Source organism: Haliotis rufescens, unplaced genomic scaffold, assembly GCF_023055435.1.
Source record: "Haliotis rufescens isolate VD_foot unplaced genomic scaffold, xgHalRufe1.0.p SCAF_15, whole genome shotgun sequence".
Classification (NCBI taxonomy): Eukaryota; Metazoa; Mollusca; class Gastropoda; order Lepetellida; family Haliotidae; genus Haliotis; species Haliotis rufescens.
In genome coordinates, this window is record NW_025963835.1 from 5,057,488 (window position 1) to 5,183,112 (window position 125,625).

General features: G+C 41.4%; 5 protein-coding genes across 8 annotated transcripts; 4 read left to right on the forward strand and 1 right to left on the reverse strand.

Moving 5' to 3' along the window:
• Positions 1-10,625: 10,625 nt before the first annotated feature.
• On the reverse strand, positions 10,626-48,796 carry LOC124134981 (sulfotransferase 1B1-like). The gene is made up of 6 exons (XM_046500115.2): positions 48,679-48,796; positions 19,616-19,779; positions 17,714-18,034; positions 15,918-16,021; positions 14,990-15,149; positions 10,626-13,962 (listed from the first exon to the last, which is right to left on the reverse strand). Exons 2-6 carry the CDS (start codon positions 19,776-19,778, stop codon positions 13,814-13,816), a joined length of 897 nt encoding a protein of 298 aa, XP_046356071.1. The 5' UTR covers position 19,779; positions 48,679-48,796; the 3' UTR covers positions 10,626-13,813.
• On the forward strand, positions 32,566-34,204 carry LOC125379999 (serine-rich adhesin for platelets-like). Its single transcript, XM_048395961.1, has 2 exons — positions 32,566-32,650; positions 32,949-34,204. The coding sequence occupies exons 1-2, from the start codon at positions 32,566-32,568 to the stop codon at positions 34,202-34,204; spliced, it is 1,341 nt and encodes a 446-aa protein (XP_048251918.1).
• LOC124134982 (sulfotransferase 1C2A-like) lies at positions 46,993-75,606 on the forward strand. Of its 2 annotated transcripts, XM_046500117.2 has the most exons (7): positions 46,993-47,114; positions 49,346-49,450; positions 69,263-69,463; positions 70,724-71,047; positions 72,100-72,203; positions 72,484-72,646; positions 74,740-75,606. In XM_046500117.2, exons 3-7 carry the CDS (start codon positions 69,304-69,306, stop codon positions 74,856-74,858), a joined length of 870 nt encoding a protein of 289 aa, XP_046356073.2. In that variant the 5' UTR covers positions 46,993-47,114; positions 49,346-49,450; positions 69,263-69,303; the 3' UTR covers positions 74,859-75,606. The 2 variants fall into 2 exon arrangements, with proteins under 2 accessions (XP_046356073.2, XP_046356074.2); XM_046500118.2 differs by lacking the exons at positions 46,993-47,114; positions 49,346-49,450 and adding an exon at positions 61,686-61,883.
• A 3,441-nt stretch (positions 75,607-79,047) lies between these two features.
• Positions 79,048-86,858, forward strand: LOC124134983 (sulfotransferase 1A1-like). Of its 3 annotated transcripts, none has more exons than XM_046500120.2 (6): positions 79,048-79,387; positions 82,155-82,329; positions 83,463-83,783; positions 84,911-85,014; positions 85,801-85,939; positions 86,449-86,858. In XM_046500120.2, the coding sequence occupies exons 2-6, from the start codon at positions 82,170-82,172 to the stop codon at positions 86,559-86,561; spliced, it is 837 nt and encodes a 278-aa protein (XP_046356076.2). In that variant the 5' UTR covers positions 79,048-79,387; positions 82,155-82,169; the 3' UTR covers positions 86,562-86,858. The 3 variants fall into 3 exon arrangements, with proteins under 3 accessions (XP_046356076.2, XP_048252024.1, XP_046356075.2); XM_048396067.1 differs by lacking the exon at positions 79,048-79,387 and adding an exon at positions 79,750-79,874 and having other exon boundaries at positions 85,801-85,961; XM_046500119.2 differs by lacking the exon at positions 79,048-79,387 and adding an exon at positions 79,750-79,874.
• Positions 86,859-89,461: 2,603 nt separating this feature from the next.
• On the forward strand, positions 89,462-98,190 carry LOC124134984. The gene is made up of 4 exons (XM_048396068.1): positions 89,462-89,765; positions 92,965-93,107; positions 95,347-96,475; positions 96,951-98,190. The coding sequence occupies exons 1-4, from the start codon at positions 89,711-89,713 to the stop codon at positions 97,085-97,087; spliced, it is 1,464 nt and encodes a 487-aa protein (XP_048252025.1). The 5' UTR covers positions 89,462-89,710; the 3' UTR covers positions 97,088-98,190.
• The last annotated feature ends 27,435 nt before the right edge of the window (positions 98,191-125,625 follow it).

Genomic DNA, 125,625 nt, shown 5'->3' on the forward strand with positions numbered 1-125,625 from the left:
TTAGTGGCGTTAAACAACAAACAAATAAATGCACTCTTGATAATGTTGTGTTACCATAGACAGTATTAACATATGGGCAGCGCATGAAGTTGTTCTACCCATCTGCCATTATTAGTTAGTTGGTTGGTTGGTTTGTTGTTTAACGTCGCACTCAGCAATATTCCAGCTATATGACGGCGGTTTGTAAATAATCGAGTCTGGACCAGACAATACAGTGATTGATATCATGAGCATCGATCTACGCAATTCGGATCGATGACATGCATCAACCAAGTCAGCGAGCCTGACCACCCGACCCCGTTAGTCGCCTTTTACGACAAGCATCGTCGCCTTATACGGCAAGCATGGGTTGTTAAAGACCTATTCTAACCCGGATCTTCACGGGTATCTGCCATTATTAAGTCTTGTCAATTCTATTTCAGACGGATTGTGCGGTAATTACTCCCATTTGGAGCAGAAACGTTTGGAACGAATCAGTATGAAGAAAACCCTTTCAGGAGAAACGGGCATACGCAATCAAACTCTGAGAGGTAACATAAAGCATAGGCATATAAACGAAACAAAATGTATATGGTAAAATTAAAGAATTCAAATTCCACTGAGGGTTAGTTAGAACTTTACTCAGGAACGTGAAGATGAGATTGCTGGGGATATATGTAAAACGCTACTTGACTTTGGGGGTTGCTGAGACCTTTTTGTACTTCAGAACAAGCAATTCATTACCGTGACATATAAAAATTCTTTATTAACACTGGTAGAAATATTTAGTACAATATCAATAGCACTGTATGTCTAAAATGTCTTTGTTTGCTAAGTTTAGCACAATATCAATAGCATCATAGATCATAACATTTCACAATACCACTCGGGCTTGGCAATTAGTATCTTTACCTTGGTCTTTGTGGTACTCCATTTAGGGCTGGTCCATTACTGAGTAGGTGTTGTCTTAATCAATCCTTTCCGGTCCTCCTCCCAAACTGTAACAACTGTGATTATAGATGTGTGTGACAAATGAGACGTGAAACTAATGGGATATAACCGTGGAGCCAAACAATATAATTATTTATGACATCAGCGAGTCCAACGAACAGTATTTCTGGAACAAGTGTTGTTGTTTTAGAAATAAATCCCAGGCAATCCCTGACCATCAAATGGTCAGTCACTCACCATACTTCTGATTTTGTTAACATTGATGATAAGCACCCATATTACCAGCTGTATTTAGACAGAGGTGTGTAAATAAGCTGTCTTTTCTTTAAATTGTAGCTAACCTCTGTCAAGATAAAGGATTTACCTACTGGTACCAGGGGGATATCTGTTACAAGAAAATGCCCAGAAAACAACAGCGTCATTATGCAGACAAGGTCTGCCTAAATCTCAGGGGCGGCTTGTTTGATATCAACTCTGAGCAACAACATTTGTTCTTCGTCAAGGTCGTAGCCAAAGAACGTAAGTTATTATAATGAATTATAATGTAAACGATTAAAGGTCGAATCGGCAGTATCCCAGCCATTTCACAAAAGCTGCCAATATATGCAATCAGTTTGTTTGTTTGTTTGTTTGTTGTTTAACGCCGTGATTGACATCATGAGCATCGATCCACGCAATTGGGATCGATGACTTGCATCAACCAAGTCTTGCTTAGCAAGCCTGACCACCCGATCCCGTTAGTCGCCTCTTACGACAAGCATAATCGCCTTTTACGGCAAGCATGGGGTGGTGAAGACCTTTCCTCCCCGGATCTTCACGAGTCTACCTGCAACGAGTACATGTGGGTGTCTGAGGATACCCATGTTAAACTGCGGCTTTCGTATCTCAGTTGGCTAGCACCATAAAACGGCATAGCCCGGACTAGTAGACCCGTGAAGAATCCGGGGTAGAAAAGGTCTTCAGCAACCCATACTTGCCGTAAAAGGCGACTATGCTTGTCGTAAAAGGCGACTAACGGGATCGGATGGTCAGGCTCGCTGACTTGGTTGATGCATGTCATCGATCCCAATTGCGTGGATCGATGCTCATGATGTCTTTCACTGGATTGTTTGGTCTAGACTCGATTATGTTACAGACCGCCGTCATATAGCTGGAATATTGCTGAGTGCGGCGTTAAACAACAAACAAACAAACAAACAAACAAACAAACGGACTAGTAAAAAGCACTCACACATAGGTGCATGTACGCGCTATATAAGTGGAATAATCTTAAACGCGACGTTAAGCCCCATATCACACCCCGTCCCCCTCTTCAATTCATCACTGAGATTAATTAAAGCGGAAATGTGATCAATGGAAATGTTTCGCTGGTATGGCACCGACCTGATTTACGATGTTTCATTGCATATTCGTTGTGTTTCCAGTGAACCACGCTACATGTTACACCAGTGGAATAAGGAACGACTGCGGGATAACTTGCGGTGGACCATGGAGTTGGGATAACAAATTTGACATAGAAGATTCAAAGACAAGGTGGCATCCCGGATGTCCTTGCTCACTGCTCGCTAAAAACTGCATTGCATACACTTGGAAACACGGGAAGTATTTATGGGAGGAAGTTGCATGTTTTGGCTACCAGCGTTATTACTGCGAAATCTTTCTGGATTGACAGATCACTAGATTGTGAACAGTCAGCTTTATTTTATAATATATAAGCATTACAGTGCCGCCTCGTCATTGTTTGCCTGGCCCTTATAACATTTCATTTGTTGCAAACATGACACATTCATCTGTATAGACAACTTCATTATTACCGAGGCGACGTTTGGGTGTATATGTTTGTTGTTTAACGCCGGTCTCAGCGTTACTCCAGCTTCATGACGGCGGTCTATCCATGCTCCAGCTACATGACGGCGGTCTATCCATGCTCCAGCTACTTGACGGCGGTCTATCCATGCTCCAGCTACATGACGGCGGTCTATCCATGCTCCAGCTACATGACGGCGGTCTACCCATGCTCCAGCTACATGACGGCGGTTTATCCATGCTCCAGCTACATGACGGCGGTCTATCCATACTCAAGCTACATAACAGCGGTCTATCCATGCTCCAGCACATGACGGCGGTCTATCCATGCTCCAGCTACATGACGGCGGTCTATCCATGCTCCAGCTACATGACGGCGGTCTATCCATGCTCCAGCTACATGACGGCGGTATATCCATGCTCCAGCTACATGACTGCGGTCTATCCATGCTCCAGCTACATGACGGCGGTCTATCCATGCTCCAGCTACATGGCGGCGGTCTATCCATGCTCCAGCTACATGACGGCGGTCTATCCATGCTCCAGCTACATGACGTCGGTCTATCCATGCTCCAGCTACATGACGGCGGTCGATCCATGCTCCAGCTACATGACGGCGGTCTATCCATGCTCCAGCTTCATGACTGCGGTCTATCCATGCTCTAGCTACATGACGGCGGACGGCGGTCTATCCATGCTCCAGCTACATGACGGCGGTCTATCCATGCTCCAGCTACATGACGGCGGTCTATCCATGCTCCAGCTACATGACGGCGGTCTATCCATGCTCCAGCTACATGACGTCGGTCTATCCATGCTCCAGCTACATGACGGCGGTCTATCCATGCTCCAGCTACATGACGGCGGTCTATCGATGCTCCAGCACATGACGTCGGTCTATCCATGCTCCAGCTACATGACGGTGGTCTATCCATGCTCCAGCTTCATGACTGCGGTCTATCCATGCTCCAGCTACATGACTGCGGTCTATCCTTGCTCCAGCTACATGACGGCGGTCTATCGATGCTCCAGCTACATGACTGCGGTCTATCCATGCTCCAGCTACATGACGGCGGTCTATCCATGCTCCAGCTACATGACGGCGGTCTATCCATGCTCCAGCACATGACGGCGGTCTATCCATGCTCCAGCTACATGACGGCGGTCTATCCATGCTCCAGCTTCATGACGTCGGTCTATCCATGCTCCAGCTACATGACGGCGGTCTATCAATGCTCCAGCTACATGACGGCGGTCTATCGATGCTCCAGCTACATGACGGCGGTCTATCGATGCTCCAGCACATTACGTCGGTCTATCCATGCTCCAGCTACATGACGGCGGTCTATCCATGCTCCAGCTACATGACGGCGGTCTATCCATGCTCCAGGTACATGACGGCGGTCTATCCATGCTCCAGCTACATGACGGCGGTCTATCCATGCTCCAGCTACATGACGGCGGTCTATCCAGGCTCCAGCTACATGACGGCGGTCTATCCATGCTCCAGCTTCATGACTACGGTCTATCCATGCTCCAGCTACATGACTGCGGTCTATCCTTGCTCCAGCTACATGACGGCGGTCTATCGATGCTCCAGCTACATGACTGCGGTCTATCCATGCTCCAGCTACATGACGGCGGTCTATCCATGCTCCAGCTACATGACGGCGGTCTATCGATGCTCCAGCACATGACGTCGGTCTATCCATGCTCCAGCTACATGACGGCGGTCTATCCATGCTCCAGCTACATGACGGCGGTCTATCCATGCTCCAGGTACATGACGGCGGTCTATCCATGCTCCAGCTACATGACGGCGGTCTATCCATGCTCCAGCTACATGACGGCGGTCTATCCATGCTCCAGCTACATGACGGCGGTCTATCCATGCTCCAGCTACATGACAGCGGTCTATCCATACTCCAGCTACATGACTGCGGTCTATCCATGCTCCAGCTACATGACGGCGGTCTATCCATGCTCCAGCTACATGACGGCGGTCTGTCGATGCTCCAGCTACATGACTGCGGTCTATCCATGCTCCAGCTACATGACGGCGGTCTATCCATGCTCCAGCTACATGACAGCGGTCTATCCATACTCCAGGTACATGACTGCGGTCTATCCATGCTCCAGCTACATGACGGCGGCCTATCCATACTCCAGCTACATGACAGCGGCCTATCTATACTCCAGCTACATGACAGCGGGCTACCTATACTCCAGCTACATGACGGCGGTCTATCCATGCTCCAGCTACATGACGGCGGTCTATCCATGCTCCAGCTACATGACGTCGGTCTATCCATGCTCCAGCTACATGACGGCGGTCTATCCATGCTCCAGCTACATGACGGTCTGTTTTGTTTGTTTGTTTGTTTGTTGTTTAACGCCGCACTCAGCAATATTCCAGCTATATGACGGCGGTCTGTAAATAATCGCGTCTTGTCCAGACAAACCATTGATTAATATCATGAGCATCGACCCACGCAATTGGGACCGATGACATGCATCAACCAAGTCGGCGAGCCTGACCAACCGATCCCGTTAGTCGCCTTTTATTGCGACAAGCATAAAAGCATGGGTTGCTGAAGACCTATTCTTCCCCGGATCTTCACGGGCCGTGTGAAGTAATGCACAGAAAGGTGCTTGTTTGTTGCAAATAACCAAGTCTGGACCAGACAATCCAGTGATTGACATGAGCACCTATCCGCGCAATTGGGATACGATTGTACATAAAGGGGAGGTATTGGGCTATGTACATACGGATGGTGGTTGTTTAGACAATAGATAAGGTTGCAGTACACAGAGGAACGCTGCACTCAACATTAGTCAAGCTATATGATATGGCGGTCTGTATGTAGTCGAGTATGGGCCAGACAATCCAGTGATTCATATGCCTCGCCACGTCGTCCGGGTACGATTAACAGCCAAGTCAATCAGCCTGAAAACTCGATCCATTAGGTCGCTTCTTAAGACAATAATAGATTGTTGGGGACCTATTCCGACCCGGAATCTTATCGGGACCCTGGTAACATATGCCATTTCTCACGCTGATTGTTGTTTTTGTTACTGTGTATGTGTTATCTTAGCTGTATAATATTATCCTGTCACGTTGCTAACACTTGCTTGGTTTTGTTTGTTTATTTTTTGTTTAACGCCTCACTCAGCAATATTCCAGTTATATGACGGCGGTCTGCAAATGATCGAGTCTGAACCAGACAATCCAGTTATTGATATCATGAGCATCGGTCCACGCATTTGGGACACGATGATATGCATCAACCAAGTCAGCGAGCCTGACCACCCGATCCCATTAGTTGCCCCTTACGACAAGCATAGTCGCCTTTTGCGGCAAGCATGGGTTGATGAAGACCAGTTCTAACCCAAATCTTTACGAGTGACTGGCATGGAAAAGGTACTAGAACCTGTATCGAAATTAAAGGGAAAAGATGTTGACATCAAGCCTTTCAGTGCTACATAAAGACAACCCACAACATGTCTGAACATAACTGAAATGCTGATTCTAAAACTAATAGCTTCGGTTCCGCACCATTTCCGTCTTCAATTTATAAAGATAACTTATTGTATGTGACACTGTCGATTAAATAAACGTTTGAAACATGTGCGTTTTATTTTTTTCAAAGTTAGCTGGGTAAATGTTATCATATTCCCGGCAATTTTATTTAATTTTCTTAAAGCAGTACCCGTTTGCCAGAGTCTAAAAATAATATTTAATGCACTATTGCTTTTTCAACATACAGGTATCTGCATTCATGTGGATAGCAATTTAAGCGAAACGTTAGTCCTGCACCATGACTGTGGAATTCGTGTATTTTATGATAAAAAACCCATCTATATTTATATAAAAAGCAAGTCCAGCCAGCTCTATTCCACAGCATCAGGAAAATTAATATAGTTTGTTTCTAAATTTCCAAAAGGAATTTATTGTGTAATAAAAAAATTCATAGACGATGTTAGTCTACATGTAGATAAACGTCCATACAACAGAATTCGTATTGTCACGAATTACCGTTACGATACCTAAATTGGGTTTGACTGTATGAAGTATAACAAATCATTATTTTTTTTACATAAATCTAATCCATAAGATCCATGAATTATCCCAAGTTACTTCACACATTTGATCAAAGGTAAAGATACGGGAGATAGATGGGGTTGTCATTGTTACAGAAGATAGAGGACAAGAGTAGTAGAATGTCATGGTGGTGAGTTAGTAATTGCGGGCTTGTTGGATCTCCAAGGGTCTCATTGCGTGTAGCAGTAGAGCAGGACATATAACGACGGTCTGTAAATCATCGAGTCTTTTCCCGACAACTGATAGCATCACTGTACGGTGACACACAATATATCAAGTCACCTATACTGTCCTGAAAACACAGGCCAGTAGAAATATTGAAACACTTAGACATGTATTTATGACATGACAACTTTTATGTTAAAATCAGTTATAATACATATTCTCTCACACCAAACCAAACCCCAAATCAACCCCTGGCGAATATATTTTTCACCATATTATTTATCCGGACAAAGATGGTAGAAAAGGCGAAAATGATTTCTTCGTGATGGCTTTAATCATGCCTTTTAACACATAATGGTGATTATTTACCAGAAATGGCAAACAAAATACAGATTATAATGATAGAAAATGAATAATTGTTAAGGTAGTAAGGTCAAGGTCATTTGTCAGACTTTAGTTGTCTCCCCTTAAACATACTTGCATCAACTGTCAAACTTTTGGTTTTCTCCGTTCATGCTAGAATTATTGTATCTATTTTATGATTGATCGACAACAGACGTTGGTACATCTCAGCAGAAGACATATGAATTTTTCACCATCTGTAAAATTCACTGCCTTTTTTCCTAACAGCAAATGTAACAGCTTAGTTGCCTTTCTTTACTATGACATCTCCAAAGTCCTTCTCGGTAAGGCTGTCTTGAATGGAGTTACCAATTCTGATCAGATTGCCCACGTTGTCTTGATTATCAGCTAATTAGGTCTGTGGCAGTGTTTCTCAGCTGTGAATTGGGTTATGAGTTCTGAGTCCTCGGATAAAATGCAAATCCTTGAAGTCTTGACTATATTCATTTCACGATGCTGATCTGACCATGGGCTGTTGGTTGTTTTCGTCAAGGCTCACAAAAAGCCAGTTTCTAAGCAGTGACATGTGCTGTCAGCAGCCACTTTGTTCTTGCACCCTCCCTTTGAGTGATGTTGATAAATCCACCTTTGGTCATTCCAGCAGTGAATATTCCATAGTTCTAGTTGTATAGTCACTCCACGTGCCACGCCAGAATAGGTTGCTGTTGCGAATGACTGAAGAGACCATTATGAAGGGGACGTTCAAGGCAAATCCTGTAAATACAGCCGGCAATACTTTGTATAAGTGTCATGTCCCGTAGCAGCAAACCAATGTAGCATACCTTGTGATGCTTTTAGATAAAGCTGCCAGTTCCCAGTGCGCACAACTCTGATGAACATACAGAAGACAGACACAAAGTGAAATTCTGCAGTGCTTTATTCTGACTGACTGAACTATCATTGTTGTCTTCCATTTCAGATGAATTATCTTCTTCAGCAATATCATCTTCAGGCATCAAAAGAAGTACATGCAAAGCAGCACTAGTGAGGAGACATGCACTAAGTGTCTTTGTATAAGCCTTTCCTGCCACCATTTTTGGGGTGAAATTTCGGGCACATACAATACCCCAAGTTTTATCCAGTCCACAGCCTACTTCGAAACGGCCATTTGACAGCATCCATAAATTCTCTAGCTTCAGATTCTCTTCTAAAGAACCAACCTCAACTGGTTCAAGTTTCTGGAACACTATCTTGGACATGAGGTTTTTGTTGGATTGCCTATAAGGTTGTATTTTACGATCATAGTCACCAGAAATTGCAATATCAGCAGATGTTTTCTTCTTATGCTGAACAGTATTTGTTTGCCTAGAAGTTGGGGTTTGGCAAGCAGTTACACCCGTGACATAAGTTGAATTATGTCCAGTAGCAGTGTCCTCGTTGTAGTCCAAGTTATCAGACACCCACTGACAAAATCTACCACCTTGGACCTGTGTTTCGATTCTAAGACTAGATAAAACAGTCAGCAGCACTCTTGCCTGGTGGGTGAAAAGGCCAGTGGAGTGCATCAAAGGTGATGGATAACGGTTTAGAGCTGGAGCTTGCATCAATTCATGACAAACAGACACAACTTCAACTCGTTGTTTTTCTAAGGTAGTTTCTGTGGTGATCTTTCTCGTTAAACGTCTGAAGAATACAAAATGGACATCAGGCACCTAATTTTTATTTGTTTTGCCCCAAATGACAGTGGATCATATCACAGAACGGGGAATTTCCTAATTTCTTCTTAACTGTGAAGCGTATTAGTGTCCGTGATGTAAAGACAAATATGTCCCTGTGGCATCCCAACACTTTAAAACCTTAAAGTTCAACACATATGTTAGATACCAGTTATCTCAAATGGGTTTCTCATTTATAGGTGTGTGAGAAAGATGTTGCGTCATTATACGCAGTCACCTTAAGAATGCGGTGGTTAAACGTTAGCTCAAGCCAAAGACACGGGTTAGTCTGCAGGAAAAGGTAAAATGTATGAAGGCATTTGTTGAGTGTCCCCAACATATAAATTTATAATATTCTTTGCAAAAACCTGTGCAAAACCTCACTCCTCACGCATTAACGTCTTGCATCGGAATAATAACCTTGTTGCTACGTGAAGTTCTAAATTTAGTTCCGTTTTCATTATAATCGGAGCATGAATGATCGCAGTCTGAGCTGAGAGGTTGTAAATATTTAATAATCATGAGAGAGAGTCGACACTTTGATATAGGTGTTATTGATTCAGAAATATGAAACGATTTCAAGGAATTTTCATCTACAAACTCCTCATATATGAAGTATGTTCATGAAAGATACATGTAATTGGTTCTGTGGAATATGTGCTGAGTTGTCCAACAGTTAGCAAAGGGTCGGTATATTTGGAACACTTTGGTTAGGGAATTCCTCATTTTTAAAAACAACAACATTGTTTGGTGTGGTGTATTGTGCACGTTGTAATTACTGTGTAACGTTTATCGTAAATGACAATACACTTGATTAAATGTATTCTTTTTATCAAAGAATTCAGCCTTTTCCATCGATTTAAATCTCATTGTGCACACTTGATTAGTGAGGGAATGAGAAAAAGCTAGTTGTCTTACATACGTCATGATACTTTTCATTATTATGGTAGTCTCGTGACGAATCCGGGTTAGCGATTCCTGCGGCGATTCCGAGTAAGGATATAGAATCCGTGCAACACTTTACGATTGTAGCAAGAGGCAGGTAAATGTATCGTTTGGTCAGGCTCGTTGATTCGGTTGATTGCATCTCATCGTCTCCCAACTGTGTGGTTCGATGCACATGAGTGCGTGTTTGTTTGTTGTTTAACGCCGCACTCAGCAATATTCCAGCTATATGACGATGAATAATCGAGTCTCGTCCAGACAAACCAGTGACAAACCACGAACCGAGATTCGGGACGCAACTGTGCACAGCGAATCGCGGCGCCTAAGACGACTGGGCCACCCGTGACCCCGATGCTCATGACGTCAGCCACTGAATTATCTGTCCAAACTCGATTATTTACAGGCCGTTTTGTTTGTTCGTTCGTTGTTTTACGCACTCGACAATATTCCAGCTTTATGACGGCGGTCTTTCGGCCAATCTGACCACACGATCCCATCGGTTCCCACTTACGACAAGCATGGGTTGCTGAAGATCAATTATAATCCGGATCTTCACGGGTCCTCGTCATATTGCTGGAGTGCGGTGTTAAACAGCAAACAAACAACAAAAATGTGTCCAGTGATATGGAGTCCATACATATAATGGGTAGTCATAAATGTTTCGATTTATTGAACGCTAATGGGTACAATTTCCGTAACAATATAATCCAACATTCCAACATCATAACATGTAGCATCAATATACGAATAGTTTCCAACATGTACAATGTAGCATAGTATACCAATAGTGTCCAACATGTACAATGTAGTATCGATATACCAATAGTGTCCAACATGTACAATGAAGTATCGATATACCAATAGTTTCCAACATGTACAATGTAGTATCGATATACCAATAGTTTCAAACTTGTACAATGCAGCATAGGTATACCAATAGTTTTCAACATGTACAACGTAGCATCCATGTAACAATAGTTTCCAACATGTACAATGTAGTAACTATATACCAATAGTTTCCAACACTATACAATGTAGCATTCATGTAACAATAGTTTCCAACATCTACAAAGTCGTATTAAAATAACAATACTTCCAACATGTATTATATTAAGCAGTAACGAAATAACAATAGCATCCAACGTGTACAACGTAGTATGAAAACAAGAATATTTTCCAAAATGTGTCGAAACAACAAGTATAATAAAAAAACACGTAGTTCAAAGGGTTACAGCAAATCACCTTTACTACATAATCTGTATCAGCATGCTTGGTTTGTTTGTTTGTTTGACGCCGCACTCAGCAATATTCCAGCTATATGACAGCAGTCTGCAAATAATATACATGCGAGCTAATACAACCCGTGAAAATATTGGGAGAAAACGTACAGATAATCGACGTGCTAATTGTGAGAATATCAAATTTAACCCCCGTTCTTAAAATGAACTTGTCCGATATTGCCGAGGTCGGATTCTATTCTGGGAGTCATCAATATTTAAAAACGGGTTAATATGTTTAAAGAGGTTGTAGATAGTGTTAGTATCTCATGTAAGAAATAAACGAGTCTTGGTCGTTGTTTATCGTACAATAAAACACAACAAGAAAAAAACTCAGGCCTGCGTTCCTCATGGTTGATTCTCCCTTCACGGTTTTATTGTACGTTTCATTGTCTTACTCGACGTTTATTTCTTAAATCAGATACTTCAAATCGAATAATCATTTCTTGTTTGCTTGATTTTTAGACACCATCACCTATAATCATCACATTATTCTCCTCAGCTCTTGGTTCCCTTTAAAGAACTATTATTATTATTATTATTATTATTATTATTATTATTATTAATATTTAACTTTTTTTCAGCCAGTATATGCTTGTCTGATGAAAAGTTTCGCTTAAAAATGACGGTGATTAGTTATTTTAATACAACTTTGAACAGGTGCACCTCTGAGTAAAAACGTCTCGAGAATTCTTCTAACTTTATTTATCACAGCGGCCAGAAGATTAGTAAACAGCGAATTTACTCTCATGACTGGTAGATTGCACGAAGATGCTGAAGATTAGTAAATATCACGTATTAAATTAGTATCATTCACTACTTAAACCACACTGTAAAAATGTGTTGAGAATGTGAACACATACAACACATGTTCAGGAATAGTTTCAATCCTAAACGGTATGCACAGTTGGTGTGTTCTATCTAAACACGTTTAGGGTCTAAACAGAAATGGGCTATCGCGTCATAGCCTAAACAACACCTGTAAGCAAAAAATTCCCATGATCCAAACACCTTTAAGTAATAATAATAAAATAATGCTTGTATTTATATAGTGCATTATAAGAGCACAAAACTTTGTGTTCGGTACGCTTAGCATTAATAGCTTTTGTTAAAAAGATGGGTTTTATGAGCAGGAATTGAAGGAGACAATTTCACATTATCTGGAAGAGAGCTCCATAGAATAGAAAATAGTTTTCGTTGTTGCGATCGGAGAGTTTTGTGTGGAGAGTAGTGTGGTACGTTCAGGGAGATATTTTGGGGCAATGTTGTTGAAACATTTGTAGGCACCAAGAACGATCATGTACTCAGTGCGATATGCCGCAGGGTGCCATTGGAGTTCTCTCAGTGTGTGAGTGATGTGGTTGAATTTAGCTTTTCTGTTAACGATTCTTGAGTTTCTGGAGTCTCCATATCTGCTCTTTGGAGACATTCACAAGGGGGCAGTTGCAAGTCTATTCTGGAAATAACTAGAGAGAGAACTAGCTTTAGAGTTGACGGTCGTGTGAGATAATGTCTTGGCTATCCGATATTTCTGAGGTGATAATTTGCTGTCTGACACACCCATGTAACATGGCAAGTTGTTGGTCGAGAACCACACCCAAGTTGTTTACTCTCTGACTGGCAGATGATGTATTGTCGATATCAAGATGATGAAACTCTGTACAATGCTGAAGTTGGTGCTTGGATCCGATCGAGATGAATTCTTTCTGAGATGTCATCCACTGCTCTCAATTCTTGTCATATATATGTCGGCCGAATCTTGTGTAAAACAGGTTACAGTTGATTGTCTTCTGCATACCGATGTTGATCAATTTCGTGCTTACTGACAATGCTGCTGAGAGATCGTGTGAGAGCATGAATAGGATGGGACCAAGAACAGATCCTTGAGGGACTCAACACAAGATTGTGTAAAGATTGTATAAACATGTTTAATAAAGTGCATATCATCAGGCTATAAATCAAATATTGGTGAGATGTATAATATATATTGAAATTAGACGTGCAAATCATATTCATGGGCACTTGCATAGCACATATACCACCTAAACGTGCAGCGAACTTTGTACACCATTACCATTAATATTTACAAATGAACCAAGCTATTGGTGACTAGGAACATTAACACTTGTGAGCAAACAGTCTCCGTAGGACAGGTGGTAGCTTCGGGACCTACAAATAAGGTGGTTGGAGGTGCGAATCCCACCGAGCTTTAAAATTCTTTGTGTTCATCAGTGTGTTGTTGCTGTATGCCAAATAGTATTTCTCTCATTCAGGAAGGGGACAATGAAAGTATATTTGATTACTAATGATCCCTTGCCACCTAGTGAAAATTATTAATGCTAACAGATTGGAAAAGTCTACTAACATCTTATTGTCTGAGTGGACAGTGACATTCAAGTAAAATTTACAAACTATTTCTGTCAAGTAAAACTACCACAACAATTCTCATTTGCAAAGGATATTGTAATTGTCACAATTGCTAAAGCTCTTCTCTCTTTATTTATCAGGCACTGAGATGACGATTAATTTGTTCAAGACCCAGCATTGTTGTTGTTCGTTTCCGTGTTGTTTAATGTATACCGGAAGCTTATTTTGGAGCCTGCCATTTTCTCATCACATATCCGGTCACACATTTCACTGTGGGCTACTGTGAACCAGTTCTTCCAGTCACCGACCTCACCTGCAAGGCACAGGGAAAGCAAACGAGTGTAAGTGAGCGAGTTTGGATTTGAACACTTGCAAAAACAGCGCTTTAGCTTCATTTAGGAAGAAGAACCAAAGTCCAAAACGTAGTAAACCCTTGCCATGAGCACCATTAGGACGGACCATAAGCACGTTAGCCGACCGGCCCGCCAAACTATGTTATGTCAAGCGCGGACCAGTACTGTCAACCCATGCGTGACGTAAAAGGCGACTATGTTGTTTGTTTGGTTTGTTTTTTGTTTAACGCCGCACCCAGCAATATTCCAGCTATATGACGGCGGTCTGTAAATAATCGAGTCTGGACCAGACAATCCAGTGATTGATATCATGAGCATCGACCCATGCAATTGGGATCGATGACATGCATCAACCAAGTCAGCGAGCCTGACCACCCGATCCCGTTAGTCGCCTTATACGAAAAAGAATAGTCACCTTATAAGGCATGCATGGGTTGCTGAAGACCTGTTCTACCACGGAATCTTCACGGGTCAAAAAAAGGCGACTATGCTTGTCGTAAGAGGCAACTAATGGGATCAGGTTTTAGGCTCCCTGACTTGGTTGATGCATGTCATCGTTGGTTGGTTGGTTTGTTGTTTAACGCCGCACTCAGCAATATTCCAGCTATATGACGGCGGTCTGTAAATAATCCGAGTCTGGACCAGACAATCCAGTGATTAATATCATGAGCATCGATCAACGCAATTGGGATCGATGACATGCATCAACCAAGTCGGCGAGTCTGACCACCCGTAAGATGCGACCAACGGGATCGGGTGGTCAGACATGGTTGATGTATGTCATCGATCCCAATTGCGTGGATCGATGCCCATGATGTCTTTCACTGGATTGTCTAGTCCAGACTCGATTATTTTACAGACCGCCGTCATATAGCTTGAATATTGCTTTAATCAACAAACAAACAAGTAACTGTTTATTGTGGCTGAGGCAGAATCTTCTTCGTAGGTGATGACATTTTTTAAAGACACTGTGGGCAAGAAACGTACCTTTTCTGTAGAATATGTTGTCACCCAATTCTGAATAGACTGCACCCTTTCTGTCCCTCATTTTCTTAAACGTGCACTTGTCAGCTATCTTCTGGTAGAAGGCTTCTTCATAAGACTTCCCAAGAAACTTTCCGATCTTCTTCACCTCTCTCTCGAGATCCTATAACATAAAGGACGATGTGAGAAGAGCAGCGCGTCCTTTAGACATTTGGATTGGCTACGTATCGACATTCAGTTTCATACACACCAGTTACGCAATAGATCAACGTCTCTTCACCTTGAAATTTCGGCTTTTCTGAAGCTTACATGTTTATGCGACCCTGTCTTGTAGTCGGATTTACAAATAGCAAGTCAGTAACTTAGATAAAAAAGGTTGGTTGGTTCGTTGTTTAACGCCGCACTATTCCACCTATTTGACGGCGGTCTGTAAATAATCCGATCGAATAATCGAGTCTGGACCAGACAATCCAGTGATTGACATCATGCGCATCGATCTTCGCAATTGGGATCGATGACATGCATCAACCAAGTCAGCGAGCGTGACCACCCGATCCCGTTAGTCGCCTTTTACGACAAGCATAGTCGCCTTTTACGGCAAGTATGGGTTGCTGAAGACCTATTTACCCCGGAATCTTCACGGGTCAAAACAGTTACTGAGAGACTGAGAGACAAGTAAATACAACCTTCAGATCTAGATTGACCTTGAAGGCTAACGGGATCGGGTGGTCAGGCTCGCTGACTTGGTTGATGCATGTCATCGTATCCCAATTGCGTGGATCGATGCACGTGATGTCAATCACTGGATTGTCTGGTCCAGACTCGATTATTTACAGACCGCCGTCATATAGCTGGAATATTGCTGAGTGCGGCGTAAAACCACAAACAATCAAGCAATGACCGTTAAGGCTAAGCCGATGCATGCACTAACCTCTTTCATGTCCTCGTATGAGAGGACAAGTATTGGATGTTCGGGGTGATCAGCGACCTCCCTCTCCCATTCCCGTGTATAGTCGAAAACACAACACCCATCAACTACAACATAGAACAGCATATGGGCGTTTCTTCATTAATCACGTACAGTGAGACCTCGTTAATCGGGACGACACTTTACCCAGTGAAATCATTCATGGTAACGAATAATGGATACGAGGTAATATTCCTTTAGACATAAATCCGCGTATCAAACAAGATCGCCTTGAAGGTAGGATCGGACGAACAGAGGTTTCACTGTAATATATACTCAGCGACAAAAGTTCCTGTGACACTCCTTTCCAATCGGTTGCATACAAGAAAACACTTTCTGGTGTCCAAATCGGATACGAAAATATGAAAACATGTAGCACAAACACAATCTCAGCAGAAAAGCATGATCTGATGGGTGTTGTAGGGATTCGGTATGCATTGGTTCTGCTTGTCTTGTCAACTATAACTTGGAAAAACATCAAATCTTAATCAATATTTGAAGTTTGAAGATGCCATCCCTATCTGAAAATGACCGCTTGAGAGCCATCGGTATGCTCCAGTCAGGACCGTCGCAGCGTGAAGCTGCATCTTCTTGCATCTTTGTCTTGTCAAAACGTCATTTCTGAGCTCGACATGTTTCATTAAATGTGTAAAATTGTTTACTGGACTATGCTTGTCTTAAGAGGCGACCAACGGGATCGGGTGGTCAGGCTCCTTGACTTGGTTGATGCATGTCGTCGATCCCAATTGCGTGGATCGATGTTCCTGATGTCAATCACTGGATTTTCTGTTGCAGACTCGATTTTTACAGATCGCCGTCATAAAGCTGGAATAATGCTGAGTTAAACAACAAACAACATACTGGTCCATTGTCTGTTTGAAAATGACCCGTGAAGATCCGGGGTAGAATAGGTCTTCAGCAACCCATGCTTGCCTTAAAAGGCGACTATGCTTGTCGTAAAAGGCGACTAACGGGATCGGGTGGTCAGGCTCGCTGACTTGGTTCATGCATGTCATCGATTCCAATTGCGTGGATTGATGTTCATGATGTAAATCACTGGATTGTCTGGTCCAGACTCGATTTTTTTACAGACCGCCGTCATATAGCTGGAATATTGCTGAGTGCGGCGTAAAACAACAAACCAAACCAAACCTGTTTGAAAATATTATTTTTTTCAGATGTGTGCGTCTACTTTGATCAAGTTCTTGTTTTATATCGTGTCAGTTGAACTTTTGCGAGTATATTTAGGAAATACACATTTTTTCGGTGTAGAGCTGGTTACCTGTCGATTTAATCGCTAAATTGAACTTGTAAGCGAACGTGCCGCTGTTTCAAACCGAGGTGGTCATTGTGATTTGAAACTTCTAATGTATGGAGACAAGATATTTCTTTTCAATTACAGCTATTAAACCAGATATATTATTGATTAACTCTGATGTTTGTTTCTTAAAAGCACCTTGCAACAATGTAATTTTGGTGAATTCTTCTTTTTTTCAACACCCTGGAGCATAAATATTTTTTCAAGAATTTACGGGGACAATTTTCTTGTTTCGATAATATCCCGGTCGGTCCTTCATACGATAATCGGGTGGTCACAATGTGTGATCTGATTGATTATGTGTCACCCGGAATCGGGGTTCGTTGTTCAGGCTACCGGTCTGTCTGGCCAAACACTCTAAATATTTTCAACAAGGTTGTAACAACCGTATCTCACTCACTTTAATATAAAATCAATATATTCCGAAGAACCTGAAACTTACCCTTTCCCTCTAGATAGTGTGGTACGTAATTTTCGAACTTCCCCTTGTAATCATACTCCACGAGCTTCTTGTGGTGATGATAAAAAGATACAGCAACGTCCTTGGGGTTGCGGATGACCATGACGATCTTGATCTTCTTCTCAAAGAGCTCTGGGTTTAGATGTTTCAGTAGAACGTGGTTATTTAGAACCCGTGGGGACGGGAATTTGTCCATGAACTCTGGTGTCTTCCATTCCATCATTAGGTCTTCCTTCTCTTGTAGGGGCACGTCAAGTGTTCCTTCCTGTAGCATGCGAAGTATCTCCCACACCCAGTGACAACCTGAAATAAAGTTATCTCCGCTTGTAATCAAGGTCATTGATGGTGCTGAAGCTTATTTATTACGTTTTTCTGTGTTAATCTGACAAAGGCGAAGAAGAGCTATATACAATCTCATTCAAATCTGATCTTAGTTCTCGCTACAGCTAAACAAAGATCCGATGATATCCCACTACAGGTCACGTCAGAACGACCTTGCGCGAACTTTGACCGACCAATGGAATGACTGACAAGAGTCGACATCAGCCAATCAGAAGGCAGCTTTCTTGTGCTTTACAGCACTAATGTCAAATCGGCGACTACGCTTTGAAACATATTTTTACAAATTCCCGATTAAAACTTTGAAACCTGAACAAAACAACATTCTGGAATGGCTAATAGATGGTCTAGGGTGTATGGATTCTTTCGTTAAGCCCGTAACTATCGTTTGGAATAACCGGTGTTAAAGTCTTCGAGGTTGCATGATCAGAAATCACATTCCGACTGTTACTTTCATAATCTGGTAAGCGACGCTCTGATTGGTCGGATGAAAGGTGGTTTCGACGTGACCCCTAATGGGATGTTCTCAGATCTTTGTTTAGCGGTAGCAAGAACTAAGATATGATTTTAATGAGATTGAGCTTTATATTTCGTAAATCTAGTTTGTAGTACACGTGACATAGGAGTGAAATAAGCAGCGATGTAGCTACGATAATTGAGATTACCACTTGCATGTTTTATTGCGTGGCTGTTGGGAGAATAAGCTTTATCGTACTTTCAAAGAGGTATTACGCACAAGTTATATAGGTAAATACTAACAGAACTATCGTAGATCTAAAATATAGGCCCAAGTTGTTTGATCAGAGTTACAACATTCAAGGCCACAGTACAGCTTTCAAAACGTTTTGTGAAAGACATTTCCAAATTTGACGCATCGCCGACAAAATTGATGCCAAATGCAATTCCCTCTTTTGACTTGTACCAGATGTTCTCGCGTTTTGTTTCAGGTGAACATTTTGCTTGCGTGTTTGTGACAGGTACTTTTTTGCGCATGCTCCTGATAAAGTCGGAATCGTCAGCAGAATTGTTTTATGAATACGGAAAGGGTTTTTTCGCTTGTTTTTCTTTCTCCTCAAAAGTGGCACACTTGCATTTGGTTTTGGTTTGATTTGTTGTTTAACGCCGCACTCAGCACTATTCCAGCTGTATGATGACGGTCTGTAAATAATCGAGCCTGGACCAGACAATCCAGTGATTGACATCATTAGCATCGATCCACGCAATTGGGATACGATGGCATGCATCAACCAAGTCAGCGAGCCAGATCCCGTTAGTCGCCTCTTACGACCAGCATAGTCGCCTTTAACGGCAAGCATGGGTTGCTGAAGACCTATTCTTCCCGGATCTTCACGCGTCGGCACACTTGTAAGCCCCCGGCCTGACATGCGCAAAATAACTGAAATACTGCCACAGTTCAAAGCGGCTGTAAAAAATCGAACATCAAAATGTTTGTGAGTATCATTGCTCTGCTCGTGGGTTATTCCGTGAAGTCTTGCAACCTTAATGTGACATTATAAACACAATAACGTTAAGTCACTAACTGACCTGATTTGGGATACGAACACACCATGACGTCATCATCCCGGAAAGGAAACTTTTTGAGGCCTTTGATGACGTCTTCAGTCAGGTCGGGGGCGAAGAGGAAACCATCTACATCCAACAATGTCAAGGTGTCCCCAGCTTCATCAGCCAGACGTTTAATCGACATCCTGAAGATAGACAGCGTCATATGAGATCTCGTGCCTGTGATTACATCGACTGACGCATCATCGAACAGGATCGATATGCACAAAGCGATCTTAGCACAAAGACTGTTATAACTCCCATACTTTAGTTACGGTTTACACATGGCTTTCACCTGGTGTCATCACTGATTTTCAGTGAATATTCAGCCAAGTTCCGCCGCTATTTCGGCGTTTACGCCGAATGGAATCGGCGGATTATACTCTGGTGTTGATGTATTATGTTTACAAAAGTCAAAGTGCAAAGGTCGCTTTGTGGAAGTGGATCCTCATAAATCGCAACATCTAATTTCTCTGTGGGCTAGAACTATAAACTCGACATTAGTGCAGACTAGTACAAGCAGCCACACCACCCATAAGGTCCGGGTTAGGATCATCAGGCATCTTCCCGAGGCAAGAGAGTTAACTGACTATAAAAGTCCAGTTTCCAACCTTGCCGAACTAGACTGGTATTTTGGAATTCCTGGGCTAGATCGTAGCGCCACTAGTGGCTGTTACGATTTAGGTCCCTTCTATGCCTCTCCTATGGACCAATCAGATTCCACCTCTCGTATCACTTGCATTTGCTTCAAACAAAATGGCGGCCCCCAGTCAAGACAATCTGATCGATAATCAAGATCTAAATTGTGATAAAACGAGGTTTACGTCGCGAAGTGCATGAAATCACGTGAGCACCTTTATTAAAAACATACCTGTTGACAACGAGTTGCTTTGCAAATCCTGCAATCGACCGAAATCTGCATGACAGTTTACGAACCGGATTTCGATTTCGTTGCACGATTTTAAGTCCATATCACCTGCCTGCACTCAGCAATATTCCAGCTATATATATGACGGCGGTCTGTAAATAATCGAGTCTGGACCAGACAATGAGGAGTACCGCCGTACTAATCCACCAGGCACGTGCGTGTACTAGTGGTCATACTCTGTGACGGTTCCGCGATTAGAATGCGCTGCGAATCAATAAGCGCGAATTTCAAGTAGAGCCGTAGCCAAGTTCATGTAAACATGGCCAGCCAGTACCTGCAATGGTCCGTGCCAAAACTCAAACTCAAATGTGCGCTCTTTCAACGAAAAGCTTCGACAGCTGGAAGGAAACTTGAACTGATCGAGAGGTATGTAACCCATTTTTTATGTATCAAGTATTCTTACATTGATAATCTGCGATATGCACCGCAATTTCTGCTAGGCCCTTTTCTTGCCTGTCAAATAAGCGCCATCTCTGTCACTGTCAGGCCTACTGTGACTGACAAAATCAACTATCGATATATTTGTTATGTCTTGGAGGGCACTCTTCAGGGGACCAGTACGTTGAGTCAGCCGAGGAATGTTTCTTTCAGATACGTCAAGAAACATGGATTCGGGCCTGTAGATAAACAGGGCAAGTCACCAAAAGGTGTGGTAAAAAAGGTTCAAGGTCACCATGATAACGATAAAGTCCCCTCTTGCCAGCAGCGCTGTTTCCGATGTGGTTCAACTAAACATTCATGATTCCAAATGTCTTGCAAGGAAAGAAAAGTGTAAGAATTGTGGTAAAATTGGACACTTTTCTAAAGTTTGCAAGAAAGCTGGAAACTTTTCAGTCAATGTTGTAGGCGGATAATATTATGAACTAGAAGAAGTTCAGGTTCTAACAGTGAACAGTGTCAAAAGCACAAAAGGAACCTTTGCAGATGTCGCAATCAGTGGTGTGCCAGTCAAGCTGCTCATAGATACAGGCTCAGCAGTATCTATTCTGTCAGAAGAGATGTATTCTAAGCATTTCCTTAAAGAGGCAGACATCGAAGATCAACCTGACTGACTATTCCCACAAACCCATCGACGTGAAAGGCTGCTTCAAAGCTACGGTTGAGTACAAGGACAGTCGTACTAAAGGGACTTTTTACATTGTGGCAAAAGGAAGTTGCATTCTAGGGCTTGACCTGATACATTCTCTTGACCATTCTATTGTTGGCAGAGAGCTGAAATGCAACGAAGTGGATTCTGTTGTCCTGGGCAATAAGCAGGGTACTGACATTATTCAAGAGTACAAGTCACTGTTTGAAGGTAGAGGTCTGGCCAAGGGATTCGTACACAAAGTGAAAATGAAGGCCGATTGTAAACCAATACAACAGAAGTTACGCCACCTTCCGCTTGCAGTGAGAGAGAAAGTATCCAAAGAATTATCTCGTATGTAAGAAGAAGGAGTTATTGAAAAAGTTGATGCTTCGGAATGGGTTTCTCCATTTCATGTTGCATGGAAAAAATCGGGAGAGCCAAGGGTATGTGTTGACTTGAGAAAGCCAAATGAGGCTATTGTTGTGGACAAATTCCCACTCGCTCACACAGAAGAGGTATTTCAAAAGATGCATGGTTCAACAGTATTCTCAAAGTTGGATATCAAATCTGCTTACCATCAAGTGGAACTGGCAGAAGAAAGTAGAGATTTGACAACATTCATCACTCATGACGGACTTTATCGCTTCAAACGAGTATGCTTTGGCCTTGCATCTGCACCATCAGCATTCCAGAAAATGATGTTGATTATTCTCAAGGAACTGAAAGGTGTCGAATGTCATATGGATGATATGATTATTCACGGCAAGTCTGAGAAAGAGCATGATGAACATCTTTTCAAAGTTCTTGAACGTCTCAAGGAGTCCGGTCTGAAACTCAATGACAAGTGTGAATTCCGAGAATCAAAGTTCTTGGTCATGTGATCAGCGCTTCAGGTGTAGAACCATACCAATCGCATGTGAAGGCTTTCACAGATGCTCCGCCACGCACCGATGCTACAACCCAAAGATCATTCCTTGGCCTGGCATCATATTACTCCAAGTTTGTTCCATCCTTTTCCACTCAAGTTGAACCGATGAGGAGGGGATGCTAAGTTTGTGTGGTCTCCAGAAGCTCAAGCTAGTTTTGAGAAAGTGAAGGCATTTATCCAGTCCAGTACTGACTTAGGTCGCTTTGATCCAGACGTGGATACATTTGTTACAACAGATACCTCGGGATATGGTCTGGGGGCCGTTCTTTCACAGAAAGATAGCACTGGTGAAAGAACAGATGCATTTGCATCACGTACCCTATCAGAAGCTGAGAGGAAATACTCAGTGGGAGAGAAAGAAACTTTAGCCTGTGTATGGGCATGTGAAAAGTGGCACACTTACCTGTGGGGACGAAAGTTCCAGTTGATCACAGATCATCAAGCACTAACTACACTCCTGACTTACAGGGACAAGACATCAGCATATGCACATTGCAAGATGGAATGCACGACTTCTGAACTATGACTACACAATCGCCTATCGGCCAGGCAAAAAAAACTATGTTGCAGACGCCGTGTCACGTCTTCCAGTGCATGAAGAAATTACTGAATATCCGGTTGAGGAGGATATAATCAACATGATTATGTCCGATGGAGTTCCTTCAATCACAGCAAGTGAATTAAAGCAAGCAACAAGTCAAGAGCCAGTTCTGATTCAGATATCCCAATTTCTGCAGTCTGAGTGGCCCAGAAAAGACAAACTTGATGAACAAATGAAACCATTCTTTCAAGTCTGAGATGAACTTTCATGGTGCAACAGCTTAGTTTTCAGAGGAGAAAAGCAGCTGGAGTACAAGAAGCGAGCAGAAAACTTGCGAGGCGCAAAAACTCCACATTTCTCATTTGGTGATGAAGTAAGAATAAAGAGACCTGGTCATGTTCCAAAAGGGGAAAACAGATATTCAGGTCCTACAGTAATAACTTGGCAGAAAGGACCTGCACATTCATCACTGAACAGGGAAGTCAGGTGTGGAATGCATCACGTCTGTCAAGTGTAAAGTCACGAGCTCAGGCACCAGAGTTGCAGTAAATCATCAGGCTGAAGCTCCAGACATTGACAGTGATAAAACACCAAATCAGGAACCAAGACGGCCGACAAGAGAAAGAAATTCATGATCTGATAGGAACTGTTCCCATGAAAGGTATTGTGTGTTAACTTGTTTATGTTGAATTGAACTTTAAGTGATCAGTTTCAAGTTAGTTGCAGTTTCGAGATATCTTTCAACATGTGTTACAGTTCAGCTGAAGGTGTCATTGAGGGAGAGGTATTTTAGAGTACGGTATTTCTAGAGTAGAATCTATTATGGACTCTAAACACCAGTTTAAGAAACTTCCTAGAAATACACTGCCAGTACAGTTATGTAGTTAAGAAAATTTTCATTAAAAGTTATACTTGCATGTCTCTAGAGGATTGTAGGCCGTTTAAAAGTTTGTGCTGTTTTAGTTCAATGTGTAAGTAAGCCTTTTATTCCAAAGGGGAAAATATGTTACATCTTTATGTACACTCAATGTAGTGGTCTATGGGAGATAATAGTTTTCAAATATTTGTATAAGTGTTGTTTTGAACAGGATTATTATGCCAATGTAGTATCAAAATATTGTATTCAGGATCACTGTAACAGCTGCAGAACTGCCGTCTAAAAGAAAATGGTCTCAGCTTATGCTGGAAGATCCAAGGCCACACAAATACAGACAGATGAGTGGCTACAATCATCATGTGCGCAACATGATGACAAACTACTGCTCAAAGTCATATCATAATATCGCTCTGAGATATCTGCACCCAAAGGCTGATGTCCAGACAGCTGCTGAGGACCATCACTACCTTAAACAGCCATTTACAGAGTACATGGTTGACACGGCACTGACGGTACTCAACACTGGAAATTCTGTTGTATAATACATGTACATGTAAATTTCTTTAAAACCTAAAGTCTTCCAGATTTGATCTTTGTAATACACAGTTAAAATCATAGCTTGTGATGAAACATAGCAACATCTTACTGTTTGGGGTTGTGTGTTAATGAGTCATTTGTAAAATGCAATTAACTAATTTTGAAAATGCATAATCATGATCAAGCAGATAAGTTCCCTTGTAACAGAAAAATAGACTTGCATATTAGGTATTTTTCAGATTACTGACATGTAAAACAAACTATGTGAAAAAATATTGTAGTGGGCATCTCTTGTATGTCTTGACTTTTGTTTATCTTTACAGGTAACTGAGGAATCTGCAAAAGATATTGAGGCAGCAACGCAAGACCAGTCTCGGAGCCCAGGGGGGCACACAGAAAGAAAGTGGCACCTCACAGCCTCAAGGTTTGGAGAAGTGACCAAAATGACCAACTGAAGAAATAAGAAGTTATGCAAATCAATTGTGTCCACAAATTTATTTTCATGTAAGCCTGTAATTCATGGAAAGCAGTATGAGAAAAGAGCACTTTCAACATTTGAGTCCATGTTCAATATCTAAAAAAAAAGGCAGGTCTATTTGTTTCCTGTTCTGAACCCTATCTGGGTGCTACGCCAGATGCCATTATTAATGCTGATAACTTGGTGGAGGTGAAATGTCCATATGCTGGAAGGACCTGGTAAACATTTTCCATATCTTCATTACAATGTAAACAATCAGATTTGTTTAAATCCCAGTAGTCACTACTACTGTCAGGTACAGGGACAGGTGTACTTAGCAAAGCCTCAATTTTGCTATTTTGTTGTTTACACATTCTGTGACATGTTTGCAGAAAAGATCAGTGTTGATACAGATTTCTGTCAGTACTCATTAATTCCAAAACTTGAACTGTTCTATACCAAACATCTAAGACCATATTTTGCTTCTACATTGTAAATTATGTTTGTTCCCCTCGAAACATCATTAAGGCATTTATGAGTCCGAGCTTGTGTATGTAGCAATGGTAATAACTGTACATGTATGTTTGATTCCCAATGGTAGTGTTTGTGTATTAAGCACATTCAGGTTGACTTATTCTTGAAATTAACTCAAAATCTAAAAATGTCATACAGTTATATCCAGATCTAATAGAAATATTCCCTGGATTTTTTGTTGATGATGTTCTTTTCTCTTATTCGGTAATTGGTCTCCAGGGTCAAATCAACATTTTGAAAATTTATTGTGACAAATGGTGACTGTTCATCAGTCTTTATAACTAAAGTATCATTTTATGCTTGGATGTAAATCCCAAATAAGTTTACATCTTTTCCAAATATCAATTTGTTTCACATGCTCAAGTCAACATCAAATGTTATATTAATACAAATTATGATATTGTGCATACATCATGCATATTCTGTGCCTTGATCTATATTTGCAATGAATTTGAATTGTAAATCATGCACATGTCCAATATGATTTAGCTACCATTAAGACAGTTTAGTGTCAAGTTGAAGATTCATGAAGATTCCATTTGAAGAATCTACACAGTACTCAAATAATGTTCCATATATACACATATGTTTATTCAGACACTCAAGAGAGATTTTGGATTTCCTTCAGATTTCACTGAACAGGTTTACAACCTTTTACCACGATGTACATACACATTGTAAGAGCATCAGTGGAGTGGTACATTGAGCTCAGGTGTAAATACGGTACACAGGGTTAGAAATAATAATCTGCTGTGGTTTGAGACAATTACAAGTCATTGGCAAAGTTAAAATACTGTGGTTTGGTTTGCCAATCAATTGTTTGACTAAATATAGTAATACCACCAAACAAAAATGACAGCATGTCACCTTCATCTTGCCTTTCAAAGTTTACCATATGCATAAATAACTAATGAAAAGAAGCAATTGCTTTGACACAAGAGAGATTCACATTTTAATATGACGTGCTTGTGTCACAAGTTACATGCTATAAACTGTTTGGGTCGTGAGGAGATTTTCACACTCAGTTGAAAGCCAGAAGCCAGTACAAATGTAAGGTTAGCCTTGTATGAATATGTTTTCAGTGGAATAAGCCTCAAATAACTGAAATATTGTGAGCCCGTTGTTGTTCTTCGTAGTTAAAGACTGTCTGGTTGACTAAAAATGACATGTTTGATCTAAATGATTCAACTTTTGAAAAATGTTGGTGCAAATAATGAAGTACTTTTCAGACAATGTAGGACTATATATATCACAGAAGTGATTGTCAATAGTATTGATCGTGTACACTCATTGTTACAGTTTCACAACAGTTGCTACAACACTCACATTGATTATACAATGATTCAATACAACTCATTTTTTCTTAATCAGTCCTTTTGACTAATGATATTTCAATTATTAGTTTATCAATAAAACACATCATATTAGGTATTGTTAGACTTTACCTTACAAATTGAATTTTCAACACCACCAGTCACATTTTAAAGCCTTAATGAATTCAGTTCAGCTCCATAAATGTGAAAATGTAGATAACTCTAACACTTTATATACATATTGTTATTTAGATTTTGTTGAAGATGAGTATCATATTAGGTTTATATGCCCTAGGTACTCTGTGATTAGAATAAGGTATTTACCTTTTCATAGCTTTAACAACACTCATTCAATGGTCAATTAGCTAAATACAAGAAATGTACATCTCCATAAATCTGTTGCTCTGTATATGAAACATGTTTTCAAATTACGAGCTCTCACATGACCACTTATTATTACGGAAAACTGTACTATAGGCCATGTGACCATACCGATTATATTACTACTGTATAAGGCAGTGGGTGGCCTTGTGGTTGAAGTGTTTGCTCGTCACACTGAAGACCCAGTTTCTATTCCTGACATGGGTACCATGGGTGAAGCTCATTTCTGGTGTCCCCAGCCATGATATTGCTGGAATATTGCTAAAAGCGGAGTAAAACAATTCTCAATCACTCACACTACTGAATAAAATTCTACAACTACTACAAATTTCAGTCACAGATATAACAAAGAAGAGATGCTTCAAGCAAATTCATTTACAATGGAATTTCTGAAATTTGAAACAGCAAAACAAACATAAACAATCCGCGATCCAAGTACTACTTTACTTGCTGGGAGATGTTTTTTCAGAATTTTGAAAGTCTTACTCAGACCAATTATCCGTTCAACATGGATTCTTTTTGAAGCAATTCTTCTGTCCTTAACAACATCTTCTGGTTCTAACTGTGATTTGCCTTTTAACATTGTTGGGGTGTTTACTTGAACATCTTGGGCTGCAAATTTGATGTTTACAGATAGACCATGTCATGCTCTGAGCATCAACATGAGATGGCTTCTTTATTGGTATCTCTGTTGCATCCAAAATGACTCTAGTGTTTTTAAACTTCTTACCGAAATCTGTGGCATGTGATCATCAACAGTTGCTCTTGATGGCCATATCTGTAGTTCCTTCAGTTGGAAATATAAGAAATTGATCCATGCTATTACAATTTGGCAAACAGTGGATGATGATATGCCATGCAAGAAACTTAATTCTATGTCATCCTTGGCCTGTCTTAATTTCATTAGAGTTAAAAACAATTGGTCTTTTGGGTGCAAGAGTTCACACTGATAGTTCAGTTCAAAAACTGGTGGACCAAGCGAGTGAAAGCAGAACATGAAATGGTCATAATCTTGGAAACCAGCAAAGTACAAAACAGCTTTGGGATTATTGATGTAGGTTTCTATGGAACAACTTTCTAACAAACTGCACTGCACAGACTGAGAGTTACTTTGACATGTTTCAAGAGGCTCATTCAAGCTACTTGGGCTTGTGATAGCACAATCCTCTGCAAAACCAATTTCCACCTCCGACGACACATTCCATATAGCTCTGTCAGCTTCTTCTTCACGGAGTTGATGTGCCCTCTTTGGTCAAGTTGGTAGTGTTGATGTACCGGTGCATGATGTATGTGGGAGGATGGAGGGAACCGCAGCTGCCCGGAGACGACTTCGTTCACCTTATGTTAAATACATTTAACGTAAGTTACAGAAAAATGAAAGGTTTCAATTTGTTGAAATAAAAACAAATGCATATTGAGGTGATTTTCCTCTTAAGAATTAAAAAAATAAGCATGTAGCTTTTAATTTTTTGTAAGTCTCATTAATTAAATAGAAATGCAAGTGAAAATATTTCTACACTGAAGTAATGTTACATGTCGATCTACCTCAAATTCCTCCAGTGATTTACTTAAAGAGTTTACCAATAATAGAAACTTGTACAAAACTGAGTTTCCCAGGCCTCGTTGAGTAATTTTTCAGTGGGAAGCTTCAGGCTTGTCATCGTTTGTATGGCTCCTTAAAAACAGGAATTAAACACAAAGCAACAAGAACAAACATTAACAATGGATCAACCAAAATAATAATATCTTAATTCACTTGCAAACATGGAATAAATCAACAATACACAAGTTGAAGACACATTCAAGGTCATTTTAATGATATTCATTATCAAAGTGTGTGTGTGTACGCAAAACAGACCTACAGATAAGCTGCATATTTGTGTAAAATACTCCCAAAACATATTCGAAACCCAAATACTTTCTAATTATCTTGCGTACAAAAACGAACGCATTAAAGGAAAAACTCAAATGTGTAAAAACAGTACCCAATGAAGCTTTTTCAGCAAGCGTACAACGGGGCTAATTTCCGAAACACAATTATGAGCTAATTTACTTTCTGAGTCAAGCCTATATATTAAGTACAGTTATATACATCTAATAAATGTTCACTCATTTTGGGAAATTCCCAATAAGGTGATGAATGGATGAGTGAAATAATATTGGTTACCTTATGAAAAATGTTATACTTATAACCCAATTAAAATAGAAACCCTAGAGTAAAAACTCAATTGGTCAAAAAGTTATATGGAGCTCTGATTATATATATTATATCTTTACATTGCTTTATGCAAGCAGAAACTTCATCACATTAACTGAGGTAAACATTGGTAAATGGGTCTGTGAAGGAACAGCTGATGAACAGAGCCCAGCTACCAGTAGCATGAGGATATTGGCTATTCAATATTAATAAATCACATTTTGACAAGTACATTTTTGTCTATGAATAAATTTACTTCATAGTTATAGTTAATAAAAGAAAGATTGTTTACATAATAACATACATAAATAAATATACAATCAAATGTTTAGGCTTATTCATTAATGTTTGGGTCTGTGAATGAACAGCTGATAAACAGGGCCCAGTTACCAGTATCATGAGGATATTGGCTATTCGATATTTGTTATAGGCTAATATATTCTGCTTTTTCGCTTTTCTTTGCCAACATACAAAAAAAAAAACAGTAAGAAAACCATGCATAGATAATTATTTATCATTCTCAACAGAAAAAATAATACTGTTTTTACGAACCTAATTGTGTATCCACAAAATCATCATCAGTGAAGTGAGCCCTACAGACTACGTGGCCTGTCCCTGGCTTCCACAGATTCTTTGTTGGAACATCAAGTCTTCTTACGGCCAGGCGCCATTTTTGTTGCAGGTCAGGGTCTTAAGGGTGTTTATGTCCTCCAATCTTATTTTTACAACCCGGAACAGAGCAGTATCTTGGCATTGTTGATAACGGTCGAGTGAATCTTCGATACGAGCCACTTTGAAAGCTGACCGGTTGTGGCTTTTAACCAGTAGTACAATTGCGCCACCTAGCGAGCAAATGTGGGGCGGTGTCTCCCATTAATCCACGCAAGTCAGCGACCCTGAACACCCGATCCCGTTAGTCGCCTCTCACGACAAGCATAGTCGCCTTTTACGGCATTATGGGTTGCTGAAGACCTATTCTACCCTGGATCTTCACGGGTTTTTTCATTACTAAAATTGTCCAATGATTTCAAGGCCGTAGTTAACTTTTTTTTGACAGGGGGGGGGGCAAATATTTGTACAAGTATCACTTGTCCCCAACTTGATTCAAATAAAACTGTTTCTAGGAAAAATCTAGGGGGGCAACTGCCCACCGCTGGCGTGTGTTCCATTCAGAAACCTAGTGAATGTGTTGGATAGAGTATGACCTCTTGACCGCCACCGTGTTGTAATCTCTTTGTCATTACCCAGTCATGTTGGTGTTAAGTATGTGCCCGTAAGTGGACGATGTGTAAGTGTTATTATCCCCCGCCCAACAAAATTGGCGGGGGAAATAGAAACGGGCTCCGTCCGTCACGTTTCGTTTCCGGAGAATAACTCATAAACCGTTCAATATTTTTTCATGAAACTTTGCAGGTCTGTCAGGTACATGCTTGACTGGTGCCCTTTGCTATTTAGAAATTTTAGAAATTTTTATTTTTTACGTTTCCATGGCAACAAGATGGACTTAGGTTCTGTGAGGGTAGGGTTCGTTTCCGGAGTATAACTCAGAAACCGTTCAATATTTTTTCATGAAACTTTGCAGGTCTGTCAGGTACACGCTGAACTGGTGCCTTTTGCTATTTAGAAATTGAAGAAATCTTTATTTTTTTTACGTTTCCATGGCAACAAGATGGACTGAGGTTCTGTGGGGGTAGGGCTCGTTTCCGGAGTATAACTCACAAACCGTTCAATATTTTTTCATGAAACTTTGCAGGTCTGTCAGGTACATGCTGAACTGGTGCCTTTTGCTATTTAGAAATTTTAGAGATTTTTATTTTTTACGTTTCCATGGCAACAAGATGGACTTAGGTTGCAAATTCTTCTTTTTTTTACAATTTCCATGACAAGTTCCACCTCGGTTAAAAGAGGTTAGGGTCTGTTTAGATGATATTATGTCATAAATTCTGCAACAGGGGCGGGGGATACAGCCACGTTAGTGGCAAACTCTTGTTTGAAATTGTAATCAAACAAACAGTAAATCAATATCCCATTTGCCTTTCTTTGATAACAGTTTAAAACCACAACAGAATGGAGAATAATGTGTGTGTGTTTTGCCTTGGTATGCAGGAGGTAAAGGATAAACGTATGCCAACTGTCTCGGCTAGCCATGCAGGCAATGGACCGGCTGCACTGAGCCTGAAGTGAAGCGTGTGATATGAATACCTGTAGTAAAGAGAGTTATTCTCATTTATAGTTTTATCAAAGCCCGATGAAGGAAGGAAGGAGTATTTATCTTGTGATTATTTTAATCCAAAACATCCTGTCTCCTTTTCTGGACCAACTAAACTCTATCATATTGTGAAAAAGGATGGAAAATTTGATATCGGATCACATCGCATTAAGAAGTGGCTTGCTTCCGAAGATGCCTATTCGCTTCAGAGGCCTTTGAGGTATACGTTCAAGCGCAACAGAGTGGTAGGTACAGGTTTGAATGCTCGGTGGGATATAGACATAGCAGACGTGTCCAACATAGCTTCGGACAATGACAAAGTCAAGTACTTGTTAATAACAATCAATATTTTTTCAAGATATCTAAGGGTGGAACCCATGAAAAACAAAACCCCAGATCCTGTGGTCAAAGTCATGGGGAAAATATTTACAACCGCGTCTTTGCCAAAGATCATAAGGTCGGACAAAGGCCGTGAATTCAATAACAACAAAGGGAATTACGTATTATGTGACCCAAAATAAAACCAAAGCGTCCTATGATGAGCGTGTTATTCGTACCCCCAGGACTACCATGTACATATATTTCACACACAAGCAAACATATCATTACCTGGGTGTACTACAAGATCTGGTTAAAGACTAGAATTACAGACCACACAGATCACTGAACGAAAGAACACCATCAGACATTAATAAGAGGAATTAAGCTTTAGTATGGAAAGAACAATACAATGACACATTAATCAAACCTGTAAAATCTAAGTTTGTGACTAAAGTGAAGGTAAGGGCTAAACCAATCAAGAAACATGTTAAGTTCAAAGTGGGTGTTCAAGTGAGACTGTCTCATCTTAGACATACTTTTCAAAGAGACTATCAAGAAAAATGGACAGAAGGAATATTTATCATAAGAAGACGATATTATGGAGATGGTATACCTGTATATCATGTGAAAGATATGGCTGATGATCCAGTTCAAGGAAGTTATTTATGAAAAAGAAATGCAGAGAATTTTTAAGTCTGCTGATAGTATTGGCGAGTGGAAAAAAAGTACTCAAGAAGAGAAAGAGAGCTGGTCAGAAAGAAATCTTTGTCAAAGGGATGGATTATCTCAAAACGTTCAACAGCTGGATTCCAGAGCCCAATCTTCAAAATGTATAAATAGTGTGGTCAAGACAGGTGTGGAGTTCATTTCATATTCAACCAGTGATGTGTCAACAAGTATATTTGCTCCAAATGTTCCAAGCAGTATGTCTGGCCTTACCACCTGGTACGACATATCCATGCAAAACATTCAGATGAAGATCAGCAAGTAACCAATAGCTATCTATCACCACCACCACCACAGCAACAAGTAAACAGTTATCTATCCCCACCACCACCGCAGCAGCAGCAGCAGCAGCAGCAGCAAGTAAACAGTTATCTATCACCACCGCAGCAGCAGCAGCAGCAGCAGCAGCAGCAGCAAGTAAACAGTTATCTATCACCACCGCAGCAGCAGCAAGTAAACAGTTATCTATCACCACCACCATCGCAGCAGCAGCAAGTAAACATTCATCTGTCACCACAACCGCAGCAGCAGCAAGTAAACAGTTATCTATCACCACCACCACCGCAGCAGCAGCAAGTAAACAGTCATCTGTCACCACCGCAGCAGCAGCAAGTAAACAGTTATCTATCACCTGCGCAGCAGCAGGAAGTCAACAGTTATCTATCACCACCACCATCGCAGCAGCAGTAAGTTTACAGTTATCTATCACCACAACCGCAGCAGCAGCAGCAAGTAAACAGTTATCTATCACCACCACCGCAGCAGCAGCAGCAAGTAAACAGTTATCTATCACCACCACCACCGCAGCAGCAGCAAGTAAACAGTCATCTGTCACCACCGCAGCAGCAGCAAGTAAAAAGTTATCTATCACCTGCGCGGCAGCAGGAAGTCAACAGTTATCTATTACCACCACCATCGCAGCAGCAGTAAGTTTACAGTTATCTATCACCACAACCGCAGCAGCAGCAAGTAAACAGTTATCTATCACCAACACCGCAGCAGCAAGTAAACAGTTATCTATCACAACCACCGCAGCAACAGCAAGTAAAGAGTTATCTATCACCACCACCACCGCAGCAGCAGCAGCAAGTAAACAGTTATCTACCCCCGCCGCAGTGGCAGCAAGTAAACAGTTATCTATCACCACCGCCGCAGCAGCAGCAAGTAAACAGTTATCTATCATCACCACCACCGCAGCAGCAGCAAGTAAACAGTTATCTACCAACATCACAATTGCAGCAGCAGAAAGTAAACAGTTATCTATCACCACCACAGCAGCAGCAAGTTTACAGTTATCTATCACCACCACCACCACCACCACCACCGCAGCAGCAGTAGCAAGTAAACAGTTATCTATCACCACCACCACTGCAACAACAGCTGCAACTAAACAGTTATCTACCACCACCACCGGGGCAGCAAGTAAACAGTTATCTATCACCACCACAACCACAGCTGCAGCAGCAGCAGCAGCAGCAGCAAGTAAACAGTTATCTATCACCACCACCGCAGCAGCAAGTGTACAGTTATCTACCGCAGCAGCAGCAAATTAGCAACAGCTGTCTGCTGCCATCACTACCACCAGCACCACAGGTACCAACACAAGTATTACAACAAACTGAACGCAACGGCAGCAAGTAAACAGTTATCTACCACCACCACCGCGGCAGCAAGTAAACAGTTATCTATCACCACCATCACAGCTGCAGCAGCAGCAGCAAGTAAACAGTTATCTATCACCACCACCGCAGCAGCAAGTAAACAGTCATCTACCGCAGCAGCAGCAAATTAGCAACAGCTGTCTGCTGCCATCACTACCACCAGCACCACAGGTACCAACACAAGTATTACAACAAACTGAACGAGAGACATTGAAGTATTCACTTCCATCAAATGCTGTCATCAGATGTAAGCGGACAATTTTCAAAGACAACACTGCGGTGGTTATGTTTTATAAACTTTTGTTTTTAAAAAAAACCCAGACCATTTATGAGAGTACACTGATATATTTAACCACCTCGGTAAAACGCTAGGGTGTTTTATTCATTCCAGCTGAACATCAGAAGTAGTGTCAATAAAATATGTGGCTCGCTTATCTCGAGGGCCAACTCGCAACACAGGCTATCCTTACTTACTTACTTATATTGGAGATTTAACGTGCGCTTTCCGACTGCAAGCGTATGTCGCACACGGGCCCGGCCAGGCCATTTAATGTGTTTCCAAAAAGGGGAAAAGTGAGTTTGTGCAACCCAGGAGGGGGGCTTAGGGGATGCTTATATAGTAATTTTGAGATTTGGAAAGAATGCCAAGAGTGGGTGGGGGACGAACTAAGGGAGCTGTGTGTGTTTGGGTGGTTGTTAGATAAGGTAGTTTTGGTTTTAATATTTTATTTGGGGTTTAAATGCGACTAATTAGTCCGGTTTTAATTAGGCATATGCCTAAGGCTTTGAATTTTTCTAATTTATTTTGTGGGTTTAGGATTGATTCTAGTGTAAGTCCGGTTTTAAGATTTAGGGTGGTCTGTAGTGTTGTTCGGTGTGTATGGAAGTGTGTGCAGTGAATGAGTACGTGTTCTGGTGTTTATTGTTGTTTGCAATGTGGGCAGTTTCCTGTTGTGTGTAGATTAGCTATTTTACGGTGATTATTTAGTTTGGTGTGGCCTGTTTGTAGTTTAGTAATTATTCTGTCGATTTTTTTGGATGGGTGTAGTATTTTTGGTTTATTTAGGGTTTTTTTTAGTACTTTCCAGATTTGGCTATTTGAGTTTTGGTATATATTTTGCCATTTTTTGTTGATTTTTTGTTTAGTGACACTTTTGATTTCTGATTTTGAGCTGGGTAAGGCTATCCAGTGGCGTTGACCTTTTATTCACTTGACCGTGACTGCTGGCGAGCTATTTTTAGCGTGACGTCATCACCAACGTGTCTGTCATAGGCCAATCAGAAGACTCGCATCGGAAAAATATATTTATAAGTAATGCCGAACACCCTTTTCTTCTTCATCAGATGCTCGCACACACTTCTTCTCGTGACCCGCTTACATAGTGAATTTCGTTCAGCCTTGCTTGACCTCGACACCGCGACTAAACACCAGGTTTATAAAGATCTCGGTATTAGACGTGCGTTCAGGCAGGTTCGACGTGTTATCCTATACATTATCAGTAGGCATGGTGTAGATACAGGATTTAAAGAGTAGGGGTATCCATAGACTAACATCTAGTCTCTGAAATGAACATGTCGTACAGAAAAAAACAGTTGTTCAGTCATCTAAATAAAAATATATAAAAGGGAGCCCAGTGACTCTCTTCATTATACTGCAGTAATTTAGACTTGCCAAACATTATAGACTTGCATGGGCTGTATTTGATATATATTTGTATCAGGGTCTGTAAGACCGACCAGGGTATCCACTTGGGCTGTTCATAACTTCAGATTGAGAAGGGGTCTCTTGTGTGTATTAATTCCACATTTAATCATTTTTTCTGCGGCCCAAGTTCCTTTGTCTTCTTGAGGTAATATATGACTCTTTTTCATAGTTTATATTCACTACTATATAAACAAAAGACAGTTCTCATGTGCCCCATGGCGGGGGATAGTGATAATGCTGTTTTCTTGCGTAAGTCCCTAAGGCTATTCTAAGGCAATGATTATTGTAAAAAAATATATGTTCTAGATTGTACAATAAAGAACAAGTTGTCCTATTTAAAGACTGGCGTCCTTACTGTCCCATTATCTGGACTTGCCTATGATAAGGATAGAATTACCGTAAATCCATGGACTTGGAGCCATCGTTGGAGCGAGTAAATATTGGTAAATCGTTTAATCTGAAAACTAGAGTAAGATTTATAGTTTCAGGTTATAGACGAGTTAATATACTTTATTTGATGCACACGCACGTGATTGAGAATGATTTAGTATTATTCCACCAATATGCCAGCAATATAACGGAGCGAGCACCAAACACGAACAGACGATTGAACGTCTCGAAACAATGACATAATGTGTGTCAAACATTCTTCTTGCTGAATGCATGACCAAAGATGCCCACCTCTGGATGTACAAACGGTATGGTATAAACGAGAAGTCTTGTGTAACATGGAGATATATTGTCGAAGAATAACGTGATATATTCGTGTATTGTGTTTTTAAAACGTGAATTAAAAAGAGAAACACCCTCGATTTATCTTAGTTCTTTCACAAGGAGAACATTGCATGCAACAAGCTTGTCTTGAAGGACTTTATTCTGAATTATCTTCCCTGGTAAGCGTTTAATATCTGCAGTTGACTGACCAAAGGGGGTCATCCCAAATCCCAAGAAGAAAGAAAAGCCAGACAGCTTTGACATGCTGATATTAAGAGATGTTATTCCACCTATCGTTATAGGTTCAAATGAAACACGGATCTTCCGACGACTGATCATCTGATTTCGTGTCCTAACTCTCAGCTACTCGGAAGGTGTTGTAATCAGCAATTCCATTATATATCAAGTTTTCATTAACTAAGGTAGTTAAAACATATTTTATTTCAAAACTCATCACATCCACTACAACTGCCACCGTCCCAGATAAAACAAATCCATTTGCCACCTTCATGCTCTCAACAGTGAACTGGACCATCTCATGAAAACCTTCACTGTCTTCAACAGTTACCCTTCCCAAAACAACTACTCGTCTCCAAAACCACCCTCAAGACCTTCCAAAACTCCCATCCCAGACCCAAACCTGCCCTATCGCCCATCAGAATCACCCTACCCTACCAAGGCCCTGTCACTCATCATATGTCCCGCCTCGTCAAGAACAAAGCCAACATAGATGTCAAGACCCATCAACGAGCCAATGGCAGAGACAGGAGCAGACCATGTACCAACCCATAGAGGATTTATATACCAGATCCCCTGCAACTGTGGCCACCAGTACATTGCAGAAACCCTCAGACCACTCAACACCATACTGAAAGAATATCAGACCTCGGTCAACAAACAAGACCTGAAATCCGCTATTTCCAAACACATCCTCAAGAACCAAGACCATAATATCATGTGGGGAGCCTCCAAAGTCGTGTCTACCAACAACAACAACTGGCGACAAAGAAAACTACAAGAAGCCATTGACATCAGGAGACACCGGCCAGCCCTGAACCGTGACCAGGGAACCTATCTGCCCACAGCTTGGGATTTATTGCTTTGATCATTGTCAGTTCTAATTATCTAGCTGGCTTCCACTTGCCCATCCTATTACCTATCAGTGCTAATTACCCCCGGGCTCTCGTTTACCCAGGGCCCATTGCCTATCTGTCATAATATAAGTCCTGGCTTCCAGCTGTCCTGCGCTATCAACTATCAGCGTTAATTTACTGTTTAGTGTTGGCTTCCATTTGTCCATTGCTAACCACCTATCAGCGCCAATTATGTGGCTACCCTTGTTAGGTTTCAACCTTTGTTATGTTATTACTTTTCTATATATATATATATATGTATGTTCTCAGCCTCACAGCAGTAATTACCGTGTGCGAAATACGCACAATGTCGGAAAGCGCACCTTAAATCTCCAAGAAGTAGCATTTTTCACCTGATGAAGGAGTCAGTACATACTCCGAAACGTTGTGTTCCTCATAATGTAGAAGTTGACATCCAAATATTCTCTTCCTTAAGAGACTTGAATTCATTTAAACATTGAAGCATCAGGGGATTAAGGCCTCCGCAATGCTATAATTTGTGACCCAGAGTGACCACTCTCGCCGCATGATAGGCTTGGCCTTATACTGAGTTGACGCGAGGAGTTGTGATTTCAACAGTGACACTGATTGTTAACTTAGGCAAAGCTGTGTAAAACTTTGATTAATAGAAAAAAGCCCAAACATCTTAAGCCCATTTACATATGATATTTTAACAAATATCAAAATTTCTTCCACGACATTCTAGAGCAAATGGAGCACTATAGCAGTATAAATGTAACACGGGTGTGCACACTGTGTTAATTCGAGTAAATATATACAAAAACATTAGGATTCTGCATCAGTTCTTAGAAATCATCCTTTCGGAGGACATCAGGCCACAGACAACGTGCAATAATAACTTGGTCTGGTTAACTATTGAATACCGACACAAACCGAGCTCCGATTGTTGCCTGGGGCGAAGCTATCCGTGGCATCAGTGAGGTCCGTGATCAATTATTTGCACATTGATAGCAGAAACAGTACCAAGACCAGATCCGCCCGTTAAACGCATGTCTCTTTATGTGCATAGAGAACGATATCATTACTGCTTGTTTCACTGTGAATAATGCCATCCCAAAATAAGGCGTATCTCGGAACTGACAAGGTTAATCTGATTCTACCGATTTTCCGATTCATCTTTTATTGAGGGGGAAGTTTGAAACAGGGAGCTGCATATTGTTACAAATACTGGAAAATACTATCTGGGCAACAGTTAAAAAATATCCCAAATGAAAAGAAAAACATTTAATGTCTTGTATTGACAGTTCGTTTGATACAAGATGCTTTCAGAATGTACGTGTTATAATGTCCTACCCACCTTGGACATTGGTGGCCCAAAGGTTTGGAGCCAAGCAGTTCGCTGTGCAGAGTTTCCTGGTCATGTCAGGATCCGCGGACCTCGAGTTTGAATCCCGGGTTCGCCCTGATTATGACCCTTGGTTGTCAGCACTATACTCATGTTCTTGAATTTCATGTCTCATCAAGACTAGGGTTTACGTAGACTCCCGGACTTCATCTACACTTCATTGTGCATAAAGAAACATTAACTATTACAGGAAAAACATGTCTACGTATTCTAGCCCTATCAGGTAGGCCTGTAAATAGAGCAGCCTTGGGTGGTCCGTCCATGGGTTGAGAGCATTACGAACGAGTGAAAGAGTTTGGTTTAACACCGATTTAAACAATATTTTGTTTAACTCGGAAATACTCCAGCTTTATGGCGACGGTCTGTAAATAGTGGTTCTAGCCCTATCAGGTAGGCCTGTAAATAGAGCAGCCTTGGGTGGTCCGTCCATGGGTTGAGAGCATTACGAACGAGTGAAAGAGTTTGGTTTAACACCGATTTAAACAATATTTTGTTTAACTCGGAAATACTCCAGCTATATGGCGACGGTCTGTAAATAATCGAGCCTGGGCCAGACAGTCTAGTGACTGACATCATGAGCATCGATCTACGCATCTGACCACTCGATACCGTTAGTCGCCTCTTTCGACAAGCAACGTCGCGTCTAACGACAAGCATGGGTAGCCAAAGACATAATATTATTTACCCCAATCTTTAGAGGTATCTCAGGTGAGTAATACTATCATATCCCATTTTTTTGTACATGCTCACAACGCGTCCGAACACTAAACTGAAGCACCTGCAAATGTGTTGGTGGTGAAATGGGGTTTAACGACGCGTTCAAGTTTATTGCACTAATATAGATTATTATTATTATTATTATTATAGCACTACTGACTCCGAGCCGACCAGACCTTGTTTTAGCTCCTCAATGCCGAGCGCCAGCTACAAGTACCATCTTCTAACGTTTTTTTGGTCTGACGTGGCCGGTGATCGAAACCCCGACCTTCCGCTCTCCGGGAAGACGCTCTACCACAAGTGAGTGAGTATGGTTTTACGCCGCTTTTAGCAATATTCCAGCAATATCACGGCGGGGGACACCAGAAATGGGCTTCACATATTGTACCCATGTCGGGAATCGAACCCGGGTCTTCGGCGTGACGAGCGAACGCTTTAACCACTAGGCTACCCGACCGCCCCCTCTACCACAAGACCACGGAGGCGGTCCAATGTGTATTCAAATGTCAGAGGCATGGCTAAAATCAATACTGATATATTATATGATCTAACAAACACTGGATCATGTTTTGTGCAGTTTGAACACGTATGTTTGTGCTTAAAACTGATGATATGCGATACAAGCAAGGTGACTCTAATGTATACACTAAACTTTATTGCAGCTTTTTCGAGCTTTACGACGCTCGTTTCAACCTGGCGACTTCCATTTCAGACTACGCTTGAAAAATGTGTTGACACAGTTCTCTATTAAAATTTTGAAACCTGATCAAACGAACATTCCGGGATATCTAATATATGGTTGAGTTTGTATGGCAGTGCTTCCAAAGTACTGTGCAACGCCTCCTCCGTTCAAATGTCTATCCCACGGAAGCGAGAGATAGATGATATAATAATTTTGACGGAATCAGTCGTATGGGCCGTAACTGTCGTTCAGTACGCCGTCTTAACGTTTAAGAGGTTCCATGATCAGAAAACACATTCCGAATGTCACTTTCACGATCTGGTAAGCGACGCTCTGATTGGTCGGATGAAATTTCGTTCTGTCGTAACCCATACTGGGGGGTCCTCAGATCTTTGTTTAGCGATAGCGAGAACTAAGATCTGGTTTTAATGAGATTGACAATTAAATGTAGGTAAAAAGTCTTAAACAAAAACAATTTTTATTCTTACATGTACCATAACCTTTTTATCACAAGCTGTCATATTTAGAGAATATGATTTCCTCTTGATATCTCATTTAAACACGTCTCAGATCGAAATCGCGCTTTATTTGTTCAAGCAAATCTGCTGTTAGGAAACTAACGATTTTAATATTTGTGATGTGAGCAATGCAAAGGATATGAATACCAAAACACCAGCTGTGGCAGTCATGACTAAATTGACGAATAACGATTTTTAACGGAAATGATAGCCTTACAGCCAGAATCAAATGATGCATTCACGTTCCAATGTCTGCCCTGTCTTCAGTGCGTGTACGTTGACATAACAATCAATAGATCAATGGCAAGTCTTGAAAGGATCTCTAGATATTCACGTTTTGTAAGCCCCGAATATCCTTCTCCAAAATTATTCATTCCATCACAAGATCCGATCAATAGAAACGGATGGTAAAAATAGGATTCCATGCATGATAATTAGACAAGTCGAGCGCAACAGTTGCGACTTAGAGACGACTCTTGTTGCTCGTTACGAAGTTTTATCATGCTTCTGACAATGGTATTGTTATTATGAAGACTAAATATTTGACGTAATATGTTATGACAAATTTTAATTTTCTTAAGTCTAGGATGAGGCACACATATGATACCGTTTATAAGAAATCAAAAGCATGATACAAATGTTATGCTGGTTAAATGACAATGTAACACTTCTTGTGACGAATATTTTAACTTACGGAAAAGTGCTGGCCGGAACAAAATAACGATCTTGATTATGAAAAAGAGTTTTTCTAATTGGCTGATGTCGACTTCTTGTTAGTCATTTCAGTGGTCGGTCAAAGTTCACGAAAGGTCGTTCTGACATGACCCGTAATGGGATGTCCTCAGATATTTTGTTCAGCGGCAGCGAGATTTTAATGAGATTGGGAAAATTGTGGAAACTTATTAATGTTTGCTTCTACTGGAGATGCCGCCCGAACTGAGAACAACGAGTGAATACATAATGGTTTCACGTCGTTTTTAGCAATATTGGAGCAATATCACGGCGGGGAAAAGTCTTTACATATTGTATTCATGTGGGAAATCGAGCCAGGCCTTCGGCGGTGTGACAGGGCTTTTGGTTTGTTGTTTAACGCCGCACACAGCAATCTTCCAGCTACATGACGGTCTGTAAATAATCAAGTCTGGACCAAACAATCTAGTGAGTGACATCACGAGCATCGATCTACACAATTGGGATACGATGACATGCATCAACCAAGACACCGAGCTGGACCACCCGATCCCGTTAGTCGCCTTTTACGACAAAAATGGGAGATCAAACTGATGTCAATGAAATTCCCTATTTTGACTTGTACCATATGTTTCCGTTTTCGTTCAGGTGAACATTTGACTTGCCTTTGCACGTGTTTGTGAAGGGTGCCACTGGTTGGACGGGATATGCGCAGCTTTTCGCGAACACCTATTATCATCACTAACTGATAGTGATTCATAAACGCATGGGTATGATGTAGTCGGAATCGTACACTTAACTCTAGACAATGGACTTCTCATGATTATGGAAAGGGCTGTATTTTATTTCTTTATCACATGACGTATTTCATTGCTGTAGATTGACCAACGGCGACTTTTGACAAACACAACATGGCAGCGTGTAGATCTAGTCATATAAAAAAAGTGTGAGATTCAAATGTTGTGTTGGGTCGCCACCTCCCTCACTGGACTTCGGACATGATAGATCACATAATGATATATATTACAATCTCATCATCTTCCGTAACTTGCCATATGTTTTGCTTACCTTTACAAATATTTCAGATTTTCTGCGGGGGAAACGAGCACCATGTGTCAGTTTATTTCACTATCAAAGATTCTTCATAGTTACAAATTCTCACACCTGCTTCCTAAATTTAACACGTCAACGCCAGAGAATAATCAGTATCGGTTATCTGACGAAACAGATTACACTGGGCGTAAATATAGTGATGAAAAATACTCGTATATGAATGGATCACTCGAAATCAGTGAAAAGCGTAAGGTACGGGTAACACTTGACAATTCATCTTTCAAACTTATTATTTTAAAGATGAAAACCTTGAAAACTCTTTACCGCTTCCTTCTTCTCACTTCAGAAATTATGTTTTTTAGAATGAAACTTGAAAGCTCAACACCGCTTCCAACTTCTTACTTCCTTATGACGTTTTAGAAAAAAAGGACGTGCCAAAGATCTACTTAGCGTCTCACTGCATCTCCGTAAAGATGTTTAACTTAATAGAAACTTTAAAGCTTGAATTTGCTGCTAATTATAAAGTTTCTATTTCATAGTTTGGAAAGCTAATGTTACGGTTGAAATATTTTCGGTAATGAACACCCTTGTGTAGGACATGAGAAAGATGATATTTTACGACATACAGACTCGTAAACGACAAATGATGGTATCTTTATCTTCTTATATGCTTTGATATATAAATGCACTTGCAGTATAGGTAATACTTTATTGCCCCCTCTATATAACAGAAATGAAAATGTCCGAACAAACGTTAACTATGTACTAACTCAAATGAACAGTTTATATTAATTTTGCATCGGGTAATATATATGTAAATCAGTTAAAATATCTTCGCGTAATTCACACATGACGAGCAATAATAGACTGGGTTCCTGTCTAATACACACGAATAAACTGGCGAGGGCCAGTTTCTCGTCCAATGATTGGACAATAATGACGATATTTAAATATTGATATAATTACTAGAAAATCAACATAATGCGCGATCTGCAACAGTCACTGTCCGTGTGTCATTCATGGTAAATATATGAAACTATGAAACTGCATGAGTTCTATTTTGTTCTCAGTTTACCTGGACATCTCAAACTCTTTTTTAAAAGGCATCAGTTATTAAAGAATCATATTTTACATTGACCCAAAACTGTTTCGTTTGTCTCCGCCTTGTTTGCAGTGAATTTCACTACAGTACGGTTTGAGAAAGTGTTTTTTAGGTTTTCGATATCGTCAAAGTGAATCGAGATGTTTAAAATGCTACCGGCTCTGGTTTTATGATATATAAAATTCAATTATAAAGACATGACTCGAAATATTTGATCAAGATCTAGTTAGTTTAAAAATTACTTGATATTTCATGAAAGTCGCATGTCATTTATATATGACTGAGTGATCGTATCCTAACGGTTGGTTGGTTGGTGTCTTGTTTAACGCCGCACTCAGCAATATTCCAGCTATATGAAGGCGGTATGTAAATAATCGAGTCTGGACCAGACAATCCAGTGATTAATATCATGAGCATCGATTCACGCAATTGGGATCATGACATGCATCAACCAAGTCAGCGAGCCTGACCACCCGATCCCGTTAGTCGCCTCTTACGACAAGCATAGTCGCCTTTTACGGCAAGCATGGGTTGCTGAAGACCAGAGACCATATACCGTGTATACCATGTATTTATTTTTATACACGTGTCTGTGTTGATATAACATTGTTAAGAACATTTTTCTCATTGTTTAAATCTAAATTTGAATTAACAACTTATTTTCTTTAAGATATTATATTATTTTGTCATTTTCTTCCCTTATTCATACTTAGATAAATCGCATTTTAATCCCTCCCATCAAAGTTCACAGCGGGAATTCACAGCTTCATAAATATTCTAGTGAAATTGTGTTATTATAAATTTAACCTGAAGAACGAAGGGTTTGCCGCCGTGTTGACGCAACGCATCAAAACGTTTTCTTGGTGACTGGTTAACCACCCCCCACCCCCACCCACACACACACACACACGCATTTGCAAAGCATGTGCACCGCTAACTCGTTGTCAACAGATATTATTCCAAATCTTTTCATGTTTTTAATCAAGGTGCTCACGCATTGCGCGATGTGTTTTATCACAACATAGACACTGATTATCGATCAGATCGTCTTTGACTTGGCGCCACCGTTTTGTTTGAAACAAATGCAAGTGATACGAGAGGTTGGATCTGATTGGTCAAAAGGAGAGGCATAGAAAGGACATAACTCGTAATAGCCACTGGTGGCGCTACGATCGAGCCCAGTAATTCCAGCCAAGTTCGGCAAGGGTGGAAACTGGACTTTTAAAGTCAGTTAACTCTCTTGCCTCGGGAAGATGATGTATATATACCGCCGTCATATAGCTGGAACATGCGTCATGTGGTGTTACACAATAAACAAATCTTTTATTGCATTAAATACCCTTAGTCTTGTAGATACTGTATAGAGAACTTCGCTACCCAAACCTGGAATTGACATTTTGAAACTTAACCCATGTTCAGGTTGCAATATGCACCTCATGTGAAACTCCAGATGTCACAAGCAGGCTGTAGCAGCTGTCAGGCTAACTGTAACTCTTGTCGCTCATTTATAATTCCGCAGCCAGATTATATTTCTTTTTGTATATTGCGTGCAAACCTTGGTTTGAAATGTAATAGACGCCGTCGCAGCTGTTACAGCTTTGCATGAATATTTATATCAGAATATCTCTTCTAACGATATACGGGGGCGCGATAAGTGTCAGTCATGTTAATATTGAACAACTTCTATATGACAGTTAGGAGGGACGTTTCGGTGTAGGTTCTAATACCGTTATCAAGCAAGTGTTTATACACATCAAATTAGTGATATTTACTAATCTTCATCGTGTTCGTGCAATCTAACAGGCAGCATAGTAAATTCGTTGTTTAGTAACATTCTGGCCGCTGTGACAAATTAAGTGAAATTTAGTAGAATTCACTTGACTTTTTTCTCAGTGCGGGTTTCCGTCAGTTTGGAGTGAGTGAGTTTGGTTTTACGCCGCTTTTAGCACTATTCCAGCAATATCACGAGGGGAGACACCAGAAATAGGCTTCATACATTGTACCCATGTCGGGAATCGAACCCGGGTCTTCAGCGTGATGAGCGAACGCTGTAACCACTAGGTCAACCGACCGCGTCATACCAAAAGACGTTAAAAGACGGTACTTCTTGTTATCCTGTCTGGCGTTTGACATTAAAGCGGCTAAAACAAGGACTGGTCGGCTCGGAGTCAGTATACTGCGTCTGAGTGGAGTATTCATGTAAAACTGCGGCATGGTATCTCAGTGGACTAGCACTACAAAATCGGCATTGTCGCACTTGTACAAACAGCAACACACACACACGTGCATGCACGTCGCTATATAAGAGCAAAACTCTTGGACGCGACGTTAAACACCATCCGTGTGCCCGTTCACGCGGACTCCGTGGGCATTCGGGGTCTGGGTCGGTCACCAGCAAGGGGTCAGAGGCGATTTCATGGAACGAATGGCCAGATTCGGTGATTTGGTTAAAAGCGCATCATCGAACCCACAGGGCGAGGATCATTGCTTATAATATCAATTACTGGATTGCCTGATGCAGACTTGATATTTTACAGTCCGACGTCGTATAGCTGACTTTAAACAACAAACAATCAGCCCTAAATGTGATTGAGTGTGAAGGTATCTGCACCTGCTTGAGTTGCCCGGATGACGTAATGCGATGTGTTATATCGAGAACATATATCCAGGTCGTGTACTCTTGGTCATGTTTACGATTCAAATTGAAAATACATACAGTGGTTGCGCATTAAAAAAGGTATTTTTTTAAAGAAAACATTAGCAAGGATCATGGTCGTATGAGGCGACACAGTACATCCGTTGGTACTGCTCGACTGATTGCGTCCCCCGCCTTGTCGCTCCTAACGTACCTCGCTTCCAACCACCGCGACTGTGAAATGGCTGGTCCCTTTTGTCATTCGCTGTTTGTCTGACCCAGATACGATAACGAACAAACAGAAAAAGCAGCAAAGATACACTAGTATGTAAATACGGCACAAAAAGTACCCTAGATATTGAACGCGACTTTCTTCCATCCAGATACAAAGATTGTCTTCATTGTCAGAATGTCTACCTTTCAACAATACGGCATTGAATAATGAAGGTTATGCAGCGTAGACTGTGAATGGTTGTTCACATCTGAGGTGAGTTGAGGTGCACTTATACAGCGACGGGCATGTGTGTGTGTGTGTGTGTGCTTTGACTAGTTCGAACTAAAAACTCTTTTATAATGTTAGCCCACTGAGAACTGAGCTCAGCTTTAACATGGATGACCCACTCACACAAACACTACAAGCTGACAAGTCCTTCTTTGTAGTTACTTAATGCCAGGCAGGGTTACAACAAGTACCCTCTTTATACGTATTTAGATACGAGGTGGAGAGGATCGAGTCACCGACCTCCGACAGACGCTCTATTCACAATACCACGCAGGCGGTCTTGTTCTTGACAGCCGCACGAGAGCTGTATGACGGCGAGACAGTGAGTGAGAATATGTCTGTTTGTTGTTTAACGCCGCACTCAGCAATAATCCAGCTGTATGACAGCGGTCTGTAAATCGAGGCTGGACCAGACGATCCAGTGATTGACAGCATGAGCATCGATCCACGCAAATGTACAATCAAACAAGTCAGCAAGCCCTTGTACTCGATTCATTCAGTCGCCTCAACCCCCACGTTGCTGGCCACCCCTTCTCGTACCCGGAATGCTCACGAGCAGCTGTGTAAATATTACTGAATAACAATGGCCGAGCTGAGGTGATAGACTCTACACTGACAAAGAAACAGACAGTTCACAATGAATTGTCTTTGACAACGAGCTTGTCCCGGTGGTAACAAACCTGAAAACATAATAGATGAAGCGGAGAAAGACAAATGTGACGCACATGGAGAATTCGTTAACGAGGCCAAATCCGGGATTCGAACCACAGGCTCTTGTGTCATTGCTTAAATATTTCTAGATGAATCACAAGTGTCAGACATGCACTATCCTATTAATAGTGCATTTTCTGACACTCGTAACATTAACTGATCCAGACGTATTTAGGCAACGGCACAAGCGCCTGTGTAAAGAGATACCAGTTACGCCTTATGCCCTTGCCATAACCATATATATAATCTCTGTACTTTAAATGAACATAGTATGCAACTGTTGAATATTGGTAGTAGATATTGATAAGTGATACAGAAACGTGAAGGAAATTCGGTTCAGAACGGCCCCATCAAACACCTCGTCGATCCGCTATGACGTTATAAAACTTTGTTTATACGAATCTGACCTTCGGGAAACAGCTCGTGTGCTTAACGAAATAAGAAATTGGGAGATATGACACATTGGGTGTCATTTCACAATATGCGAGCAATACTTGTGGCGATCGAGTCCAGATTTCGGACTTGCAGCGATAACACCTCGTAAAGCAAACACCACGTTTGTGTGGGAAATGTACGTCAGTGATAAGTGGAAATGTAGGTCAGTGGCTAGAAACCACTCCGAAATCATGTGGTAGCACAAGAGATTATTACCCAGAGTAGTAACCAGAGTCAAGCTTGATGTCCCCTTTCCGCTGACAAAATCAATAATAACATCTGAAACCGACTCGCAAGGATGTATAAAAACAAAAAGAAATTTTCCTAATGCAGGAGGAGATGAGAATGCACGTGTCTTTTCTCAAGAAGGATCAGAAAAAGTGCGAGCAGCACGTGCTCTTACCTGCCAGTTGATTGTCAGCTGACCAGAGCGCTCGGACGCCTCGTGACTCGACACAGATTTTGCGGAGACTGAAGTAGGAGAAGCCCACACGAACTCTCGCTCGAGTATGGAAAGCTGTCGGAGCCAATTTCCATAACATGAATTGCACATTTTCATGGCAAGCCTATTTGTGGTCGGAAGTCAAGCCTATACTTGTATATAGGTTCAATGTATATGTATCAAATATTAGCGGACTGTCACCCGTTTTGATTCCAAGGTGAATTTAGGATATAAACACACTGTTTGTTGGGTTACTCCTTAAGTTATTGTGAAACAATATAATACAATTACAGCATTGTTCAACAATAAATTACACTGCCTTATATTACATGTAAGATTTAAACGCGGTAAATTGAATTTGGCACTGAACCCTCAATGGCTGAGAAAGGAATGCTTTTCTATACATTTTAGCTACCGTAGTGATGCGGCCGTCAAATCGACTGTTTCAATCAGAGGGTTATTGATATTATTATTTGATACGTCTAAATGATCAATCCGATTCGTGTAATTTTCAAATTCATGGTAGAACTAGATGAGAATGTTCTCGATTCCATATTGTTTTAAAATTGTTTTGTTATAGAGAATTGAGTATTCCGTCAATTCTTTAACGACAAACACCCATGCACAGGTTCTCCTCCATCCATCCTCATCCTCATCCTCATCCTCCATCGCAGTTCCGGGGAGGTGTCCATCGGAGACCACACAAGAAGAAATAGAGAGACTTCGATCAGGGGTATGCGTTGCATGTTTGTTTTATTTGTTTGTTGTTTAACGCCGCACTCAGCAATATCCCAGCTATATGATGGCGGTCTGTAAATAATCGAGTCTGGACCAGACAATCCAGTGATTGATATCATGAGCATCGATCCATTCAAATCGGACACGATGACATGCATCAACCAAGTCAGCGAGCCTGACCACCCGATCCCGTTAGTCGCCTCTTACGACAAGCAAATGACTCGTCGGCGTCTCCATACATTTCCGAGTTAGGTATCTAGGCTAAAAATTCGTCACCACTCGCCCCTTTCCGTAACCCGCTATTCGGCTTGTCCCGGAATAACACGAGTTTGTCACGAATGCTAGGCTAAACTGCGGCATAGTATTTTCATTGGCCAGCTATAAAACCAACATTACAAGCAAGCAGGCACACACAATGTCCTGCATCACTTTAGGTAACGCCAACTCACTCGCTCGTCAAGGTCAGGATAATGACGGTGTGACGATACTATTATGTAAGCGCATATACATACACATTTGTGTGCCACACTCTATCCAACCAAATGGTGTGTGTTCAACCCAATACAAATGACTTGTTTTTGCGGCAATGTTGACATGCTTATGTCTAAAATATCCATTAAAAACGGAATGATATGTTATGGTTTTATTGATAAAATGGTGCTATGATTAATGGACCACCTCCAATACTAAAATATATGAATCCTTAAATATGTACATATTTGAATCAAATAAACAGAAATATATGAGAACGTGCAGTGTAGTTTATCTTATTTTAAGTAACTTATCAACAAACGGGTTATTGAAAACAGACATTTTCTGTATATTGAACATGATTTTGAATGAAATATTTTCGCCGCATGTGTTCATGTATAACTATGGTAGGGCATAATAGTCCAATCTGTTGTGTTACACCAAGCGAATAAAGCCAATATCACGATTTTGTGACAAGATTTAATTGTTTTTTTTTACCCAGTTGACGCTTTCTAGAAAGTGCTCTCGCCAACCTTGGCCCTGCAATGTACAGCCGTACATGGCTGGTAGTGGGTGAGTGAGTTGGGTTTAACGCCGCTTTTAACAGTATTCTAGTTATACCGCAGCGTGCCAGCTCAATGTGGGAGGAAAGCCCAAAGTAATGCAGGTCTCAGACGTTTACCATTTCGGTGATACCCACGAGCACGGGTATGGTGCTGACAAACAGGGATTCGAACCGACAATCATAGGTTTCTGGCGTGCCCAGAGGACACAGCGAATTGTGGTGCCTTAGACGACTGGGCCACCCGTGCCCTCCTCATGACTAGTAAGAGCACCTCCTGGTGAAACAACATATCACAAAGCAATCCGAAATAAGGGTTGTTGCAACAATCGAACAAAAGAAAAATGCTAACAGTTACCACCATTCAGCGAAACGCTGCAAAGGCCACATGACACATCGTAGCTAAGGCATCGACGCTACGAAAAGTACTTGACACGACACCTAACAAAACACTCATAAAGGTCCTTGTGTGGTGTGCAATTGCATTAAAACAATATAATTACAAAAACCCGTGAAGATCCTGGGTAGAATGGGCCTTCAGCAACCCATGCTTGCCGTAAAAGGCGACTATGCTTGTAAAAGGCGATTAACGGGATCGGGTGGTCAGGCTCGCTGACTTGGTTGATCCCAAGTGCGTGGATCAATGCTCATGATATTTATCATTGGATTGTCTGGTCCCGACTCAATTATTTACAGACCGCCGGCATATAGCTGGAATATTGCTGAGTGCGGCGTTAAACAACAAACCAACCAATTTCGGTATTGAAAATTACAAATTTATTTTTTTCGTTTTGTAGGGCACTGTGGAAAAAATCTAGTGACCTCTACCAAATTTATCTTTATTTGACACAGCGGCCAGGAGGTTAGTAAACAGCGAACTTACTATCCTGCCTGGTAGATTGCACAAACATTCTGAAGATTAGTAAATATCACTTATTAGATTAGTATTATTCACTATTTAAACCACATTGTAAAAATGTGTTAAGAATGTAACACAAGACATGTTTAGGAATATGTTTCAGTCCCAAACGGTCACACATTTGGTGTGTTTTATCTGAACACATTTAGGGTCTAAACACCTGAAAGGGGGTCGAACGACATTGGTGGTAACAAGCAGGTGAAGTTTCAACTTCAGTGGTCCTCTGGTTTCTGAGGAGAATATTTTCACACCAACGATACGACGATAGTCAGGTGAGCTAACAATGGTGGCTAGGGGATGGACATTATTACAGACACATGAGACAATTTCGCCCAAGATATTGTATCTTGTTTATACAAGCTATGTAGCTACAAGTTGAATGGACGGGAGAAGCCCAGTGGTTAAAGTGTTCGCTCGTCACGCCGAAGACCCGGGTTCGATTCCCCACATGGGTACAATGTGTGAAGCCCTTCATTTCACTTCAGAGACGAAACTCGCTGTCGCTCATCAGATATCAGAACTATTCACTTGTTTCATAAAAATGGTATTGGTTTCAGTATTCTATATATCCTGGCACATTAATCATTTCATTAAATAAACAGCCACCTGTCATAAATCTACATAAATCTAACATAACAGTGGTCAAAGCGTTCGATCGTCACGCCGAAGACTATTCGATTGCCCTCATGGGTACAATGTGTGAAGCCCATTTCTGGTGTCCCTCGCCGTGATATTGCTGGAATATTGTTAAAAGCGGCGTTAAACAATACTCAGTCACTCATGTTTTGGGAGTGAGGGAGTGAGTGTCGTATAATTTCACTTTGAATACTTTTTCAGATAGGTCACAGTGTGTCAACTCGTAGAGGAAAACTCCAAAATGACACAGGTGGAGGTTCACCAGTTAAATGAAGCCCACGTGGACTTGTATAGCTTAGAAATCAAGGGTCAGTCCTCGAACCAACAATCATCGGATCCTTGCAAGGATAAGGGTTGCAACTCTGCATTTTGAATTGATGCCCCTTGCATTTGGTTTCTAGGCAATGACTAAGCGATAATGACGGGCTGTTGGGGTATTAATTATACGTTATGTTTCTAGGTTTGTCAGCACTATACCCGTGCTCGTGGGTTTCACCGAAGTGGTAAACGTCTGAGACCTGCATCACTTCGGGCTTTCCTCCCACATTGAGCTGACACGCCGTGATATAACTGGAATACTGTTAAAAGCGGCGTTAAACCCAACTCCTTCACTCACTCGTTTATCCGGTGAGCGTTATCTCTATTTCATCTGTTAAATAGCTTGGACCTATTCGCTAACATAGTTACTGTCAGAGAATAGCGTCACCATGTCGGTCTCTTCTTGGTGTTCAACAAAATGTCACCCGCACATCTGTTTAATTTGAAACCCGGTACTTTGTGCCCTGCTAATCGGGTTAGTAAATTATGTGTAATCACACACTGAATAAAGTACAGACATCTCCATTGCTAATATAGTTTACTCTTATTTCTTAGGCTATTAACAGCAGAACAGCTGCACTGACCATCACTTTTAGACATTATTGAAGTCAGTGTTGCATTACGCCACATTAATTTTCACTTCAATATTCCAGGAATATTGTGGGACTCCTTCATTGTACTCATGCGGGAAGTCAAATCCGACCTTGGGCTTGACGACCGACAAACAGGAATCAGTTGGCTACCCTTTTGAAAATAAAGCTACATACAATACACATAATTCGACGTATACGTGCTCACAAATGTATCAATCAATCCAAATCTGTAGAAAAGTATCTGTGTGTTGACATGAATGGATATGAACACCACACACACACACGTCCTTAATTGACTTATGTCAATGTGTCTATACTTTATTGAAGTACGTTGACAGAAATGATCCACGATACGATGGCACAGACTCAGAATATGAACGTTTCATCCTCATTTTGATACATTCGTCACCACTCGCCCCTTTCCGTAACCCGCAACGAGACTCGTACCCTATCGATGACTGTTATGTGCGAAAATACGACAAACCAATCAAAATACCCGTATGACTTCAAGTACTTCGGTCAAAGAATCAGTCGGGAATAATTTTAAATCTTACATATGTCTTGCATCTAAAAATACACCCAAGATACAGTTATATGTGTTAAATCATGCTGCATAATACGGCATGTCCCGATTCCATCATTATACAATATATGGGGAACTATACGTGAATCATTACGCATCGAGTAGACAATTCTTTTCGCTATGCCCGTTTGCGCTTAGACGGAGCCTGGTCGCAAAAATGGCCACGAGAGGGGCACGAGTAGCTAAAAATTAGCGATTCTGCTTGTCCCGGAATAATACGAATTGTCCAGATGTCCAGATTATGTTTGGTATATGATAACTGCATTTAAGAGATATAAATGACTTGAAAAGATTTTACTGACCCTTCACACAGTCATACATTGTGGCGCAGGTTTCAAACTGATAGACATTTATGTCAGAGTGAGTGAGTGAGTGAGTATGGTTATACGCCGCTTTTAGCAATATTCCAGGAATATCACGGCGGGGGACGCCAGAAATGGGCTTAACACATTGTACCCATGTTGGGAATCGAACCTGAGTCTTCGGCGTGACGAGCCAACGCTTTAACCACTGTTGTGTTAGATTTATGTAGGACAGGTGGATGTTTATTCCATGAAATGATTAATGTGCCAGGATATATAGAATACTAAAACGAACTCCCGTGTAATACCAATGTTATGAAACATGTGAATAGTTCTGATATCTGACGAGCGACAGTGAGTATCGTCTCTGAAGTGAAATGAAGGTTTAACGCCCCCGTCAGCAGCAGTAATCCAGCTGTATCACGGCGACATATTAATAATCGCGTTTGGAATCCATGACGTCACGATACAACAATGTCAAAGAATAATTTGAATTTAGTCCATTTACTCGTCGCTCTTTAGATTCCCACAATGTAACGAAGTGGGAGTTACTTCCCTTTTGTTATAGTTAGTTTTGTATCTCAGAGACGAGTGTAGCAATTCAAAATACTTGTTTATTAATCGGAGGTTTTATGAATGTAATGTTTTTATACCTTTTTTCGATTTTAATAAAAAGAAAATTGATTTCTTAATTTAGCTTGTGATGTCATCACGTCATGCATTCCTTGCAAGAGAGAAAATGTAAGAGCGTCCCACAAGACATTTAATTTGTGAGGTTGGGATTGGGCGTAAAGTACCGGTTGCAAAGTCAGATTTAAACTGAAACTGCACTTATCTTATAGTTCAGAGGGATGTTTGATTGTGAAAAAAACACATTTAATTAACAAAATTACAAATCACCTGTTTTAATGAAAAAAGAAGGCATGATACGTGTTTGTCTTGCATTGTTGGGACAAACATATTGTGCCGTTTCCGTGCAGGCAAGCATCAAAAGAATACAGTTCGTTATTTTTTTTTAAATAACTGAGCATGTGCTAATGTTGATTAATCGATCTCGTTAACATTCAAAATAGAATGCTGATCTCAAATGGTTGCCCCCTTACCGATCCGTCATCATTCAGGATGGAGATGATCGTGGATGAAGACGTAGTTCACCTGAATGCTGTTCCTATCAATAGATGGAAGTTATATTTAAAGGAAAACATAATTTATGATTTTGTTTACTTATGTCGATCAGAACCCAGCGGGGCCTGCGCGTTGATGGCAACACCCTTATTATATTTATCATAGATTGACCTCGATACGACCCCGTTGGGCTACCCATTCACGACTAGGACACCAACTGGCCCTGTCGTCAGCTGCAGGCAATTTTACAGCATACGATTTCCGTATCAGCCATCACTATGACAGGGCGAGCTGGCAATTACTCTGTACTCGAACAAAGTTCAACTACACTATAAATGTCTTATAATGGGAGCAGTTACTGTGGAATACAGCGTTGCTTTGTCGAGTAACAGCTGTGCGGACAACACATAACAGAAAAAAACGTACAACTTTATGGATTACAACTTCTAGTTTATTGCATATAGCGACGTTTCGATGCACCGTTATCAAGTTGGAGTGACGACCACTTAGTGATGATAGGTATGTGTGTATGACATGTTGTGATTCGATGCAGATTAACAGTTAATTGGGGGAAGTCAAATGTACAGTTAGTAAGAATAACATAGCACACGGGTAATGAAGCACACAGGTAGTGAAGCCTGATGTACAGTTAGGATAAGGATTAAAAGGATTTAGCTGTTGTGACAAGCTGATTGGATCCTAATTAATATTGTCTATTTCTTGATTTGATCTTCATAGGCAGAAGAGCTGTAATGTCCTTGATCTCTGTTTATCAAACGTGCATTTCTATAGCTTCTGAGAGTGTTCTTTGGTGAAGTCCTGATGTTTGGTTGGGAGTGAGTGAGTTGGGGTTAACGTCGCTTTTAACAGTATTCCAGTCATATCACGGCGTGTCAGCTTAATGTGGGAGGAAAGCCCAAAGTGATGCAGGTCTTAGACGTTTATCACTTCAGTAAAACCCACGAGCACGGGTATAGCGCTGACAAACCTAGAAACATAATCGGGGCGAACCGGGATTTCAAACCCACAATCATAGGTTTCTGGAGTGCCCAAGGGACGCAGCACTGCCCAGCGAATCGCGACGCCTTAGACGACTGGGCCACCCGTGCCCCCGTTTGGTTGAGAGGATTTGGACTTTGTCAAACTGAATTTGATTTCTAGGGAATTTTTGTTGGTGGAATGAGAGGGTCGATTTGCCGTTTGCTTCGGCTGTTGAAGTCCTATGTTCTTTGACGCGGGTATCTACTGGGCGGGAGTTTTCAGCTATTTACGAATCACGACAGTCACAGTTAATCTTATAGATTACTCCTTTGGGGGGCTGCTTGTTGGAGGGGGTTGCGGCCACTAGCTTGCAGGATGGTTCTGAGGGATGGGGAGTCAGTGAAGATGGTGTCGATGCTTGCTTGGTGCGTATGTAATCTGCTGATTTGATGAAAGGTCTTGACAATGCAGGGTAGGGTGATTGTGATGGGGGCGGATTCTGGTTTGGTCTGGTTGGTTTTGGTTTGGGCTGGAGTGTGGTGGAGATGGGTGGTCCTCTTGACTATAGCTTGGTAGGGAACTGGTTGAGATTGGTGAAGGCGTGCTGCAGATGTTTAAGTTCATGGTCAAGGTTGCTGGAGCAGATGTTCTTGGCTGTCTTGGTCAGTGTGAAGATGATTCCAGACTTAGTTTGTGGGGGGTGGTTAGAGGTGAAGTAAATGTACTGGTCAGAATGGGCAGGTTTCCTGTAGACGGCGGTTTGTATCTTGTTCTTGGTGTCTCTGTATACAAGGACGTCGAGGAAGGGAAGTTGTTGTTTGTTCTCTGTCTCCTTGGTGAAATCGGGTGCGCTGGTTGTTGAAGCGCTGGAGTGGTGAGGTCTTTTCTGAGGATGACAAAGGTGGCGTCTACCTTCCTGTACCAGCAGACGGTTAAGATTTGGGATGGGAGAGGGCTTGTTCTTCAAAATGTTGATTTCTGTAAGGAAGGGGGAGAATGGGAGGCCGTGGATCTGCTCGTAGGTATCGTCTTACCAGGTGAAGTAGGTTGAGGTGATACAGGATTCGGTGATGGAGTCTATGAGGAGGTTGGTATCAAGTGGTTGATCTAGGTTGGAGATGCCTTGACGGAGGATTTGCAGCTCTTCAACAGTAGGGGCGTTGGTGAAGAGATCAACGACATCTTAGCTGATGATCTGGTCAGATCTACCTTTACAGTTTACACATAACCGAACATTTAGGTCACAGCCGACATAAGGACACCAAAAGTACATGTAACTGTTTTTCATGCCATCCATAGAGTTGGGGAAAATCCTGGAGACCCCCCTCTTTGTGTCATTTTTTAGTCGTGTCATTTGAGGGGAACCAATCTGAGATTCGTCACGATAACAATATTTTTGTTTGTCATTGAAAACCCTAATGGGTTTCTCCACAGCGGTATAAGCGTCCTTGTCCTGCCCCACTCTGTGGTCTGTTCCGCTAGGACCAACCTGAAACGCTCTAGTATAACTGTACTGAAGTTTCTTTTTCTCCACATTTTCCAAGTTCGAATTACAACCTCTGTTTGTCATGTCAGTGAACCCGTGAAGATCTGGGGTAGAATAGATCTTCAGCAACCCATGCTTGCCGTAAAAGGCGACTATGCTTGTCGTATGAGGCGACTAACGGGATCGGGTGGTCAGGCTCGCTGACTTGGATGATGCATGTCATCGATCCAAATTGCGTGGATCGATGCTCATGATATCAATCATTGGATTGTCTGATCCAGACTCGATTATTTACAGACCGCCGTCATATAGCTGGAAGGTTGCTGAGTGCGGCGTTTAACAACAAACCAACCAACCAATCATGTCAGTGGGTGTTTTCTGAATACTGTGCCACAATGTTAGGGACATACGAAGAGGATAAACACTGACAAGTTTCGTGAAGTAAAAATGTTCTGAAACAAACATACGCTTGAGCAAGGTTACAGCTTTTTTTTCAGAACGGGTGCATTTTCCATAGAACTGCAAAAATACTGCGAATGAATTTGTGCATTGTAGTTGTAAAGTACTACAGTTTCAAGACAGATTTACTTGTGTTGAAACTTTATCACAAAATTGGTTAGCTATAGCGTATGAGGCAGTTCCCTATTTTGATACAACTAATTCCACATTTTGACTTGAACCATATGTTTCGTGTTTTCTCAGGTTAACAATTGACTTGCCTATGCATGTATTTGTGACGGGTGCCACTGGTGGGGCAGGATACTATCACCTTGTCGCGAATACCTGGTATTGTCACTATTTTATTGTGATTCATAGGTTATGATATAGTCGGAATCGTAAATCGACTCTGCTTTTTGCATAAACGACCGACCATTTGATATTCGGCCGGGGCGGGGAGTGTGGGTGTCCTCGAATTTTTTTTATCTCACTAAAACATAAGTATGCTTCAGACTGTTGTTGAAATAAAATATGCTTCAGGCTGTTTTGCGAATAAACTCTTGAAAAAAACATATAAAGTAACGAGTTTTGAGAGACTAAATGACATTGGTAAAACATGTATACCTTTTCAAAAGTGTTACATACGATATAAATGACTGTACCAGGTTATTCCACAAAGAGAATAATCTATAGTACTACATGGTGTAGAGCATTGGATCTGGTTGTTAAAATATTCTTTCAGGTCTTGGCAGTTGTAAAAATCAATTCTGGGCTGGACAGTTTAAAAAACTTTCTGTAAATCACTAAAACTATCAAAATCAGAGCATACGTAACGACAAATGGAAATAAGATATAACCTAAGACCTTCATTGTGGACAATATAATATAACATGCCTTTCATCTTCTATTTCATCCGTACAAAACGGGCAGGTTCTCTCTGCAAGAGGTGTATTGGCGTAGTGTCCGGTCTCAACTCTCAGCGGTGCAACACCGCATCTGAACCTTGACAGGGCGCTTCTGAGAGTTCTAGGGAGGCTTTTGTGTACACTTTTGTGTATGCTTCCACACTGTAATTATCCTTAAAGGTGCAGTACATTTATTGCCACCTGTCCCACGTTTGCTGTTCGGTAATTCCACGGATGTCCTCCACTCAAATTCTTCAAACATTCTGCATTGCACTTCCGATGACACATATTTACTGCCGTATCTGTTATCAATGGGGATTTTGTGCGTCATGCCAAAAAATTCTCATTTCCTGTGTATCCTAAAGATTACATTATGTTTTCTTCTGGTTGACCAGGGGTGACTCCACGTACAAACTTGATTTACTACGCATCCTTGGTGTAGGTTACGGAGGCGCCTATTGAGTCGAATTTGATGGACAGAGGGGGTATCCAACCCATGTCCCCAAAGACTGCTTTATTTGTGGAATATTTTCTCACCCCGAGGAAGAATCTCATGGCTCTGTTCTATACAGCCTCTATGCACGTCATGTTGTATGTTCCCCATATACCAGCACCGTATCCTATCACCGACCACACCATGGTCATATAACTTTGAGACCGTATTGTATTGCATTCCTCCAAGCAGCTCGTGTTTCGATATGAGGAGGCCAAACGCCCTGCTCGCTGAGCTAGCTGCTGCTCTCGCCATCCCATTAAAATCCAGGTTATCTGTTAAAAGTATGCCGAGATAGTTATAAAACTCCCCGACTTCCAGGTTGTAGTTACCACATTTAAAAGTATAGTCTATAGTCTATAGCTTCAAAAATGGATGACCTTTGATTTAGACACATTTACCAATCTCATTAAAATCAGATCTTAGTTCTCGCTATCGCTAAACAAAGATCTGAGGACACCTCATTACAGGTCACGTCAGAACGACCTTTCATCCGACTAATCAAAGCCTCGCTTACCAGATCATGAAAGTGACAGTCGGAATGTGTTTTCTATTCATGCAACCTCGAAAAAGTCAACACGGGGTATTCCGAGCTACAGTTACGGCCCATACCACTGATTCCGTCAAAATTATCGTCTATTTCTCACATTTAACAGAGGGAGGCGTTGCACAGTACGTGGGAAGCATGCCATTCAATCGCAACCATATATTAGACATCCCGGAATGTTCGTTTGTTCAGTTTTCAAAATTTTAATCGAGGACTGTGTCAACATATTTTTCAAGCGTAGTCTGAAACTGAAGTCGCCAGGTTGAAACGAGTGCCGGAACGCTCGAGAAAGCTGTTTTCTAATTGGCTGATGTCGACTTCCTGTTATTCGTTTCAGTGGTCGGTCAAAGTTCGCGAAAGATCGTTCTCACGTGACCCGTAATGGGATGTCCACAGATCCTTGTTTAGCGGCAGCGAGAACTTAGATTATGATTTTGATGAGATTGACACATTCACAGACATAGTGTTGGATTGACACCATGTCTAAAGACAATCCAATAAAATGTTCAGGTCAGTTTCGGATTCTGCATGTAGCACCAGGGCAGGACATGCTTACCCTTTTGGCGAACACCTGGTGTTTAACACGGATTTACAGTGATCCATTCATATGAGTTTCACCGCTATTGTGCATTCCCGCCCAATGGAATCTGTTCCGTTGAAAATTCAGATTTATTCTCTTGCATTGACGTTTATATTTACGTAGGCTGGGACGAGTCCAAATGTACTACCGGGTACCCACCCCCTATTACCTGACCCTACCCTGTCTCAAGAGATACAAAATGTGGGTGAAAAGTCAGAAAGAAATGCGAACATTAGTGACTTGTAGTGTAACCATACAGTTCCAGATATGTTTTGTCATTAAACAATATATCACGTGACTAACCACGGGTCCGGGTAGTCCTGTGGGTAGCCGGGTCCTACTCAGTACCCAGCGGACCCGGGCACCCGAGTTACCCGTCCCAGCCCTAGTGTTCCGGAGAACAGTAACGCCAAGGAGAACTTCAATCTCATTAAAATAAGATCTTTGGTCTCGCTACCGCTATACATCGGGATATATACTAACAGCGACTTAAACTCACCCGCTGCTTCATGATCGGTTTGTTGGAAAGCCTTGTTGATAAAACGACCGCTCGAGTTCAAATCTTCACAGGAGCTTGTTTGAATCATCCTCATTTTGTGTCCCCCGCCAGGATATTGTAAAGCGGCTTCAAGTCCATCCACTCAATCCGCATGGCAAACATCTTACAGACACAAAACAGTACAAAATACAATAACACCTCGTTAGTCAGGACCCCGTTAATCCGATAACCTCGTCTTGTGGACAATTTATGTTGTGAGCTCAACGAACATCACTAATGATCAAGATCATTAATCCGGACATTCATTGATTCGGACGATTTCACTATCCGGATTAACGAGGTGTCACGGTATGATCCTGACTTCTGTAGATTAATTCAACAATTCTTACCCGTGTCTCTCCCTTCGAAGGCGGACATCTGCGTTTCCACTTCCATACATGTTATCTACCGAAGACTTCACCATCCTCCCTTCAAGTTGGCGAACACCGTACATACATGGCCCCTGGGGAAGGAGAAACTTTGATTGGAAACGACATCACATATACTGGCCTCCATACTGCTTCTCTTTTCTTTACATAGTGGTGCTGGCTTGAACGGGGATTTGCCGGACAACGGTTCTGAGCCGGTGATAGCCTCTTAGCAGAATATAATCACGCATTATCACAATCTCTCCAAACCGTTCATTTCATTTAACCTCACAGATGGTTAAGACGGAAATTCAATACATGACTAGAAAATTGATTAGTGAGAGACGCCGTTCCATTTTGCGTTCACGTTAAGTATAAGATGAATAATGGCGAATTATTTCCGGAATGGGTTTTCATTAAAACAAGTAGGGGCTCCCTTCTGACGTGCCTTGTTAAATCTCCTTTCTGAGTTTTCTTCAGTACTTAAGGGTTAGCCGGATCAGCATTGGCAAATACGGTATGGGAGACCATGACAGAGGGCGGTGAATGTATTACAAAGACACCAGAAACAGCAAGGAAACAGGTAGGTGTTCTCTGCTTAGCTCTAATATGCTCTGTCCTGTCCTGCCCTGCCCATAACTTTCCCCCTCGCCTTTCCGTATCACTTTCCTTTTTCTTCCTTCTTTTCCTTCCGCTCCCCTCCCCACCATTCCCTCTCGTTTCCTCTCCCTTACCTCCTCTCACACCCCTTCCTTGTCACCCCCTGCCCTCCTTTCCCTTCCGATATGCCTTACCCTCCCTGCCCTGCCCTGGCCTTACCCCTTCCCACCATGCCCTCTCGTTTCCTTTCCCTTAACCCCCCCCCCCCCCCCCCCCCCCCCCGCCACCCTCTCACTCCCTGCCTCCTTTCCCTTCCGATATGCCTTACCTCTCCCTGCCCTGCCCTGGCCTTACCCCTTCCCACCATGCCCTCTCCCTCCTTTCCCTCAACCCCCCCCCCCCCCCCCCCCCCCACCACCCCTTCTTCCCACCCTCTGCCCTGCCCTCCACTCCCTAGTTCCAGTGGTGTATCGGCCGTGGTGTTGGTGGTGTAGCCTAGTGGTTAAAGCGTTCGTTCGTCACGTCGAAGACCCGGGTTTCCATGATTCCCCACATGGATACAATGTGTGAAGCCCATTTCTGATGTCCTCCGCCGTGATATTGCTGGAATCTTACTAAAAGCGGCGTGAGTTTTCGAACCGCGTGAAGTTACCACTGGCAGGTCACAAAATATTATTCTTCAATGTCTGAAGTTTGTGAGTTATTATCGGGATATGTGGGATTGAACGGTTATACAAAGGCCGAGAAGCCTGGCTAAGATATCTGTGACGTCATTCTTTTGCTTGAGATCTCCATTATTTTCAGGAATGGGCAGTTGGTTGTGTTCATTGCCGCTGTTGCACGTGTGCCAAGCTCCGTCGCGATTTGATCTTTACATAACATGGTACACGGCTTTTACGAATGTTTGTCAAAGTGTAGGGATGTAAACGAAGGATCTGTTTTAAGAAGGGGAATATCCTCCACTCTTTAAAAATAATGGGCCTAGAGTTGTAAAGACATGACTCTCTAACAGATCCGAGTCGTGAGTACCCCCTGCTTGTCGCAAGGACATCGGGTGGCCATATTGTGACATGGCTGGTTGCATGTCATCGTACCCCGGGTATACAGGGAAGTTATTATGAAAGATGACACCGAGGCACAGCGCCTGTGCCTGTACAAAAGTGTCCCATTACCACTACGCACAAACAATCGCTTAAAACTTGGATTTAGCTTACGCTTGTTCGAGGTGTTCAGTGACTTAGTGAACGCAATAACGATACTATGACATGCAACAACCAAGTCAGCGGACCCCTGAAAATCCGGGGTAGAATATTTCTTCAGCAACCCATGCTTGGTGGTCAGGCTCTCTGACATGGTTGATACATGCCATCGTATCCCAATGGCGTGGATCGATGCTCATGATGTCAATTACTGGATTGTCTGTTCCAGACTCGATTATTTACAGACCGCCGTCAAATAGCTGGACTATTGCTCAGTGCGGCGTTAAACAACAAAGAAACAAACAAAAACCAAGTCAGCGAGCCTGACCACCCGATCCCGTTAGTCGCCTCTTACGACATACATAGTCGCCTGTTACGGCAAGCATGGGTTGCTGAACACCTATTCTACACCGGATTCTCACGGGTCTCATTGAACAGTACATGTCATGTGGTGTTAGCTTAATATTGGAGAATAGTTCCATGTGAATGTTGACAACACTAACCCGCTTATCGAGGGTTCGAATCCCAGATTCGTCGTGAGGATGATGTCTGATATTTTGCTTCCTTGATTTCACAAAGCGGCAAGTGTGTATGAACTGCGTCGCCGTCATACACCCCCAGTGATTTACTGTTGTGTATCCAAGTCTCTGTCAGTCGACTGACATGAGGATAAGACAGTCACAATGTCTGGATAATTGTAGAGGAAATTCATGCAATTACACATTTTGGGATGTCCTCAGATCTTTGCTTAGCGGTAGCGAGAACTAAGATCTGATTTTAATAAGATTGCAATTGGACCAGTAGTTCTTAAAATCCTCGATATTTTGTTAGTTGTTCAGGTTTAGTTATATTCAAACCCTGAAATGCTTGACATTTGTCAGAAAGTTTACCGCAATAATGAGAGGGAGACATTGAGGCTTTTGGAACGCGGGATTCGGGGGTATCTGTAGAGGGTATTCGGGATTCAGGAGCGTGGTACACGGGATTCGGGGGTATCTAGAGGGTATTCGGGACTCAGCAGTGTGGTACGCGGGATTCGGGGGTATCTGTAGAGAGTATTCGGGATTCAGGAGCGTGGTACACGGGATTCGGGGGTATCTAGAGGGTATTCGGGACTCAGCAGTGTGGTACACGGGATTCGGGGGTATCTGTAGAGAGTATTCGGGACTCAGCAGTGTGGTACGCGGGATTCGGGGGTATCTGTAGAGAGTATTCGGGACTCAGCAGTGTGGTACGCGGGATTCGGGGGTATCTGTAGAGGGTATTCGGAACTCAGCAGTGTGGTACGCGGGATTCGGGGGTATCTGTAGAGAGTATTCGGGATTCAGCAGCGTGGTACGCGGGATTCGGGGGTATCTGTAGAGGGTATTCGGGGCTCAGCAGTGTGGTACGCGGGATTCGGGGGTATCTGTAGAGAGTATTCGGGATTCAGCAGCGTGGTACGCGGGATTCGGGGGTATCTGTAGAGGGTATTCGGGGCTCAGCAGTGTGGTACGCGGGATTCGGGGGTATCTAGAGGGTATTCGGGACTCTGCAGTGTGGTACGCGGGATTCGGGGGTATCTGTAGAGAGTATTCGGGATTCAGCAGCGTGGTACGCGGGATTCGGGGGTATCTGTAGAGGGTATTCGGGGCTCAGCAGTGTGGTACGCGGGATTCGGGGGTATCTGTAGAGAGTATTCGGGATTCAGCAGCGTGGTACGCGGGATTCGGGGGTATCTGTAGAGGGTATTCGGGGCTCAGCAGTGTGGTACGCGGGATTCGGGGGTATCTAGAGGGTATTCGGGACTCTGCAGTGTGGTACGCGGGATTCGGGGGTATCTGTAGAGGGTATTCGGGACTCTGCAGTGTGGTACGCGGGATTCGGGTGTATCTAAGAGGGTATTCGGGACTCGGCAGTGTGGCACGTAGAACGCGAAAAAGAATCGCATTTGGTACGCAGACTCAACATGTAGGTTGTTTAAAACCCTAATTATTATTACACTGATTTTCAATTAACAATTTATGTAAGTATTTAATGCTGATATTTTAACCACAGCGACAAGGTATTTCATTTACAAATTTCTCAATAATTCGTTTGAATATCTTGATTAAATATTTTTGGGAAATTATTTTATTGTAAATATAATTTGACTAACAAACAGTTTGCCGCCGTGTTGATGCATCGCATCAAACGTTTTCCTGTTGATGTTCAATTGCTTCTGTGTAAAATACTGAGTACAAAACTATTAACAAATACGAAAAATTTTACTACATTCCCGCAATGTTTCTTAACCTGTAAGGATAAGTGTATCACTTTAGGACATTGTGGTAACACATAAGTTAAATTTACTCAACACAAAATCCAACTCTGAGCCTTCTAAGAAGTATAATTTTCAAATGCCTTACACTTTCTTCTTATTGTTTGACTAGAAACACACACACACACACACACACACACGCACAAACATCCTTATGATTTGAATACAATATGATGTCATCATAATATTAGTTATGGTGTCATTAGTTGCCGTTTTCGGTGTCATATTTTTCTGCTAACCTAATATGACACCGTATACGGAAACTAAAGACACCATAACGAATTTATTATGCCGAAAAGTTTACACTTTTTGGTATCTTTGTCGCACATGTCATGTGAAAACTTAAACCTCAAAACGTAACACTTACAACCTGAGACGTTAAGGTTGATAATTTTAACTTTATATACTGAACAACAAAAGTTCCTATGACATTGAATAAAATTTAATGCAAAGTTAGGTTTTTTACCAAATCTGAAACAATTTCGGTTTGCAACAGATAAAAGACACCTGTAATTGTTCAAATGGTTTAATTTGCCATTTTGACTTCAGAAAATTCGTGATTTCATAAAAAAAACCATGAACATGCCAAAATGTCAATTTTCAAATCAATAGCGTGTGTGTCCACCTCTGGTTGCGATGCAAGCAACACATCTTCGTCTTATGGAATGGACCAGGCCTCGCACAAAGTCCTGTGGGATATCTGTCCATATCTGCTGAAGCATGTTTCGAAGTTCCTGGAGTGTCTGTAGAACACGTGGTTGACGTCGAAGGCGCCGATCCATCTCATCCCACATGTGCTCGATTGATTAGAGATCAGGGGAGCGAGCCGGCCAGGGGATGACATTCACGTTGTTTTGTTGAAGGGAATCCTGAACAAGTCGAGCAATATTAGGCCGGGCGTTGTCATGTTGAAAGGTAATGCCTGGGCCGTGACGACGCAAAAACGTTCGAACAACAGGGACGATAATCTCGTAGCGGTAGCGCTGTCCATTGAAATTTCCCTCTACCACTATCAAACGGGTCCCCTGTCTTGCTGTAATCCCACCCCATACCATAATGCTGCCGCCCCCGAACTGATCTTCTTCCATGACACAATGATTGACGTAACGTTCGCCTCGACGTCGGTACACTCGAATCCGTCCATTGCTGTGGCTGAGGTGCAAAAAGAGACTCGTCAGTGAATAGAACTTGTCCCCACTGCATGGCCGTCCAGCGTAGACACTGTCTGCACCACTGTAGACGTGCTTGACGGTGGTTTCCTGTCAAAATGGTGCGTCTGGCGGGTCTTCCGGCGACAATCCCTGCACATCTGAGGCGGCGACGTACGGTTTGTGAACATATTCAACGAAGACCAGGGATGCTTCTTGCAGTCACTGTTGCTGCCTGGAATTGATTTCGTAGGTGTGTTGTTCGAATCCAGTTGTCTTGTCGATTATTGGTTACGCGTGGCCTGCCACTCCGAGGATGGTCTCTGACTGCATTCGTCTGTTGCCAACGTTGCCATAAACACAAAATTGTGTTTCTATGGACGTTAAATTGTCTTGCAACATCACGTTGACTCGATCCTGCTTCAAGCATACCAATGGTTCGTGGACGCTCATTTTCGGACAGGCGCGGCATTTCGTAATGTTGAATAATAGCTTAATTTTGATGTTTTTCTGAGTGGTTGTTGTCAGCACGATGCTAAACAATGCATATGGAATCCCGTTAACGCACATGTACTAGTATATATACCCATTCTTGGGTAGTGAAATGCATGGAGCTTGCATAAAAGTCAACTTTTGCATGGAATGTGCATGCTTTTCTGTAGCAGTTGCGTTCTTGTGACTTGATTCCATACATGTACCACAATATTGAGAACCAAACTTTACTTGTTTGAAAAATACACTAAAATATTTTGTTGTTGAGTATATAATCTTTATTAGAGTCACGAACGTGATGCAAAAAAACCCATTAACGTCCTTGCATATCAAAATTAATTATATTAAAACCCAAACAATGCCGAATGACGAATTTCTGTACCAGAATTTCTATGTAAACTATGTGAGATGGGTCTTGGAAAATCCACAATGGCTGTAAATGACGGTATACGGTCTCATGTTAGGTCAGTAACAACCATCTTGGATTTGTACTGACGGTATACGGGCTCATATGGGCTTAGTGGTTCTGCTCTCCGATTGGTCAATCTCACTTTGAGGCATAATAACGAGGAATATACATGGCAAGGTTCAGCCTACTTAGTCTGGCAAGTTCAGAGGAGAGGAGTGCCAAAACTGCATCAGGTCCTTGCTGCAAGTTCGGTGTTGAATGGAATTACTTGTGAGTACTCAATAATCGAGGAGGGGTTCCGAGTTCTGTCATTCAACAACACATACCTGAACCGTAGCGTTTTTGTCTTTAACTCCGCCTTAACTAATTGCATTATTGTAAGTCAAACACCACTTGGTCACGGCGTGCTATCATTTACCTTGATGATCGATTAATGTGTCGCCAGCGGGATTCTAACCAGCGATGTCCACACGGAAGGCTGACGAAACTGGTCTTCTGCAACGATAACACGGAAGACATGTGGAATTAACAATGACATATTTACTGACCAACATATTACTGTATAATTCGTTTATAATCGAGTATATCTATGATGTATTCAGGATGCCATACTGTCAAGTGAACGTACGGGTAGGTTGAAATTTGGTTTTCGTTACAATAACTCGTTTCTCGATTAGGGCTATGCGTGGTTATAATAGGCCCATCAACATGAACAGGAGTATAATATTTGGGTCATTGAAAAATGTGCATGATTTGATGCTGCATCAATTGTATACTTGGCCTGGGACATGCATTTCATAACTCGAGTCGTCAAAAAAAGAGATGCACTTGCGAATGGCTCAGAGAACACATTTCAGGGGCAACTCACTCTGTTCTATTTGTTTGTTGGTTGTTTACGCCGCACTCAGCAATATTCCAGCTATATGGTGGCGGTGTGTAAGTAATCGAGTCTGGACCAGACAATCAAGTGATTGACATCATGAGCATCGATCCACGCAATTGGTTGGTTGGTTGGTTTGTTGTTTAACGCCGCACTCAGCAATATTCCAGCTATATGGTGGCGGTGTGTAAGTAATCGAGTCTGGACCAGACAATCTAGTGATTGATATCATGAGCATCGATCCACGCAATTGGTTGGTTTGATGGTTGCTTGTTTAACGCCGCACTCAGCAATATTCCAGCTATATGACGACGGTCTGTAAATAATCGAGTTTGGACCAGACCATACAGTGATTAATATCATGAGCATCCCACGCAATTGGGTCAGCGATTCTTACGATAAGCATTGTCGCCTTTTTACGGATTTTCACGTGCTCTAAAGGTTAAGCATTGAGTTCTCAGATATCTTTTACATACCGTCATCAAAACAGTGTTGTTTAAACACTTTAGGCGCTAAGGTTCTCGAACATTGGACATGGTCTAAATAGGGCAAGGCGCGGATATTCTCAGTGCATAGTTGCATCGCGTACTAGATCAAAATCCGAAGATCGTTGGTTCGAATGCCAGATTCACCCTGTTGACGATTCTCGGGTTTTTAGCACCATATCCGTGACAGTTGGTTTTATTAAACCTTTTTCCAAATGTTTGGCGTGGAGAGTAAATGCCAATCTGATAAAACAATATGTACATGCAGAAAATATTGTGAAAGAATGACAGAATACTATCAGAATCAGAGGATATTCACCTTTATATCATCCAGAAGAATTTCTGACACCCTGACAAATTGGTTCCTGAGGAAAGCATTACCAGCAAAATATAATCATGTAAGTCCGTGTTTTTACCTAACGTATTTCTGTTCTGATTCTTCATTCTCAGCCTGAAACACTGTGTGATTGAAACCCATCAACTCAACAGCCATGTCTACTGTGAAAATACCAGACGCCGGTGGTGACACCTTGACCTTCCTACAAGTTCAAGGTCGTCTTTATCCAGCCTTTCCCCCTGAAGCAGTTATGAACATGGGCACGTTCAAGATACGTCATGATGACGTCATAGTATGTGCTTACCCAAAGTCAGGTATGTCTTTGTTCAAAGGAATTTTTGCACCCGTAATAAACAAGCATGGTTTAGTCCCGAGTTATGACAGCTGGGTCGCGAGGGCCTAGCTTATCCGTTGCTAATGACGTGATACAGGACACGCTGCCGGACTGACACATCTCCATGCGTCTGCGCTACGCTTGACTCCCATTCTCTGTCAGTAACCTGGCGAGCAATCGGGCATGTATATTTATCATGATGGCAGCACGACATGCAGCAGATTGGGTACATACACGTCTCAAGGTGTCTCGAATACCAGTTTGACAGTAGCCATTTATTCTTTGTTTGTTTGTTGTTTAACGCCGCACTCAGCAATATTCCAGCTATATGGCTGCGGTCTGTAAACAATATCAAATCTGGACCAGACAATCCAATGCTTGACATCATGAGCATCGATTTTGTTTGTTTGTTTATTTGTTGTTTAACGCCGCACTCAGCAATGTTCCAGCTATATGGCGGCGGTCTGTAAATTATCGAATCTGGACAAGACAATCCAATGCTTGACATCATGAGCATCGATGTGTTTGTTTGTTTATTTGTTGTTTAACGTCGCACTCAGCAATGTTCCAGCTATATCGCGGCGGTCTGTAAATAATCGAATCTGGACCAGACAATCCAATGATTGACATCATGAGCATCGATCGACGAAATTTGGATACAATGACATGCATCAACCGAGTCAGCGAGCCTGACCACCCGACCCCGTTAGTCGCCTCTTACGACAAGCATAATCGCCACTTGCGTCAAGCATGGGTTGCTGAAGACCAATTCTACCCCGGATCTTCACGAGTCGGGTGGTCAGACTCGGTTGATTGCGTGTCATCGTACCCCGACGATGAAGGGTGTTGCTCATAACATAAAACATTGACACGATTATTTACAGGCCGCCGACATATTGATATAATATTGTTTTACGGCAAGTATGTGTTGCTGAAGACCTATTCTAACCCGGATCTTAACGAGTATCGATGTACACAATAAAGATACGATGACATGCATCAACCAAGTCAGCGAACCTGACCACTCAGTCGTGTAGCTGTCGACTAATCCTAACCCGGATCTTCAAGGGTCCTTCGTCGCCTGATCACCGAATGGAGCGGAAACTCCAGTATTATTTACGTTTCATTTGCCCCAAATACTTATACCCAGACGAAGACTAGAATGTTATAAAGATGGATAATCAATGTGTTGCTGCCAAATAGGTAGTGGCGAGGGATAACTGACTAATTAATGTTTCAGGTACTCACTGGGTATGGGAGATAGTGCGCATGCTCCAGGCTGGCACGACGGAAGTGGAATCTGCCGAGAAGGATGACGGGATGATGGAGCTGTTTGATCAAGATCACTTTGACCAACTCCCCTCCCCCAGGGCTCTTAACACGCATCTGCTGTTCACCCAACTACCCCCGGAAGTCACACAGAAGAAGAACAAGTTAATATTTCTGTCAAGAAACCCAAAGGACCTTTTTGTTTCGTACTATCATCACCACACTGGACTAGCGGACCTGTACAACTACAGTGGAAAGTGGAGGAATTACCTCCCCTTAGTTTTAGACGGAAGAGGTAGATACTCAAGCTAGCAACTGTTAGATATCTCTTGGAGTTCATGTATGACACAAAAAATAATTTAAAAATCATTTTGACCGATCGTTAAGGATAACGAACCCCTCGTGTTGTTTTCTTGCAGCCCAAAAGGGGACTCCGGGTTAGAAATGGTCCCTAGCAACACATGCTTGTCGTACGAGCTACCTTATGTTTGTTAGTTTGTTGTTTAACGCCGCACTCAGCAGTATTCCAGATATATGACGGTGCTCTGTAAATAATCGAGTCTGGACCAGTGATTGACATCATGAGCATCGATCAACGCATTTGGGATCGATGACATGCTTCAACCAAACCAGCGAGCCTGACTACCCGATCCCGTTAGTCGCCTCCCACGGCAAGCATAGTCGCCTTTTACGGCAAGCATGGGTTGCTGAAGACCTATTCTACCCCGGATCTTCACGGGTCAGGTGGTCAGACTCGGTTTATTGCGTGTCGACGAAGAGTGATGCTCATAATAAAAGACTGGCACGATTATTTACAGCCGCCGACATATTGATATGATATTGTTCTGTGCCCGGAATACCAAAACATGCACGTAACAACACAAGTGCACTAACTTTAAACGCTAGACGTTCCGTGAAGATCCGGGTTAGAATTATAGATCTGCAGCAACCCATGCTAGTCGTTTGAGGCGACTGACGGGATCGGACGGTCAGGCTCGCCGACATGGGTGATACATGTCATCGTATCCAAATTGCATAGATCGATGCTAATGATATCGATCTCTGGGTTGTCAGGTCCAGACTCGATTATTTACGGATCGTCGTCTTATAGCTGGAAAATTGCAGAGTGCGGCGTTAAACAACAAACCAACCAACCAATCATGTCAGTGGGTGTTTTCTGAATACGGTGCCACACTGGTAGGGACATACGAAGAGTGCGGCGTTAAACAACAAACAAACAGACAACGACGTCAAATCTCATATCACCTCATATCGTTCAAACTAAAGTGTTCATCTCGAGTGACAGACATGCTATAACCGATGTATGTATATTTTTCCGCCACACAGTGGACTACGGCTCGTGGTTTGACTACATGCGTGAATGGGAGAAGGCGATACAAAACAACCCGGATGTCCCAGTTCTGTCTGTCATGTATGAAGACATTAAAGAGGTACGGTCACCATCAATATCAATCCAATTGTAATAGTAGCTGTGGTTTTGAGTGAGTGGGAGCATGGTTTTACGCCGCTTTTCGTAATATTCCAACCATCTAACTTCGGGGACACCAGAAATGGGCTTCACACTTTACTCTGGGTAATGACACATTTTAAAAATGACTTTGATCACATGCATAGGATTAAAAAAAACTCCACTCTCTTATCTCGGGTATATCGTTAAAAGGCATAGCCTCGAAGTCGTATATGATGCTGTGAACCTTTGGTTTAATGCAGGACCCGTACAAGGAGGTACGGAAGATATCCGACTTCCTGGGGAAGAACTACCCGTCTGACTTCCTGCACAGGGTCTGTGACAGCTGCAGCTTCAGTAAGATGCGGGAACAGAAAGGACAGTACGACACCTCTCCCGACGGACTGCCAGTCATGTACAGGAAAGGTTAGTTCCTTGCAAAGTCCCATCACGGGAACAATTAGTTAAGTAGTCAAAGGTGCGGCCTGTCTGTGTCTCCCATCCAGGGTTCGACTCTCAGCTTCATGTGTGGTATTTTGTCTGGTTGATTTCTTAAAAGTGGTTACATATTCGACATCCGTCATGTTTGGCTCTTCCCTCATGTTATCTGACACCCGGTAATGTAACTTACTTCAGTCACGTTAGACATAAAAATGAGTAATGGGTGTCAGTCCACTTAAACTATGTTGATGAAATGTACCGAATGTATTTTTTGTGGTGTGGAAATATGTGCAAGGTTGGTAAAGTGACGTTGTTGACTAAACTAGTCTACTTAAATGAAGATGACGTGATATATATATATATATATATATATATATATATATATATATATGTGTGTGTGTGTGTGTGTGTGTGTGTGTGTGTGTGTGTGTGTGTGTGTATTGTGCGGGCCCGTGCAACAAAAATATCTGAATTATTTAAGAAATAAGATGTGTTCCAATAAGTCATTTATGAATTCACTTCAATGTTTTTGTGTGTTCATTGAGGTATTGACGTAAAAACCGGTGAGAACAGGGAACATGCACGCAAAGTTCTTGATTACCCAATTAAATTCCATTTATAAATTGTAGGTATCGTGGACCTTGGTCCTTTCAACACATGCACGTTTTGAACAGATACGACACTAAATATATTTTATACATTTAGTTCCATATGCATTGCTCTCTTTGTGTTTGTGTGAGAATTTGAGTACGCGTGAATTAAAACACCCCAGATGACTACTCTTTATAACAAAGGCTGTTTCGAGGGCTATATATTTTGAATGGACACCCACGTACACATAAGCTATGATTTTAAGAATGTTTCCTCAAAGGACTATTCTTAAAAACTTACCCCCATATAAATCGCCATATGTTTCAGTGTAAACGAAGTTAACTGGATGTTGACGTTAACCCATAAATGACTGACAGTAACCGATAGTATTACTCTGTTACATTGGGTGTACTAAGTTGGCGACTGTTTATACCACCACTGGTCGCTACATGCATTGCCACGTTCAGACAGTGACTTGGAGTGTAACCTCCACTCATCACTGAGAACCACTGACTTTAAACTGACACCAAGGCCACATTAACGCGTACTTTTATGCGCACTATGGCAGGAAGACTGCCGACACAACTAATACATGGTAGCCCATCCACATTCTTTCCTGATTAGGGGAGAGCATCAGGTGTTGTGTGGCCTGATCCCAGGCGTCAACATTTGTGATGGTTGTCATGAGCGAGTTGGGTGAGTTTGGGGCACCCTAACCCCGCTTGAAATAACTGCCACCCTGATCTAAACATTATCTGGATTTATTGGACAAAACATGTGTTCATGATGCGCCACAGTGTCGGTCAACATTTATAACGAATAATATCATGCATGAATTTAAATAGGTTTAAGCCTCATGGAGTAGCGAACTATGATATCTGGATTACTATTGCAAATAACTGACTTGAGTGATAAAAATAAAGAAATAATTGGAGGACACGTCCATGATAATGAATTGTATGAATGATCAGAGCTATAACAACTTCTCTTGTGTTCATCATATAACAACTCCACTTGTGTTCATCATTGGTGAGACCCGTGAAGATTCCGGGGTAGAATAGGTCTTCAGCAACCCATGCTTGCCGTAAAAGGTGACTATGCTTGTCGTAAAAGGCGACTAACGGGATCGGGTGGTCAGGCTCGCTGACTTGGTTGATGCATATCATCGATCCCAATGGCGTGGATCGATGCTCATGACATTAATCACTGGATTGTCTGGTCCAGACTCGATTATTTACAGACCGCCGTCATATAGCTGTAATATTGCTGAGTGCGGCGTTAAACAACAAACCAACCAACCAAATCATCATTAGTGTTCATGTTATTGTACTCGGTTCAAGGTTATTGGTGTCATCTTAATGCACTTATGTCAAGGTTACTGAAAGGTCAGACTTATGCCATTTCAATGCATGCAGGTCACATCACCGATGTCCTTTCAGTGCATTCAATGTCATTGTTTTTGTAAAGTCAGATTGGTGTCATTGCAGGTCAGGTCGGTGACTGGAAGAACATGTTTACCGTGTCCATGAGTGAGTGGTTTGACAGAGTGTACATCGACAAGATGGAGGGATCAACACTCAAGTTCAGATATACCCTGGAAGACTAGAACTGCCAAAGCGACAACGTGTTATTAATTCAATACGCACTGATGAAAACGAGCTACACATGAGTTCGATGAGATCATCTTAGCTGTAGAACGCTTGTGCTACTTTATGTCCGGTATACAATCGTATTATAGATAGAACTAATAGCGCATAAAACACTAAACGTTTTGTTTGTAAACACCACAGAATGAAAGTTACTGAATTTTACAAGCAACTGTTTTCACTTATATCATACAAAATCTTGGTCACATTCATACTCGTTTACTGTTATTTTTTGTACCCACAATTCAACTTTTGATTGGAATATTTGTCTCTTTCCATGATACACAAAAACGAATCTAATAACATGTGAAGTGTATATATTATTAAAATTGAATGACATATATGGTTTCCCTACAAAAAGTTTTGGGCAGTATATTATTTTCTTATGTTGACTCAAGTTCCGCTATCCGTATTCCGACCATTAATATTCTCCGAGTCTGCAAGAGTGACCTTCGGCCGAATCCGGTTTCATGACGTCTTTTAGTTAAAAAGAATCCAACTGTATCAACATGTGTGGACAAAGTCCACTAGGCTCAAGGAACAGGTATTATGATAGGCACTACAGTGGAATTCAAATTTGCATCTCCAGCCCAATCTGGCACTCACTATCATTTGAGTGAGTGAGTGAGTGAGTTGGGTTTAACGCCGCTTTTAACAGTATTCCAGTTATATCGCGGCGTGTCAGCATAATGTGGGAGGAAAGCCCGAAGTGATGCAGGTCTCAGACGTTTACCACTTCGGTGAAACCCACGAGCACGGGTATGGTGCTGACAAATCTAGAAACATAATCGGGGCGAACCGGGGATCGAACCCACTATCATAGGTTTCTGGCGTGGCCAAGGGACACTATCATTTGAAGTAACTACAGTTTGTATTGGTATAATCAGATGTATGGAATATGATTGATAATACCAGATATAATTTTACATACGTATACACATCTTAGTTTGTGATTATAACATAATGCTTCAATAGCATTAGATATTAGTCACTTTTCGTCATGTTATATTTGTTTGTTCAAGACATAAGAAATAAGAAATAAATTATTATATATTATTTTAAAAAATCTCCTTCACAGACGCCAGGCACACGCCATGCATGTGGTTTTATTAATTATAGCGATTGAATGGTATTACTTTCATTGACGATGTTGCATACAATAACACTGTAGATATTGAGGTGAGACTTACATTGAAATTGTCATGAATGTCATACATTAGTGCTGACCCACACATAAAGCAGACCACATTACACACCTTGTAGAAATCAGACGGATATACTACCCTCATACATACAGGGTGTTAATGACGGAATTGCATAGATATGGATAGACCACTCGCAGTGTGCCCAAGTTACAGCGTCACATCACATCGGCAATATGCCAGTCGGAATGCACAAGGTGAGCTACAGTGCCTTGTTTTCAGTTTTCTTTCGTTGTGTTGGACATACGTCTTAAGTCTGGGCAGTGTTCCTATGAAACCAGGGAAACACGAAATATGACGTTCCGGTGACATGGACGATGCATTACCACACCATATCCAGTGTGGACAATTATTAAATGACTGTTTCTGTTCTTGATACAATATTAGTATGTCTGTGGCCACTGTAGTATAATACGGATATTAAAAAAGATCCCGAAGGCTTCTAACAGAAGACATCGTCCCAAACACAGTCCGGAGAATGTATATATTTTTTGCACTTCAAAGTGTCTATTCGGTTTAGCAGCAAGATAACACGTGTATCAATTCGAATGATCACATCAAGGATTTTGCTTTGTAAAGTAACTTTTTTCTGATTTTCTGAACATAATTCTTTTCCACTGAACATAAACATTAAATTCCTATTCTGAACCATCATTATGGTGTGGGTAAATTTTGTTGATTCGTTGTATTAGTAAAGTTGTTTAATTGTCAAGTATGTGTCAGTGTTGTGTTTGATAAACATGTACTACTCCAGTGTATAAACCCGGGTAAGATTAGGTGTTCAGCAACTCATGCTTGTCGCAAGAAGAGATAATACTTGTCGTAAGAGGCGACTAACGGGATCGGGTGGTCAGGCTCACTGATTTAGTTGATGCATGTCATCGTATCCCAGTTGCGTGGATCGATGCTTATGCTATCAATCACTGGATTGTCTGGTCCAGACTCGATTATTAACAAATAATTAAATAACAAACAAACAAAACAAAATTTTAATGACTAAACGTTACTTAAAACAATAATGTTGGCATTACGTCATCACTGGTCTGTGCATTTCGTCAGCAATGATTAGGTCGCATGGAATTATTATTACACGAGTGTTTTCTATGGAATGCTATTATATCGGTTTCGACATCAGCTTTATAAACTAAATTTTTGATAGGCATTACTTGGAAGTTGACGGATGACAAGGCATACACAATTTTATGGATCACATGTACAACTTTTTAAATACTGTAAAAAGCGACGTTTCGGTGTAGATCCTTATAGTTTGGTGTAAGGATCTATACCGAAACGTCGCTTTTTACAGTATTAAAGAAGTTTATTTCCATAAAATTGTGTCTACCTAGCTTTATAAACTCTTTGATTTCAGAATAAAAATCGGAAGTGTGTTGGTACTAGATTTGAAGGACGCGTGAATATTAATTGTAGGTCACATTAGAATCAAACTACTTAAAATGTACGTCAAATGAAACAATATACACGCAGGATAATCCACAACTAAAACTGACAGAAGCAAATATGTAAGATTGATGCTAACTTCTGTTTTTTTAACCCTGAATACAATTATTGTTCAGACCTACCCTGCATTGTTTTTGGAACGGGTTTTGTCGCTTTTATTGAATAGTTCCCAGTGTTCACCTTAGATGAACCATCTACGTTGAACACTGGGGACAGTTTTCAATAAAAGCGACAAAGCCCGTTTCATAGCCATAAGAAGTATCTACTAAAAGCAGTCCAGTTTGCAATCTCTTCATTCTCTTACGTAATTAAAAGGCCACGGCATTTTCTTTAGTCGTTACTATTGGCTGCCATCAACTAATGCTGGTCGTATGAGGCGACTAGATGAACAGGATGGTCGGCTCGGTGGCGTACACGTGTTTTTTTGCGTGTCATCATACCTCAAATGCGTTGATCGATGCTTATGATATCAATCATTGGATTGTCTGGTCCAGACTCGATTATTTACAGAGCGCCGTCATGTAGCTGGAATATTGCTGAGTGCGGCGTAAAACAGCAAACCAACCAACAACCAACCTAATGTAGTGAAGTCAACCTGTACACCCACATAAGGCAGCTTTGGATTTATGTATATCATTTGACAATTCCGACTTTGAAATTCCACTGGGACAGACAAATGTTACCAAAAGAGTTAAAGAAGTCATCTTCTGCAGCAATATCGCTTTCAGTGTAATAAAATGCAAATTTAGAGGTTGAAATAGAGAATCTCACAGATCATGCATGATCGCATTTTAATGCGCCTTTACCGCCTAAAACATTTAAATGTTCGAAAATATTAACAGAAGCAAGTAAGTAACATCATCATGTGCGAGATGTCAAGTCGACATTTACAAGTTTGTGGCAGAGGCGAGACAGGTGTTAATCAGGTTCTGAATCACTATTACAGCAATTTGGCGTGTTTTTTAGCATAATTGACATTAATCGCAAAAATGCCACCTGAAATAGATCAAAAACTGATAAAATGTGGTCGCGTTTCATTGACTTGGGTCACCGCACTCAGCAATATTCCAGCTATATGGTGGTGGTCTGTAAATAATCGAGTATTGACCAGACAATCCAGTGATTTATATCATGAACATCGATCCAAGCCATTGGGATCGATGACATGCATCAACCAAGTCAGCGAGCCTGACCACCCGATCCCGTTAGTCGCCTTTTACGACAAGCATAGTCGCCTTTTACGGCAAGCATGGGTTGCTGAAGACCTTTTCTACCCCGGATCTTCACGGGTCCGCGTTTCATTGAGTTCATAGCAGGCGGCAAGGTAGCAGCCGGATACACCTCGCTATATCGCAAACAGCTGTCTTTGTTGACCCTGTTCACCTCAGAAGAACGCGGTACAAGTGCTCTGGATTTTGATCCTGAAAGAATGGAGCATATTGGCCTGTGTTGTTCAGAGTTAATATGGGAATAATCTTTGATGCTGTGTATGTTTTGTGTGGCCTGTTTTTGTGATATCTGCATAATATGAGACGGCGGGACGATTACATCGTTCAGCTTTTGCACCAAATGTTTACGTGCACTGTGGTTTGTCAGTTTCTTGTCACATGACGTTCCCGCAGATGTTACCATGCGTTTCATTATAGATTCAATTTTGTGAATACCAACAGTTTGCCTTTTAAACAATGGACCTGACGATGAACCTTTATTTTTGACAGTGGAGCTTGTTAAGTAGAAAGCACTACCTGGAGTGGAATAATCGCCTGGAATTCCAAGGATTCTATGTATTTCAACGTCACAACTGATATTGGATATTCTTGGATTTTCAGGTGGTCGATATTTTTTTACCCAACATATATAAAAAGGAATATTGATGTAAAACGTCATGCTAGTTTGGTCATAGAACAATTCCGCTATAGTTTACACGTTTTCCGCTCACCTACAGCACGCGGAAATCTGTCGCACAACACGTCCATTTGTGGAAGCATTTTGTCAAAATATGATTTCCGAATGTAGATTACAAATTCACAAGGAAAACCCCTGTAGCCAAATACTTTGACTTTCAAGTTGGTTTTCATGTTTCATTTTCTTACAAAAGTTTTATTTTGAAACATATTAGTTTTATATTTTCATGAACTAGCAACATTGATTGAACACCAATAGACAAAATAGGGATACTCTTTCACAGGGATCAATGTCATATAGCACCGCTATTACAAACTCCGCCCACTACTGTCGTCATCAAATTGTGCTTGTTGTAAACTCACCAGGCGACCTACTTCCACTGAACAATGAGTTGACTGACATCCTACACAGGCAAGTGAAAGAACTTGTTTGAATTATATTATTAAATTTAATCGTACCCGGAAAAAACAGCTTACCTACTGTAGGGATACCAGTATTACATTGAAGCTATAAGCTGACCTGGCTGGAGCGTGCTTTACGGCGCAACATGAGTGGCCTCCCTTTGTCAACGAAGCCAGCTGCACCGTGGGGTCTCCCATTTCTCATTTGCGCATTACAGCATGTTCGTACTTTTTATTCACAGAAAGACACAGTTTGGTAACGACTACATGTTAGCTTTTTAATCAAGGTTTCACTACCAAATCCCTGCATCGTGAGGTCATTCTAGAAATGTAATGGTGGACATTCCGAGGAATTTACAAAATGAGACGTGCTTGTTAAACATTACAGTGTGCGAGTTCAGCCTCAATTTTGTAATTGATATCTTTTCCCGTAAAAACCTCGTTCTCAAGTGCGACCTACAAAGAGTAAATACATTTTGCTAGCAGATGACATACTCACTCTATAGTCTCTGTCAACTGGAGTTTTGAAACGGATGTTTCTACTGAAACAACTTTTTTGTAAGATAGACACAATTTTATGGATATAAGGATCTATACCGAAACGTCGCTTTTCACAGTATTAAAGATGTTGTTTTCCATAAAATTGTGTCTATCGTGTCATCCGTCAACTTCTAAGTAATGCCTATCAAACAATTTAAACTTGTTTGTACTTTTATTAGTTTTCCATGTTACGAAATATGTTCACTGGATATTAATGCATTTCACCTGGATAATAAGGTTTATTCATTTCATGATGAGGATCATCTTTTTTTAAATTGTCCCAACTGTATGCATACCTGACAGGGACGACATGGGCTACCATTATGATACGATTTCTTACATTTTTTTCTCAAGAGGAATACCATTATTTCTTCTTTTGTTTCTTTTTTATCTGACTTTTTTGGATGGCATAAATGCAAATACATTCACAAGATGCAAAATTCTACAAGCGTTTAAAGTTCTATATAATATTAATGCATACACAAGCCTTATTGGTGCAAATGTACTCTCGATATTTTCCACTTGAAAATTCATTAGTTTTAGCGGCGCCAGAATTCCAATATGTTCATACCTTTCTTGACAAATCTCCAGTGGTGTCACTTGGAAGTTGCATCATGATAAATAGTTAGTAAGAGACTAGTATTCGAAAGTGAGTTCCAAGAAAATAACAGTTGAAACACACGATTTAGCCATGACTGATTATTAAAATGCAATAGCCAAGGTATAATCCAAAAGTTATCGTCCACCACAACAGTAACATTAGTATATTGGTACAGCAGACGATAGGTTTGAGCCAATCATTTTACTGATAGAGTCCTCGTGACTAAAATCTTGACTACTTCCGGTGCTGTGAAGGGTTACTTTCCCTAATTAAAACTAACAAACCAATACATATTTGAGATTTAAGTTCTGATTTATTTAAGCGCAAATGTCTAGACAGTCAGTTTAGACCCCTGACATACAAATTAGACCATCAATGACATATCAGTAACGCACTGAAAGAGTCCACTGGCTGTGCTTCTTAATATGCACGATAACACATTGAGAGGCAAATTTATGCATGACGCCACAGGTCAACAAGATTATGGACGAGATCTTATTTTTTAACCTGAGCCTTGACTGACGCTGCTGGAACGGTGTTGGTGTAGATTTTTTTGTCCGCAGATAATCAGCAGCAGACTTGTCATCATCAAATGAAAGTTTACCCTTTCATGAAAAAATGTGGATATGTGGAATGTGTGACCTGATCTTCGTTTCTATCGCAAACTGCCAGCCGCCCTTGATCCCTTTGTAAAGCACCTTGGTGAACACGTGAGAGTGAATGAGTGAGTTGAGTTTAAAGTGTCAGCTTAATGTGGGAGGAAAGCCCGAAGTGATGCAGGTCTCAGACGTTTACCATTTCGGTGAAACCCACGAGCACGGGTATGGTGCTGACAAACATAGAAACAAAATCGGGGCGAACCGGGATTCGAACCCACAATCATAGGTTTCTGGCGTGCCCAAAGGACGCAACTCTGCATAGCGAATCGCGGCGGCTTAGACGACTGGGCCACCCGTGCCCCCGTGAACACGTGGAATGCACCGTAGATCACCACAGGCGCCTGCTTGTAAATATGTTTCGGCTTCAGATATGTAGTAGCACAAAACATATTTAATAATTAGTCTATCCTATACACTTCTCTAAATTGTTTCGGTGGAGTTAATATTGAACAGTTACTGTTTTAACACGCTTGATGCTACTTGTTTGTAGGCGCAGTTGTAAAAGATGACTGAGATCACTGTTGCTGATGACGGCGGGGACACTATGAGATGCATCCAGCATAATGACCATCTCTTTCCGGTTTTTAACATCCAGGCAATCACCGGGCTCACATCAGTCAAAATAAGAGAAGATGATGTCCTTATTCTTGGATTCCCGAAATCAGGTGACGTACACGTTTCGGAGCAGATAAGGATTCCTTGTAAAGATTAGTCGGATCAGTAAGCATAACCTATAAGATGAGCAGAAAAGATACCTGTTGACAAATACATAACATATGTGCGTTAAATGGCGGGTGCTACCGGCAGGGCAGGACATGCTTACCCTTTTCGTGACCACCTGGTGTCATCACTTATTTTCAGTTGTCTATTTACATAGTTTTCTCAGCTATTTTGCCGTTTATTCTTTTCTTATAAACATTGAAATTGAAATTGAAAGATTAAGATGAAATTGAGACAATCGAAATGTACCAGTAACAGTGTCTCACAACAGTAAGCGTGAATTAATGAATGGTGTTTTACGATTCAACCGATATATGTAATCGGGGTCAGCCAAAGCAACTGTTGATAGCAGCCACCACGACACAGGGCATCGAGGACACACTATAATACAGGTCACATTATGTGACCATCTAATCCTATAATGTCATGTCAGTGTTTCTTTCCTTCCACCATCGTAAACAGTTATATTTTTTGCTGTCACATCTCGAAACTCAGAAGTCATATGCCTTTTTATGAGAAAGGATTAACCTGGCAAATCCCGTCCGTGGTCACAAGTATATCTGTCATCATGTTATAGTGTTTGTTGTTTAACGCCACGCTCAGCAATATTCCAGCTATACACTCAGCAATATTCCAGCTATATGACGGCGGTCTGTAAATAACAGTCTGGACCAGACAATCCAGTGATTAACATCATGAGCACCGATCCCGTTAGTTACAACAATCATAGTCTCCTTTTAGGGCAAGCATGGGTTGCTGAAGACCTATTCTTTCCCCGGGTCCTCACAGGTCACACGTTATTCTGAGTTAGCTTGGTTTAACGCCGCTTTGAACAGTATTTCAGCCATGTCGGGGCGTGTCAGTCCTGTAAGTTTGGAAGGAGGAAAGCCCGTGGTGATTTTAAAGAAGGTCTCAGAAGTTTAACACTTTTGACGAACCAATGAACATGAAAAAACCCACAAGAATCAAAATCATGTCGAATTCTGCTGTCAACAGTTCCTAATGCGATACCACACGTGATTAGGAACATATTATGTTGTAAACTTGGAAACTATATAACTTGAATCATTTTCTACAGGAAACCATTGGCTGTGGGAATTAACCCGCCAGGTGTTACAGGGACGTGTGGTGGAGGATGACAGAGTGATGAACGAGTTGCTGATGGAGAGTGCACCGGAAGAGGAGTATGCAGACTTACCCTCCCCCCGAATCCTTGCGTCAAATGCCCCTCTAACCAAACTGTCACCGGAGGTGATCCAAAAGAAGCCGAAAATTATCACCGTATTCCGGAACCCGAAGGATGTTACTGCATCCTTTTACTCCTTCGCCCTGAAGCTGCCTTTTTGCAAATACACGGGGAAGTGGGAGAACTTCGTGAAGCCGTGTGTGCAAGGAAGATGTAGGTACAACGTTATTGCCTTGTAATCAGTATTGTTGTATGAGGCGATTTGATGACTCATGAGGATAGGGACATTACATTATTGGAGATGATTTTCTCATTCTGTGTTTCCACTGCGATCCCGTTCTAAGATATACAGACTGCTATATGTACTTGCCTCCAAGCCGGCAACTACTGTCATACTGTCAACTGTATGCTTGGCAGATGGTTGTCATATTGTCAGTGTGACTTTGCCGACGCCTGTCATATTCTCAGCTAGACTTAACATGATGTTATGGCATTGTCAGCTGAACATAACAGACTAGTATCACACTGGTATCTAGACTAAACAAGCGAATATCGCTTTGTTTGCCAGACTTAACGTACTGCTATATCTGCTACACTTCACAGGACACAGACATTGCATACTCCTGTACATCGTTACAATTAAATTGCATCGCAAAGCAATAGAACAGACCACTGTGTCGTCATCGTTTGCATGACGTCATCTTCAAATGACATAACTTTTTTGACATTCGGCAAGCCTAGTTTTGAATTTGTATCTACTCAAGTTGATATCAAACGACCCTTGGGTGACATTCCATGTAAACTGAGGGGCAAAAGAAAGTATACCGAATATTTTTTTTATGTTATTGAAAATTGAAAAGACTGTTTTTAAATTTGGTGTTGTTTCTTTAACCATCACTCATTTATGCAACAGTTTGTAAAAAGTAATCTGTGGCAAGGTGATATTGTGTAAAAATGAATTGGTTCAATGAAGACTGGGGTAAGAAATTAATTTGCAACCACATCACCCCTACCATGATTGAAATGTATATTTGTGCCGAAAAAAGCAAATATATGGATTTTCAAAGATAACATGTGTAAGATTGTGTGTGTTTTTTGCGAATTATTTTATTTTTTTAAATTAAATTTTAAATAAAAGAATGTTTTTAAAAATTAAAACCACGTGGAAGTATTCTTTGAGAGCTGAGTAAGGGCCAGTACAGTTGATTTTTTGGATATAATACACCAACTTGATATTTTCAATTGAAAATCAAACATAGTATCGGACTTCATATCTCACCAACTATACTCTGCTTTAAATTCCGATTGTTATATCAATATGGTGTAACGTTATGTTGCAGTTTACCATGGTTCTTGGATGGACCATGTTTTATCATGGCAGAAGCTAAGGGACACCTATCCAGAGTGGCCGATTTTGACAGTGTTTTATGAAGATTTAAAAGAGGTAGGTATACAAAGTAACTTTTTTCTTGTGACGGATGAATAATGATAAACTGTGTCAGATTTTGGGTTTATGTATTGATAGTTAATATGTGTAACAATGCAAAGAAATTTTGAAGACCTTCGGAGTGCGACACGAGGCATCTTCGATTACCCAGTGTATGACATCTCCTTTCTGGTATAGTGTATACCCTGGACCAATTCAGTGCGGCGTTAATCAGCAAACAAATCAACCAACGTTGAAACAATAAAATTGAGTGAGTGGTACTAGACACTCGAAGATGTCATAGGGACACTCTGTGGACAATCCTGGCGCCAGCAGATCTTGCGAATGTTCTGTAATATTGATATATTTCTGAGATCGCACAACATAATTTGCAACTGGGGAAGCCGAGTTATTGAAGTGTCAGAAAATCCGCATCAATTCCATCAATTTCAGAATTAGAATATCATTCCCTGTTCTAACGACGAGGTAAAGTAGGTGTCACGTACAATATGTTTGTATTTTGATCGTATACTAAAATCAGAATCGGCTGGTCACAATGTGTCATTGTACTACGATAGTGTAGATATTTATACATACTGTCAACCATGTGTGTGTTTCGACTCGGTTTTCACCACTGACATTGCCGTCTGCAGAGGAATACACCAGTAACAGGCACTCACCCGTAACAAAGACACGACTCAGTTCCCTGCATGCATGAAGGGGTCCAGTGTTTGAACCCCATTCTTGATTTTCTCAACAGTTTTACACTTTCAATATCATTTGACGGACTTTATTGTGTGCAAGGATCCTATGGAACAGTTGAGGAGACTGTGCAGCTTCCTGGGCGTCAAGAGGAGTGAGGAGTTCCTGAAGGCGGTGGTCAACATCTGCAGCTTTGACAAGATGAAAGATATCAAGTCACACCGTGCGGTGTTCAGAAAAGGTGCTTTGATCTTTAAACAAAGGCAAGAGTAACAGTAATCGAAAGGAATTATTAAGTACAGAAAATCAATAACAATTATAGTGGAATAGACCATGGATTTACGGACTGATCTCGATATGTCAGGGAAGCTTTGCTTTGCGTATCCTGGTACCACCTCAAATGTTCATCTCTAAATGGGATTACAATTAAAAGATATGCCATCACATATTTGCAGTAAACACACATGATTCTAAACTAAGACTGTTTAATATAATAATATTTCAAAGGGACAGATTCTTTAGAAAGTCTTTGAGGTCAATCTTCAGTCCAGATTAACGCCACTACACATTTCTAATTCTAAGGATAGAGCGGAAAAGTTTTGCCAAGGAGAAAACAGTCACGCTAAATGTGTGTTTCAGTACAAACTGTTGGTATACGAAAGTTCGAATATTAGTTAACATCCACTTTTTTAGAGATTTGTAAGTTTTGGGTAATACATTGTGTATATCATCAGAACTTCATCGTTCCAGGCGAGGTGGGTGACTGGAAGAACTGGTTCACTGTGGCCCAGAATGAGTGGTTTGATCAGCTCTACCAGGAGAAGATGACGGATTGTCAGCTACAGTTTAGATGTACATTGTAGCTTCACAGAGAATCAACATTAGCCGTGTGTCCTTTTTACAAATTAGTTCTAGTGTTACGACAATTGTGAATTGTTCTTGTGTTGTTGTTTTGTTGTTGTTGTTTTTCAAGCAGTTTTTTGTTCTATTTCAATAGTATACAGAGAATATATTAAGGAAGTTATGGCATAACAGCATGTTGGTTGGTTTGTTTTACCGCACTCAGCAATAATCCAGCTATATGGCGGCGGTCTGTAAATAATCGAGTCTGGACCAGACAATCCAGTGATTAATATCATTAGCATCGATCCATGCAATTGGGATTGATGACATGCTTCAACCAAGTCAGAGAGTCTGACCTCCCGTTAGTCCTGATCCCGTTAGTCGCCTCCTACGACAAGCATAGTCGCCTTTTACGGCAACATAACAGCATGTGAGTGAGTGAGTATGGTTTTACGCCGCTTTTAGCAATATTCCAGCAATATCATGGCGGGGGACACCAGAAATGGGCTTCACACATCGTACCCATGTCGGGAATCGAACCCGGGTCTTCGGCGTGACGAGCGAACGCTTTAACCACTAGGCTACCCGACCGCCCTAACAGCATGTGATATTAATTAAATCGTACATGGTGGGGGGCATTATTCTTGAAAAGTGGATATGCGGGTAGAAACAAGTGCACAATGTATTCAGAATTGTAATTAGATTATAAATCTTTTAAATCAAATATAAAGTGATTCGTGGTCAAACACAGAGTATGTTAACCAAATACTTTCGTGTTGTTGTGAAATAAATATTGAGTGTTATTGTGAAAAAACAATTTATATTATTTTTCTGTTTTACAAATATCAGTGACAACCTTAAAAAGGTCTCAATGAATAACTTTTGCTGCTTGATGTTCGAAACATAAATAAATCTTTTACCTGCTAGGAGACTTTGGTTCACAACAGTGTTATCAGAATCAAGTCCAAAGACAATAGTTTATCTTGTGAAAGTTACATCCAGTTTAAGGCTTCTTTTTATAAATGACTGAACTTGCTTCCAGAAGGCACGAACCCATTCACAATCTGAATATACAGTGAAAAAGATCTTTGCTGTTACAGTTGCAAAAGGAGCATACATCATAATCAATCAATTTCATCAATACTTTTTTCCACGTAAATAACTTTCAATATGAACTTATGCTGGAACTCTAACAATTTCACATCTTCAATTGATTTTCTAAATTGGGTAAATACTTTTATCCCATTGTATTTTGTTTGATAACATATTTTCCCATTTCTCAAGATTTTTATCAAATTTGTTTGAACTGATGAATTCATCATAAAAAATCCGAGATCCTTTTGTAATAGAATGTAGATTCAAATAAACATTGTTGATATCTTTGTTTTATAAAATATCTTTATCTCCTTACACAATTTAACATTACGTCCTGTCGTTGCACTTATCCAGATAGCTTAGGTTTGTCTACATAATATTTTCAAACTAGACATTTTGTGGAACTTATTCAATGTTTCGATAGCTGTATTAAAATGTCTTCTGATCCATCCAATAACTGTTGAGTGTCATCCGCTTATTGCACAAGTTTGTGTTTTACATCATTAAGTGTACTTCCTTTCATGTGGTGATTTTCTATAATCATACATCATAATATTTCAGCAACTAGGAGAAACATATATGGTGATACTGGGTCTCCCTGTCTGCACCCACGTTCTTATATAACAAATGTTGAGAGATGTCCATGTTGTATAACACATGATGTTGTGTTGTTTATTAAACTATTTATCCATTTGATCATAATGTTTCCAAAGCCAAAGTTTTCTAATACTTGCAAAATAAATGATTTTGAAACAGTGTCAAATACTTTTTCAAAGTCGATTTACACATGGATAAAGCAATACCCTTCTATCTAATCAAATACGGATAAAACTGAAAAAATAAAACTTATAATTGCAAATAAGTGGAAAGTATTTATAGGACCGATGTTGGTTAACATGGTGTAATAACACAGTCATGTGCCTGCTACACCTTGAATATCTGTCAATCATAGCAGTCAATAGTCACAGTACGAACAGCTATTATTACTTTCATCAGACCGCCTGATGTGATTTAGGCCTATCTTGTATTCAGCCCAACACACACACACCACCACCCGACCCCCTTCCCAAACCCGGCAAGGTTAAGTGGGAGAATGGAATGCTCAACGTTTGACCTCATTATTACTAACTCTTTCGTGCACATGTACACACTTGTCAGACAACAGGGGGGTTTCACCCAAGAATCTGTCTTTCCTCGAGAAAGATATTTAAAGGACAGATATGTGATAAATAATACCTGTCACATGACACTGTTGTTGCATCATACCGGAATGTAACAAAAAACACGACCCCGTCGAATAACGAAGCAATTCGTTTTTTCATCCTTCCGTTTCCTGTTAACTGTTTATAGCAACAGTAATGCATATATTCGACCAACATATTGGCCGCCACCCATACATGTATATTGTAAGTAATGGATTCGGGACAAGGCAAAGCAGCGAATGATATTAAGGGCTCGGTATTGAGGTGCTTAAGGGACCGATCATTTGATATTAGGGAGCTGTGATTTTGTCTGGAGATATATTTATATTTTTCAGAAAATAAACCAGATATGGTTTTAGTTAAAACTATGAGCCTAAATATTGGTGTTAAGAAAGACAATTTGCAACAATGTAATGTTTGTGTCAGGCAATGTTTTTGTTTCAAAGGTCTGAAGCATAATAATTTTTAACAAGAATGTTCAGGGACAATTCAATTCTTTCGATTAAAGAGACAGAACTCATAATTGGGGATCCTCCATATGTGGACAGATTCAACGTTATCAAGAGAAACGAAATCATGATACTTACACGACAAACTGGGAGGCTACGGTACGACATTATCGACCAATGTGCACTTCACGGTAGTTGATCATGATTTCGTTAAGGATTTCCTTGTATACCTCGATGATTTCCTAGAAGTTTTCCGAGTATACCTGTATTGTGACGCCAGGGCGTGTTTGTCCGACGGTATAAACCGGAGATGTTAAAGAAAGGTTCCGTTACACATAATTATATTGACAGAGTTGCTTGATTATATTACCTGCGCAGTAGCTCATTGAATCAGTGAACGTTGCGAACCTCACGATCGTGAGAATGAAGCTCGCGACATGGTTGTCTATGCTACTTCTGATTGGATCCCCTCTGCCAGGTAATGTTGAATCTTTCTCACTTAATACATAAACATCACGTTTTGTTTGTTGTTTAACGCCGCACGCTTTAATATCATATGACGGCGGTCTGTAAATAATCAAGTCTGGACCAGACAATCTATTGATTTATATCTTGAACATCGACCCACGCAGTTGGAATACGATGGCATGCATCAAACCAAGTCAGCGAGCCTTACTAACCGATCCCGTTAGTCGCCTCTTTCTGCAGGCATGGCTCGTTGAAGATCTATTCTAACCTGTATCTTCGCGGGTCTATGCACGTGAAGGTTATTCGCAGTATGTGTTGTCCGCTGCCCGATGACAAAATAATACATCAATTGTTTACATCGATACATACTATCGGAATACGGTCAAATCATCAAATGAGGCTAGTATCAGAGAACCGTGAAGACTCGGGTTTGAATTGTTCCTCAGCCAACCATGCTTGTCGTAAAAGGCTACCATGCTTAATGTTAAAGACGACGGGTAGTCAGGCTCGCTGACTTGTCTGAAGCATAACATTGTATCCCAGTTACGTAGATCAATACTCATGATGGAAACAACTGGTTTGTCTGGTCGTCTACGAATGTATTTAATTTATGATTACAACTGGATATACACTCTTCAAAAAAGAAAGAAACGCACAGGTAGATGTTTAGTAAATTTATTGTACCTAATAAAGTCGATATATTTAATTTAATATCATAGATACAAATATGTAATTTTGGAGCCCGAAAGTCACATGTTGTCGTTGTTCAAAGGCATTAAAAACTGTTCATTGTCATGTCCCATAAGGCCACAAGGTTGCGCTGAACTTAGTATCTCGTGTGACCGCCCTGGGCAGACATCATGGCTCTGCATCCCCTCGGCACTGACTGGATAAGTGTACGAATTCTGTCCTGCAGAATTCTGCGCCATTCTGCTTGTAACGCGTTGGCCAGTTGTGGGAGTGTCTGCGGCGTGTTCTGACGTTGACGTACTCGTCGATCGAGTTCATCCCAGAGATGTTCGATTGGGTTGAGATATGGAGATCTCGACGGCCAGGGCAAGAGCAAGAGGTTGATGACTGCTTTATGAAGGTACATGTAGTCTACCGTGACACGAGCTGTGTGCGGTGGAGCATCGTCCTGTTGAAACAGCTCCCTCTGGCGGTCAATGATTGGAAGAAGGTGAGGGTGAAGAATTTGATTTATGTCGCTGCCGATGAATCTGTTCCAAAACAGGGACGATAACAGGTCCATAGGGCCGGATTCCAGCCTCGTGAAGATGGTTCCTGACAGTCTGGTCCGATATCCTCCTCAAATCCAGGGATGCGACCTGCAGTCTCCGTAGCTGTTATATCGCGATGCCGTAGGTGGAACAGTCGAATGTAGCGAGCCTATGCAGAGGTGGTAACTCTTTGTCGGCCGGTTCTCGGACGGTCTGTAGTGGAATTGAACTGTGTGAATCGGTCCAAAAGGCGACAAATGGTGCTGTTTTGGACGTTGAAGTGTCGAGCAACAGAAGACTGCGATTCCCCTCTTTGGATACGTCCTATGGCCATGTTCCGATTGGCAGAGTCTCGGCATTTTCGAACTTTCAAAATGTTGACAATTGAATGACAAATTATTGGTTACGAATGCCATAACTGGTCTCCTACATGACATTTTTTAACAAGTGTGAAAACAATGCCGTTTAAGACATTGCAAAACGACAATGGCTGCGTTTTGACGAACTGTTTGTCGAATATCAGGCCACCAGCATTTTCCAATAACATAGATCCAATTTATATACCGGATGTTTTGTGTAGTCGGGTTAAAAAAAACTAGATACTACCTGCGCGTTTCTTTTTCTGAAGAGCGTACATGGAACGATATTTTATGAAAATGTCGGTTGAATTTGGCAACCACAGCGTTTGTTTGTCAAATACGAACTGACAACAAATATGACAGGGGAATCTATGTAACATATGCGGAGGTGAAAACATATGTCGAGCACCGCTTCCTGAATTGCCTTAATGTTGGTCAAACTTGATATACACAGCACAGGGTCTTGATGATATTGGTCAAACTTGATATACACAGCACAGGGTCTTGATGATATTGGTCAAACTTGATATACACAGCACAGGGTCTTGATGATATTGGTCAAACTTGATATACACAGCACAGGGTCTTGATGATATTGGTACATGTATAAGGCCAAGGTCACGGGAGGTCACGTCATAGAACATATATGTCGCAGTATTCCACATTGTTCCAATGCATTTTCCAATCTCTGAATATGATCCATATGGGCCATGTCATGGTTATGTAAAGTTCATTTTCATTCAAAAGGTTTTGGCGCTTTGATAGTCTGTTTTTATAATTGAAAAACATCATTTGGCATACGATTTCGATAAAAGGCCAAGGGCACCCGTGATAAAAAATACCGTGATTAACACTTGTCGTTGTTTTGTCGTGGAAAGGTCACAGAGGTTAACGGATGTGACATTGTAGAGCAAAGGAAAAAAACAAACAAATACATTTACAACCCGACGTCTGCTGGTCGCTTCAGACTTATTTATTTTGAGACGGATTTCCCTGTAATGGAACAATACGATCCAAACGGCATCAAGTTCATATATTTATCAGTGACATATGCAGGGAAAGATATGTTTAATATTTTATAGTCAAGGTCAAACGTGCTGGAAGTTTTCGCGAGCACCTGGTATCGTCACTATTTGCTGGGGATTCATAAACAGATGCTCGCAATATTGTTGGAATGGTACAATAGACCCTGTTTTTAATTTAATCCTTTGTACTTTCCAGTTGAAAATGTACTGACACCTGTCCATGCAAAATATTGATTTAATTAATATATACGTAAGATGGGACGAAGGGTAACAAGAAGTACCCTCTTTTAACGTATAATTTGCTAGGACGCGGCCATAGTCGAACCAGCGACCTTCCGTTCTCCGGGCGGACGAGTGAGTGAGTGAGTGAGTGAGGAGTGAGTTTTATACCGCTTTTAGCAATGTTCTAACAATATCACAGCAGGGGACACCTGAAATGGGCTTCACACATTGAAGCCACTTGACCATGGAGGCGGTAATATATAATTGTGATATAAATTACATTATTGTATATAGTTAAATGGAAATTTTCAGCATGTTGTTATATTTTGAAATTAATTAATTCTTATAATATGATTGCTAAAACATGATTCTCTTTATCATAGGTAAGCCATCGGTTACGTTCGTTGCCATGTTTCTTGCTGAAGCACTGCTCTCCTTTGGCGTCGACCAACTTCTAAATGGGTTAACACCCGATGACTCTGACAATGATCTGGACAGCATTGTGAACTCACTATCAAGAATTGAGGTGAGAATTGTAATGTATTCAGCATGAACAACTGTGTAGTGTAGCTCAATATGTTCAATATCACGAGTTTGACAATAATAAGTATGAAAATAAAGCTGTCAGTTCATCTGGACACCGTAAGAGCTTATGCCATGGCATCACGTCCGCCATGAACGTCCCCTTGTCCTCCATCCCGTCTGCAACTAAAATCCCTATTGTTTCAGAATGTTTGTCTATATTGTTTTGTTTGTTGTTTAACGCCACACTGAGTAATATTCCAGCTATATGACTGCGGTCTGTAAATAATCGAGTCTGGACCAGACAATCCAGTGATTGACATCATGAGCATCGATTCGCGCAACTGGGATACGATGACATGCATCAACCAAGTCAGGAAGCCAGACCACCAGATCCCGTTGGTCTCCTCTTACAACAAGCATAGTCGCCTTTTTCGACAGGCATGGGTTGCTGAAGACCTATTCTACTTCGGATCTTCGTGGGTCGCATAACAGCGTAACCCATACATCTATACTTACAACGAATTACTGCACAGCAATTTCAATGGCAGTACACAATAGAGTGGCAGTACAACATTCATTGACAGTACAACAGCAATGGCAGTATGAAATATAATAGCAGTGGCAACAATATTCACACAGCAGCAACAATGGTCAAGCTTCCAAAATAGGTATTGGCTGGATATCCAGGGTGAAAAGAATCTTCACATTCGCTGGTCGTGATGTATTGTAAGAGGGGAGGGGCAAGCCCCTTATATTGTCTAAATTCCTTCTGAAAGGTTCTGTGCAGCGCAGGAATTGTCTTGCTGTTGTAGAAGATTTTGAATTACACTTGACTCCAAAAGCATCTAAATATAATAACTTCCATACCACTTACATTGGATAGTAGTACATACCTTACATTTTATGTTATACAAACACTATTCTATGAACATCTACTGAATAGTAACAGAAACAATTTAATTCAGTTATAACATTGTTTACAAATACATTACACTGCCATAAAGCAATATGAACATGTAGTGAGCAATAGAAAACTTTCCGAGTCTTGTCCGATTTGAACTAGCAGCGCTATGGGAGTATTTCTGAAATTGTTTGGCGTGAGGTCGAATTTCTGTATCATTGTGGCACTTGGTGACCCTGCAGAGCATTTGTTATGGGTCCGTCATGTGACAAGTCAGCTTTCGATATATCTCCTGTAACGAGGTGATCGATATATCTCCTATAACAAGGTGATAGATATTTCTCCTGTAACGAGGTGATTTCCGAACGGAAACACAAAAGTTAACCAAACATGTACAGAGCTAATTTATGAAATCAGTCAACGACCACACCAGATTAGTGAATAATCTTAAAATATACTGTTAAAAATAAGAAACCCAAAGCCAGATTTTTGTGAGGTAGAAGAAAAAAAAACATTTACACGAGGAACCGTACCAGGTATTGAGCCACAATGTTGTGGAGTGTACACTTAGTGATTGTAGTCATCTCCGTTAGGGTACATAAAAATGGGAAAAGACCAAGCTGGAGGTCAGCTGTCATGAAAATAAGGCGTATTTCACCCGTTGGAATCGATAGCGGCCTGACATTTCCTCCTCCAAGAGACGAATATGCGAATGACATCCTGGGGAATGGTAGTCCACTCGGCCTGCAACATATTGGGTTCGGCAATACATTTGGTCAAATAAATGGCAACATCAATAGACAACAGGCATCAATATGTTAGTGCACTCACGAACGTCCGGATTGTGTCACTGTTTAATGTCTTGAAAAGGCGGGGCCTGTCTCTGTTCTTGAATCTAAAAATATGTGTTAGATCTTCAGCAATCCATGCTTGTTGTAAGATGACTTGGCTGAAAGCATGTTATCGGATCCCAAATGAGTGTTAATGTAACTTTGTGATTAGTTTTTCTAGGGGCATGGGCCTAAGTCGTACTGCATAACAACAGTAATAGGGATCAAAGATGAACATATACCTAAAGATAGATGTGGGTTATGTTGGTTTGGTTCTAGATTGTGGGGCATTCAGGAAAATGTTTGCATCAGTCTGCTTGTGTTTTTGCAAACACGTTCTAGTTACCACTCCCTGGAAAAGGATTTTTAATACCCTGACCTTTAACCTGAAATGTGTTTGTTGACCTTACGCCTCCTAGGGCCATCGAGCTTAATAGCAACAGTTAATTGCTTTTATTAGTTTTAAAGCTGATTATCATAATAATTTAGGGCATTCATGCTTGTTCCAGAAAAATATTCAAGACGTCAAAATATCAATCGAAGAGTTAAAGGATATACCAACGCTCTACGAGGCCGAAAAACTTGAAAGACAGCTCTTGGTTTTGTTTCAAGAAGCTGTTACAGTCACTAAGGCGATAAACAGAATAGGTAGAGTTTCCAATTCTAGTGAGCATCATGGACAACTTCGGGATGAAGTAGCTAGAATGAAGAATAACCTGAAGAAGATTCCTACGATACTGGTTGAACTTCATTCACTGATTGTAGGGAACAGTGTGGTTTCTGGAAAGCGCTCTCTGGGTTTGGCATGCAGCTACATCCAGTTTACTATCACGAAACTGCAAACAGTCTCATCAACAATCTACAACCTTAACAACATTCTGAAACAAATCAACAACCATAGAGACAGTCTCATGAGAATGCAGGTAAATTCCTTTCAGCTCTACAATGGCACATGTATTGATAGGGAAGTCATATGCAATGTGCAGATGGAACAACTTGAAGATCGCCTAATAGCTCAAAGTCAGCGATTCGAAGAGTGCGTACCTCGGAAAGTTGCTCATCTCGCCCGAAAGTCAAATCTCGACGATATTAACATCATCCATCCCGAATCTAAACAAGTTCTATTCAGCACACAACAGGCATCAATTATTGTTGATGGTGTCATGGACTGGGAAAAGGTTGACTCGCCACAAGATGCAGGACTGAAGTGCCCAGAAGGAAACGACAGTGAAATTTGGTCCTTCCAAACTGCTGCCATACATGGGAGAGGTGGATACTATCTAAGACAGAAGAGCGGGTGCTACTTAGGTTTTGATCGTGCTTTTTTAACTTTTGACAATATTCTGCCTTTGTTTTGGACACAATCTGACAGAATCAACAGAAAGGAATTTTTAATTTGTTTACCTCTCAACTCGTCTGATGTCGCCCGATTTCTCTTGCTCCCATCCGCTGCAGAGATCAACACGACCTATGACTTGAAAGAAGTAGAGACTGGCGAGTTCTTGAATGTACACGTCAAGAAGACAAGTGTGCATGATGAAATTGATCATCGTCTTATTTTGGTTCTCTTCCTGAACAAAGAGAAATCTAATTCCTGGATGATTGTTCAAAGACCCGGAGACAGTCTGCCATGTACGGGTGAGTGTCGTTCATGCTTGTTTGTTCTATTATTGTTTACAGAACTGATGCTTTGAATTTGTTGAATAATTGCGGCAAATGCAGTGAAACATGACCTTTGGGGATTCCGATTGGAACAGATCCCCATCAACATGTGCTGATGATACAAGGGGCCTTAATAGATAAGTCTCGATTTGACTGAGTTGACCCGTAACGATCCGGGTTAGAATAGGTCGTCAACAGCCCATGCTTGCCGTAAGATGCGACTATATGCTTGTCGTAAGAGGCGATCACACGTGCTGACTTGGTTGATGCATGTCAGCGTTTCCCAATTGCGTAGATTGATGCTCATGTTGTCAATCACTGGAATGTCTGGTCCAGACTCGATCATTTACAGACCGCCGTCACGTAGCTGGAATAGTGACGTTAAAACAAATAAGTGACACGCATCGTATAAAAACATGTTCTCATCTTGATTTCTTCCTTCTTCGTTCAGAATCGGGCACCTCGGATCCGGACGGCCAAGACGGTAGCTATTTAGCGATCATCATAGTACCAATAGTAGCAGGTGTTGGACTAATGCTTTCGGGTCTATGTATTTGGTATAAATGGAGAAAGAAGACTCAATCATAGAGATAGACTCAGTGTTTTGCCCACACGGTGTGCGGTTGTTGTCTCTGAGCAGGTAAACAACACGTCTGTGTACGTCTGTTGAAGCGATTCCTAATTTCTTCCATGACGTCACTTCCGAAAAACAACCCTTATTGCGGCGACATGTTTAGCTTTTAGGGTTTGATGTTTATGGTTCCAGGGTTTTCGTCCTAATATAATAATATTATAGATATATTACCCTAGATTATCGAGGGTGAGTTAATGAGTATTTGAATCAAGTCATGTCACATATGGGTCAACACAGCAACGTGTGGATCTTCTTTAACACATTTGCACATGTAAACTGGAAAGTTCTGGGTGGGTTGCGCCTATGTTGACTTGAGTGAATTTCATATGACATGAGGTAAAAAAACCATCTCATCAAATTTCACTTCAGCGCGAGAAATATTTAGTGGATAATGAGACAGCTCTCGTCAAACGAGGCCATGGTATTCCTCCTGTGATATAAACATGGAGATATTACACACTGGATTATATGCCTTGAGTGAAACTGCACTTTAATTCTGTCCTAATCGGGACGGAAGATTCATGGTGGTTCTGCCATAAGGGCATTTCAGTGGTGTTATTCACATACAATCTATCTACATGTATACACGCACGCACGCACGCACGCACGCACGCACACACACACACAAAACCCAAGAATTGTGTCGGTTCTGAATCCAACAGCTTCCCAACTTGTCTCCCTTTATGTCAGGGGCGGGACGCGCACATAAAATATGTGACTTGTGTTCATATTTACGCATATTTTTGCGGGTCGCGGGTAACTTTAGTCCCTGTAACCAAATTTTGCACTATTCCATCAATAGCGAGACAGCGAGAGACACCAAAATGGGCCCAACACATACTAACGACTCTTTCTCAGAAGTTGTTTGATCAAAGTAACAACAGGCCCAAGTTAAGCTTTCAAAGCATTATAGGGTATGCATGTGGAGGACAAATCCAAATTTGACGCATCAGTTACAAGAATGATGCCCGATGCAATTCCCTACTTTGACTTGTACCATATGTTCCCATGTTTGTTCTGGTGAACAATTGGCTTGCCTTTGTATGTGTTTGTGACTGGTGCCTGGTATCATCACTTTTTAACATTGATTCATAAATACGTGCTCATGATATAGTCGGAATCGTACAATCGACTCTGCAGTGATTTCTTATGAAAATGGAAAGGCTTTTGTCGCTTTTTTACGCTTCACCACCAACTCATGCACAGTGGAAACAAGATGTCAGCGATGACCCTTCCTCGAGTATCCAGTGTACTATATATCCATTTTGTTATGGTAGTCGCTGATGCCGATAAACACGTGGAAATAAGTGTTTTTCAGACATTTCCAAATGTCAAAAGAATGTCAAGGTACAAATAGCGGAGTGCAAAACACGAGGGAAAACGTATATAGGTTTGCGCAACGAGTGACAACATATCTAGGGGTCGCTGGTCCAGCATATATATATATATAACGTCCAACAACAGAGAATAACCAGTCTCGATTAGTCGACGAAACAAATTTCATCGGGCATATAAGGCAAAATAGCGATGAAAATGATATGAGCGATGACACCGGGTGTTCGCTAAAAGAGTCAATATACCCTGCCCTACCAGTAGCACCCGCCACTCACACAATGTGCTTTAAAGGTATGTGTATGTTGCCTGACGCTGCATTCTGTGAATCCCCACTTTACTTTGCATAACTCATTTGGCAAATAATACGACAGGGGCAAAACGCAAATATTCACTGAGCGTCTGGACACTGGTTTGAGGTAAATTGGTGATTTAATAGAGCTATGATAATACATACATTTTCAACATAATTCAAGAGGAAGGGTAGACCATATGTCTAAGAAAGTATCGCGCTATAAAGAGTTCTGTCCCTTAGTCGCGACAGGATCCACTGGTCACTGTCTCGCATACCAGATACATTGCACCAAATCCGTCTTCATGTTTGACGTCCAATACCTGCATCACCGTGTGTCTTCCTAAAAAAATAGGATAGCACGCAGTGATGTCACTGAAACAGTGTCCATAGCAAGATTAAACCTGAAGAGGCATATGCGTTAATTAGTATATACGTTATAAGTAGCGTTAATTAATCCAAACCAAAGCATTCGGTACCCAAATGAAGAAGAAAAGCTTTTCTTCAACAGATAATCAACTAGTTGAATCAACTCTAAATTTAAACCTAAGCAAGCTGTGTAAGTGGGCAAAACGCTGGTTAATTAAATACAACCCAGATAAAACCGAAGCGGTTATATTTTCATTAAAAGATAATCAGACCTTATTGCCTTGTACTTTGATGAATGTAAAGTTAAGAATGTTCAAAGTAATAAACATTTTGGTATAACGTTTGCATCAAACGGAAAGTGGTCCTCTCACGTAGATAACATGATTAAATCAACATAAAAAATAATAAATTCAATGAGAAAATTAAAATTCATAATGAACAGAAGTACATTAAATAAAGTATAATTATACAATTTTCATAAGACCCCATTTCGAATATGTGTGTGAAGTGGGGGATGGGAGTAATGTAGAATTATCAACTCAGTTAGATAATCTCCAACTAGAAGCTGCCAGAGTAGTTACTGGGCTCCCAAAGTGGGCTTCGCACACACATCTGTATTATGAAACAGGGTGGGAAACGTTAATAGAACGAAGGAGGAAACGTAAGCTATGTTTGTTCTACAAAATACAAAGTAATATTGCCCCAACTTATCTTAAAGTCATTGTACCAACCACGGTAGGTTCAAATGTATCATATAATTTAAGAAATTCAGACAATATTGTGATTCCATATACTGGATTAAAACACTCAAAGTGTTCTTTTATTCCATCAGCTGTAAGGTTATGGAACACTATTCCTGCAGCAGGTAGAAATTGTACATCTACATCCCAATTCAAGACATGCATACAAAAAGAGCAAGTTATTGCACCTCCATATTTTTCCTATGGTGTTAGAAAGTTATATTTATCATACTCGATTAAGATACATGAAAAGCCAGTTAAAATATGATTTATACAGAATAGAGATAAAATGTGATCCAATATGTCAATGTAGTAATCCATGTGAAAACGCATTTCATTATTTATTAGAGTGTACATTGCATGTCCACCAAAGAAAAACTATGGTAATACTAATTCGGGATATTTTACAGAACGCCGTGAACAAAAATGTTAAATTAGATTTAAGTTTGATGTTAAACGGAAATGAATGTTTGTCCATTATCGAAAATCAACATATCTTTAAGGCAGTGCAAATGTTTACAAGTCACACAAAGAGATTTGGGTCACACTTTAATGTAAATTAATAGTATCTGTTTTGTACATTTCTTTTGTTAGCTACACTCATCTTTTCTGTTTTCCCTGTATATGATTTACTGTACAAGCTTTTGTAAATACCATGGAGAGGGAGTCCTAAGTTGGATAACTTGTTCCCAATCCACTTCAATCTGAATAAAATACGTTTAAACTAAAACAAAATGAAGTTCTTCTGGTTATTTGGTGATCTCATGATCATTCGCTACCCACGTGACACTTGAAGCAGTTGGAAATTGACATTACAGTCTTTGCGCCAAGTGTACCTCCAGTTCTCGTCTCAGATCCCGTGAGAGCGAATAGGAACATCCCAAACTTGAAAAGGCCCAGTTGTCTCAGCCCTTTGGCGTGTTAGTAGCCTTTCATCGTGAGGTTCGAATCCGTGTTATATTTCTAGGTTTGTAACCAGAAGTCCTCGCGGACTTCAACACAATGGTGAGGGTCTAAGACCAGCACACGTGGGGTCTCCTCCCATATCAAGCTACACGAGATGTAACTGAAATACCGCTCAAAGAGGCGTTAAACGCAACTGACTCACTCAGCTAGTCAGCATGTTATTTGCATTAAAGTAAATTTCTTTTTTTTCTCATGAATCGCCTGCCTGACCAAGTGTATTTTTAAGCCATGTGTAAAATATTTTAACCTCGCTCTGCAGTGTGCTCACATAGTTCAGTAGAATCAAGTAACTGTTTAAATAAAATCAAAAGTAAAATTCTCCCTTATTATCCGTTCAGTTTTGACAAGTCATAAAAAGCAATAACATTTTGTTCAACTTGCCTCAAAGTACCACCTGTTTTATGTCCATCGCCATCCTTAAAAGTGAGTGAGTATTGTGTTACGCCGCTTTTAGCAATGCTCCAGCAATATCACGGCGGATAACTTCTGAACTGGGCCTCACACAATGTACCAATATGGGGACATGAACCCGGGTCTTTGGCGTGACGAGCGAACGCATTAACCCCTAGGCTACCCCGCCGCCCCGGTTACAGTGGAGTAGGTGGGATTAATTAAACAAACACAGCCAGTCTACCCTTTTAACAATGGTCACAGCCCATGATTAGCGGATTAATTAATAAGAGTAAGCCAATGAGTTAGGAACTAGTAGGAGCTTACTCAAAAAGTTGAGATGCATGTTTTGTTAAAACTTACTTATTACACATATAAATTCCCCCTAGTCTGTGAACATTTCATGCACAATCATGGCAGGTTTGCAGCAGGTTGAGTTCATTACCAGTCAAAGAGGTACTCTCCAGGTCCTTTTTCAGGGATATCTCCACTACAAGAACAAAGTAAGACAAACTGGTACTCATTGGCGATGTACCGTTAAGACCTGCATTGGCATTGTTAGAAATTTCACTGTACACAACCACCCACCAGAAGACACCAGCAGAATCCAGTTCCTTGGCAGCTTAAGGAAGAGAGCAAGAGAAGAACCAACCACCCCTATACCAGCCCTCTACAACGACGAGGTCTTGAGATATGATCCGGAGGCTGCAGCTATATTTCCCACCTTCAGCTCAGTCGGCAGCGCCATGTACAGACACCGCAGTCACACCATCCCGAAACTCCCCCAAACCAGAGCTGAGTCGACATTGCAGCACCCTGGAGAGAGACCCATGATGGTGAGCGGTTTCTGCTTTTTGCCGACGGTGAAGAAGACAAGATGCTGGTATTTGCAACTGATGATCAGCTTAGAGTCCTCCAGTCAGCTTCCATTGTCTACATGGATGGTACTTTCTCCGCCTGCCCAGATCTTTGGAATCAGCTTTATATACTGCATGCACGGAAAGGAAGCATTACCTATCCCCTAGTCTACGCATTGATGCCTGATCGTCGGACTACAACTTACCAACGCCTCTTTGCTCAGTTGAAGGTCCACACCCACAACTACTGAACCAACCATTCAACCCAGACACATTCCAGGTGGACTTTGAAGTTGCTGCCACTAGAGCCCTCCGGACAGAGTTTCAAGGTTCAGACATCATGGGGTGTTTCTTCCACTTTACCCAGGCGATTTGGCGGAAAACATAGGAGCTTGGTCTTGCTGTTGGATACAGAGATAACCCCCTTGTGGAACAGTGGATCAGACGAGCTGCTGCCTTGCCTCTGCTGCCTCTTCAACAGGTTCAGGATGCATGGATTGACTCCATGAACCAGTCTCCCGATGTACCGAATGCTGACGAATTCAACGACTACATAGTCACAAACTGGGTGGATTATGAAGCCAGATTCCCTCTTTCGCTGTGGAACCATCACCAGACATTCGGCCCAAGGACCAACAACAACCTGGAGGGTTTCCACAGTCGCCTCAATGCATCACTGAATCATCGTCATCCTAATCTCTACAGGTTCATCGAGGTCATCAAGAAGATTGAGAAATCTGAGAAGACCAAGCTATCTCAGTTAGACCTAGGTGCAGCTCCACCAGCAAGAAAGCGTGTGTACAAGAAGATTGACAATCGACTTTCCAGACTGAAGGATCAGCTATCCCAGGGTGTCAAGACACCACTCCAGTTCTTGGATGCTGTTGGCAAACTTCTGAAGATGGATTAAGGTTGTTTCAGTGTGACAACCTCGATGTGAACTGTGATGTGAACTGTGATATTAACTTTAACTGAACTCTAAGTGGCGAATATGTTAAAACAATGGATTTAAGGGATGGATGAATTAAAATGTTGAATGAAATAAAGTAAAAGAGGGTATCAAGCATCTAGAGTCATTTCTTTTGTCTATAATAAGACAAGTCCACTTTCGTGATAGGGGTTAATTACCTGATTAACATATGCAACCAGGTATGACATTGTTGTTTTAAGGTGTCTCACAACTGGGCTGTCTTACTAATGGGAGGAGACCGCCGCCCCAACCCTTCAAAACACTGACACAACGAATACGCGTTGAACGCGCAGGTATTGTCAGTGGCGTGTCCTGCACTCATTAACTTCAATATGCATTTCTGGTAAGCCCGCGGGCAAAATGTAATTTTTATCGATTGGTAAACAAAGATAATTAAGATAAAAACATGTGTCAGCTTGACCTGGTGATGAAGCCTCAGAGACTATCAATCCCCGCGATTTATGTATTGTTCAGAACTTGACTACATAATTCATACACCGACAAATGTCACTGCTTCCTGCGTCAGAGGGATGGTGATAAAAACACATCTCCGTGGCTTTTCCCAATGTAATATTTGTCCCTGTTCCTTGACGTCAGGTAAACGAACAATGCGAGGTAGAATTACATGTCGGTCACGTGTCCTTCGATGTATATGACGTAGGTCCGTGTTTGACGCTCTTCACAAGCATGTCTCAGTGTACATGTCGATGGATGACGCATGTTTTTTTCTCAGAACCGTGGAGGTGTCGAACCCTTTTGAGATGTTACAATGAAACTCCCCTCCGCAGTTCTGGTTGAAACAATATAACCTGGAGCTCGGGAAAAACTCCCCGGGCCTTCGGGCTTTACCTTCGCTAAATAGAAATACCAGTTTCTAGGGATAAACGTCATCATTGGGGTTTGATCACGTGGTTACAATCCTGACACTGATACAGTCATATCCGTGTCCAATCAATGGCGCTTTTGACAATTCAAGGAGATATTTCGTGTTGAAAGTCGGACAGTAATTGGACATTGTAGACAGTGTACACGTGTTGTTTGGGTAAATGAGGATTATCAGTGCTCGTCCTTCATACACGAGAACATAACAGCTTTCGTTCCTCACAATATGATGGCACGAAAGGATGTGCCTTAACTTACCTCCTCCGTACAAAAATATTACATGAGTGTACCTTTAATGGCAGAAAAAGTACTCTATTCCTTGTTATAACAGACTTATAGACTTATTTGACCGCCTCCGTGGTGTAGTGGTAGAGCGTCCGCCCGAAGAGCGAAAGGTCCGGGGTTCGATCCCCGACCGCGTCATACCAAAAGACGTTAAAAGATGGTACTTGTTGTAACCCTGTCTGCATTAAGGGGCTAAAACAAGGACTGGTCGGCTCGGAGTCAGTATACTGTGTCTGAGTGGGATATTCATGTTAAACTGCGGCATGGTATCTGATTGAGCTAGCACTATACATCGGCATCAGTCCGGACTAGTACAAGCAGCCACACACACACACACGTACATGCACGTCGCTATATAAGTGCAATAATCTTGGACGCGACGTTAAACCCCATTTCACCTCACCTCACCTATAGACTTATTTAAATCCTGTCATTGCAAGTACCCCGATGACGTCTGGCTTTGCTCATAATGGTTTAATTAGCCAGAACTCATTGGCCCAGCATGACTATTGCTGACTGCGGCGAACAATATCACACGAACAATCTTTATCCTGGCAATGGAACGTATCTGATCGAAACCCCAGCTTAACACAGTATATAATCAACTAATCATGTACATGTATTATACGGTCATCAGTGAAATAATGAAAGCGACGAGGGCCTAATTTTCAATTGATCAATATATTTCAAGCCTACATGAAAACATATACATTACTCATTGCAGCGCCAACAGGAAATGACTTAATCGTTATGAACACATTATTGCAGTCTTTAAGCCTCCGTATTCAGGCTACTTGTGTTCCATAATTGTAGCTTGCTATGAATATTGTCCCCGTTGGGATTCCAGGTCAGAATCTGTCGAATGAGTCAAACAAAACGTGGATCAAGTGGTTACAGTATGTGACCTAGGTGCAAACGCAACATAATAATAGGTCACTTATATTGCGCTAGAGGGGCGGTCGGGTAGCCTATTGGTTAAAGCGTTCGCTCGTCATGCCGAAGACCCGGGTTCAAATCCCGACATGGGTACAATGTGTGTAGCATATTTCTGGTGTCCCCCGCCGTGATATTGCTGGAATATTGCTAAAAGCGGCGTAAAACCAAACTTACTCATTACTCACTATATTGCGCTACATTTTCATACCACATACCGGCATGCTCAAAGCGCTACACTAGTATTACCCCGGTCCTTGTATGTATGTGTTTACTTAATGTCATTCTCAGCTCCAAAGGGAATATATAGTATTACCATGTCATGAATCTGGGCCAGGAACGCCAGTGCTTAATAGCGTGGACAATAACCTAGACTCTATCTTGACGCGATGACACACACCGATTGACGCACAATAAGCCAGCCAGCACATTGAAACCACCCGATCTCTATTGGCTCTGATGACAAAAATGGAAAACTGGGGACCAATTTTGAATCGGGATTCACCCTGTAATGACCAAGGAGATTAGTACACACTGTCATGTGCAAGTTACTTTCACCCAGTACCACCAACACGACCGCCAAATAAGATGCTCCGATAGTATAATATTCAATTTTGGTTTATTCCTTATCTACACCAGTTCTTTCTGCATAATTGAAAACCAGCAGCTAGTAGAAAATCACCAGCAGCTAGTAGAAAATCACCAGCAGGTTACCAATTAAAACACAGAAACTTAATATGTCGTTATTGAGGGACAAATCGATGCCGTGTTTGAAGGTCATCAGAAAAGGCATATTGAGATAAATAAATGGTTTGTGACGCTAGTTAACTTCAGATAAACAACTAACAAAACTATGACAGACCCCAGTGGTGTTTAAGTGTACTTGACGGTACTTGACGGTTTATTTACTTCCTGTGGTTCAACGTGTATCAAGGCACACATCATTTTGAGATAATTTGTATAACTATGCAAATTGTTCTGAGGCAATCAATGTCGTCACGCCATGGTATTGCAGTGATTGAACACAGCTATCTATAAATATTGATCATATCGATTTAACCCATGGCGTCACCCGCAGTGTCATGTATCGACTCATTTCATCTGAAGACACGTAATGGGTTGGTTAAGTGATCCAAGGTGCCACAGGCGTATGGGGCTATTGTTTTACGTCACATTTAGCAGTTTTCCGTCAAGTCGACATGTACATATCTATCTATTGGGGATGGTAAATATCCTGTATTAGGAATAAACATTGTATTTAGCGAGCCTTGGCGAGCTAAATACATAGTGTTTTGTAACTGTATCAACCAATGGGTATCCACAAATTCTTTTAAATTACTTTAACATGCCGAATGAAACAAACCGTAAAAGAAGCAAAAAAAACCTTTCCATATTCATAAGAAATCTCTGCCAAAAGCAGAGTCAATTGTACGTCATATGTAAGAGTATTTGTTTATGTAGACTAACATTTAGTGTATGAAATCTTATATTACACATTATCCTTCTTGACTCTAAAGTCGCTTAAAAGTGGACGCGACGTTAAACCCCATTTCACCTCACCTCTTGACTCTAAAAATATAAAAGAGCTAGCTAGAGCTGGCTAGTCTTGCTTTTGTATGCGTTTCTAAATTATGTTTTTTCATAAAATAAATATATTCCACGGTGATGGTGCAGGACTAGTATTTATGAATCACGATCATGTAGTGAGGATACCAGGTGTTCGCGAAAAGGTGGGCGTAACCTGGCATACCGTTGTCACCCATCACACAGAAAAGTCAATTGTTCACCTGGAAGAACACGAGAACGTATGGTCAAAAGAGGAACTGCATCGGACATATTTCTTGTCACTGATGTGTCAACTTTGGAAATGTGCTTCATATGTCTGCCATAAAACTTTCTGAAAGAATTCTTTGAAATCACTGTAGAAGGAGCATGCTTGATTGTACCTCGAAAGTTGTTAAATGTAAAAACATTTCACCAAAAGGATGAACAGAAAGGGGAAGCTGATCATTGGAAAGTTGAAGTCATCTCTCTTTTCATACAGTCTTGTGCCATTCTGACTCTTCACGCATTGATCTAGATATGAAACAGATGAGGTGGTCTCACTGGTCTCCTTTATTTCTAGTTAAGTGGGTAAATCAGATGAAGGGAATTGGATATTTGATGCCGATGCTCTGTCGCTGCTCGCTAATTGTGGTTGATTATCTTAAAACAACGGTAAAGGCCACACTAAACCAGCGCGTTGGCAGTGCAGCGCAGCGCGTCGACAGCAAAAACATCGCACGAAAGCGATGTTTACTGCTTGCTGCTCAGACGATTTGTGAAAACCCTTTTTATGATGTCATTTATGAACACTCAAACACATAGTTTGACAAATACAGTCTTTGCTGAAGAAATAACGATCAGCGAAGTTGCAATCAAATGAAATCCCCCTGCACACACCCCTAAGATCGACAAGATTGCGTCTATTCAAGTGAAGGGGCGATGTGGTAGCCTAGTGGTTAAGGTGTTCGCTCGTCACACTGAAGACCCGGGTTCGAAGCCCATTTGTGGTGTCCCCTGCTGTGATATCGCTGGAATATTGCTAAAAACGGCGTAAAAACCATACTCACTCACTATTCAAGTGAAATCATATTTTCCTAATTCATTTCTTTAACAAATTTCGTCTTTTTGTAATAATCGACACGTACGCATAGTGCTTTGAAGTGCTGCCCAAACGTTGGTTAAAACAAAACGCACCGCCGCACTGCACTGCACTGCACAGCGTTGTCGCAGCACTGGTTTAGTGCGGAGAGCCCCTCACGTGTCGCCAGCGAGGTAAATGTCTTAACCCCGTCACACACACCGCGTTTAACAAACAATGAACTCATTCACTCACTCGTGCTTTGGGGTTAAAGATAACGAAAACAAACAAGCATTCTTCAAAGACGGCTGAACCACTAAGACAGTGACAAACCATATCAGCTGACATCGTTGCAACCCCTTTTCAGACCCTTCTGTAAAACACGAAGCACACGCATGCCTTGAAAACTTGCGTTTTACTTGTCCATTATGCATACCATCTAAATCAAGATTACAAAGAAAACACAATAGACGTAACCTAAGTCGTGGTTGATAAAAAACGAAACTGTGTACAACTATATTTAATCAATACAACGCACATCAAGTAATGCACTCAAGAGCCTACAAACGACGTTTTAGAGTACGCCGCTCATAGGCCTCGGAACTGTGCAAAGGCCGTGAATAAGTAGGGTGTTGAAAGCTATTAACTTAGTTAGACAACATACTTTTACCAATATTTGATCCGGACCAGATGACCGTTTTATTCTCACGCATTGCGCCTGAAACCAATCAATCGTTTTCTCATAAGCATTTCACCTACTTACAGACAATTGCCAAGGTCGAGAAATGGGTATTATGACGTCACAACATGCCACTCAACTGCTATCGATCTATTGATCGGATCGGTGCTATGGATTCAGCGATTGGCACAATTTATTATGTTAGTAACAGCGAGTGTGTGAAGCAGTCGCTCCAGCGGTTGGCCCCGTGTGTATACATATAACGTTCTATTACTCGGCTGAAATATGTATAAGGCATTCAGCGTAACCAGGGTTTTCTTTTTTCAAATGTTGTATGTTAGTTATACCGTATTTAATCTAATTATTCATGGCAATTTAATGTATTAGTTTGATATGTTTATGAATATTATTTGAGACCCCTTTTTCAAAGATATCACATGCAATTTCTGACAAAATACATTGGTGTTGCTGCAATTTAGCTGTTATTCTTGATGCCATTGTATTGATTACAGAATTGGCGGTGTGTTGTTTTGTTTGTTGTTTTTTGTACAATCAACAATATTCAGGTATATGACTGCGGCCTGCAAGTAAATCGAATGTGGACCAGACAAACCAGTAATATGAGCCATGTCCCACGAGTCAAGTCACCGAGCCTGACCACATCCAGTACATCTATTTGCTTAACGCCGTACTCAGCAATATTCCAGCCGTATGACAACGATCCGTATATAACCGAGTCTGGGCCAGATCACCCAGTGATTGATATCATGAGCATCGACCCACACAACTTGGATACAATGACATGCCTCAACCCAGTAGGCGAGGCTGACCACCGGATCCCGTTAGTCGCCTCTTACGACAAGGTTACTGAAGACCTATTCTAACTATGGTTGAATGGAGATAAACATAAAGTGTTTTCATTGTAGAGCTAGGTTACATGTAGATTTAATTTTTTCCAATTTTCAGGTATTCTTGTTCTACGTTATAACCTGTAGTTGTTAAATTTACATTTATCCTAACTGTACATTTTACGTCTCGTTTGACGTTTTTTGCACGTGCAGCGCACATCACATGTAAATATGCGAGCATTTCCCCGCCAATCCTTTATAAACCACCTTATGAAAAAAGCACCAAGCATTTACCTCGACAGGACAGGAAACATGGTTCGATTGACTGAACTCCAGAGAGACGTTGCCGTTGGAATGCAAAAGGCCGGATCAACGTCAACTGCAGTGCCGAGGCACTTGGGTTGTTAGGTGTCTACCATCACCAGATTGGTCGCAAGGCATCAAGAGACAGGCAGTGTCCAAGACCGGCCTCGTTCTGGACGGCCGAGGGTCACTATACTTCAGCTTAGGACAGTTACATTCGGGTGACACATCTGCGTGAACGACAGCGACGGGCAACAAAGACAGATGCAACCATTCAAGGGCCACGTCATCCCGTGTCATCCGACACAGTTCGTCAAGGTTCAACCTTTCTCACGCCGATGGCCGCATCAGAGTGTGGAGACGACGTAATGAGAGGCATCATGGCCGCTCTACATGTGTTCAGTCAGCGTGTGATTGATGTCGTGTACAGGGATGACGTTCTTCGTAATCACGTCTGGCATCCTTTCCTGGGTGAACCTCAGCTCCAGGTCTTTCAGCAGGACAACGCTCGTCCCCATACAGCACGGGTCTCAATGGACCTCCTCAGAGTGAATAACATTCCTATGATGCCCTGGCCATCTTTGTCATCGGACATGGCGCCATTAGACCATTTCTGGGGCGGGATTGTGAGACGTCTGCAGGCCACATTCTCTTCAGGAACGGGAAGCCTTTTTGGTGCGGGGATGGAACGGGATTCCTCAAGCCTTCTTCCAAAGACTTGTCGACTCAATGAGACGGCGATGTGTGGCCTGTATCGCAGCTAAGGGAGACCACACACGCTATTGACGGACACGACTGACACCGTCATCTTCTGTTTGGGGTACTCTGTTTTCGGGGGGATTTTTCAATAAACACAAATGGACACCTTCGTTTCGTTTGCGGTTGAGTATGTGATATACCAATCATGTCATTTGAAAGACGTATCACTGATACCTGTTTTCATGTTCACTCAACGAATTTTAGTAAATTGATATGGCTTGAAATGTAAGTATGACGAACAAAACTCAGTCTGTTAATAATAAACAATAATAACTACACGTCTAACAGGGTACACCAACCCAGCATTCATGGGTATTGTAGGACTACCGTTACCAAAACCCGGCGAGTGAGTGAGTGTGTGAGTGAGAGAGAGTGAATGAGTGACGCCGCTTTGAACAGTATTTTAGTTATGTTGCAGTGTGCCAGCTTGATGTGGGAGGAAATCCTGAATCGATTAAAACACCAAAGCCCCGGCAATGAGAAACCCAACAATATAAACATTGTTTTTTGCGATTTATCGCGTAGCTATCTCTTATGTACAGCTACAGAACAACTACGCGACGTGGTTTATTTCACGATAAAACATCGATCTATCATTTCTGGAAATTCGAACATGCTTCGCAACTTGATGACGTCATATATTGGACAATGTCATGTGTGAGAGGGCAGTGTGAGCATATCCGGGAAATCCCAAACTTAACTCACCGTTAAACTTAACTCACCGTTTTATAAAATGGACTTGTCCGACATATCCTAGGTCCTACTGTATTCAGGGAGTCATCCTTATTGAAATATTTTTTAGGCTTGTACATTGTTACAGATCTTTAAAGAGGCGTTACATCATGTTGATATCGCACATAAGAAATATACAACGAGTGGGAGATGTTTATCGTACAATAAAACACTGCAGGGATAATAATCTACTCGAGGCTGCGCCCGTCATGATTTATTCCCCCTTCAGTGTTTTATTACACGATAAACAATTCCCACTCAACTTTTATTTCTTCAATACAAGGAACCCCTGTTAATCCTGAGTCCCGTGATTACAACGGGACGTTTATATGTATTATTAAAACAGCATTACTTCTACGTGAAGAAATCTGTTAATTCGTATGATTTCCATGGGGACGGGCGATCCGAATTAACTATGTTTCTGTTTACTGTTCGTACTGTTTCATATGTAATTCGACACATAATAAACACGAACAATGAATGTTGAAACTTCGACACATAATTGAAATTGGCATAGCAAGAACAAGCCATTGCTTTAGGGATGCAGAAATCAATGCGATTGATTGCAATTTACACCAGATGTAGTACATTACACGAATAATTGACCCTTATTTCGATTGATTTTCTCGCAGTCAGGTTTGAAATATTTATTTTCTTGCCCTGCTGTTGGGTTTGCTGAGAGCTTAAGACAACTACTGGTGTGTGGAGTTCTATCAAAGCCGGTAATTCATTACTGACAATGTAGGATCACGGAATGACTATTTTACAGCTGAATCTTTGTGACATGGACATGGCTGTTGTCATGGTTATGTAATAAAACAACGAATTTAAATACTGTTCCCTAGGAAATATGTTTAATCAATCCTAATATCGACTTGCAATTGCCTTGCTTGTTTTGTTGTTTGAAGGTTGATGATCGCTTGATTAACATTTAACGCTCAGTCTATTTGAGGCATCTGCTCAACATTGTGGATATGTCAATTGTCCTCGTCGACTGCGGCACTATAACGCTAAAACGCTAAACCGCTATTGTCCTTCGCTACTTACCTGTGCCGATGCATGGTTGTGACAGACAAATAATAGTTTCACATTATCCCAAGGGCAGAATCCAGGGCAGAGTATTGATTCCAATTGCCTCAGGCGTGTCGCATAATCAGGATATGACTAAATCGACCAAATGCATATAAATTAGTTATTTTTTGTAAAACGCCATGACTATTGTATCAAATTTATTTCAATAATCTAATCAATAAATGAATTCAGAATTAAGAAACTACTGTAGTCATCCCTAATTACATGAACACTTAAAACAGTTGAACAGATCCCAGCCATCTATGTTTAATAAGAGGTGGCTAAACGGATCGGATGATAAGGCTCAGTAGCCGAGAGGGGTGGTCGGGTAGCCTAGTGGTTAAAGTCTTCGCTTGTCACGCCGAAGTCCCGGGTTCGATTCCCCATATGGATACAATGTATGAAGCCCATTTCTGGTGTCCTGTGCCTTGTTGTTGCTGGAATATTACTTAAAACGGCGTAAAACCATACTCACTCATTTGAAGCGAGTCATCGCTTGGGACGCTGCTCATGATATTAATCACTGTTTTGTCTGGTCTGTCATGTACAGGCCGCCGTCATACAACTCAAATATTTCTCCGACGTCAAACAACACACAAACAAGCCAGGGGAAAAACAATCTCATTAAAATCCGATCCTAGTTCTCGTTATCGCTAAACAAAGATCTGAGGACATCCCAAAACGTGTCAAGTCAGAACGACCTTACGCGAACTTTGACCACTGAAATGACTAACAAGAAGTTGACATCAGCCAATTAGAAAGCAGCTTTCTCGAGCTTTACGGCACTCGTTTCAACCTGGAGACTTCAATTTCAGACTACGCTTGAATAATATGTTGACACAGTTCTCGATTAAAATATTGAAAACTGAACAAACGAACATTCCGGAATGTCAAATATATGGCTGAGATTGTATGGCAGTGCTTCCCATGTACTGTGCAACGCCTCCTCCGTTCAAATGATTATCCCACGGATGTAAGTGATAGACGATAATTTTGCCGGAATCAGTCGTACTTTGTTCAGCGATAGCGAGAACTAAGATCTGATTTTAATGAGTGACCCGTAATGGGATGTCCTCAGATCTTTGTTCAGCGGTAGCGAGAACCAAGATCTGATTTTAATGAGATTGGGGGACAAATGAAGCTTACGCCCTTTTTCGTTGTCATGACGTAAGAGATCCGATGGTGTTGTCGGCAGTGTTAAGGCTACATCAAAGCGATCTGCTAGTAATACTGTCTGGGCTTTAATCCGTGTCGCTGCTGCAGTTGTAAGAATTGATGCCAACCGTCGGGAAGATTGCACCCTGTCAACAAGGTCACACATTGTAACTACTTGCAACAGATCTGTCGGCTTACTGTATGTTGCACTGGGACTTTAACCAATCTTCCCGAAGCAAGGGAGTGAAGACAATAGTTTAATTACCACCCTTGCCGAACAAGGCTGGAATTTCCAGGCTCGACCGTAGCGCCACCAGTGGTTATTACGAGTTATGTCCCTTCTGTGTCCCTCCTATTGACTAATCAGATTCCATTAATCTTATCACTTGCATTTGCTTAAAACCAAATGACGGCGCCCAGTCAAAACGATCTGAGCGATAATCAAGATCTATATTGTAATAAAACGGGTGATGCGAAGTGCATCATATCACTGGGGTAGCATGATTAAAAACGTGAAAAAAATTGGAACATATTTGTCGACGCTCAATTGGCGATACACATGCTTTGCAAATCCTGCAGTCGACCGAAATCTGCACGTTGAAATCCGTGTTGTTCGTTGCGCGATTTTGATTGGACTATGCATAGACTCGTGAGTCCAGCCAGAATACCCGCCTAGTTCGGCAAGGGTGGGAACTGGACTGGGCGTCAGTTAACGCCCTTTCCTCCGGAAGATGCTTCTACCAAAGAATCACTGGATTCGGGAAGCATGACAAGAACTGTGAGATTCGAAGTCGACATTGTGACCCACTAATCCCCTTTTGGGCCATCCAAACGACAAACTTGGGTCACTCCCCTGGTTGAGAACGAGGATTATTGATTACACCAGCTGTATTTATGTGTTTGTAATTGCATCTCTCCATATGAAATGAGTGTCGCTATTATCAGTAACTTCCGATCTCGCTAACAGCTTCTGGGACAATCCGGGAAATCAATAAGACAACGCTATCACTCTTCTACAAAGCCGTTGCTTCAACGTGGATACGAGATTTGCATGTCATGCTAGGGAACGGGTAAAAGCTTGTAATTAGTTCCCGATTTAATAGTAATTGATCTTTTAGTGTTCATTTCGCAGATAATCGTGCTGGTGATTCCATTCTACACATTTCCTGTCGCTGACAAATTAAGTCACACTAATGACATTGTTCTAGGTGTGGGGAGTGTAGGACTTCCTCTGTGACGTGTTATTATATGGTATCAATTGTGACATGAAATCATACAACATGCCTGTTATATTGGAGATCATATATTGGAAACAGTCTGTGATAAGTTTCCGGAACTAGTTCCATCACTCTTAATGGAGGGACATTTATATGATTGATCCTAAGTGTGACAATGGAATCAATTACAGGGATGTCAAATCATCGGACAAGTCGTTTGATGAGTTTGTGTCCAGGGGCAGTCAGGATGAAATAGTAGCCTCTGTGGGAGACTAAAGCGTGACTTTTGACTGGGCGCCTGTCTACCTCACCGAGGATGGCTGATTTATCGTAGGATGCGACTGGACGACAGAAAACATTATTCATCGTTAATCGAAATCGAATGAAAACACAAAGTAAAAATAAAGTTTGTTTGAGAGAGTATATTTGTTCTCACCAAGATCAATCAGCAGAGAAGTTTGTTATAGATGTTATCGCTCCAAACAAACGCTGAAGGCACAGACATGTATTCGTGTTTATCAACAATTAAGGACAGTACGCGTGCGCTAACCTGTCATTGATTTAAACACATTTGTTGACTAAAAGCACAAACAGTACTGTTCCAAACAACAGTGGAACCATAGTGACTATGGTTGTACGCTGCTTTTAGCAATATTCCAGCAATATCGCGGAGGGGGACACCCGAAATGGTCTTCACACAGCGTACCCATGTAGGGAATCGAACCCGGGCCTTTGGCGTGACGAGTGAACGCTTTTACCACAAGGCTACCCCACCGCCCCGTTGTTAGCAATAATGCACCTCCAGGTATATTATGACAGCTTGTTTATGATTTAACTAGGCGCGGCAGACCAGTGGAAGATAACAGGAACCGCGATCCAGGCCGTCGGGGCGTGATGGTACACACTCAGCTAGATCCCAGATAACAGTCTCATCCCGATAAGACGGCCCTTACGCCATATGGGCGCTAAGGACATATTCATCCTTCCACTCAGTATTGAGCTTAGCGATAGTTTCTAAAAACAGGTTAAATCTGGACAGCCTCCGTGGAATAGTGGTAGAGCGTCCGCCCGGAAGGTCAGAGGTTCGATCCCCAGCCGCGTCATACCATAAGACGCTGAGAGATGGTATTTTTTGTTACCTTGCCTGGCGCTCGACATTAAGGGCTAAAACTCGGAGCCAGTTTTCTGTGTCTGACTGGGATGTTCGTGTTAAAACTGCGACATGGGCTGGCACTATCAAATCGGCAAGCATACACACACACACACACACACACACACACACACACACACACACACACACACGTACATGCACGTCGCTATATAAGTGCAATAATCTTGTACGCGACGTACCCCATTTCACTTCACCTCATTTCAGGTTATGTCTGTTGCTTTATACCCGACTGAGATAGTCGCCACGTACGACAAGTATGGGTTGCCTTCCTAAGGTTATCTAAGGCGCTTTACGGAGTTGCGTTCTTTAGGCAAAAGGTAAAAGCCATGTATCACTTTAGTTTAACCTTCCCACATCAGTCTGTGAGTATGGTTTTACGCCGCTTTTAGCAATATTCCAGCAACAGCACGGCGCAGGACACCAGAAATGGGCTTCGCACATTGTACCCATTACGGGAATCGAACCCGGGTCTTCGGCGTGATGAGCGAACGCTTTAACCACTAGGCTACCCGACCGTCCCTCTTCCCACATCAAGATGTTACTACCCATAATGCTACTGTTTACGCGGCTTTAAACCCGACTCACTCCTTATGATAATGCCATTCACGATACCAATACTTTACACACTGACTAAGAATAATGGTTTAATATTAGCTATAGATGCACAAGGCGTATTGTACATGGAGTGAACCATAGATGCACAAGGCGTATAATACATGGAGTGAACCATAGATGCACAAGGCGTATTGTACATGGAGTGAACCATAGATGCACAAGGCGTATAATACATGGAGTGAACCATAGATGCACAAGACGTATTGTACATGGAGTGAACCATAGATGCACAAGGCGTATTGTACATGGAGTGAACCATAGATGCACAAGGCGTATTGTACATGGAGTGAACCATAGATGCACAAGGCGTATTGTACATGGAGTGAACCATAGATGAACAAGGCGTATTGTACATGGAGTGAACCATAGATGCACAAGGCGTATTGTACATGGAGTAAACCATAGATGCACAAGGCGTATTATACATGGAGTGAACCATAGATGCACAAGGCGTATTGTACATGGAGTGAACCATAGATGCACAAGGCGTATTGTACATGGAGTGAACCATAGATGCACAAGGCGTATTGTACATGGAGTGAACCATAGATGCACAAGGCGTATTGTACATGGAGTGAGCCATAGATGCACAAGGCGTATAGTACATGGAGTGAACCATAGATGCACAAGGCGTATTGTACATGGAGTGAACCATAGATGCACAAGGCGTATTGTACATGGAGTGAACCATAGATGCACAAGGCGTATTGTACATGGAGTGAACCATAGATGCACAAGGCGTATTGTACATGGAGTGAACCATAGATGCACAAGGCGTATTGTACATGGTGTGAACCATAGATGCACAAGGCGTACTGTACATGGAGTGAACCATAGATGCACAAGACGTATTGTACATGGAGTGAACCATAGATGCACAAAGCGTATTGTACATGGAGTGAACCATAGATGCACAAGGCGTATTGTACATGGAGTGAACCATAGATGCACAAGGCGTATTGTACATGGAGTGAACCATAGATGCACAAGGCGTATTGTACATGGAGTGTAAGGTTAACCTTAAACATCAAGGGACACACATCTGAAAAGGACTATTTTGCATTATTAATTAGTATTTGACAAAAAAGGTAATAATATGGTTATACGGCAAAGACATATACTACAATATAACTCATTTCCTTTCGATCAATTATGCTCACGTTAAAGAAATACCGTTCTCTAAATACATCAAAAATCGTTATCTGTTTACCTGACGACATATATTATGGATAAAGTACACTCGATTAGTCTGTTTGATAAAAAGATCTATTTGTGTAATAAACACAAACCAAGCCATGTTGATGTGTGCATGTTGCCACCCCTATGTTACATACATTGTATATTTCGTGACCAAGGTGATATGCAAGACGTAACCATTGATCCGTGCCACCATGAGCAGATATACACACAAGCACTTGCGTGTACATTTCAATCAGCTCGAAATACGTGATCAATAGCCATACGTTGACAAGGTCTTGAGTAATTCTGTCCATTGAAGAAAACTAACTCTGAACGGCAAACAACCCTGAAATTGGTTTGTTACTATGTAACTCTTGTGTACTGGAACACATTTTCTGTCAGCTTATATATTCATGCTCTGATATTATTAATGTTGATAATTACATACGTTCGTCAACGTCGGCTTTATAGAAAATCATGTAATATCCAATACATGTGTGTATTATAACGGAAACTGGTTCGTATAGTTACTGTTACATCAATGCACGCTGTATTTTGATATTTATTTTGTGCAACTGGAAATAAAATGTAAAAAGATAATCTCAGACTACACAGGTAAATTAGTGCGTATAATTTACCTGTGGTAACCATCTAGGTGTGCACTTTAAAATATTTAGCTGATGTCATTCACAACAAAGGGAACCATTACAAACAATTACGAAGATTGTGTTTGAATAATTTCGAAGGGCTATATCATATCCTCTGCACGTCCGTACCGGTTTCGTAGAGTTGAGTCCCTTGGGCACACCAGAATCCTATGATTGTGGGTTCGATTCACGGTTCGCCCCGAGGGTTTTACAAAATGGTAACTGTCGAAGAACTGCATTACTTCGGGCTCTCCTCCCAAATGAAGCTGATATGATTAGAATACTGTTCAAAGCGGTGTTAAACCCAACTCACTCACTTACTCACTTTATAGTCATTTTTCAAGTTGTGAAAAAATCGACTATTTTAGTAACCCCTTATACTTCAAGACCAATGTCGAAAACCCGTCTTCGAATGGTACCTGCAGAATGAGCAGACCCTGGGCAGTGATCTCACACAAAGAAAGTCCCAACGCATTTTTTGAGATTCTACTGATATAACCTCTGCGACTGCATACTAGAAAGTAGAAGATTGACCTATTTCGGGGGATTCATCCGAAACGACTCTAATTACCAAAAAGTTGTTGTTGATACACCCGGCTGTCCCAAGGATATACAGTCATGCCCCGCTGATACGGACTTCAGATATCCGGAAACCTCGGTTCCCGGACGATTTTCATTCAAAACGAAATAATTACAATATAAATTTACCCGTATATACGGAAATTCACTTTCCGGAACCGGATGGTCATTTTCATACACAAAACACTGATATGCACATGTTACACGGAAATTCGTTTATACGGACGAATTGTGAAATGACGCAAGTGTCCGTATAAACGAGGCACGACTGTACTCACATCTGCAAATACTCTATTTCTATGCATTATAGTATTCTTTGTTTGGGCATGATAAATGAATTTTCCTGGAGAAACTATATCTTCAGGTTTTCATAATCAACCGCTATAATACTTATCGCCCACTTCGATTAGGAGAATGGTGATTTTATTAATAGCCCACCTGTAATAAAAGTAATGTTTTAATCGACGTCAAAGAGATTTTTTTTATGTTTGATCAGCATGTATTTTGTGGATAATTTGGTATTTGTATAATGCTATATGTGTATTTGGAAATCAAGACAAAGTATTGTAAAGCAATAACGAGCATGGTACGCCAAGTCACGATTACACAATCAGGTAACGATATCGTACAGTCAGTCAGGTCACTATTACCCACAATCAATCAGCTCTCAATTACCCACAATCAATCAGCTCTCAATTACCCACAATCAGTCAGATCTCGATAAAACACAGTCAGATCTCGATTACACACAATCAGTCAGATGTCGTTAAACACAGTCAGATCACGATAAAACACATTCAGTTAACGATTACACACAGTCAGGTGACGATTGTATAACAATCAGTCAGGTCACGATTACCCACAATCAGTCAGGTCACGATTACCCACAATCAGTCAGGTCATGATTACACACAATCAGTCAGGTCACGATTACCATAATATCAGTCAGGTCACGATTACACACAATCAGTCAGGTCATGATTACACACAATCAGTCAGGTCATGATTACACACAATCAGTCAGGTCACGATTACACACAATCAGTCAGGTCATGATTACCCACAATCAGTCAGGTCACGATTACACACAATCAGTCAGGTCATGATTACACACAATCAGTCAGGTCATGATTGCACACAATCAGTCAGGTCACGATTATCCACAATCAGTCAGGTCACGATTACACACAATCAGTCAGGTCACGATTACACACAATCAGTCAGGTCACGATTACACACAATCAGTCAGGTCATGATTGCACACAATCAGTCAGGTCACGATTACCCACAATCAGTCAGGTCACGATTACACACAATCAGTCAGGTCACGATTACACACAATCAGTCAGGTCACGATTACACACAATCATACACCTGGATTACCCACAATCAGTCAGGTCACGATTACACACAATCAGTCAGGTCATGATTACACACAATCAGTCAGGTCATGATTACACACAATCAGTCAGGTCACGATTACACACAATCATACACCTGGATTACCCACAATCAGTCAGGTCACGATTACACACAATCAGTCAGGTCACGATTACACACAATCAGTAAGGTCATGATTACACACAATCAGTCAGGTCATGATTACCCACAATCAGTCAGGTCACGATTACCCACAATCAGTCAGGTCACGATTAAACACAATCAGTCAGGTCACGATTACCCACAATCAGTCAGGTCATGATTACACACAATCAGTCAGGTCACGATTACCATAATATCAGTCAGGTCACGATTACACACAATCAGTCAGGTCATGATTACCCACAATCAGTCAGGTCACGATTACACACAATCAGTCAGGTCATGATTACACACAATCAGTCAGGTCACGATTACCCACAATCAGTCAGGTCACGATTACACACAATCAGTCAGGTCATGATTACACACAATCAGTCAGGTCACGATTACCCACAATCAGTCAGGTCACGATTACACACAATCAGTCAGGTCACGATTACCCACAATCAGTCAGGTCACGATTACACACAATCAATCTGGTCACGATTACACACAATCAATCTGGTTACGATTACCCACAATCAATCTGGTCACGTTTACACAGTCAATAAAGTCACCATAACACAGTCAGTCACGTTCACACAAACTATTAGTCTTGATCACATATAATCAACCTGAACACACATGCGATCCTCATTGTAGTTTGCTCTTGAGACATTAATCATACATGGATCTCTATTGCTCGATTCCCATCAATATACTCTAAAGTTGTAAAAAGGACTGAATACACGTTCTTTCTACACGTGACCTTTGTGAATCAACGACAGCTAACAGTTGGAATTCAGAAAGGTCAGGACTGCACAGAAGCAGGAAGAGTTAGAGTGCACACAATCAGAAAGGTCTGGACTGCATACAATCAGAAAAGTCTGTATTGCACACAATCAGAAAGATTTGGACTGCACACAATCACAAAGGTCTGGATTATACACAATCAGAAGGGCCTGGATTGCACACAATCAGAAAGATTTGGACTGCACACAATCACAAAGGTCTGGATTATACACAATCAGAGGGTTCTGGATTACACACAATCAGAAAGATTTGGACTGCACACAATCACAAAGGTCTGGACTACACACAATCAGAAGGGCCTGGATTGCACACAATCAGAAAGATTTGGAGTGCACACAATCACAAAGGTCTGGATTATACACAATCAGAGGGTTCTGGATTACACACAATCAGAAAGATTTGGAGTGCACACAATCACAAAGGTCTGGATTACACACAATCAGAAAGATTTGGACTGCACACAATCACAAAGGTCTGGATTATACACAATCAGAGGGTTCTGGATTACACACGATCAGATAGATTTTGAGTGGACACAATCAGAAAGATTTGGAGTGCACACAAACACAAAGGACTGTATTATACACATTCAGAAAGGTCTGGATTATAGACAATCAGAAAGGTCTGTATTACACACGATCATAAAGGTCTGTATTACACTCAATCAGACAGATCTGGATTGCACACAAACAACCAAGTCACGATAACATACACGCAGTCTGATCACTTTTACACACAGTCAGAAAAACCTGGATTATTCACAGTCAGTCAGGTCACGCGTCAACACAATCAGTCACGATTACACTAAATAAACTACGCACAAGATGCTAAGTTTACTCTCATCTGACGACACCTATGACGCCGTGATATATTTTACCAACGATATACTAAAGCAAAAGAAACACACGTTCCACACTGACATGGCTAGAAATCAAAGTTACCTTAAAACGAATTGTGAGGGGAAAGCTTTCTCCATAAACATTTGGTCTTATGTTTGGCCACCATGATTACTTTCATTCATTGTTTTAAAGGTCTGAACGGAATATTCTTTATCTCCAATTTGATCTCACGTAAAGACATACAACACCCATCAGACTAGACATGCGACCTAGTTTACTGGATATGTAACACCCGTGACCCCTTATCAGACACACGGTATTAAATATGCAATCTAATGGTAGCGATGTTAGATCCATGGTAACAAATAACTCACAAAAAGAAATTATGAATAATTCATAACATTTCCATTTATCTATAAAACCATGCCTTCTATTCGTTTCAGTCAAATGCCTGGAGACATGTGAAAAGGGCGAAAAGCAAATTCTTATTATTTACAAACTTGTGAACTGGTGGTTCTATGCGTGTGTAGTACCACTGTTTTATTATTCAAGCTCAATGTTTGGACCGGTGACAGCAGCAATTATTTACAAATATCCAATACTAAAAATCTGAAGAGCTGAAGGCCGAAGGGCATCTTGATGATGTGATAAATCATTTGCCTATAATAACGGTAAATCTTTTGTGGACCTCGATTGAACACGCCATCATTAATCAACACCCGTATACTTATACGTTGGATAAAATTCCATGACATCCTCTTTAAATAACCTACAGCGAGATATCAATACGCCATTAGGGACAGGGTTATCGTGAACCTTCGGGTGGTGGTAATGCAATAGCATTCACTGATATAGTATTTCGGTTTGGCGCTGCAAGTAAACTAGAGATCGAGGATGTGAATGTCTTTTACACCACTTGGGAGCTACGATTCACGCCGTCGGGGCAGGATGGCGTTCAATCAGGCATGTAACAGTTGTAACCACACTATCGTCTTAAGACAATAAGACAAAGACAATAATTGCAATTTTACCAAACTGAACCTACGAGATGCACATACAAATGCAATGTATGAAATTAGAACCGACCAGTCAGGAGCAAATACACCTACAGGGTTTTGTTCTTGATATTCTGTATCAGGAAACAGTTATGTGATAAACATGCTTCCTTGTTTCAGCCTCTATCTTATTGAACATTCACCAGAAAAACCTGCAACCAGAAAAACCTGCCAGGTTTTCTTGATATTCACGAGACATTCACGAGACAAACCTGCTGGTAATGATGATACCAGCGTATCCTGCCCCACTGAAGAGATGAGCGTATCCTGCCCCACTAGTAAGCAGGTAAACTCATATCCAATACTGCTAAGTACAATCATGAAACCCATATAAATAACCAAAGGTAAACACGTTCTGTTACTGGTTAATACTGGACTTTAAGCTCATCAAACCCAAGCTGGGGAAGTCAGGCGAGAACAGAAACGTATTTATTTTGAAAAGTGTACCTCGTGTATTTCAACAATTTACAGACAAAGATTTATTTATCAGCATAGAAACATGCGTAATAGAAACGACACAAAATTGACATATTCAAAGGAACTCCCTCCCTCGTAGGTAATACCAACCTCGTCAATCTCATATTATTTTTCATTGTGTAACTTATATCCAGATTTGAGAGACAATTGCTAAATGATAATACATGCAAGTGAACATAAACATACAGACACAGTTCAAACGTAATTATTACTTTGATAATATACACCTGTTCAGCTCCGTTAAAACTTTGAGTAATAGTTCTGTTTCTGATAGTGATGGCCATACACCTTTACTGTCTCGAGTGAAGCCTTCAATATATTGTGGTCAACTACACCTCACCACCAATGTATTACACTCAGAAGAACATATCATTCCAGGGCAGTCCGAACACAAACACATCAACGCGAAAGCAAAACACATTCGCGTTTCCTTATCGATCATTTTCAAAAGCTACAAAGACACAGCATCTTAACCAACGAACAAATTGGATTTAGTAATCATCATCAGTTCTTTTTCCCTATCAAGTCAACATTTCCACATTTGATTTATGTAGCACTGAGGTCGTTATCGGATTTTGCACGCGAAGACTGCTGAAGAGGCACAAGGCGAATACGTCGTTTCCGTGAAGGGGATTGACCCATATCAAGTGTCTTTATTTCCTCTTTGACCTGTCCCGAGGTAAGATGCACTTTCGGACGAGTAACTTTCTGTGGACGGAACTTTGCATCGAGCTTCTTACTCTTATTCTCGTTATGTGAGTTCAAAGTGCACTTTGTCAACGCTTCTTCAAGATCACCCTCGGATTTGCTGAAGTTCTTCAAGCTCTCCAGGTTGCTAGTGACAACAACTATCCTCCCATCTTGGGATCTTTTCTGATGGACAGGGGAAGGTACAAACAGGTTGTGGCCTGCTTCTGGGCTAACAGGTGTCCCTGGCGTTCTTCGACCCGTATCCGAACTCGCAGAGCTTTGTCTCACAGGAGGCAGACCATCGCATTTTTCAACTTTGATGGACGGAAATGCCCCAGCTTTCTTACCGGAACTACTCTTGTCAAGAGCCAAGGGGCTTCTCGGGCTGTCCATTGAATCATCGGAACTTTCTCTCTCTCTCGGTGCAGGTGAACACATTGTGTGCCGGAGACCCAACAAAGGGCTTCGCAGATTTCTCGACCCTACATTCCCTTGAACGTCTGGTCGAATATTTCTCATTCCTTTTCTATCCATTCTTCTATTTAAACCTCCTAATCCTTCAAAATTCGGTGCTGCCTGGTACTGTTTGTCTGAATATGTAACGGGTGACGAGCCAAGTTCAGTATCATTCAACTCCGAATTAACATTTGAACATTTTTTAGTATGCTCCCTTGGAGTATAATCATGAATATCTACAGACTTTGGTCGAGTGTTAGTTCCTCTCTTACTTACGGTTCCTGGGTAAAATGAATATTCCGATTCTCCTCGGGACCTTTCTTCAGGAACACCCCTTTGACGTTCATGTGAGACTCCTAGCGGCGGCAAGTCCTTCACGTTCCCATGTCGTTTGCTCATTTCGCCTGCTCAGCTTAACACCTCGCAGATGATAATCCATGACTGTCACCGTTTACCTGACTATTGGCACCTCTCCCTGCACAATTATACGCTTTGACTTTCATGCAGAGTGTGGATCTAAAGGGCCCGGCACTGTTAAAGCTATCGGGCTTCTCTCTTCTCATCATTAATTTCAACTCCGCCGCGTTGCATTGATTGCTGTGGTCGGGAAACTGTTTTGTGTACAACTATTGATCCAAATACCGGAGCCAGGCAGGGCATAATCGGCTGCCTTGTGTCAACTAGCGACGGTACTGACGTCACAACCTGCCTCTTGGCTGCATGGTATGCGTATTTCTTGTGAACAACTCTTTCCTTTCTTCTATAAGCAAACCATCCGATGGACCCAGGGTATGTTGTATATCGTGTGTATAAAATCGACTCCAGTGCTGAAAATGTTAAACAGATTCGTATTCCAATTGAATATCCACGAATGAATAATAGATATTTTTGATCGATTAGTTTTGTTAAAATTGTACTTGGAACTAACCGTTTGTCGTTTTTGTACGCTTCCACATACCAAGCATATTATGACCTAACGCGGATTTAAATATTAATATACATGCGCAGGTTTTTAAATAGCAATCTGAGTTTGCACACCAATACATA

What these genes read in the sequence shown, in the direction of transcription:
- LOC124134984 (XM_048396068.1), top strand. Translation starts at nt 89,711, where the DNA reads ATGAAGCTCGCGACATGGTTGTCTATGCTACTTCTGATTGGATCCCCT. An exon ending in ACTCACTATCAAGAATTGAG is followed by an intron (nt 93,108 to 95,346) that starts GTGAGAATTGTA and finishes TGCTTGTTCCAG; the next exon opens with AAAAATATTCAAGACGTCAA. An exon ending in AGACAGTCTGCCATGTACGG is followed by an intron (nt 96,476 to 96,950) that starts GTGAGTGTCGTT and finishes TTCTTCGTTCAG; the next exon opens with AATCGGGCACCTCGGATCCG.
- LOC124134981 (XM_046500115.2), bottom strand. Translation starts at nt 19,778, where the DNA reads ATGTCGATTAAACGTCTGGCTGATGAAGCTGGGGACACCTTGACATTG. An exon ending in ACACTATCTAGAGGGAAAGG is followed by an intron (nt 16,022 to 17,713) that starts GTAAGTTTCAGG and finishes TCTATGTTGTAG; the next exon opens with TTGATGGGTGTTGTGTTTTC. An exon ending in CAACATATTCTACAGAAAAG is followed by an intron (nt 13,963 to 14,989) that starts GTACGTTTCTTG and finishes TGTGCCTTGCAG; the next exon opens with GTGAGGTCGGTGACTGGAAG.
- LOC124134983 (XM_046500120.2), top strand. Translation starts at nt 82,170, where the DNA reads ATGACTGAGATCACTGTTGCTGATGACGGCGGGGACACTATGAGATGC. An exon ending in TCTTGGATTCCCGAAATCAG is followed by an intron (nt 82,330 to 83,462) that starts GTGACGTACACG and finishes CATTTTCTACAG; the next exon opens with GAAACCATTGGCTGTGGGAA. An exon ending in GCCGTGTGTGCAAGGAAGAT is followed by an intron (nt 83,784 to 84,910) that starts GTAGGTACAACG and finishes GTTATGTTGCAG; the next exon opens with TTTACCATGGTTCTTGGATG.
- LOC125379999 (XM_048395961.1), top strand. Translation starts at nt 32,566, where the DNA reads ATGATCCAGTTCAAGGAAGTTATTTATGAAAAAGAAATGCAGAGAATT. An exon ending in TATTGGCGAGTGGAAAAAAA is followed by an intron (nt 32,651 to 32,948) that starts GTACTCAAGAAG and finishes CCACCACCACAG; the next exon opens with CAACAAGTAAACAGTTATCT.
- LOC124134982 (XM_046500117.2), top strand. Translation starts at nt 69,304, where the DNA reads ATGTCTACTGTGAAAATACCAGACGCCGGTGGTGACACCTTGACCTTC. An exon ending in ATGTGCTTACCCAAAGTCAG is followed by an intron (nt 69,464 to 70,723) that starts GTATGTCTTTGT and finishes TTAATGTTTCAG; the next exon opens with GTACTCACTGGGTATGGGAG. An exon ending in TGTATGAAGACATTAAAGAG is followed by an intron (nt 72,204 to 72,483) that starts GTACGGTCACCA and finishes GGTTTAATGCAG; the next exon opens with GACCCGTACAAGGAGGTACG.